The 115,152-nt window shown below is 42.5% G+C and overlaps 5 protein-coding genes across 8 annotated transcripts; 3 read left to right on the top strand and 2 right to left on the bottom strand.

Moving 5' to 3' along the window:
- The first annotated feature begins 33,466 nt into the window (after positions 1-33,466).
- Positions 33,467-76,205, top strand: LOC311271541 (pleckstrin homology domain-containing family G member 1). 2 transcript variants are annotated; one of them, XM_084377272.1, is made up of 17 exons: positions 33,467-33,834; positions 52,575-53,140; positions 58,967-59,067; positions 60,096-60,165; positions 64,349-64,395; positions 66,170-66,320; positions 66,748-66,879; positions 67,764-67,946; positions 68,056-68,151; positions 68,543-68,629; positions 69,040-69,073; positions 69,204-69,296; positions 69,686-69,747; positions 69,842-70,027; positions 70,114-70,233; positions 70,318-72,181; positions 72,386-76,205. In XM_084377272.1, the coding sequence occupies exons 2-17, from the start codon at positions 52,724-52,726 to the stop codon at positions 73,381-73,383; spliced, it is 4,641 nt and encodes a 1,546-aa protein (XP_084233398.1). In that variant the 5' UTR covers positions 33,467-33,834; positions 52,575-52,723; the 3' UTR covers positions 73,384-76,205. The 2 variants fall into 2 exon arrangements, with proteins under 2 accessions (XP_084233398.1, XP_084233397.1); XM_084377271.1 differs by lacking the exon at positions 33,467-33,834 and adding an exon at positions 42,063-42,462.
- A 1,642-nt stretch (positions 76,206-77,847) lies between these two features.
- On the top strand, positions 77,848-82,988 carry tcp1 (t-complex 1). Its single transcript, XM_084377273.1, has 12 exons — positions 77,848-77,977; positions 78,483-78,568; positions 78,656-78,784; positions 79,094-79,191; positions 79,283-79,393; positions 79,529-79,710; positions 80,486-80,612; positions 80,861-81,036; positions 81,179-81,302; positions 81,600-81,792; positions 81,926-82,089; positions 82,563-82,988. Exons 1-12 carry the CDS (start codon positions 77,905-77,907, stop codon positions 82,774-82,776), a joined length of 1,677 nt encoding a protein of 558 aa, XP_084233399.1. The 5' UTR covers positions 77,848-77,904; the 3' UTR covers positions 82,777-82,988.
- Positions 82,989-83,054: 66 nt separating this feature from the next.
- Positions 83,055-87,168, bottom strand: acat2 (acetyl-CoA acetyltransferase 2). The gene is made up of 9 exons (XM_084377274.1): positions 87,019-87,168; positions 85,591-85,725; positions 85,269-85,450; positions 84,986-85,103; positions 84,746-84,889; positions 84,513-84,635; positions 84,241-84,395; positions 84,054-84,164; positions 83,055-83,949 (listed from the first exon to the last, which is right to left on the bottom strand). Exons 1-9 carry the CDS (start codon positions 87,077-87,079, stop codon positions 83,779-83,781), a joined length of 1,200 nt encoding a protein of 399 aa, XP_084233400.1. The 5' UTR covers positions 87,080-87,168; the 3' UTR covers positions 83,055-83,778.
- A 789-nt stretch (positions 87,169-87,957) lies between these two features.
- Positions 87,958-94,635, bottom strand: wtap (WT1 associated protein). 3 transcript variants are annotated; one of them, XM_084377914.1, is made up of 8 exons: positions 94,436-94,635; positions 93,823-93,860; positions 93,670-93,725; positions 93,511-93,569; positions 93,242-93,369; positions 91,858-92,036; positions 89,310-89,464; positions 87,958-89,174 (listed from the first exon to the last, which is right to left on the bottom strand). In XM_084377914.1, the coding sequence occupies exons 2-8, from the start codon at positions 93,850-93,852 to the stop codon at positions 88,516-88,518; spliced, it is 1,266 nt and encodes a 421-aa protein (XP_084234040.1). In that variant the 5' UTR covers positions 93,853-93,860; positions 94,436-94,635; the 3' UTR covers positions 87,958-88,515. The 3 variants fall into 3 exon arrangements, with proteins under 3 accessions (XP_084234040.1, XP_084234041.1, XP_084234042.1); XM_084377916.1 differs by lacking the exons at positions 87,958-89,174; positions 89,310-89,464 and having other exon boundaries at positions 91,102-92,036; XM_084377915.1 differs by lacking the exons at positions 91,858-92,036; positions 93,242-93,369; positions 93,511-93,569; ... (1 more) ...; positions 93,823-93,860; positions 94,436-94,635 and adding an exon at positions 91,101-91,852.
- Positions 94,636-95,944: 1,309 nt separating this feature from the next.
- On the top strand, positions 95,945-98,863 carry sod2 (superoxide dismutase 2, mitochondrial). The gene is made up of 5 exons (XM_084377049.1): positions 95,945-96,055; positions 96,632-96,837; positions 96,947-97,063; positions 97,756-97,935; positions 98,066-98,863. Exons 1-5 carry the CDS (start codon positions 96,027-96,029, stop codon positions 98,209-98,211), a joined length of 678 nt encoding a protein of 225 aa, XP_084233175.1. The 5' UTR covers positions 95,945-96,026; the 3' UTR covers positions 98,212-98,863.
- Positions 98,864-115,152: the final 16,289 nt, after the last annotated feature.

Raw genomic sequence — 115,152 nt, 5'->3', positions numbered from 1 at the left:
TGAAGCAATTTGAGGATTTTTTTGTGGATTAAAAGTGAAACAAAAGCAAGTTGCCCTTGAGACTTTGCAGATTTTTACCTTGGAGATTTGAAAAGTATTTCTATTTAAAGTGCCATTTACAGTTTCTTTCAAATGTCAGTCACTCTGGGCAGGAGTGACAGTTAAATCCCTAAAATAGAAAAGATGAATGCCTTTTGATTGAAGCATTGTAGTTTAAAAAAAGAAAAAGGTAAAAGAAAAACAGCTAAGCTGCGCTCCACCCCAAGCTCTCAGATCTGGATCAGTTTCCTCAAGATGTTGCCTTTTTCTGGTAAATGGGTGGGATTCCTGATCTCGTCCCTCCAGGGGTGTACAAGTGCATGAATAGCTAATGTTCCAACGAGACCGCCCCCGCTTTAATTTGATGCCAGAGAATTTCCTGTCCACTGTCAGTAAAACAACAAGTTGAAGTCGACGCTGCTCAGAAACCCGGCTCTTACGAAACTACTACTTGTCAGAGTCAGATGGAAAGTTTAAATATTTTCCCCTAAATTCATCCAGAAGAACAAACCCAGATTGTTGAAAATATGTGATTTATGTTCCAGTTGGCACCTGTTGAGAGAAACTAAAAAATGACTCATCTAACTGGTATGGTATCGGTTGTATTGGTTGGGCCTATAAAAATGTCTCTCCATGGGACCTCATCAGTGGACAAGGCCAGAAAAATCAGAGCAAACATTGGTGATCCTGGTCGAAGACCTGGGAAGATAGGCAGGAGTATTCTTTTCAAATTACAGGGATGTAATTTAAGGTGGAACGCATCGAGCTGACCTCCTCGTGACTCGTGTCCATTATGAATGCCTAATGTGTTCAGAGTGTCAGTCAAGTGAAGCATTTGGCCGCCGTTCACGATAAGCGATACATATGACATTGATCTGCTCGCCGGCCCATAGCAGTCCATTGTCGGGCCTCTGTTGCACCTGATGTGAGACGACTGCCAGCGCTACACTCCCTTAACAGAGCTTTAATTGTTTGATATCCTCTCCACATTCTTGGGCTTCAGTTTCTCCTCAGCAAACACTCATACACACATGTTCATACGTACATAAACAGAGTGAAGCAACACTCATCCACACTTTATTTTTTCTTTCCAATGAAGTGCTACGCTTGGCTAGCAGTACTAACAAATACAAGCATGTGGGAATGTGGCTTTCCGAGGAATGACTGGCTCTGAAAGTGAAACCACATTTTACTAAGCAAAGACAGCAGCATGAGAGACACTTACTGTAAGTGAATATAAAATCCCAGCTCACCTGAATCATACTTCTACAATGTCATATGGATGTGTTTTGTGATGATGTTGTAACTTGAGAAACTTTAATACATGCAATATGTAAAAGTGGTTCTCAACCTTTTTGGCTTGTGATCCCTTAAAGCAGGGGTTCTTAAATGGAAAAACAAATAACATACATTTTTGATTAACTAACGCCACATCTTTCACGGCTCAAATAATTATTAATACATTTTGAAAATGCTGCTGTAAAACAACTTGAAAATTACATGCTGCTTCTAACAATTTGGGATATTATTATGATTTTAATTATTCAAAGTTCTGAAGAGAAAGAACAATAAAGTTGTAACAGATGTAGGCCTATGTATTTCAGCAAAGGAACATTTTAAAAAAGGAAACTAACCCTAACCCTAACCCATTTTTAAAGATCTTTGTGGCTTAGTTATTATTTCTTAGTCTATGAGGTGCACTTGAACGCACCATGACTTCCCTGTCAGTGCACCTTTGCCATACGAAGCACAATAGATTTCAGAGTATAAAATGTGCACCTGAATGCACCATGAAGGAAAAACGTTGTTTACTTTTTCCTATCCCATTGATCGCTCCTTGTATTCATCTCTTGTCCTCTCGTGGGGGTCCTGACCCCCCCCTGGTTGGGAACCACTGATTATGCAATGTCAAAAAATCCATGTAACCCTGATTTCCCATTTTTCCATTCTCATTTCCCACAGCTAAACCACACTCGCCTCAACTATTTGACAAACCTTTCTTGTATCATAGGAGCTGCCATGTTTTTCTTTTTGGATATTTCCTGCTGCCGCTGCCAGGACCTCATTTACTCTTATTCAGGGCTGGGAAACGGGTTTTAGACACTGGGGAAATCTGGTGTGCCTCTGCTCCTCTCACAGCTAATTAGTGTGTGAACTAATTGCACAGCTAACTTTAGCAAAGCGACAGCCTAGTTCCATCTGTCCGCTATCTATATAGAAGGGAGGGAGATGGAGAAGAGCCTTCTGGTGACATCTAAGCTCCTTTTAGAACATTCTAGCGAGAACTGTTACCTCAGAAGCCTGTCAGCTGGTCCAGCCCGGTTCTGATGACCTTTTCTCATATTGACAACATGCTTAAGGAAACTGAGACCTTTTGCAAATGACCACAAACACTTTGTTGAAGTTTCCAAACATGGTGTTGTGTCAGTCCAGCTGCTCTGAGTGTCCGTCCGACTGACAGACATTTTGGGAAATACGCTTATTACCTTTCTCATCTCACGTCTGTATACTAAATATAAAGCTGGCCAGCCTATTAGCTTAGCCTAACATGCCGACTGGAAGCAGGATGAAAAGGCTTGCTCCCTGCCAGTGGTGGACTCAAGAAGTTTGCGGGGCAGAGGTAGATATAATAAAAAAGGCACCAGCTGTAGGCTGTGGGGCACTAGCATGCAGAAAAGGGCACTGGAAGGGCACCCTAGAGGGCAATTCATCATGTTTTATCTACTAAAAGGGCACTTTTGCTGCGTTTTTTTGAATATGGGGGCACCATTAGGGGGGTTTGATTGATTTCTGAACAGACGTGTAAAAAGAACAAGTTTTGGATGTAGGCAAGCTATCTGATCCCCTCATCTCATCTCAATATCAGAAATATTGGCAAGAAAGTAAACGTTTGTTTCCCATAATGTTGAACTTTGGCTGACTGCTACTCTCTGACACACTTAGGTATGAGAACGTGTTGTATTGTATGTAAGTGAGGAAACATGTTTTTGAGTTTTTGTGAACCTTTAAAGCTGTACTCCAAAATCATTATTGAATTTTCTCCCAACTGAGGAGAAGTGCCACTTACAGGATTACACTCAGGTATAGACAAATATTCAGACTTAAAGATTTCACACACATTCTCACTTTCACAGCTTGATAATAATGGCTCTTGTTTAAAGCTTTAAACACTGCTCCCTTTGTGGCAGGTGAAACCAAAGTTTGTCTGAGGTGAGCCAGAGGCTCCCAGGGTTTGATGACCTAGACTTCCCCTGCTCGCTCTCTCAAAGTTGTGGCTGATGAGGAGAACAGACACCCGTTTCAAACAGACCCCCCACCTGTCTTCCTGAGGCCGAGGTTGAGTGGGCGGATTGAGGGACTCTAGTCAGACTCAAATATGATATGCAACGCAGCCAACACGCAACAGATGACAGGAGAAGGAAAAAACGATGAAGCCAGATTATGAGGGCTGAATTTGAAGTCAAGGCAGTGGATCAGGTTTCTGGGAAGCTGAGCTATGGGGTGAACGGAGGGTGGCTGCGGAGGAGATGGAGGAGCACAGCGGGACTTGACGTTTAACTTACTTGTTAAAGTGAACTCGTAAAGGTATCAGTCACAAGAGATGGCGCTAAAATGGCCCCTGGTTTAGAAATGTCCATACCAATTTCAAAGTAAAATGCTACTGAAAGGTTTAGATCAGAGGTCATGGTGTGGTTTGGTAGTTAATACTCTGTGGACTTATTCAGCAAGATTTATCAATATGTTTATCCAGCTTCTTGTGCACATATATGGCATAGTAATAATAGTAATAATGATCCAAATTCATGCAAAACTGTAAGAATGCAACAAAAAAAAGAAATGCATGACCAAATACATGCACCAAAGTCTCAAATCTAGAGAAAACACTTCCCTCATGTTCAATTTATATTTGTCCACCTTCGTCAAATATGTACAAACCCAGTTTGTAGCAAAATAAAGGTTACCACTGTAGTACGTTCCTAATAGACTCCACTTACAATACAATGAGCATTTGTATGAAGGAGTTCCTGGGATCAGTCAGTTACCTCACCCAGATGACATCATCACCGCTGGACAACTTGACACCAGGTACTGATGTAACGATTACATGTTAAAAATAGAGGGAAAGGACCGGGACACCAGACATGATGCATTGAAATGTTCTCTATTGAAGGTCGAACACTAATGGACTGTGTGGCTCCAGGTGTGCCTGTGCTCCTCTTACACTCATGTCCTGTACATAACACCACAAGTCATACTCCTTCTCCGGGGCCTTAAATTTATCATCCAGTCTCATGCTATTGTTGGCTACACAGGACATAACATACACGCTGTTTCCGATTTTATATATATTGGAGATTTCTGGCCCATAAGCTTTTGAGTTAGACTTATAATCTTAACTTTGCGAGGGTCTCTAAAATAACTTAATAATAAAAATAACATTAGGGCTGGAGATAAATAATTAAAGATTAAGTGATAGAGAAAGAGGGAGAGAAACTTTCACATTGTGGCAGCCCCTGCCATAAACTAAGTAAGCCCATTCCCGCCAGTTAAAGAAAAAGAAGGATGAAAAATAATGAGCTAAAAAGTCAAAACAATGAGATAGAAAGTCATAAATGTGAGATAAAAGTTATTTAGGAAGCTGTTCCTTTCAGCCTATTTATATAATTTACATAAGTAATACTTATCTTTTATTACAATAATGGTTGTTGGTAATGTATTAATGACCCCACAGATGTATTATTTGACTGCTTTCATGGGAGCTCAGATCCCTTCTTATGGGAGCTGCTCCCTCTGGCTCCCACATAACTTGAACCCTGCTGATAAATAAGGATAAACTGCTCATGATGGATTAAAAAAACACGTCCTAAATGTTATCTGATCACCGTCCTGATACAATAACACTCATTCTGTCCTGAAATGCAGCTCATGCTGGCACCTGCCAGCCACCTGCCTGTATGTCCTGCTTCATTATTTTAATCCTTGCACAACCGCTGAGTCAAAAGAAAAGAGCTTCATTGTTAATCAGTGAACTGAGTGCAACAACAACGTGTAAACTTGTATCTCCTGAGCTCAATGACGTGAATGACAGACACACCGGAGATTCTTCCTGTGCTCATTAGCCAGTTGCTCGCTGCTGTCTTTCTGTTTCACTGAGTGTGAAATATACACCGGAGGGGCAAGACTGTTCAGGCATGAGATCTTATCAAACTTTCTATTACCTGGATTTCATAACTCAAAGTAGGCGATACATACGAACTGGCCAACTGTTGAATTCATACCGTCAAGAAATAGGGGCAGCATCTCACCAGAGTAACTCCTAACTGATGCTAACTGTATTCTCTTTATATGTCCATGACTGTTAGCTTGTTAGCTCAGTTAGCAAACAAGCATGTCGAAATATTTTAGAAACATTATTTCTCTACATTTTGTTGACCCTTTTTGAATGTTTTAAACTAAAAATCTTGCACATCGCAACTTTAAACAAATAAGGCAAAAAATAATAATAATTCTAAAAAATAATTTATATTCTTCAATTCTTTCAGACGAGATAAAAGCAAAATCACCATAAAAAAGGTTTTGTGTTTGAACAAGATAAATAGAATAGTCCCCGAGCTCCCAGTCCGGACCGCTAGCTGCATAGCTAACTGTGCTTACTAGCTACAACAGTTAGCAGCAGTTAGCAGTTACGACAGGTGGCCCATTCTGACATACATGTAGAGCTCCTTTAAATTCTATAGTTTCTGACCGAAATGTAAACAGTTACATATTCCTACATAATAATATTTTGAGCAAACATAAATCAATAGAATATACAATCTAAAAATGTCATTGATTGGTAAAACTGTAATAGTTTATCTAATAAGTCTTTCCATTCGAGTCCTGGGACTAATCCCACTAGAATATCTGATGTCTTACAACAGCAGCGATACAATCACTTTTTCAAAAGTATCCTCAGATTTCTGAGTATATTTAGCATCTCACTTGTGAGCTGAACGTACAAAAGCCTCCACTATTTTCCCACCGCGTCTGCATACATAATGTGGGTGCCACTTGGGCTGTGATCAGAGATAGCATTACACACCCTCTGAGGCATTTCCTGTGGCGTTTCCTGCTTTCTTCACGACTTCATGTGCTAATGTCCATTAATCCTGTCAAACTCTCGGCAGCTCTTTCTGTCTCAGGCTCTGATATCACAAAGCCTCTCTCTCTCTCTCTCTCTTACACTTGTCGCTCTGGACTGAAAGCGGCAGACTGGGGCTCCCAGTATTTCACAGCCGATGGTGGAGATAAGCTTTCTGATGTGTGTAGGTGTACACATGCGTGTGTGTGCAAGTACAAGAGGGAAAACAGAGATCTGCAGTGTGTACAGCTCAGGCCGGGGGGGGGGAGCTGTCTGGGAAATTGTAAAACTAATGCCAAGCTGTACGAAATCTGTCGAAAAGGTCTGTAAGCGATTGCTAATCCAAATGGATGAGCTGACGTTAAAGACGTGAGGTCATAAGCAGTGGCGGACTCAGGATGTTTGAGAGGCAGGGGTGGGGAAAGAAAGGGGGGCACCAGCTGTATGAGGACACTTGGAGGACACTTTATCATGTTTTCTCCACTGGAAGGCCACCCTAGAGGACACTTTATCATGTTTTCTCGATTGGAAGGACACCCTAGAGGGCTCTTTATTACGGTGGTCCTGATCTATTTGAACCCGTAGTGCATTATCTGTATTGTTGTGTCTGCATTGGCTTAATAAAACGTTTTTCAAAACCAACATTATGCGTATGTGTCATCTGATAGCATAGACAGTCTCACGCAAAGTCTATAATGATTTTTATTATGACTGCCCACATCTTTCTTTCAGTCACAGTCTTTGTTTGTGAGCCTATTTTTGGCTTCTCCTCTGTCATATTGCCCTTTGACACTTTAAAACTAGACACCGTTTTATCTCTGGCGTGACACAGTTCAATCTCACAGTCTGCCATAGATAAGCTTTGCCTTAGCCATCACACCTACAGAATTAAACAAGTCAGAGAAGTTACACATTCACTGAGTGAATGAGTGATATATTTATAGTGACGAAAGGGGACTTCACCACGCTTTTACACTAGAGGGGCACCGTAGAGGGCACTTTATCACGTTAATTATGAGATAAAAAGTCAAAATTTCAACACCACTGACGTTTTTATGACACAATTCCGACTCTTTATCTCATGATTTCAACATTTAATCTCATAATTAGGATTTACCTTGGGAATGTTTTTTTTTTTTTTTTTAATATATATATCAAACTAAGTTTTCATCTTATTTTTCTTCTTTAACTGGCAGAAATGGGCTTCCATAGACAACATATGAACTAAAGTAACAAATCACAACTCAACATTTACAAAACAACTGCAAAACCAATACCTACAGTAATGCTACCATTTAGTAAATAAAAGACGAGTTTTGATATCTGCTGTGTCGCCAAATGGCAGGAAAGAAAGGGCTTCAAAAAACAGAGGGTAAAAATAGACAACTGGGGCTGGAAATGATGTGAAAGTAAGAAAAAAACACAACAACTCATGTACACACACTATCAGACGTGCATAAACATCGTTAAACGCAGGAAATCTTTATCTTGAGTTCAGGAAGTCATTTCGTGTGTCCCACAGCCCAAGTCATCTAAGATAAATGCCTGTTTTTGAGCAGTACATCATTTCCTGATGTCGCAGAGTGTCACAAGACACAACAGGCCATTAAGACGTCGTAAGCCGACAACCAAGTGAAACTAAGTTCGTCTGAGTTTCGTTGGAATTCACCATCAAATGATAAAATCAAACAAGCATCGTCGCATGTCAAAACCGGTGTAGTTGAAATTGTTTTCAGGCAGTCCTAAGTTCATGACCGCAACCTTCTAACTTGAACTCAAAACTATTTGGACTATGGGACTTCCACTTAACTGCAAACGGCCATGCATGCCGACACATGTGCGGGGGGAAAAACAGTTATTAGCAACCTATAATTTCTTTCACTGGAGGACTAGACAGTGACATGTCGAGAGGGACGGCATTGTTTGTCTGTTCAGCTGCTACCTGAGGGGAAATCCTTATCACTTTCAGGATTTCAGCGGTTTCAGTTGACAATGAAGTCATCTCGCTGTGAGAAAGACGATATTGTACGCAGCCTATCCCCTTCTGGGACAGCCATTTAGGTCGCGACCTCACCAGCGCCAGAGGTATTACTCACAAGTCGGCAGAAAGCGTGAGACGTATAGATCACAATGTGAAGGAAGGATCGTTTTTAATAACAATACTGTCCAGACAAAGTGGCTCTCTCTGAAGACAAATACAAGTCGCAAATCAGCACTTCTCAAGAATTACAGTGGCGTCGATAAGAAGGAGGGGCAGCGATGTGAGGAATAAGGTATACAGACTGTGCTGCTCATTCCCTGTGGCTTCCTCACAATGACCCAATTCCCATTCAGTGATCACAGCCACGTTCTGCCCCTGCACTGTGTTGTTGTGCCCTGATGATGGACTGTTAATACAGAGGAAAGGGCCTGAGTTTGGTTTTAGGTTTCCTTTACATTCTGTCTGCATGCAGGGAAGTAACTGGAGTCAATTACTGGTACTGTAAATGTCAACGTAACAAAAAAGTATTAACTGGTGTCCAAGGTCTTGCACTTAAAGCAACATGATATCTGCAGAAATATGTGATCTAGTTGTAAAAAAACAAACATATTTTTACGATATCGTATCAGCCAGAGTGAGAGTGTGGGTAGTTCAAGGTTTCAGTTTCTCTGATCTCTAATCTTGCATCTGGCAATGAGAAGGGACCAGTAATATACGTACAACTAAGGAAAATATCTAGAAACAATATCAATCCAAAAGGATCACACCTGCATTTAATTTTAATTTTCTCGGTCAGGATGTCTCCATTATTCACTGAGCTCACATGAAGAAGTTACATAGTCACAAAATAACTGCTGCTTTGCACAGAAAGTCTCCAAAGAGGTCAAAACCAGCAGACCTGTCATAAACTAAAACAATGTGACCTCTGCTACCGTCTGTAAATCCTACAAGGACCTTCAGGGACTGAGATTGCCTGAAGCCAGCTGCTGAAGAGAACAAAACTGAGAAGTTAAAAACATAAAACAACATGTTTTATAGGCCCAGTGTGGAGGCACGCAAGGGTAAATTCATTGGTAACCATTTTCTATGTTTTACAAATCCTTCGGGGATCGTTTTTAAGAAAACTTAAGCAGTGTTTGTTGGCTGAACGTTTGTGATGCCATTTTCGAAGTGCGAGTTCGACTCATACCTGCCATATTTGTGTTCAGACTTGTTTTCCACCACAAACTATGGCCGTTCTGCTGTCGTTATGGGGATAATGCTGGTAAAATTAGTCAAATATTGTGATACTTGGATTACTTTATTGACATTTTTAACAGGTAATTAGTAAGTACAGTGGAATATATGTTAGTATTTTTGGTTAAAAAAAACTATAAAAAACTGCTCTGTGTCTGCCTCATATCAATAAAGGTCACACACTCCAGTGTGAAAGTGTAAAATATTTCAATCTGAGTGAAAATTAAATCTGCAATTCTTAGTTTTTGTTATTTTTCTAATCTTTGTGTGCATTTTCCAGTTATAAATATATACAATTATATTCCTGCTATCCTGATGATATTATTATATTACTTTGACTGATTTGTGGTGTACTCGAGTGTTTCCGCTTTCAGCTGCTTTATACTTCTACAACACTACATTTGATTAATTTAGTTACCAGTTACGTTACAGATTACATGCTGCATCAGAGCCAAATATGTGTTCATTTACTTTTACTTTGATACTTTCAGACTTTTACTCAGGTGCTACTCGTGTGGGTGACTTTCACTTTTACCAAAGCAATAATTATCTTGCCTAAAACTTCAGACCACTCAACTGAATCTGCTCTCTGATCAGCTGATGATTAGAGGTAGTGACGCAACGCTTACAGGGACGTGCGTGACGTCAGCAATGTTTTACCACCGGACAAACGAGGACACCGGCGTGTGAGCTGCCAAGTGTGTCAACGTGGAGGCTGTTTGGTGAGACCTCTTCACCGCTTTTAATGAAGAACGAAGCAGGAAAGCGAAGATTTGCGCATGCGCTCTCTGCAAAGACATCTTCAAAGAGAAACAGTGAGTGAAACTCGTCTAACGTCGAGCCCCTTTTCTCTGTGCGTAATGGTTTGGCCCACAGGCAGGATAAAAAACACCGGCGTCCTCAGCGCGGTACTGATCCACAGAGCAGGTGCTACCTGTTGCGCAGCCTGCAGGCCAGACCACAGCCTGGGATGAGAGAGACGCACGCTGACAGATGATAGAAGATAATAGAGAGATTGACGGTGGAACAGGTTGCATAAGAGGGAGATGTAATGAAGGCCATGGCACAGTGACGCACCCTTGATTATGAGATGTGTGTGATGGACAGGAAGAACATGAAGACCTGCTGAACTCTGACACTGGCACCCCCCTTTTTTCTTTTTCAAATTGATCTTACATAAGTGGATCTCATAAAAGAGCCGTCCAGCTTTGAGATTGATGTTGTTATCTGGACTGAGTAGTATGTCAAACACTGACAGTTTCAGATCAGCCATTGATGATGTTTTTTTCCACTTGGACAGACATCAGGGTGTTATGTAAGAGCAGCAGATGGAAGAAGGGGGTGGACCTGTGAAGTTTTTTGGCCTTCGCAGGTGACTTTCACGCTGAATCACTTCGGGTTTCATAAGTGATGATTAAGTTTTTAACGTCACCCTCCGTGACATATTAAGTTTTGCAAATATGAACGACGCGGCCCTTTTATCACTGTCACATCCGCTCCTGCTGTTGCATCCTGACTTAAAGACACAGACATTTTTTGAAGTATTCACTTTGAGAAGATTGATATTAACACCATTCTCATGTCTGTGCAGTACATGAAGCTGCAGCCTGCAGCCAGTCACATTGGCCTGGCATTGACCCGCAGATTTAGATAGAAGAAACCAGATACCAGTTGGAACGATGGCGGCCTTTCAAACCAATGAGAATTGCTTGTGTATATATTCCAAAAAAGTTTTCTGGCTTCCATGTTACTTCCTGGTTATGCAGCCCATTGAATCTGTAGTTTTACCTTGAAAAATGACCTGATGTCCCTCAAGATTTTCACCATCCATTGTCTTTTCAGTTGCTGATCAATCTTAAAGCACTGAGATGATAATGACTTGTCAGACTATTTATACGGCTTGCAATCTGGAAATTGGCCGCCGTGTGAATATGCTCTATATACAATCATATTATCATGAGAAAATGATTAGTTCATCTTTAAATCTTAGTCTAAGCTCTGCATGTTTATTCTGAGTCATCCCTGATCAGAGAGAGGAGGTTAGTTGGAGAAAGATGGCAGGTGTTCCTCTTCCTTCTGGATCTCGTGAGAATGTAATCTGAGATAGGATGACCTGTGTGCCACCCTGTAATGTTAACCCAGAACAGACCCTCTCCTCTCCTCTCCTCTCATGTCCTGTCAGTAGTTTGGTCGTGGTGATTTACTGCCTTCCGCTCGTTTTCTAATGACATTGTGGCCCCGGGTTTATTTAGCACGTGGCTGTAGGGGCTTTTTAACCACGCGCGCCGCTTGGCTCTAGAGATAGTCACACTGGTGAATCTGTCTCCACAAATTTTTTCCAGACTAAAATACCTCAACAACTTTTGGATGGATTGCGATGGAAATCCGTGAAAGCATTCATGGTCCCCAGAGGACGAATTACCCTACCTTTGTTGGTTCCTTGACTTTTCCTCTATTGCTGCAAAACAATGAGTTAAAACTATTTACAAACCCCTTCAGAGTGGTAAATGTCCATAGATTAATCATTATGAAGGACACCTCACACATTGTCCCTGTCTTATCACATAATCATTTCACTTTGCCTGATCATTGCCACTTTAAGTGCTCTAAACGTGCTCCTGTCTGTGTGTGCTCTAGCTCACTATGGTAAGAGTAGAAATACAAAAGAGTCAGTCAAATGCATCCAAATATTTTCTGATAATATCTTTCTGTGGAAACTCAGAGGGGACAGATGTCTAGTCTATCATCACCTCAAAAGGCCATTGTAGGGCCTACTGTTCTCCTCTTTGTCACATGGAAACAAACCCGTCATAGTGACGGCCGGTCAAGTTTATGATGCGCTGCAGCTGTCATGTAGCTTTCTCTGTGTGTCTCCTGATTGATGTTTTTACTGGAGGTCTTTCAGACGGATGGCTCCACAGGATGTCTCTGGCCCCGCGCTGTATCACGTTTCTCTGCCTTGAAGATTATCTTAAATCACTCCACGACCTGCCCTATTTATACTGAGGTCCAGGTGGCGTGTGTGCAAGTGTACAGCGCCAGTGTGTTTGATGGTTTATTGGAAAAACAGTTGTGTGTGTGTGCGTCTGTGTTCAATGATTGTATACCTGCTATCCTGATGTCCAGTGTGATCCAACACTTTTATCTCTGTCCTGCCTAAAGCAGATCCAGATGGCATGTGGAGTTCAAACGCACTGCAGGCGGAAGAGACCCACTGAGCTTCCATAGGAGGCACGATACATATCTGGGGCATATTAGATGACCAGAGCAGTTACAGTCCTCTTTGGGAGACTGATACTAGAATAACAACCGATTAGAAGCAGAGTTCATGAGAAAATAATTACTGGTGAGATTTCTTTTAAGAAACAAACAGATTTTCTCTATTGTTTCCTTATCAGCTCTTCTTGCCTGGATTGTAGCTGTATCGAGGCAGTTTGATTGTGGGATTTGCTGAAACTCCAAACATCCAGGGCTTCCTTTTGTTAGTATTTTAAAATCCTCCCTGATAAGCTGTTGGTGATGATAGACGTGATATCCCCCTGTGTTTCCTAATCTCTGCTCGAGGCTGGAGCTGCCCGCAGGAGGAGGGCAGCGAGTCTTTGTGTGGGGGGTCATGATCTTTCACCTGCTGCTGGCAGTCCTCCCTGCTGGGAGGTCACATGTAGGAGCTGAGGCGTGAAGGAGTCGACAAGAGAGGGAGGAGCAGCAAAGGAGGATGGGAAGAGAGGGAGTGAGAAGAAGATGGCCGGAGGATGAAGTTAATAGAAACACACAAATATTTTAGTTATCACTGCGCTGTTGTACCTTTACTTGACGACGTGAGAGTGAGAGTCAAAGATCAACTTTCTGCAGAGTAGGCAGAGTTTACCTACGTTAGTCCTACATAGTGTTGCTTTAAGTGTCCACCTTAATGCATGCACATTGAAAATAATTGTTTTTGTGTAGTATTGCACTAGACTGTACACACCTAACAAAGTTCCCGGTGAGCGTAGGAAGAGTTTACAGGTCATGGAGGCAAAGTTGCCTGAAATTCCACAATGCTGTGATAATACTAAGACGAGCAGAAGTGCTCTGGTCTTGCAGTCCCGAGAAGCCGTCACATCGTCGCACGTCTATCATCAAGTAGCTTTGTTTCGGCCAGACAACCCTGGCTTCAGCTGCACAGCTAAATGACCTTTCCTGCCCGTCATACAGGAAAGGGAAATGAGCTGTGCTAACAAGCAGAGCATCCAGCTTTAAATTTAGCTTCTTCAGAGATGCACACTCTTCCACAAAATGCCTGCATTGTGTGAAGCATGAAAGTTTGCTCTATAGAAAGTGTTGTTAACCTTTAGTGAAAAATGGGTCTTAAGCCTTGGAGCCATCTTATTGTGATGTTATCTCTTGGAGAATGCTCAATATGCCCACAACTACAAAATACACTATGCTAAAAACCATTATGTCTCTCTGACAGCCATCAAACTGCCTCTACCCCAATGAAGATGAAAGTCTTTGCTTCCTTTTGCAAAAATAATGAATGTTGTAGCTATTATGGTTTATATTTTAGACTGATTTAAAAAGGATCATGCAAACAACAATCTCTTGCAGCCAGTAGGGGGCTGTTTTCATAGGGTTAAAAGCTTTTCACCTCTACATAGTAATGTCAGCTTTAAGACACATACTGCCGCCTGCAGAGAATAAAACACCAATCAGTTCATTGCTACTTGCCGTGAGAGGAGATGCAAATACCGCCAATCTGGATCGTCATGCAAAGCGTGCCCTTCCCCATGCAAAGCTGTGTGGCCGCCCCACAAGATGCAGCTGGGTATCCCTGATAGAAATGTGAAATGAGTAAAGATGAGAGTGAGAGTTTCAGCATCATTCTAGTTAAATGTATTAACCTCTGTCACAAGCTGTAGATTTGTACATTTTAATTCAAAATATTTAAGTTAAACACGCCAGGTGGTGTATTTGGGTATATTCTGATGTACTCCTTAATGTGTTTTAATAATGGCGCCCTGTTGTTGTGATGGACGAGCTCGCGCTGCTGCTTCCTGTTATAATTTCCAAATTTCACAGTTTGTCTTCACCTTTGTGGATGTCAGTGTGTGTTCATGTCAGAGGACAAAAGGTTGATGCATATCGCCATGTGTTTCCTGTTGCACTCAGGTGTGCGTGCGTGTGCGTGCGTGCACGTTTGCGGTTGCTCGTGTGTCTCCAGGTCCAGCCCATATTTCCGTGGCCCAGACTGGAGCAGCAGACGGACATGCAGAGACCTGCTCCGCGCTGCACAGAGATATTTTTGGACTGTTGTGCTACTGTGAGGCAGGCCGTTAGAGGAACTTCCTTTTCAGAACCAGATGATTTTTTTCCAGGTCTTGTAGGCTGGACGATAACTTTCTATTCATAGTGTATGAATATAAAACCAAGTGGTTATAACCCCACACCTGCAGGGAAGCAGATTCGAGGAGTAAATATTCTCTTGAAGTGAAAGAGGAGACTTGATCTAGATGTTAAACCGACCCGACCTCCTTACCTTGGGACTAAATACAGATAACCCACATAGAGAACCTTGACCGGATCTATGCAGAGTACAGACACACACTGAGTCAGCGAACAAACTTGTCGAACATACACGGAGGTGACCATCTAGCCAGGAAGCAATAGTTTAGTGTTGACAGAGTCATAGAATACTCATCTCCAATGGATTATTTATTGATCCTGAACTAAGATCAGTTTTTTAGGATTTTCATTGGCAATCATTTTTGTCTCAGGCTTATTTTATCGTGCACAAAAATGGGAGCGCCTGATTTTAAGCCCTAAAGTATAAGTCTCTGACCTGACGTAGCAGATTCACCATCTGGAGCCGAGCCGCTAGAAACTGTTTTGAAAAGGGCATTTTGCAGGTGATTGGACGAAGCATCCGTCTATCACCACCTATCACGGGCTAACTTCAACCAATCAGATCAACAGTAGGAAAGTGCCACCTGTGCAGTCTGTTAGTAAATCAGTTGAGAAAAGCCTTCAGTGCCGTTATTTGCTCTTCTTTAAATTAAATAAAACGAACAGTTGTTTTGCTCACTGGTCGTCACACCCAACACGACCGTAGCTGCCGTCTCTAGATATGAATAGATATGAATGAGTTTTGTTTCCAAAACCATGTTTCCATGGTAATAACCTTGGCAGTACGGCTGCAAACCCAGCAAACTCTGCTTTGTTGCAAACTCTGATTTGTTGCCCACCACTTGTTTCAGTTCTCTTCAACACAATTTAAGTGTCTTAAAACATTTCCCACAGTCGTCCTTCTTGTTTCGGTATTTATGCCTCCACGCCGGTGACCACTATGGCTGAAGCATTATGTTTTCAGGTTGTCTGTATGTCCGTCCCATTCTTGTGAATGTGATATCTCAAGAAAGCCTCGAGGGAATTTCTTTAAAATGTCTCGAGGATGAACTGATTAGAATTTGGTGGCCAAAGGTCAAGGTCACTTTGACCATACAAAACACATTTTGGGCCATAACTCAAGGATTTATACGATAGTTATGATAAGATAACAACATTTTTACTAAGATAATAGTAATAGGATAAAATGATGAAGTTATGACAATTGATATCCAAAAGGTCGGAGGTTAAATAAACTGTGGCATCATAATATTCTGCAAAACATTGCTACTGTTGTTTGTCATTCAAAGAAAAACACAACGTAGAAGACTTAAAAATAAGCCATTTAAAATAGTTTGGATAAAGACAACTTCATGCAGCTGATGGTAGCATTTAAATTGTCATTTTCAGGCTCAGTGCAAAAATGACTCAGGTCAACCCAGGTTTTTAGGTCTGTGCTGGTATGTGTTTGTATAACAGTTTGTTGGAGTGTGTATCTGCTTTGAATCAGTTAAAATATCTCAGATGAACTGAGACATTTGGATTACTGAGGGCACAATGGATTTGACCTGAGCTGTCAAACCCGCTGATTTGACACATGCCTGTTCCTCACACCGACACACACTTCATTCACCTACTTCACACGTGAAACGAAGCGTGTGTGGGCATATTAGTGCATATGTACTGTATGTCACACCCCACCCTGTGCATCTGATAACAAGCTGTCTGTATTTGTAAAAGCATTCCTGCAGACGTACCTATAGGCTGTGATTTAAGTGCGCGTGTGTTCTCGAGCTCTGTCTATACGACTAACCACTACTTGAAGTACTTTAGAGATCTGCTGTAAAAACATGTTCCACCTAATTACAAGGTGTGTGGCGAGGGAAAGTTTGCCCCACTTGCTTTAACGCTGGAAATGCTAACGTTAGAAAATATTTTAATGCATGCTTTCAGACTCGCTTTAATACCCACCTAGTGGAACAAGAGCTGAGGGATTACCAAGATTGTGGAGTTACTTGTAATTAGATTAGTTTAAGTGCTGCTCTGCGAAGATTTATATTGTTGTAAATCACAATGCTCGTAGGGCAGATATGTTTAAGCAGTGTCAGAATGTACAAAGCTTTTAATGTAATGCCTATATAGTTGCATTGGATTTGTTTTTTGTTTTCCTGCGTACTCCTCCAGTTTTGTTGATTTTTAAAAATGTTTTAAGACCACAACGTATCTCTCTATGTCCACTGATTTTATACATCAAAGTCTTTTCACAGATTTTTGGGAGTAATGCTGCAAAATGAAATTATATGAGAGGAGACATACCGCCTTGGAGAGTGTTTGCACATGCACTTGGCTCTCTCAGCTACCTGCAGGTTGTGGCCGTGTAAACTAAAGGCTAAAAGGTCGGAGGTCAGGAGCAGGCTGAGACTGAAATACTCCTGCTTTGAAAGCGGCAGGCTAATTCCAGATAGTGTGAAAGGAATCCTAATAGTAGTGGCTATATATGGGAGTGCAGGTCGGTTGACGTGCTCACTTATTGTACAGTGGCTGTAGACTCACTCAGGACTGTAAACATTCGGCCTATGAAGGCTCTGCGCTCCTACAATGGAAAGTTAATTCAGTATAGTAAGGACCTGTAAACACACCTGCTTATCAAGTGGCTAAATGTGGCCCTTTGTCCTTTCTGTGTGTGTGTTTGTTGTCATATATGTGTCTGCCTTTCCCTGCTGGTGGTTCAAAGTTCAATTTCTTCATCCACAAAATTGTGGACATTACAGTGTTTCCATTCTCAACACTGATTAGAGAACATAACTTGGATCAAAGACTTATTCAGGCCGTAGATAAAACAGCATAAAACATATAATTATATACTTGTAATAAACTACTATACTGCTAGATCCTGCTAAATCCTACACACTGGAATTTAAAGTTTAACTTCATTAATTTACATTTAAAGGTGCAATATGTTACAATTGGCCACCTGTTGAATACATACACAACTCCAAACACAGCCGCTAACTGCTGCTAGCTGTAGCTGCCGTTAGCTAGTAAGCTCAGTTAACCATGCAGCCAGAGGTCAATTTAGCTGAAACTGTCCAGACTGAGCTCGGAGCATCAGGGGAGTGTTGGTGTTGTTCCCTATGAGACTATGACCTCTTAAGGTACTAAATGGCTGGGGGCTAATGGTTAGCATGCTAACTTCAGGAGATATGTCTGCACAATACATGACATGACGTCAAAACTATTATTTCATGTTCAGTTGAAAATAGTCATTTTTAGGAAAATGGCCACCGTGTGAATATGGTCTATGGTTGATGACCACCTCACTACAGCTCATCACTCACTGGTTTATTTCATTCCACCACCAACATTTCTGATGAAGTCTGTTTTCTCTCCAAGTAAAGTCATTATAATGCAATAACCACAATAGAGCCACTTTAGGCCAAGTTCCCAAGCTCCAAATTAAGAAGTGATCCTCACGGGGCTTTTCTTTAACTCACATGATCATGTTGATCAGTGTAATAGACCTGTCTTGATCTACTGAATGTTTCCTACTGGCAGCACAGACACAAAGAAGGAGAAGAAGACGAAGACGGAGAAAGGAGAATGTTAGGATGGGTCTGGGGTCACCAGCTCACTATAGCCAGTGAATGTCCCATGACAACTAGTGACATTTTTATGCCAGTCGGGCGGATTCCTTGCTAAGTTTATCAGGTTGGTGAACTCTGAAGTGGGAAACTATGTGGAGTTGAATGTTGTGGTGGAAAAGACATTCCTCTAGTTTTATTTAAATATCCCCCGCAGTGGGAATCTGTTGGTGAATGATGAAGTGCGAGGGCGAGGAAGTCATGAAGAGTGTCCCCCTGAGAACGATGGGTTGTCCCTTCAGTCTTTGCACATTATATATTAAATATAGTTTTTGAATAAAATGACTTATTCACCATGGAAACGATATTGTAATTTTAAAGGAAATAAGGAGATAATGGATAACGATTGCAGTAAATTCACAGGAGTGCACCTCAATGATTTTACAATAATATATTGTGTTTCTACAGACACAATTGTACTGTGAAAAAAATAAAAATGTAAAATTACATTATGATGCTTTGATAATTATCTGTAGTTATTCTAAATACACACATTTACAGTACATTAATAGTAATATTACAGCGATTTACTGTGTTTTTATGCTAAACCAACCATATTGCTTGTTAGCATTTTAGCATGTAAGCCTTTTAGCCTGTCATCCTGTTAGCATGCTTGCCCGTTAGCAAGCTAGCATGTCAGCCTGTTAGCATGTGAAGCTTGTTGAAAAACTTGTAGGCATGTTAGCCTGTGTATCTTGTTGGACCACAAGAAGGCCTGTTAGCCTGTTGTTAGCATGTTGGCCTTTTAGCTTGTCGTTAGCCTTTTAGCATTTTAGCATGTGTACCTTTATGTAAAACTACAATATCTTATTGCTAAATGACTGTACGGTGCTGTACCCTAATTACAGTATTTCCTTGTAATGGACGGTTTTACTTTTCTCTGCGGTTGCTCCAGAAAGCTGCTAATTACAGTAGTTTATTGTCAGAATTCACTGTGAAAACCTGCTGTTTGTTAACACTGTTGTTTTACGGCATCTGATAGCCACCTTTTTTCAGATTTCTCTTTTCAGTATCTTACCTGAACAATGTCATTTAAGCTCCTTCCACTTTCCAATTTTTGCTTCGTAAAACAATTTATGAATTCCCCTTGTATTCCTGTCAGCCAGGGCGGGTCAGTCACTGCTTCACCTCAAACCTGAGATGTCATCAGGTATAAATAAGACAGATTAAAGTCTGATGACTGAAGATTGAACTATGGGACTGACAAGGGGGATTTTGTGCGGAGATTATCCTTTCTGTTTCATTTACTCATAACTAACAAAAGTCAGTTAAATGTAACATGCCAAACTGGTTACATTTCCTGGTAACAAGTGAGGCAACATTGTTTGGTTTGTTTTTATCAGCTCTGTTCTGAGGAACTGTCTTATTTACAAAGAAGTAAGAAGAACATTGGATGCAGTTTGTTGTACCTGATCATTTGTAGATACAACCCAGTTATCTCGATTTCAGTGAGGATGCTTTTTGGAGTACAAGAGAAAAGTCGGAAATAAACTTTTCAATAATTTAAATAACAGATTTCAATCCTTACAGCGAGCGCTGTTCCACTTAGGTCAACTAAATAACGAGGCCACCAGAAACTTGTAGGTTGAACCAGAATGTGAATGTGTGCCATTGTTGGCCTCAACGCTTCCCTCCCTCCTCCCAGTGTACTCCCCAAGGCCCCGTATATATGGCTGGCTTCTTTCCTCCCTGATTTTGTTATGTCTGCAGCCCCTCCGAATACACTGCACTATTTCTGGCATCCATTCATTTTAATGTACATGTGAAAGAGGCACAGGGCAGGAGAAGAAGAGTAAAAAGAGGGTAGGAGCAGATGAGAGTCGGGCAGGCTGTTAAAGCCAAACAAAAATAAAATGCTGTGGTGAGGAAGTGGAGGCAAAATGCGATTAACAAGCCTTTTTTTTAGCTTCTGTATTAAAATAGAGTTAAACCAGCTTGCCTCATGTGACCGAAAATATCCCAAATAAATTTTGTTTTGCGCCTCCAATTGCAAATCTGTTTTCCACTCTTTTTATTTGCTGACTGGTGTTTTATAGCGGCAGGCTGAGTGGAGTGAGCAGCTGTATTTGAGGTCGTACCAACTCAAACATCAGGCGTGTGACCTGCGGGTTAGACCAACTGTCCATGCTGGAGGGGTGTATGAAGTGCACCTTGCTGTGTAACCCCCTAGCTTGCATACTTCACTGGTTTGTTTCTTAGAAACAGTCAGGTAACCAACATCAGGCTGTAAATTGTATTGGGTCTGTGGAATGAGGATATATTGTTTTATTACTTGTTATTATCCAAAGCAATAAAAAAATAAGTATAATGTTGTAAATTTATGACGTAAGCTCTTCCTGAGAATCACCCCCGAGCACCAGTGTGTGTCTGCTGATGTGAAGGCGTTTCATAGCAGCATTATATACTTTTACAGCTTTTCTTTATTATTTGCAGTAAACCAAATTAATGTGTCGCACAGAAACACAACTCAAAATGAATGATAATGTTACTTCACAACTGTGTGCTAACATGCTCTCCACATCAACCTAAAGGGTGATGGTATACCATTGTATAAAAGAAAGACATACTTGACCTGTTTTATTCACAAAAAGACAAAGAGTCTGTGATAGCGGCTTTGAGTTTGTTCTCTGTGCTAAATGCAAATATCGTAATCAATTTATAAGGTGATGATATGTAAATGTCGTGTTCACAGCCTTATTGCGCTGCCCAGAGTGGCCAAAAAGAGTCACTTGTTGCAGGCTTAGGGTCTGACAAACATGTTTACTACTTCAAAACATTTCTAAAACCAATTTCTTTTAACCTATTAAAAGAAATAGCAACATCGTCATTGGAAAAGCATAAAATCACCTTGGAGAATTGGTTTTGTGTCACCAGCAGAGAATAAAATACAAACCAACGAGGACCTGCTCATGGAAACATCGCTCCGTAGCACCGCTAGTGGTCAAAAACTCCACAGGGCACCTTTAATAATTAGCTCCAGAAATGAAACCTGGATATTAAAACAGAGGTTAAAGTCTGACCTGTTGAACCTTGTCATGCTCACAATAAAACACACACACCTGGCCAGCCTCCAGCTCTTGACTTAACAGCAGCTACTAGCTGTCATCTCCATCCCTGTGTTTAACAGATCTGTCAGCACGCAAGTGCAAGTTTAGCCATGAAGCGACTCACTAATACAGAGAATTCCTCAGAGGCGGAGGTAGAGGAGCGAAAATGCAGACCGTACCTGAACTTAAACCGATTGTGTTCGAGTGTGTGTGTGTGTGTGTGTGTGTGGTGAAGCTTTTTGAGACGTTTCCACCCCACTTTCCACACTGAGCGAATATTGTAAAGAAACAGTATAGCTATAAGCTGTGCCATTGTGCGCTCTTCAATTTGTGTACGCCTAAAGAGACCCGAGGGGGGCCTCACCCTAACGATGGCATAGCTTGAACAGGCCACAAACATAAAAGTAATTTATTTCACTGACAGAGAAAAGAGAAAAAGAGAGCGCTCCCCCCCTCCTTCCTCCAGCTTTCTTTTTCTCTCGTGCCGCCACCCCCCCCTTCATCCAACTCTCCCACTCAGCAGCTGTTCCTCTCACTTTCCGCCCTCCCTGCACCCCTGCATGCTCACCCACCTCCCCCACCAGCCCCAGTGTGATGGCTTTGTTTTATTGTTGTGCAGCGTTTGGCAGGGAAACCCCCGTCTGGACTGGGGCAGGGGTCCGACTCCCTCTGAACGCCGGGGTGCAGCAGTGTGGACGCCCGGATAAGCCGAGGATTAGGAGAGTCGGTTGGACAGTTGGTTCCTAAATGAGCGTTAAGATGTTTTTCGGCGGTTAATTTTAACCTATTTTAACACGTGTCTCTGATTCCTTGCTGTGATTGAAACATTTCCAAAACAAAAAGTGTTAACTGTAGAATGTAGAGTTTGTTTTTCACACCTCTTTTTACCCACACCGGTTTCTTCCTGTGTTTACGGGAAAAAAATCCTCATCAGCTCAAATGGCAACCAAACTGTTGCAGCTGACTCACTGAACTGATGCATTTTTCTGTAAATATCAGCTCCAGCCCTCATTTTTATGTCTCGCTTGGCTTGGAAAAAACACGTATCCGATGTCAGCTCCGCACTCGAGTCCAAGATCTGTCATGTAGCTTCCAAATGAGCCGAAAAATCCCCAGTCAAGGACAGGAAGCAAACAACATTTATTTGCAGTGTTGACAAACGGCTGTTTCCTGCGGAGAGGAGAAAATATGTAGAGGGAGCAAAAAAAATCGGGAGCAGCGCTACCAGCCTAGAACATACAGCAACCTCATGAAAACAAGAAGGATGTATGTTTATCCTCTAACCACCAATCAGCATGAACATGGTCCTAGCAGAGATGGGGAGAGCCCGGGGTGTATTATTATTGTGGAAATGATATGTGCTGAAGTATAGATTATGCTCTGTTGCTCATGTTGTTGTTGATATGATTTTAGCTTGTATAGCAGTCATTTCCAACATAAAATGTCCTTTTAACAGATCTGTTGTTGTGTCTTTTCTTGACATTGTTGCACAATTTTAGAAAAGCCTTAAAGAAAAATTTAATTTGCTCACATTTTAGGTAACACAACTTGTAGATGGTGTAAAATACCTTAAATTGCAGGTTTTTACAACATGTTAGTGAGCCTGGAAGTGATTTATGGATATGTGTGGTGGAATTGTTGAGTTTGCGGTTTGAAAAAGAAACCGTACTGGTTTCCTGTACCCCTCGTCTGCCCCACCACTGTACCCCTGCAGTTTGCTGGTAGAGAGTTGAGAAGATAATGATCTGAGCTGTTTACCCCTGAGGGGCCACTTTGGGCAGCTCCCGTCTTTATAGGAAATAGCTCGGAGTAAATGGCTAAAAGAGATGGCAATGTTATTAGATTTAGTGGAATTTTTAGGTCATTGAGTGTCTGCGTCGCTGGCTTGACATGACAAGATTTACGCAGCTAACTGATTTGTAGTTTTGTGCTTGACTCTGTGGCTGCCGTTGTGAGCCGACAGCCTCCGGGCCATGAGGGTTATGAGCTGTCCGATGGCTTTTTAAAGCCCCTAACTGACTTCCTGTTATATTGAAGCTGACATGAAACAGACAGGCTGTAATGAGCTGTCATCTCCAGCACTTAGCCAAATGTCCAACTGTGCCCGTGGAGCTAACATACGGCATCTGTGCAGGTCCGTGTGCAGGCATGTGTGAATTAACGCATCTATGGATGTGTGTGTGAGCTTCCGTGGGTGTGTGCGCAAGAATGTCAGCCTGTGTAACAGGTGGTATCAGCTTTTGGAGTTTGTCACTCAGACTCGGAACAAAAGCTGCGGATATTTCTGAATGCTGGCTTGTGTCTGGCTGCTCCCGTATGCTTTGTGCTGCAGGGCCACACTGTGTGTATGTGTGTGTGTGTGTGTGTGTGTGTGTGTGTGTGGTCAGCTATATGGACTGACCATTGTGCCCATGGCCCTCAGCAGATGTGGTCTGAACAATGAGCTGGGTAAATAAAAGGAAGTGGTGTATAAATAGCCTCTTACGTCTGCATGAGTGGAGTTCTTGTGCTGTGTGTGTGCGAGTGTGCGTGAGATCCTGTTTGATCTGAAGGAATTGTATTTTAGGAAGTTGCACTGTACCGAGCTCTCTGCAGGTGCAGTTTGCTGTACTATCAACAGTCGTAAATTCCCAACACAGCAATATTACACACGACTTTGTTTTTGTGATTGAGGTCTGTCTTTTTCAAAGATTTTTCACGTTGTTGGGACGCTCCACTCTGAGATATTTCCCCTCTGTCTGTCAATGCCGTGTAAAATCTTTACAGTCGTTCATAAGCGCCGCGGCATGTCTTTATGAGCAGTGAAGCTCAGTTAGAAACTTGTCTCTAAATCACATCCTGGTGATAAGTGCGCAGGGGAACAATGCTAAAAATACAGGAGCCTCCTCCCCTCTCCCATCCAGCTCTCTCCTTGGCTCTCGTGTATCCAGGCCACATATAGACCGACGGCCATACACTTTCACCAGTTGCACAAATGTACGTCATGTCACGTGCATTCATACTGTACAACTTTTGTTTTCGTTTCCTTACGCAGCAGTTCCTTGTGAACACTGTGTACTTTCCAATGGACGTTTCACGGCTGACTGGCCACAGTAAAATCACTGTATCGCTGTCAAAACATAACCGATCAGGACAAGATATACATGTGTCCATATGGCCATTAGTGATGAAATGATAAGTTAACTGACAAAACATCAAGTTAACAGAGATTACGGTGATCTATGAAGCGAAATGGCCAAATAGTAGCTGGTAGCAGCTTCTCAAAGACTCCTTTCACTTATTTGTTATAATCATGAGTGAGATATCTTTTGGTTTTGTACTGTTGGTCAGAAAAAAAAACAACAGATGATCAACAGATCAATCAAAAATGAAGGTAAGCAACAGCTGAGGGGGGCAAATCACACAAATTGCCAATTTCTACATAATGTTGCTGGCATTTGGCTGCCTGTCGTTATAACTTCTGGAGAAACGTCAGATGATACGTCAGGGGAAGGAAGTCGGCGAACGTGACTTTCATTGCTTTGATTGAGAGACCCCTTGCAGCGTTGTGTGTGTTTAATTATTTGTTCTATATGCTTTGTATTATAACAGGTGTAAAAGTTCAAAGTAGCAAAGAAAATTCTAATACTCAAGTGAAATACAGCTCCATTAAAATTGTACTTTAGCTACTGGAGTAAATGTACTTAGTTACCTTCCACCACTGAGAGTGTTTTTCCTCCTTTTGACTGAATGTGACAGCTTTCTTTTCAAGACTTTCTCCTCTCTCATCCCAGATCCTGAGTTCTGTTACAGCTCCACTGGGACGTGTGTTTTTGTGTGTGTGTATGTGTGTGTTGGGCAGTGTGCGGGTTCGGGCTGGGTGTTGTCATTGGACTCGGCGATGGCCTATATTAGCAGCAGCACACGTCAGCTGAGACACGGCACAGGTGGCGAGCGCTGAGCTGCGCCTAAAGACAGATGACAACAGAGAGGAGATGGAGGGAGATAAAGAGAGGTAGAGTTACAGCGGTGACAAAGTGGAATGAAAAAGATGTCGGTGTCTCAGGCTTGATTTATAATTGTGTGGCCTGTGTGATGTTTTTCAAAGACGTTGTCACATGTTGAATAGCGATGCAGATGAGCTTAAGACGCAGCAAAAACATATCCGTTTTCAAGTGTGTCAGCATATATAAAACAGTCGTTTATATCAGTTTCAGCCGCTGAATTTGCACTCATGATAACATCTTGATGATCCCACAGACTGTAATACTACTATTAACCCCTTGAATGCAGCCTGTTCGCCTCAATTTAAGTGTATAGTCATGCCATACATTGTTATAAAGCTTAGATTCCCGTAATTCTATTCATGGAAACCATTTCAAGATAAAACCACATCCGCGAGGTAAAATCAACAAACAATCAAACAAGCCAACAAACTAGCATGTATGAAGTTTTGCCAACTCACCAATTAAGTGTCTGGGTGTTTCAGTAATGTATCAAACTCCTCTCCTATTCCTAACTGTCCAGGAGATCCATTTCAGTAATATATTTTGTCCAAAACATTGATTTAATGGTGACAAAATGGCACTGAAACTGCGAACCTGCGTACTTTTTCAGGCTTTTATCTGTTAAAAAGTTCCTGAGTTGGCAGCTGCTTGATTGACAGCTCATTTGAGCAGACAGGAGCTTCTATGCCCACCCTCGAGCCTACAACAGCCAATGACCGATGCAGACAAGTGACCCGCTCTTTCTCCTCTCTCCTGAGCCACTTACACACCAGCCTCCACATGACTGATGTATCATGGAGCCAATGAGATTTCAAATCCAGTAATATATAGTTTATTACGGTTTTCAAAGCCCTAAACTGGGAATTTAGGCAAATGTATGTAGTTTATGTGTTTTGCTCTTTGAATATGCTGTTTTTCTACCTATGCACTTGTTTTTGACTATTTCATATGCACAAAGTTTGTATAAATGAGTAAATAAAGAACTATAATGTGTTTTTGTCCCTGTTGCTCTCAATGTAGGGTTTTTTTAGATCACAAAATGACAATTTTTTTTGTGTGGCGCCTGGATATTTCCGCAGAAACGCATGTGCTTGGACCATATAAGACAATATGATGTGGACCCATTGTGTCTTGTGCTAATAGGGGCAGTTACAGGTCATCTGCAGGCTTTTTTTGTGTGTGTGTCAAAGATTAAATAGGCAAAACTAATAGGCGAGAAAAATAAATAAATAATTCATGCTCCTCGTCCCCGCAGTCATAGTCCCGGTCAGAGCTGCTGTAAATCTCCCTTGTGCTGCACTGTATCCCCTGTCTTCAAACTGGCACAGTTAGTTTCAGAGGGCGTGTTCAGTCCCACTCTGATGTCCGGCTGCATTCACTAGGACGTGGCTTCGCTACAGCAAAGAGTATTTTGAGTAGCAGTTAAGCTACTTTTGAATTCTGGCCATTTTGTACAAATTACACCTTTTAAAGACAGCTGTGTTGGATGGTTGAATGCTTCGGGCCTTAGACCTGAATTTGACCTGATGACAAGGACTTAAATGTCGTAAATAAAATAATTGCAAGTGAGCAAATATAGTTTGGGCACCATATGTTCAGTTGTGGTCAATCTTTGCAAAATGTTCTGTGTGCACAATCTGCTTTGTAAAATCAGAAAACCCCCTAGCCTTGGTATCACCATAATCTACATGGTTGCCCAAATTACCACAGATAAAATGCTCCATCTCAGTGCTGTTTACCTCAACACTTTCAGCGTGTGGAGCCGGAGGCTGTGGATGCATTGCATGTTATATTCTTTGTTTCTCTGGGATGTAGAAAATGCTGTGTCAGGGCGTCTCTGGGTGTTGAAGTGTTTATGGGGCCCATCTTCCTCTTGGTCACATCTGGGCCGAGTTAAGACCTGTCACTAACATCTGCATTTACTGCAAACACGAGGGGAGAACATTTTTCTAGCTCCAGAGCCTTTTAATGACTTTCTTTGGACTGGAGACATATTTCTAGTCTTGGTGTCTGAGTGTTATTCCAGAGACGTGTGACAGTAACTTAAAGCCATCAGCTGGACCACAGTTTGGACTACTGTAGATACAGTAGCTTGCAGCAGACCTTGGCCTCCGCGTCCATCAAACTACAGACTCTTGAAAGAATACGAGCCTTGAATCATGTTGCTTAGCAACTATTAAAAACCTGTTATGCTAATATCTGAAATCTGAAATGTCACACTGCAGTTTCATCTTTCCTTGTTTAAGGCAGACTTCATCTGTAAAACATTCACTAATGTGGATGCTGTGCCGACACTCACATGCCAGTATGCCGGTGCTTAAACGTATGTCAGCAATCGTCTTTCAACACAGATTTCCTTTGAAATTCAAATTAATTAATAAAATGTATTCATCATGAAAGCATCAAAGAGTGCCGGTAAAAAGCTGGGCAGAGCAACATTTGCTTCAGTTTATTTTACTGGACAAGGTAATGCAGATTACTTGGGAAGTTTTACAGTGTGTCTGCTATAATTTTTATTTAATTTAAGCTTATTACCATATATTGGATTTCTGTATATTACAGTAGGATAACTGTGTGTTAAGGTAATTTTACAGCACATGACAGCATGTTACAGTTTATTTACAAAAGATAATAATTACTTTTTGCAGATATCTTGAGAAGTTTGCATGCTAACCAGCTAGCTCCAGCCTGTCCTGTCTCCTCCTTGTACCACAAGAGGTGACAGTCTTGTAGTTTGAACATATTGCTGTGCATTGGATTACAGCATATCACTGTAAATTTACAGCTATTCCTTACAGTGTAGTTTTGATGTGTGACGTGTCATTCGTATTAAATCCCCTGAAGAAAGAAATGTAAAGCTGTGTAAAATTCCCCAAATGCAGCTCCTCTGCTTAGAGGGACTTATACGATCAGCGTTGAAATTTCTGCCTGTTTTGAATGGCTCAATGCAGATCGGTGTAGGGCTTACCTCTAATTTTGGGCTTACTGGTTACAAAACCCACTATTTACTTTATCATGGTGGGGGCTGAGAGGGCTGGAACGAGAAGGAGAGAGACATGATTGGAGGAAAGTGAAGCCAGAGAAAAGAAAAATGAAAGGAAGGGATTGGAAAAGGGCAAAATAGGGGAAGCATTACAAGGAGACAGACGGCTGACGCTCGGAGGGGGGGTTACTGTTCGGGAGAAGAGCGATTTTCTTTTGGTACTGTAAATAATAGCCCCTGCTTGAGTTGGACGGCTTTCACGGCTCCTTTTGTGTGCAGTGACATCTTAGGTTCCCCAAAGAGAGGAGAGGGCCGGAGAGGGCTCGGCTTCCAGGGTTTTCACTGGCATGGGAAAGGCAGAGTATTAGCCCAATATGAATATGAGGGAAAATAAAGCCTCCACAGGTCAAAGGGAACCTGCCAACACGCACTCCTGGCTCTTTATCCCACTCAAACCCACATAAGCAGACATACGCACACACACAGACATGCTCGGAGTGTGGCGCCTACACACACACACACACACATCAGCACTTCACCCATGCTTTATCTCAGTCTGAGCAATAATGTGTTTTGGCTCGTACTTCTGTCGAGAGGAGCCCAGCTAGCGGTTGAGTTGTGGTGTCTTCTCTGTTTTTAACTTAAATGTAAAGCTTTTAATCTTAATGCCAAACACATGCACTCCCTAACATGCCCCATTCATATTTATAGCAGCGGTGGTAATATCAGTTACTCTTTTTAAACCACACCAAGAAATATTGTTTTAATCTAAGTGTGTATACAGAGCTGCCAAGATGAAGTAGTGATGACTCATTCAAGAGGGCCCTTTAGTACTGATGATGATGATGTCATGGCTTTCTACACTGAGGACACTTTGTCATACGTCACTTATCAGAAATTCTCTCCCACCTTTGATATACTTGATATGCTCCATGTTTTTAGATTGCAGTTTTGTTGCAGAAAAACTTGATGCTACATTTCTACCCTGCCAGATTTTTGGCACAATTTCTGGTTGTGTGTGTCCCCGAGGGATTACAAATTGAGATTTAATACAGTCATTAATCTGAGTGGGTTTGCGGTCTTACCTGGAGTTTGATAGAGTTTGATCTCAGTGCAATTAGAGTACAGTCCTCTTCTCGTTAGCTTGTGTAAATCCAAGCAACACACTCCTCTGGCATAATCCTAATCCTAGGGGCGACTAGGAGTCCGTCTGCACTGTTAAGCCTGATACTTGCGTATAGGTGAGATATGGAGCAAAACCTATGTAGAGAAAAGCATTTAAACAGCAATTTTGTCTTGATGGGGACTTTAAGGATTCAAAGAAGTCATTTAGAGTTTAGGAGAGTGCTTTATGCTATCGAGAGCTACTAAATGCATTGAAAAACACTTTGAGGCGAAGAGGGATGAGGTAAAAGTCAAGCTTGCCAAGGCAAACAAGCAAGCTCTGATCACAGACTGCTGTACAGCTGTCAACCACAAAAGCTACATCACAACTACCTGTCAGTTGTTGGGAAAAAAAATGTTCGAGTTTATTTATTTCTCCATCATCCTCCTCTTCTCACAATAGCAGGGAAAGGGCAGGAAAACAGTCCTTTACAGCGAAGTATCCCACTACAGCTCCAAAACTCTTTGTATTCGCACGCCCCCGATGACATCACAGAAACAAGGATCACTTAAAGAGAATAAACGTGCAAGAAATAAGGTTTGCTCATTAACATTTCCTGCGCTGTCAGTCTGATGTCACCAGGAAGTCCCTGGGTGGAGGAGATGATGATAAAAATCGTAATGTCGGGTGACGCCGGAATGACAAAGCCATCACACGAGTGTGATTCACCTGCGTGATGATGTCACGTCCTGTTTGATTTTTTTCATCTGTAAACAAGCAACAGGAGACGGGCAGGAAATGGTAGGGGTGGTGGTGGTGGGGAGGGGGGTTTTCTTCCTGTTGTGAGTTGGGGAATCTCTAAGCTGCTGTCCAATTCACATTCCCACTTTGGTTCAGTGTTTTCTGTTTTCCTGTTGGAGAAACATCAGCGTCAGTCAACACTTTAATGATCCTGTGGTATCCACCAGTGGCTACGGACGAAAATAATTGACCTCTTTCCTTTTTCCATCACAGACAGCTACTTTATTCTGAACTTCGGGCAAACAGGAGTTGTCTGTACACAAAGAGGAATGGGATATGACTAGTTTCCTCTTGATAATCACACAGTTGAATGTAGCTTATGACATCAAAACAGGCTGGACTTAACCTACTTTCTCAAAGTGTTTCGTAAGGCTGCAATTAACACAACCGGTTGTGATAAATCTCAGATTAGTTTTTAAATTAGTTGATTAAAGGTCCAGATTCAGCAGATCTATTGGCAGAAATAGAAGATGATATTCAACACTTTGTTGTCGTTAGTGTTTAATCACCTGAAACTAAGTACGTTATATTTTTGTTACCTTATATCTACAGAGGAAGCTGGTCCTCTACCACAGAGTCCAACATGTTTTTAGTGGCCATCATTGGTTGCAATCTGAAACAACACCACTACATCTCACACACTGGACCTTTTGATAGTTTGGTCAGGACTAGTGGAAAATTGCCATTACAGTTAACAAAATTCATCTTGACTTTTTTGTTTTTTTAATTGCTTGTTTATCCTTGCCAACAAGATCAACTGTATTCAATTCACAACTAGAGTTCAGTTTGGGCCACATTTTTCTGTCTGAACCCGTCCAAGTTTGAGAAAGGAGTACCCAGGCCCAACCCGAACTTGATAGCCTTTTTCTTTTGTCAATTTGTTTCTTTTTGAAATATCAGCGGGAACCAAATTTGCCGGGTATCTATGCTCTGTTCACCACAAAAGAAAACAAACAAACAAACAAGCAAACAGAAAAACAGCAGATCAACACATTTGAGTCGGATAAACCAAAAAGTGTTTGACATTTTTATGCCTTTTTGGATTGTCCATCAGTACCTTTGTCCCATTCTTCTGAATGCGAAATCTCAAGAACACCTGAAGTTAATTTCTTCAAATTTGGTGCAAATGTTCACTTTGACTCAAAGATAAACTAATTAGATTGTGGTGGCCAAGGGTCAAAGGTCAAGGTCACCGTGACCTCATGGTGTCCAATTCCCATGAACGCCATATCTCAAGAACGCATCGAGGGGATCTTTTCATATTTGGTGCAAATGTCCACTATGACTCAAGGAAGAGCTGATTAGAGTTTGGTCACCAGAGGTCAGAGGTCAGTGTGACCTCACAAAACACATTTTTGGCCATAACTCAAGAATTAATACGAGGATTACAATAACGTTATGACGTTTAATATCCAAAAGGTCAGAGGTTAAAAGCACTGTGGCATTATTTTCTGCAAAAAAATGTCGTGGCCATTATTCAACGCCACAGCTCTGGATCAGCAACTCGACTTGTGCGCGGAGGTTTACATCTGTGATGCAGTAATCCTAGTTGCTTATGAAACGATCAAAATCACTGCAGATGAATTTACAGTTGATTGACTGATTACTTGTTCCATCATTTCAGCTCTACTATTGATTTTTCTTTTGAAATTTCAAGCAGATGTTTCTCAGAAAAGTGGGAAACAAACTGACCTTAACATTCACCTCAAATAGTGATCATATTACCTTTGCTAAATCTGTCTATATGCTGTTCATCTATTGTTTATGGCTCACTGTGTATAACTAGAATAAATAAGATCTTAGAGATGACCTCGGCCATAAATTGTTGTCGTAACCCTATTTTATTTGATCAGAGATAACTCAAACAATCACAGGAAACTGTTGAAAAGTCAGTTTCGTCTACTTTTCTGTGTTTGACAAGCTACCTGACACTTGCAGTGAACTCCACCCATCTTGTCCTCCAAGCAAAATAAAAGCACAGATTAGAACGGCCATTTGGCAGGAGGCTATCAGCTTGTTTTTCCTCGACATGGTGCTAGCATCTGTCTTTGTCTCTGTGTGTTTTTAAAGTGCAAGGTGTTGTGTTGGGTTTCAAAGGCTCGCCGCTGCATTTGTTGGTCTTATCCAGGTTAGGATAATAATCGCTGACCCACATCGGCCCTGTTTGTGTGGTCACTGGTCACTGCTACAGTAGGTCACAGACAGCGGGGCTGAGTACGTCCCTCGTGTTGATTGACGCTAAAAGTCACTGCGTGCTCCATTGTGCGTGCACGAATCATGAAGATTTAGGTCAATTTATTTTCGAGTTAAGTGTATTTTAGTGGGTTTCTTATCAAAGGTCAATGTTTGCCAACGTTTGCGATTGCACAGGAGCACCACGTGCAGTTTTGTTTTCCCTGGAAAAACTTTAAGACCGAGGAAACCATGGAAGTGAGAAAGTGTGTGTGCTGACAGGGCCAGGAGCTGCTTTATCAATCCCAGGAAGCCTTGCTACCAGGAGGCAGGAACAACAGCCACTGGCTCAGAGAGCGGGGACTTTCCTCCATCCTGCTCCATTAGGATGCAGAACAATGACCAACTTACTCACACACACACAATGAATGACCGCTGGATATTTTCTGTGTGCGCTCATACGGGCTTGCTCACAGCAGGTCGAGCTCTGAGCTCTGTGATCTCTTGCTCTCTGGCTGTTTTTTGGTAGTCTAACCTCTTCCCCTGGCCCGACCTCTTATATCCAAGAAGCTGTGATATTGAAAGTGACGCTGGGGACTCAAGAGCAAGAAAAAGAGGCTCTAGACTGATTCTGTATGCAATGTGACCCACTTGTCGTGTTTTTTGGGGGTTAGACGAGACGGCTCGTCCTTGCGCTGCCCTCGTTTTCTTTCCTCTTCTGCATCAGCTGTTCTCTTCCTGTCTCACCCACCCACACCCCTCTTCTCTTAATCACCATTACCTCTCGATCCCCTTCTCTTCAGTCTCTTCGTCACAGTTTCGGTGACGGCTCCTGCCGCTTTTTTTTTTTTCCCAGTGTGATTTCTGTCACCAGTGTCGCCTGCAGTGCTGGCTGCTCTCCAGTTCTTGCGGCAGAGAAGGGAGAGGAACGAGAGAGAGGGAGAGAGAGAGAGAGAGAGCAAGGGTCCAGTTGGAAAGAGAGGGAGAGAGACTAGTCTTGCAGCAGTAATTGGTCAGGAAGTGGGCTGCTTGGATGTGCGAGCACTTCTCTCCCTGTCTCTCCCCCTCCCCTCCCAGTGGGCAGTCAGTTCAGTTGCGTTTTTGCCTCCATCTGCTCCCCCCCCTCTCTCTCCCCTCTTTCCTCTCTCTCTTTCTGTCTGAACTGACCTCATAGAGGGGTGGACCACGGACCGGGCCGCCTTGACACGAGCCTACCTCTCTGAGTCAGTCAGCGTTTCTAAGACGGCACATGTACTGGTGTGAAACCTTTTTTAAATGCCTGGACATGGATCTAACCTGTGACAGGATACTGGGATACCTGCGGCTGAGGAAAGGCTAATCGTGGGAATGGTCTCTGTGAGGTGAGTGGCAGGTTGTCTTTGCCTCGGTTTTTGATGCGCAAACTGGTTTGATCGCACGCTCGATGTCACAGAAGAGTTGTTTCTGCCTCCTTAGAGCTCTTTATTGAATCATAATTGCAGAGGTCCACCCCACCAAACCCAGTCTGACCTCCAATTACTCGTTCCAAAGTTTCAATTAACTCTAATGCCACCTTTGCCCACTTGTCTAATTAGGAAGCATAAGTACAAGTTTGGGTTCAAGCTTGGGAGTCAACGGTGAGCATGGCGATGATAAGGCTTTCAAGTCTGTATATGAGAGGATGATCAACATTTGTAGGTGTGTTTGTTATGTCTGGTCTGATTTAAGCTTGATTTGGTATTCAGTAGAGTTTTGACACACTTTTTTGTGAGAAAAATGAGTCTTAGCTTTAATAGAGGTGTCCTGTGTTTGCAGAGAAAGTTTGATAATGAATAATTGAATACAACAAAAAAAAAATTGTCAGTTTTTACCAGAGACGAAGTTATTTGATTGTGTTATTTCAGTACAGTAACCTCAAACTCTTACCTAAGTGTGTGTGTGTGTGTGTGTGTGTGTGTGTGTGTGTGTGTGTGCGTGCGTGCACACATACACGTGTGTTCTCCTTTGTGGTCTGTCCTCATTCTGGGAGCTCTAACTGGAGCACCCAGCTTCTGAGGGACACAGATTTACGGACAAAATGGGATGGACTCATTTGTTGTCATGTGTGACGTTAATCATTAAGATTTATCGCATGAAGTCACTTTATTATTGGTCGTCTGACTTCCTTTTCTTTAAAAACATGGTCATGTTGTCTGTTAATGGGACTTTACATATTTTTGGCATTATCAGTGGTTCTGTTGATGATAACGTGGTGATAAAGTATTCATAAATTCTGGATTAACTTTCTCTGATACTTTTAAATGTTGTTGTCCACCATTTTGTAGGGTTTGGTTGCTTAAAGGTGCACTATGTAGTTTTGGGGAAGAAATTTTAATCAGAAAAGAAAGATCATCATTGGCTGCTTTTTTAATGCCTAAACAATCTATTAAAACACAATTTTTGTTTTACTTTGTTTATATGTGGCGGACCCTGCCACCTTTTCTACCTTCAGACAGTGTTCTGGACCTTATTTTCCTCTGAGAACAGCTTGTTTATTCAGTTATGGAAAAAATAAATGTTTCTGAGTTTGTATCATTACATCAAATATTCAAATTCTGAGTTTGAACTTCTTCTCCGAACTGCGTAATGCCCCTTTAAACACCTTCGGAAATGATAAATATATTACAAAATAGTTTTCACATCTAGTCTTTTGGCCTTGAAAAATCCATGACATAAATCTTGCAAATTAAACACAATGACATGGATCTAAGTAATATTTTATTTCATATTCAAACAATATTGGAGATTAAATAGGCGTACTGTATGTAAATGTTATTTTAGTATGTGTCACGTGTTTCCCTAATGGGAGAAAAGTCCCTCTGTCTCCACTCTGCTGGTCTCCTTTCCTGGAGCAGGACCCTTGTCCTGCATTTTAATCTGAGGCCAAACACAGCTTCCTCCATGTATCCGCCACACATGCTCACATACTCACTCAACACACAATTACACTGAATATATATACACACACACAAATACGCAGCACTTAAGAATCGGGACGCTTTCTATTCAGTCAGATCTGCTGAATGCTACACAAACAAAAAATGTGTCCGTTAGCGAACTAGAGTGCTTAAAAATGTGAGATCTAACTAAAAAAAGAAAAGAAACGACAACACGGATTAATCAATGTGCTGCGTCACGTAATGTTGATGTGTAAAGAAATCTCTCTCTACAATCCCCACGGCCAATTAATCTTCACTTATGGGAAACGAAAGTTATAATTCCTGTAAACCACCTGTTTTTCTGCTCTTTCGCCCCCTCTCTCCTCCTCTATCTGCCTCTGCTAATGTGAATACCAACTCACTGCATAGACGAATACTGACATTATCTCCCATCGTAAATACTTTTCCTGGGTTGTGCTACGGCTGGGGTGCCACCCTGCTCTATCATTAGCTGCGGCTGTTGACCTTGTTGTTGTTGACGTAGCAGCTGTAGTTATTTCTGTATCGCGCTGTTGTTTAGTCTGCTGGAATGGCGAAGACGCTCCTTGTTTTCCTGGATTCTCCCTCCGGCTCCTCCAATTTTGAGGGATGCCTGCACTTATATAAGCTCAAACCGGCGCTCCAGTCAGATTTCTGGCTGGCCGGAGTCAGAAATTCCTGGACTTGTCCTGGCACTGCGAGCAGACTGCTGCGGCCCAAGGGAATACCGTCCATGATTTCTGGAAATCTCATAAATCTGGCAAAGGGGAAAATCAATAATGGCTATTACAGTCAATCAGGATTGTAGATTTTACAGGGACAAAATTGGCATCAGCACAGAACATGTTTAAGGCTTCTTACTGGTTGTTATCCAGAAATCTACTCATGATTGATGGAGTCTGATGATCTAAGAAGACAGACAGAGGTGCTGTCACGAGCGTGCTGCCATGCATCAACAACTAGGACTAAGACTAAGACAGCAGTAAAGTCGATGGCTGTACTGTGTACTCACAGAGCTAAAAGCTCGGGTTGGGAAGGCTCTATAAACCAGCAAAAGCAAGCAAAAGTTTGAAAGTATCCAAACAGAAAAATCCCACCTCCTCTCCTGGGACTACATGGACTGCTCCGTAGCTCTCACTGGCCAGCTGGAAGGTGTATTAGTGGCTAGTTCCCTTTGTTCAACGCACTCTTTTAACTTTTTAGACCAATAAATACAGAAACAAATGACTCTGTTAGATGCGGAAATGCCACAATCATGCAAACAAAGGCAAAAGAGCCGCCACTTACCTCAGCCTGAAAAAGCTACTCAGCGCGACAGTTACTCCAGTTGTGTTGTGTGCTTTGTGGTACCTGGTTGGCGGCTGAACGACAGCCTGTTATTACCGCTGCTGCTCACTCTTTACTTTGGGTCAGGGGCTGTGCGCTGTGTGCAAGCCTGGTTCCATCCCTCTGTTTCACATTAAAGGCCTAAACCCAGACAGTGTTGCCATCAATAGGAATACCAGTGGGTATACCAGTGTTTCTACATGCTACAGATCTAAAAAGACCTTCACAGGCAAGATTAACAATGGGATCTTCTACGTAGCTAGCTACCTGGCTAGTTTCAGTGCAGATGTTTTTAAAGTGCTACAGTGACTTTACAATACACAAATTGTTGTGCTTACTTGTTGTTTTTTGTATGAATACATATTTGTTACCTCCAGACAGAGTCAGGCCAGCTGTCATCATGCTAAGCTAAGCTAACCAGCTTTCACTATGGCCTTAATAGCTAACGGACAGATAGGAGTGGTTTTGATCTACAGTCTGTTTATTTCCCGAAATATTGAATTATTCCTTTAAATTTGAATTATTTGTGACCGCTCGTGTTGTTTCTGTGCCACATGAAAATCACCTGACCGAGAAAATTTTCATCATTTCAGCATAGTTTTACATTCAAGTGACAAAGCAGTCTACCAGCTGTAGTTGTTGTGACATGAGCAGTGGGGACGTTGTTATGGATCGACAGTCTGCATCGGGAGGACATGGGGTGGATGGACAGGTCAACAAAACAATGGACCTTTAATGCAGGAGACAGTTGGTTGTTTCCAACAAAAACTCAATGAACCTTTGTAAGGATGTCCGTGCTCGTTCCATAACCCTTAGTAGTGTGGTTATTACTGTGACCACAGTGCTGGTTTACAACATAACCAAATCCCATTTTGAAACCCAAACCAGATTCTTTCCATACTTTTTGATTTGTAACAGTTTTGGAAGCCACAGACAAATAATCCTCTGACGATTTTGGCCTCAGTTTAGAAAACACTTGTATGTGTTGTCCTGGAGAGCATGGACAAATTATCAAGTGTGTATACACAAGTGACTGTCAGACAATGAGGAATGATACTTCCAACCTCGGAGCTACTTAAGAGGGAAAAAAGGGGGACAAAACTGTGTGTTTGGGGGTTAATGAAGAGCTCAGGCGGCAAGAACAAAAGCTTTAAGAGTTGTGACACTTAAAGAATCTGAGAGAAAGAAAGAAGCAGAGTGTGTGTGTGCAGATGATCCATCTCACCAATGACAAAGACGGACAGCGTCACAGAGGGAGGGGGAAACTGTATATGAAAGACCCTCCACCCCTCTCAAACTCCTGTCATTAGTCACAGTCTCTCCCAGTCTGGATCTCTTCCCTCTGGTACTCTCTCCGTTTTCTCCAGCATGTGCTGCATACGTTACCACAGAAACGTCCTCGCTTTAAACTGTGGACAGCTGAGAAAATGAAGAAGCTGTCAGGCTGCCTGAGGAAGTGATTGCACCTGATTTCACACATGCAAACACACACACACACACACACGCTTGCCCGCTGCAATAACAACCATCAAATAAGTTCTCCGCCTCCCTCCGCCTGCAGCCCTTCTTCCTCCAGGACATGCTTAAGTGGTTGGGGATAGTTTTTATTTCTGATTACACACACACTCTTCCCGCACTAAAGCATTTTCAAGAGGGTGCAGACTTTAAAGTTTACAATGCACTCGGAAAACAAGCGAGTGTGTGTGTGTCAGCAGTTAAAGTTAAATAGAGTGTGTATGAACCCTGTGCCCCGCTTGGCTGTTTGCACTGCCCGAGTGTTATGAGGAATGGAGTGGTTTATTAACAATAAGCATTTTCTTCCTTCCCTCCCTCGCTCTCTCTCTCCCAATGTCTTTCCACATGCCACTCTGCCTTGGAGATGAATTCCTCACCGCCGTCATAGTGACCACCACGGCGCTCTGAGCCCGATCATCTTGGCAACCCCTCAAACTCTCAAACCATCAATTCCTATTCTGGGTGCATGAGAAAGTCTTACTGCCTTGTTATATAGCTTGTTGATAGACTTTAAAAAGGAAGTCGGGGGGCGTCTGTTGGGAAATCTGCGCTCTGAGTTAGGAGGGAAATGATAAACTCAGAGACTAACTGCGGCCAGCTTGATGACAGGGAATCCGATATGGAGGTGAGCGGTCCTATTAGCCAGGAGCTAAACCTGACCGGAAAACCACCTTGGTACTGTATTCCCTCAGACAACACCAAGTCCCTTCCTACCTGACCGTTTTTACAGGACACACGTACATATGGGGAAGCAAATGTCACTCTGCCTTCAGTTTCAGCTCGACTTTAACTCCCTGCGAGTCGAGCTCATCCTACAATTACCACAGTGCAACTCAGCTGCGCCTTTAATTAAACCCTCCCCCGGCTCCTGAATGCCCCACACCTCGATTTTGCAATGCAGGCTTGAAAAAACCCTGATGGTGACGACATGTTAACAGTTTACGCCCCGAAGTAAAGGATTAAAGGTGTTGTGTTAGTATGGGTGCTGAAACATTTGAGACAATGGTGCCATCAATCTTATTATCTGACTCCTGACAAGAAGGTGAATGAGCACAAGATGTCACACTATTTCTTTAAGATTGTCAGGCAAAAACCAAGGAAAGAGATGGTGACAGTTTTCAAGTATTTCTGATATTTTACGAGCAAAATGATTTGTCAGTTATAATCAACCGCTTAATCAGTAATGAGAATAATCACAAGCTGCTTGTTCTTGTCAGACAGTCTGCCAAGATGACTTTTCATTTGTTGGATCAGATCTGCAGCCAAAACATCAAGCTCATCTTTGATTCTTATCAATATCCTCAGCCTCACTGTCGTCCCTTTCATCCCCCTTCTTAAAGCACTTTGTCTACATGTGTTGCAGCTCATGTAGAGATTGTCATATCCAGTAAAAGAGGAGCAACATTGTTTTTCCGTGGTCAGAGTGTTGCGGGGGCCGTCGGAGCAGACAGGGGGCATCAGATAAGCCGGACTGCCGCTGTAGGTTTCTGTCATCAACAGGTCGTGCTTGGCTGAACCGAGGAGTTTAGACGCTCCCTCTGTGTGTTTGCCAAGCTAGAGGTGCTCGTTATGTACTCTGTGTGTGTGTGTGTGTGTGTGTCAGTGTGTGTGTGTGTGTGTGTGTGTGTGTGTGTGTGTGTGTGAGAGAGAGAGGGGTGGAGCTAGCAGGGGGACTCGTGTTTAGATTCGGAGTGGAGGTCTAGGGGCTTCGTGGGTCAACGGACCCTCAGACCATTAGAGAGAGGGGTCGTGCTTCTTGGGGTCTGCTCTGTTTGTGTGTGTGTGTGTGTGTGTGTGTGTGTGTGTGTGTGTGTGTGTGTGAGGATAGTCCAGGGGGTCTCTATTATTGTATTGATGAGGAGAAGGGGGTGGTGTTAGCTGGACCCCATGCTGCTGGGACCAGTCCCTGTCTTTAAAGAGCGACAACTAATAGTCGACACATTTGCTTTAGTGCGCGAGACTGAGGGCCTATTGTCTCCCGTGTGTCTTCCTTATGGGCACATGGCCTGTCCTGAACTATAACTGCTTTCGGACATTATACACTTCGGACCACCTCTTTTGCTTGTTTGTATTTCTTTTAACCAATCACAATCCTTTTGGCCCATGCTAAGCCCAGTGACAGTACCCCTGGAAAATAGTGTAGAGGAACTCTTTGCGCGGGGGCAGGCTGACCCTGACATTAAGATGTCTGAATCCCTGAAAGAAGGGAAGGTTAGAGGTGGAAGCTTGTTCAGGTTTGTACCGTCAGCTCCCAGATTAGGATAATAGAAACTTGCCATTTTCAGCATGTAGGTTGCTCGCTGAGGGGTTGTTGTTTCCCGTAGTAAAGGGGAATGCCACCCGAATAGCAGGCTTTAAACATTGGATGAGTCAGACTACAACCTGAAGACATATCCAGCTCATCAAATCTTGATACTTTTTGAGTACTTTATAAACTCTGTACACTTGGCCATTGGAAAAAGTTTCAAAGGCTGGCATTGGATACTTGGTCAGATTCTTATCTTCAGTCTTTTGTTTAACAGCATTTTTTATTCTTCTTTGGCTTTTATTCTTCTTCGTTGTCATTACAGATTGCAACCAACTGAGTACCCCTCACCGCACCCACCCCTACGATAGATGCTAAGATTGTGAAAAAGACAAATGGGCCTCTCTTAAACTGATATTTGGTTTGTCCCTGCTGGGCCACTGTACAAACGTGGAGGTGCAACATGGTGGACTCCCACTCCCTCTGTAGATATAAAAGGCTTATTTCTTATTTTCAGGTAATTAGGTTATAGTCCTCCTCAATCCTACACACCGGACCTTTAAAGGGTTACTCCATTGATTTAGCTTTGCACTGTAAAAGTTGAGGTAACTACAAAGAGACATTGAGATTATTGATGGTCACAGTTGAAGCAGCAGCGGGCGAGATGTCCCGTCTTTAAGGCCCTAGTGTGAGTACAACTCCAAAACTATCCTACAATTACCACAATGCAACTCAGCAGTGCCTTTAATTAAACCATCCTCTGGCTCCCAAATGCCCCACACCTGGATTTTGTGATGCAGGCTTTCTGTTAAAAATGCTGATGAGGACGACATATTAACAGGTAATTCCCCAAAGTAAAGGATTAAAGGAGACGTTTTATATTAGCGTGGGTGCTGAAACATGTGAAACAATAATCTTACACAAGCCCAGATGATTGTGAACCACTGTCTGATGTTCATGTACATGTTGAATCCCACTTCTGACATTTTGTTGCGCCCATTCAGTCCAGCCTTCCTCTGATCTGGGACACAATGAGCAGTGCAGTGTCTCGCAGTGGACGAGGAGCTTTTGTTTGAGCTGGCAACCGGCCTATTGATCAGCCGTAACCCCCCCTCTGCCTCTCTCTCCCTCTCTCTCTCTCTCTTCTTGTAAAGTGTGTGTGTGTGTGTGTGTGTGTGTGTGTGTGTGTGTGTGTGTGTGTGTGTGTGATCTCTGGAGCTGTGCGCCAACAGCAGCAGTTCAGCTGCCTGCTGAGCATGCAGCAGACGAACACACACAAAAGGTGTCGCCAGACCCTACGAGCGTTACAGGACCGAGCTAAAAGTTTGATTTTGGGGACGAGGAGGGAGAGGAGACAGAAATGAAGGAGCAGGGAGAAAGATAAAAGTAGGAGCAAAAAAAGGAGAGGAGGCACTTAATGTGGAGCTCCCGGCTCCTTGTAATTTGCTGCGGGAGAGAGGGAGGAGGAGTCAGGGGGAGGGGAATACCCAGCAGGGAGGGAGCAGCAGAGAGCAGAGGCCATTCACTCTGACACACACATACACACTGGCATGCAAACACACACATGAACAGTTTTAGACGCACACATGCAGGCAGTGGATGTGTTGCCACAGGAGAGAGAGAGGGAGGGAGAGAGGCATTCAGACAGAGGAGATCAAACTGAAGTGAGAGAAAACCCAGAGAGGAGTGTGTTGGTGTGTGTTCAGCCTGAGAGTTTGAGAGTTTGGGCTCCGGTGTGTATTTTGGAGGAGCGGACTTGCATGTTTGCTCCCAGAAGAAAAAGGATTCACAATGACTGAGAGAATTTGGGAAATCTAAGGGATTTTTTTTTCTCCACACTTTGCTGGGAATACTGGCTTGGAATACTCTGGATATGTGACCTGCTGGCTTTCCTCAAAACCTGCGCATTTTCCAACTTCATTCACTTTGATTTCTGTTGAAGAAGAGCCAAGCCACAATGCCTACTGGTAAGAGAGAGCTTTTCTTTTATCAAATATATTCAGTCATCTTTCCCAGCGTGATCAGATTAAAGTTTTTCCAGAGGTGATTCTGGGACTAGATTCTGCTGTCATGTCTACAAACCCCATCAAACAGGATTAAATCATACTCACGTTGAACAATTTGTCAATGAATGAGGCTTTTTCAAACTCTGAATTTGAATATTTACAATATTAATGAGGTAATTATACAAACTCTTTTTCCATAACTGAATAAACAAGCTGTTCTCAGTGGAAAATAAGGTCCCAGAACACTGTTTGAAGCTGGAAAGGTGGCAGGGTCCGCCACATATAAACAAAGTAAAACAATGAAATTGTGTTGTCCTTTAAGATCAGTTTGTTTATTCAGTTTATTCAGTCATGAAAACAAAGAGAGTTTGTTTATTGAGGTTCTCTCTTTTTCTTCTGATTGAAATTTCTTCCCCAAAACTACATGGAGCACCTTTAATATCACGTGTCGCACCACAGAAAAAGTGGTACTTCTGAAGTGGCATCTGGCCAAACTTTCAAAACAAACTTTATACGAGTCATTGATGGTCTGGCTGTTTGTCTTGGTGGCTCTTTTGTGCGGCGTGTGTGATATTTTGTCCTCAGCTGACAGCACCGTGTGAAGTGTCTCTGCACCGTACGTCTCTCAGCGGCACGGTTGTATGAACAGCGTCTCCTGGTTGTTTTCTCACCCCCGGTGTTGAAGGGAGCTTGTTTGCTTTCCCGCAGAAGGCCTTAATGATGCTGAGATGATGGCGTGCGCAGCTTTCTGCTGTTCTGTTACAATTATAAACGTTGTTTTCTTGGTTGTTCCAGATGCAATTTTAAAGGCAAAAACTGCAGAAAAGCTTTTTTGTGTTTCATTTCCCCTGAAGAGAAATAACAAATAAGATAAACGTTTAACTGTAATCCGCTTTTTTTTTTTCTAAGGCCACCCCATGTGTCAGCGTCCTCTTGCTGGGTGTAGGTTTGACTGAGTGTTGAAATGCCATTCTGCTGCCTGTGACCCAAATTAGAGCCTTGAGGGCAGCAGTTGGGGGGTGGCTACAAATGGGGATAGAAGACAGGAGAGGAGGGGGGGAATAATTACTGTTTAGAGCAAACTCTTTGGTTTAGAGGTGCTGGAGACAATGGACCCCTCCGTCCTCCTCCTCCCACCCTGCTCGCCCAGTCCTCTGGGGAGGTGGAGGACATCTGCCCCCCGTCCCGAGCGCTCACGTGCGAGGAGCTGCAGCCCTGTGGAGGGGTGGGGAGGGCAGGTCCCTTCGGAGTAATATGAAAACAAATCAATAGCTTTCCAATCATGCAATCAAGCACGTGCACGTAGCTACAGGTGGTCTAACAAGAGAGTGACTGATATGGATGCAGAGTCCGGTGGCGAATGTTTTCTCCGGGCTGACATCCAGAGAATGAGGCTAGTATGTCACACTCGGAGGGAGGGCCAAGGGTGTGTTGCAGGACAGGTCGCATGGGTGTCCCAAGGGTGGGTGTGAGAGTGTCTGAAAATAGGGCGGTGTAAGTTTGTGGGTGGACATTTCTTTTTTCCCACAGAGGCTAAACACCGGTGCTGTCAGCTGAACAGTGCGCACCGCATTCCTCGCTGATGTCCAAACAGAGCAACTACATGTCTCATAAACACAACTTGAAGATAAGAAGGTGTTCATCTGTGTACAAAAAAACCTGTGGGATGTTGAATTGTTTGGTTTTTCTCGATCATGAGAAAAACGCCATTCGTTGCCAATTAGCCTCCCAGCTGTGTGTGTGTGCGTTTACTTTAACCGCGTTTTGTGAGCCAATGAAAGCCACAGGAGTCTATTAAGTCGCACATCAAGTTTAAGCTTCCGTCTTTACCAGTCATGACGTGCTGTTGTTGTTGAGATGTTTGAAATACTTTCCTCTCCATGCCTTACTTTCTCTCTCCTCCCATTCTCCGGAACATCTGCATTAAAATGTATGTCCTCGGCTCTTTGTCGGTCCGGTGATAAGTTGCTCAGTGGAAACCCCGCCTCCCGTCTCAAATCCCATCCTCGGCCTCTCTCCGTCTCTCCCACCTCTGCCCTCTCTTCTTCTGCCTCCGCTCCTCCGCAGTCGTCCGGCCGCGGTGTGAAATCCTGAGTGACACTTTAAGGCCCTTAGCGTCAGTTGAGATCAAGCCTGCGTCTCTATCAGAAACGTAGAGACTGACCTTAAGTGGACGCGGCAGAGGATGTGAGGCCATAACCAAACAGACAGCATGGGCTGAGGTGCCTCATTGTGCCGCCGCAGAAAATACGAAAGACGAAGGCGCTGCGAGAATTTGGTTAATTGGTTTGAGATGGAGAGAACCTCTGAGGGTTAGAGTCCCACAAAAGGCAGGATTCAAAATGAGCGAGTGGGAAATGGAAAAGAGAAAAAGCAAAGGGAGTGGGTGGCGTTTGACCTTTGGCCCTTTCTTCTCATCTCTTCTTCCTACTTTCATTCCTCTGGGTCCTCTCCTCCTCATTTCTCACTCTCTCTCACAGACACACATGTCCTCTTCCCGCCATCTTTCCCCATTATGTTCGCCACTGACTTCCAATGCTATAAAAAATAACTAATTCTTCGCGCCATCAAAGCAAACCTCTGGATTCAGTTACATCTTAAATGCACCGGGACTGTTAAGTCAGCAACAAGCTGCGTGGCAGTGAACGCCATCTGGTAGGCCTGTTGCAGAATAAACAAGAACACACACGGACAAACAAGGCTGATTAGAGGATCCGTGAGCTGTACGAAGTGTGTGGTCAAGTCCTGTCTGGTTAAAGGGGCGCTGTGAAGTTCTGGAGAAGAAACTCAAACTCTGAATTGTAATATTTACAGTATGTATTATTACTCATATTAATGAGTAATAATACATACATAGAAGTATTTATTTTTTTCCGTAACTGAATCAACAAGCTCTTCTCAGAGGAAAACAAGGTCCCAGAACACTGTTTGAAGCTGGAAAGGTGGCAGGGTCCGCCACATATAAACAAAGTAAAACAGTAGTTTGTTTATTCAGTCATGAAAACAGTTTGTTCAGTCAGTCAGTGAAGATCTTTCTCTTCTGATTAAAAATGTCTTCCCTAAAACTACATAGTGCACCTTTAAAATCCTGGAGATATTTGTCTTATTCTGTTTCATTTTGATCATTTCTGCCTCCTTTTTGTCTTAAATGTGCTCAGTTGTCGGTGGATCTTCCATTTTAATCTCAGGCACTGGGTTTCTTGAATGTGCTCTCAGAATTTAATTAAAAGATGTCACAAAATCTTCTTTTCAGGCAACAATTAAGGTCGTCTGCAAGGTTTAAATCCCTCCTGATTATTATGTATGTCAGTTATTTGAGTGTGAATAGGGAGTGTTAGGAACGCATGTATATATGAGCCCCGGTGGTCTGCAGCCGAACACACAGGCTGGTCAATGTGTATTTTTACATAGTAAAGTATATGCTTGCAGAGGGATGGTCTGCGCCCAGAGGAATGTCCTGTGGAGCGAACTTGGAGTTACTTTATATCCTGCCGAACATATTCTGCGTTTGAATGTCTAATAAGGAAGAGGGAAGAGGAGAATGGCAGGAAAGGAGAAAGAAAATGGCAGGAATCAAGAAAGTGGCTGGAATGTCGTTAAAATTTAATACAAGTGGCATTAATGAGAGAGGACGGGGAGAGATGGAAAGAAGAAAGGGGACAGTCTTTCGGCTGACAGAGCCTGTTGTCCTGGTCTCTCCTCGCTGACGTCATGTTGGAAATGATGTTGATGTGAATTTTTTTTTTTGCGCATCCTTTCAAAATAAGTGGTCTGGTTTTGTTGGTGGGAAAAATGTGCTCAGTGTCAAAGCCATTAGCAGTTGGTCAAACGGCCAGATCCGTGTGTCAAAGATCGAAGACTTGCTTCGCCTCCAAGTACGCAGTTCCTTTGAAATGAACTGATTTTGGTCAGAGCATCCATTGAAATAAAGACTGATGCAACCTACTCCTAACGCAGTTTGTCCCAATGCAGCTCAAAACTTGCTAAGCACTGAGTAGCCATCTGTTGCTGATATTTTTAACCTTTTTATTGCTGTTTCCTGCATATTTTTATGCTGTTTTTTGAAAAAAAACAAAAAACAATTTTCAATAATATTTATCTGTTGGTTGTCTTAATTTATACATAGCACGTCCTTCGTCCTTTCATTTTTTGGATTTTTGTTTAATAACGTTTACCTTTTAAGTACCCATCCACTCTTATCTGGCCCTTCCATCTCTTCTGCTTCACAGTGCACCGCATAACATCTGCACACTGCTCTATATATCTGCTAAAAGGAGGAAGGAAACTAAACACACTCAACATCACATGCTCACTTTCCAGTTTGCCAACTCCTTTAGCGTCAGTCGACCTAAAATGAAGATATGCACACAATACATCAAGTCGTTGTAAACCTATTAGTTGCTCGGCCAATTATGACCTGCTGCGAGTGCCTTCACCCCCATGGGGCCCCCCCCCCCCGCAGCTTATGACTGCATGGGCAGTGCACACAGTGACCCAAGCAGCATAAGCGTAAATAAAACTGCATCCAGATCTTTGTGAGCCGCGTGTCCAAACCGACAGCGTATCTGCCCTTTTGTTGGCCACTGTAATCATTCGTCCTCTCCAAACCGACCCTGAACTGTTCCCTCTCTTGCACGACTCGGTCCTCACTCGTAGCAGAAATGCCTTCAAAGTCAAGCCAAATCTAATGTGAGCCGTCAGAGCTAAACCAAGTTGGTATTTTCCAGTCTTTTCAGTACCAGGTCCCCTCTTTGATTTTCCTGGGTTTTATTGCTGAGGGATACTCCCTGGAAGTCGCGTGCAGGCTTTGTTGCTGGAACCAGAGAGCTACACATTGTCATTTTATTACACTTGTCTTGAACCCGATGATTACGAGATGCCGCGCAGCTTAAAATAAACACTGTGATTTTTTTCGCAGCTGTTCTCTATCCAGAATCTGCATATGACATAATACTTTCAAATATGTTGGTTTAAAAGTCCACAAAGGATGTTCACATGCCCATCACAAAGCACTCGCAGAGCTGTTTGTGCTGTTTGAGCTACTTCTGAGGCTCATCGGGGTCGTAAAGAGACGAGGGTGCTCACAGCTGTTTGCTGACCACTCCAGAGTAAAGAGCACTTCAGGTGACCATAAAGTGTGCGGCTGAAGTGGACGGGTTAAGTGTAGCATGAGTCATTAAACCTGGCCGGACAGGTGGAGAGGCTCGAGAGTGATGGCATCGAAGGAGGAGAGTGTTCAGGTCTTAATCGATTAGTTTTCAAATATTTATAAGACGTCACTTTGTTTTTTGTTTTTTTTACAATTCTTTGATAATTTATAGACTAAACAATAAAAAAGATGTATATGAATGTAGAAATTATAGAAATTCGACTCAACACTCACTCAATTTCTCCCAAAAATGTTGTTTCCTGCTGCAAGATCATCACTGTATTTTACTGTAAGGGCCCGTGTCCACATAGTGTTTTTCTTTTCGGGCATGAAAACGCTGGCAGTGCGCTCTGGAGTGCTGGATTGAAGCACTTGTGTGGTGAGAGGAAACAACACAGAACGTTGGTTTTCAGCAGAGGTCGACTGCGCAGCTCACAACAACCTTACAATGCAACACTCACAGCAACATTTAGTATAGGGCTTTTCTGTCTCTGTTATGTTTCTGTCTAATAAACTCAAGATAAACAGACACAGCCAGAACAAGTTTTTTCTCAGTTTTCTTGACGAGTCCATCCCGATCTAATACATGATTGGATATCTGCTTTTAGTCGTTTCTTTATCCATGTTTTTATAATCAAAATAAACGCGAATGTGAAGGTTTTTTAATCCAAAATACATCAGAAGAGTTGTGTTTACTTGTGAAAACCACACTCTCCTAAAAAGTAAAACACCACATGTGACTCTCAGTGTTTTGTACCCTCTGTGGACTTTGTCAGTCTTCAGTCTGGTTCGCACTGTTTGCCTTCGAGGCAGCCTCGATGTTCAACATATTAAACTTGGCTGAATACTAAAGCGCCCCAGCTCTTTGTCTTTTTCAAGTTAAATGAAAGCCAGAGATTGAAGCCAGGTTGTTCAGGCTCTTACTGATTCTCTCCCTCTCTGGTCTGGCAGGAAACACAGCTATCACACACTACCCTAATCCTCGCATGCACAGACACACACACACACACACACACACACACACACAGAGGAGAAACAGTCCCAACCTGCATGCTTATGACCATAATTAGAGATCATTTACAAGGATCAGGTTGAACATAATCTGGACAGGAGGTAACTAAAGCTTGGCCATCTTTGCTCTGTGTGTGTGTGTGTGCGTGTGTGTGTGTGTGTGTGTTTGTGTCCAAGAGCCAGTTCACCCAGGAAACGGTCGGGGTGTGCCCCAAACATGAAGCTGGAAGGTGGGAAGGAGGGGCTGGGCAAACACAAGATGGAGCAATCTCTCTCTGAGATGTTTGGGTTTCACTGCAAACGGAAACACATGGCCTCTCTGTGTTTGCTCTCCGTGTGTGTATGTTTGTGTGTGTGTGTAACCGTCTGTCTGTCATGTGCACACTCATATCTAGCTGCACTAGCTGGTGTGAGGACCATTAAGTTATTAGCTCGGTTAGTGTTATCTTTGGAGCGATAAACGTAATGCATTAAGTGTGATTTACATACATAACCTGCTGTGATAAGCAAGTAAATCTCATAGATTTGCCGAAGGGTCAGTTACCTATTAATGTCATGGTATGTGATATAATGCAACCCATTGTGCGTTGTGTACGCTAACTTAAAAGCAGCGTGTTGCTTATCGAAAAGCCAAGGCTGTTGGTTTGTGTGTGTGCGTTGTTTTCTTCCACCAGATTCCTCCTCCTGTCTGATCTGTAATTGTTAAAAAGTGGGTCAGGCTCGGGAGCGCAAACATTTGGAAGGACACACGCACGCACGATGAATCGGCTCCAAGCTTGTCTGAGGAAAATCCAGTTTTCATGCCACTTCAGTTTTTGGACGCTCCAGTTCCTTCCTGCTTTTCTTGGCACGGCTGCGGAGCGAAATTAAAACTGCAGAAAGCTGCGATTCAGCGCTTCAGACTCCAGCCCTCAACACAGTTGTTTTCGAGATTTTGAAACATTTCCTTCTGAGGAACAATGTAACCAGGAACTCCTTTTATATTCCAGTGAAAAACATGATGGTTAGGAGGAGCGGGGCAGACTTGAGGGACGTGACTTTGGACTTAAACGTGCACTTATCGATATTTTTTATATTAAAAATGGATCAAATGACTTGTTTAGTTGATTGTTTTGGCTAGCCTGAATACTCCACCCTCATCAGCCTCAATTCAAGATACAATAGGCAGCTGTTTTTAAGCTGAATAAAGCTCTGATAAACCAACTCTATGCCACCTGCCTAGTGTCAAATGACTAGCTAGTGAAGAAAAGGGAGCATTTAGAGGCTGATGGAAACAAAACCAAAGAGTGGATGTTATACTTAAAAGAATAGAGTGATGCAGGAATGACTCCTGAACCTGGAAATAAGTTAGCATCTTCGCACATCAGCTTCCCTCGTCCTGAAGTCAATGGGTTTCAGTTTAAATGTCTGAAATAAGGTCTGTGGTTAAAGGTGCGATATATAAGAATTGTGGTTGAAAACTTGAAAAATTAAGTGAAATTATCAAGAGAATTTCAAGAAAAAACAGACCGTGTATTGTGTCGCTTACAAAAATCTAAAGTTTGGTAACGCAGGTTCAGTTTCTTAACTTAGTATCAGAACAGTAGTGGTTGCCAAAGTCCACCCTGTGATCTTACCATCACAGACCAGTCGAACAAGTGGTGTCACCATGGCAAAAAGACCTCCAAGGTACCTATTTGAAAGGTGAGAGAGTGGGTATGTACCGGGATTCTTTGTGCTTGTTCTCAGTTTCACCTTTCATGTTTTTGAACGCGAGTCTGTGATCTCCGATGCTTTGAAGTGAGACGGGTTTAGGCTGAACCGGTGCTGCTGGCAGCGAGGGAGCGACACCATCCTATAGTGCATTGAATCGCAGTGTTGCCACAACACCGGAGCTGCAGGGTCACCGGTGTATGGAGCTTTGATGATAGAGGCTGGTGTCAAACTCCAACTGAGCTGGTGTGAGGCTCTCTCACGTTGTCCTCCCCTTGCTTGTGTTTGTTTTCTCCCTGTTCTTCCCATGAAAGCTGGCCTTTCTATGAAGTGGAGACCTTGGAAAACGTTGAAGGAAACTTGGAAGGCTTCTGTTTGATACGCTGCATGTGTGGTTTCACTTCAGCTGGCCAGACTGGGAGGCCTTGAGAGAGCTGGTAATCATATCTTAACGGATCTCTCCACAGACACAAGGTTGTGAGCCAGTTTGGCACCGGCGTGACGCCAGATAGACTCCTGTAGCTGCACACACACAAACACACAACCTTGTCTCTTAGAATAGGGCTTTCATTCAATGCCTCAGAGTGAAGCGTTCTCTGCATCACACCGTTAATCTTGTTGTTAAATTCAGTCCTTTTCGCAGTTTTTCCACACCCAGACATTTATCTCTCGCACAAGTCACGGTTCTGTTCTGTTCTGTTTCTTGTCTTTGTGTGTGTTTTCTCTCGCTGCTCAGCTCCTTGTACGCGACTTGTTTCCTCGGGTAGAACTGAGGACAAACCTGGGAGGGCTAGCAGCCCTCGTTTGGCGGGTGGTCAGTCAGACTGTGGTCAGCTGGAATGTCAGGAATTGGGATGCCAAACAGATAGAGACTGTAAGGCTATATGAAAGTGGTATTGTAAGTGTTCGACGTTACATACAGTGAGTCTTTTTAGCATTTAGTGTGAGAGAGGGAAATACAGGGTCAGTGTCTGTCGAACGTTTGAATTTAATTTGAATTTTAACGGCTCTGTGTGAGACTTTCCAGCATCAGCAAATCGTCAGGACTATTTTGAGAGTTGTGTAATTACTGTAAACAAATACGGTTTTAAAGGTGCGTGAAATACTAGTACTCCACGTTGTGTCTACTCTGATTTATGGCACATATTGCTCGTTTGTCTGTTTTTTCGATCTATCTCGATCTTTAAAGGGTAACTCCACCAATTTTACACATGAAAGTGTGTTTACAGGTCTTGGCGAGTACTACAGCATATGTGGAAAAAGTAGTATGAAGACTTTTGTGGCTCCCCACAACCCTTAAACACACTGAAATGTGTAAAATTGGTGGAGTTACCCTTTAAGGGTAAAACAAATTGAGCCCGATTTCATGCACTCGACTTTACAGCACAAAGGAACATACAAATGGGAACGATGGTGCTGTTCTTCTGGTATCTAAGTCATGACTTTTATATTACAAGTAGCGTCATCGTTGTGTCAGACTGCAACATTGTATATGTGACATTTATTTGGAAAACACAGGACAGGAATTCCAATGTAGGCATGTATAAGAGATACCAGAGGTCTAGACTGTGGTCTTATATGTTTGCAATAATTATACCCAGGCATCATGACTGATATATCAACAGCGTATTTAAAAATGCTATAGGCAAAGCCATTGTTTCTGAGACTTTCAGACCAACAATGGATCTACCGCACAACAACACAGCAAGGGGCTGCATCGGTGTGGATGTGTTGCTACTTAAGTATTGTACTTAAGTACAATTTTGTGCTTTACTTTGATATTTCCGTTTTCTGCTACATGTGGGAGGCAAATACTTTATTTTTTACTTCACTCCAATTATTTCAAAACTTTAGTTACTAGTTATTTTGCAGATTACATGCTGCATCAGAGCCAAAGAAGCCATTGATTCAAATTTGAGCCTGGACTGTGCAACTTTGGAAGGCTCTCTAGGCAACATGCAGTAACATCTCTTTCACCTAAATGCTTGGAAAGTACATTAGACCAATGGTGCAAATTTCTGCAAGCCATTCCACCATTTGCACACCATTATGCACTTGACACTTGATGGTAAACTCAGTGTTTTGCTGGAGTGTGCAGTCGGTGTGCACATGTTTTTATGTGTGATGTTGCATGAACTAAAACTTAAAATAAAAAAAAGAATACTGAAGTGAAACTCTGACTGATTAAGAATCTCTTCCTTTCTCTTGTTTTCCTCTGTAGACGATTATAACTACCTGCCTGATGTGTTGCCTCCTCTTCCTGAAGTCCCGGACTCCGGCTCAGTCCTGAGCTCCGTTGACATACAGGCCCGCTGCCTCCGCAACCCGGCCTTCCGCTACACCTCCTCCCGCTACTGCTCGGCCCTCAGCATGGACTCCTCACCCGACAGCGCCGAAAGGCCGATCAGCTACAGCTCCACGTCTTCATCCGCTTCATCCCGGGACAGTCACTGCTCGCTGGGCAGCCGCTCCACCCTCGTCACTGCCCCTCACTGTAACCCGGTGACCTCAGATCGGGACTCCGGGGCGATTCGGTTGGAACTGGTCCCCGCCCGGCAGCTGGGATGCCGGGAGGAAGATGACAGAAACAATGGAGACACAGGGAGGGGACAAGGGAGACAGGGCAGTGGGCAGAATGTGACAGAACATTCAGAGCCTGAGCTGAGCCCGGATGGGGGAGAGCGGACGGGTCAGGTGCAGGCACCCAGGACGTATGTGGACCGGGTGGTGCAGGAGATAATGGACACAGAGAGAACCTATGTCCAGGACCTGCGTAGCATTGTAGAGGTAAGAAACACTCTTCCATAGTGATATGTTGATAAAACACAAACTGTGTCAGAAATTAGAAGCAGGAGGATCCTTGATATTGGCAGGAAATCAAACGTAGAGAGAGGCCTTGAACACATTTGAAGATTATATCAGCTGCACATGTGACTTCACACAGGATGTTTGTTTGAATTAAAAATGTTAAGCAAAGTAAATTTACTTCCATCAGTGACTTTAAAGTAACAATATGCAATAATTTTAGTTTAAAATGTATGTCCTTAATCATAAAACCACTTGAAGCTCCCAGTCATTCACCGCTCACTGCACGGCTAACTGAGCTAACTAGCTAACAGTAGCTACAGTTTGCTGTTACTCTGGTAATATGCTGCTCCCGATTTCTTCACAGCATGAGGTCAAGATGTGGCTAATTATTGCATATTGTACCTTTTAAACTTTGGTATCTTTGTGGCCTGAAATCAAATTGGAGCATGAAGCATTTCAGAGGCCTCATCTTTAAACTCCACCCCAAAAAAACAGTCTCCCAGCTGACCCATCTGAAGTCCGAGCAGCAGTCCGCTGTCATAAATGTGTTTCAGTCCAGTGCTGGCTTGACCTTGATCTTTCCATGATGAATACGGGCCTTTTAAAACAACAGATAACACACATCCTTCAGGTCTTTGTGGTTTTCCTCACACACGTGACAGACACCGCTCGCTGCCTGCCGGGAACCTCCGCTACAGTAAGGTCACCTGCGCTCGCAGGCGGGGTCTGGCCGAGTTACACGACACCGATGCCTTTGTGCTGCGGGCACAGGCACACATTCAAAACGTTTTTTTTGAGCGCACACATGGATAAATACACTCTTTTTGTGAGGCTGGCTTTGAACTGCAAGGATACACATTGCCTCTAGTCAGTGCTTTATTGGCTTTGTTAAAGATTGGGTGCAGTGGTTTGTGTCAAAGGTCGCTCCTTTCTCTTCACTTCCTCTTTGTTTCTCTGCTCAGCTCCTTTTAGTTCTTTATGAAACTTATAAAAAATTCATATCGTCTGTGCTCAGATGTGGTGCGCACATGTGACGTGTGTTTCGCATTTTCACCCTGCAGCCTAATTTGAATTGATGGTGTAAAACGATGAAATGTTTGTGTGGAAGTTGTCCTATTCTGCATGTGCTGGAGCTTTTTCCTACATTCCTCTTTTTAACAGTGCTTCCTCCCAACTCCTGTCTGTGTGCTATTTGGGGTTAAAAAGGTTCATTCCAGGGAATATTTGTTGAGCAGGAAACTCATATCCCTCAGAGACGCTGTAAGCAGGAGGAGTGAGGCTTAGGGTTTTGTGGTTTTGGCCCGTCACCCCTGATCGATGTTCCACCCTCTCCTCCTTCCTTTCCTCCCCTCTTTGGACACAGAGGTGAGGAAAAGGGGGAGAGAGGGAGGAAGCTAGGTAGAGGGGTTTAGCTCGGAGATAACAATGTCTAAAGTAGGTTAGGAAAACACAGAACAGAGCTTAGGAGGCTGCACTTAATAGGCCTGTACTGGCTCTACTCTGCAGACCACCCAGCCCTGGAAGACCACACTTACATGGCAGGACAGCCAATTCGTCACCGGTACTTTGGATAAAGACACGTGCATTTAGCCTTTCTTCACCCCTTTTAATGACAGTTCCAGTGAGTGCACAGCTGATGTATTGCACTGATTATATCTGTATGAATAGAGCTTTTAGCGTGACAGTTTACCTACACAGCAGACAGCTGCTGGACTGCGCAGCATCGACCCACCTATTATCAGCACTGTCCTATGTGAGCTGGTCCCGCAGTAATCCCTTTGCCCGTGCTGCTTCCTGCGAGGGAAGAGGGTGTGACGGCCTGAACACAAATATTTACCCAGACTCCCCGGGGCTCACCTGTGTTTCATCTGTCAGCAGCCCAGTTGTGGTCCACACTCACACTCCTGCTCTGGCTGCCAGTCGGTGAGCTGTATTTGTGAATTTAGAGAACCATTTTGCGACAAAATTAGCCCGTGTATGCCGTTTTTTAAATGTGGGTAAACCTGCCAAAAATAAACAATTGACTTCTTTCCTATTGCCAGTAGATGAGTCTGTCTTCCTGTTTTTATTTCTGGTGTGTCACATTTGAACGCACCCGAAAACAAGGAAAGTATGCAACATGGGAGCCAGTGACTATGTAACAGCGGTTACTTTATAATAGCGCTGACTGAAGGATGATTGAGTGCTGCTTGAACGGAGACGGATCAAAAAGCATTACGTACTTAACTTCAATGCACGCCATAGCATCGCACTGGAAAAGGGGCGAAAATTACCGCGTCCACCCTGGTGTTGTTTTCATCAGTGCTGTTCGAAGCTAGCATAAAAGGGCATGCTAATCATTTAGCAACGCAGCATGCCCACGCAACGGGAAGAAGCTCAGCTAAAAGCACATCAGGACCAAAAATACCTAAACAAAACATAATTCCAAGCAACTAAAGCAGAAGCAACAAAAATGGTGCATGACCCCAAAAGCTGGCGCTAGCGATCATAGTTTTTCATGCTAACAATACAGACAGTATGCCATATTAAAGCTGACAATCTACAGATTTGAGGCCAAAAACAGCTGTATTTAGATGGAATGGATACTTTAGTGAAATGTAAGAAAATTTTAATACACTTTGTGGCACATTTGTAGATTCTGCCCAAAGCATCAATCCTGACAGGAGGAATGTTCAGAGGTTGTGTTGTGGTTTTCCAGAGGTTATGGGCCGCAACTGCATCATTCCAAGGGGGTTTTCACTCTAAAAATACAACATTTTGTTTGGCGAAAATGAAATATTTTGTTTCTGTTGTGTTCTAACTTCATTTTACTCCGGGAGACTTACTCAGTGCTGATGCTCACACCTCTGCAGAAATCTCACAAGTGTTACCTTTAATTTGGTCTCAGTATTTTTTATATAGACCTTGTAATTGCAGAGATAAATTCTCAGTTTTTATCAGGTTTATTGAACAGGACTGAATGTTGATTGTACCTTTTTATCACTGAAGACAACAGCCAGATGTTAGCGAGTGTTTGTGGGTTTTTCGTCCGAGTACACTGCAAAAACTCTAAATCTTACAATGCTTAGTTTCTTCTTTTACTTATTACAAGCAAGAAACATCTAGCATTCATTGTATTGTATTGTATCATTGTCAGAAAATATCTTTGGCGTTTTGACGACACAGGCAGGAAAGCTTTAGGCCAAGACTTTAGTTTCGAGGATTCGAGTTACACAATTAGATTGACAGGAAGGTTGCCAGTTATGTGGGGGGTCATGTGAGGTCAAAGGGTCATGTTTGGATGTTGTTAGCTGCTGAAGGTGATGTGTAATGTGGCGCAAAAAACACATCTACATACAGAAAATAGAAAGCTAAATTTCAACTTTGTTGTCAAATTGGTGACAGCGTTCTTTTTTGTCTATTTGCATGTGTTTTATTAAGCTGCGGTGTTCAAGTTGAGCTCTCGGGGCCAGGGCACATTTCTGTGTGATCACCCCTCCTTGGCTCGATCAGTGTGTGTAATGAGGCCAATCCGTTTTCCACAAACAACCCCAAAGACAAAGCTCTCATCTTTCTTTCCCTCCTCCTCCCCTTCCTCCTCCTCCTCCTCCTCCTCCCTTTTTCCGCTCTGAGAACTTGAACGCATCGCCAAACCATTTGAAGCTACGATTGGAAATAAACTGGAAACATCACGTCGAACTCGGCCTGCAGAAAACATTCAACACAACGAGATTTGGATGTTTGCACTCGGCATTGTCTGGAGGAATGACTTCCTACTGCGGTGCGGAGTGAAGGAAGCGTTTGGTGTGGAGGGAAAGAGTGTGTACTTGAGGAGGTTAATGGTTAACACGAGAAAGTATCAAGTTTGTACATGTTATGTCTTAGCAGGGAGTGTACCTGTTTGCGTGTGTGTGTGTGTGTGTGTGTGTGTGTGTGTGTGTGTGTGTGTGTGTGTGTGTGTGTGTGTGTGTGTGGAGATCTGAACGCTGCCCATTGTCAAGCTCAGTCAAGCTTTGGCTGAGTGTGATGAGTGACTGGGTCAGGCCGGGTCAGATCGGTGACCCGGTGGCTAATACAGCATCACATTACACATCACCTGCGATAGCCAGCAAAATCCAAACATGACCCTTTGACCTCACGTGACCCCCTGATGTAACTACCAACCTGCCTGTTTGTCTAATTGTGTAACTCAAAGCCTCAAAACTAAACCTTGGCCTAAAGCTCTCTAAACCCTAAACAACCAAGATGGCTGTCATTTGTTTTAGCTGGGATTATTCAGTCTCTTTTTTTTTTACATCCCTCCCTTCGCCTATCCAAACACAGTTTAATGGACTGCTCAGACTCAGCTATTATAATAATAATTATGATAATGATGGCTAAATACATTAAACACTACCAGGAACAGAAACCGCTGCAGCAGACTGGAAATTATGCAAACAGACTCTATGTCTCCCTTCTCTCTCTTCGAAAACACACGAGCGTTGTGTGCAGAAATGATCAGTGGGTGTGTGTTTGTGCATGTTCAGGGCAGCCTGGTACTTTTCTCAGTGTTGTAATGTCTGTCCTGCCCAGTCGCAGGTTGTGGTCTGGTTTGAAAACTGCCACCAGGATGCTTCTGCCTCCTGAACCCGTATCCAGACCGCTCCTGGTTTAAAGTTTGAATACAGCTGCTGCATGGGTGATTGAGTTCATGTTTGTGTGTATGTGTGTGCAGGTGTTTTGGGTTGGCAACTCCCAGAGCTTAAAGGATAAGTTCAGGCCAAAACTGAAGATTCAGTCATGATCTACTCACCCTCATGTTGATAGAAAGTCGGGTGAAGTTTTGTAGTCACAGCGAAACAGCACTTCAGTTGTTTTGAAGAATGCTGCAATGCTGTATCGCTGCGAAGCTCCAGAAATGTTTTGTGACATGAAATTTATGAACACATTTTTATTTTGGGTGGACTGCTCTTTCAAGATGCTTTGTAGGAAGGAGCAGGTGACATTTATTGTTAAATTACCAGTGGCTGGCAGCAGTAGATGTAAAAGCGACAGAAGAAGCTTTTAACAGAAAAACATTAAAACGATCCATCTTCGTCTCTGTACCTTTCACTTTCCTCCTGCAGGGCGGTCTGACACCTGAGGCCGGTGTTGTATCTGCGACTCCTCACTAACGACAGTGATGGACGCAGTGATAAGAACCAAGAGAATAGGCTTATGGTTGTTTCTCAACATGGCCAACCTTTGTTTCCCAACACTCACTCTCAACCTGATGACCTGTGCTATTTTCTTATCAAGCCGTTTACACAAAACAACGCTGTCGTTATCTGGATTAAAACAGGTTTTAAAACAGGCCACAACGAATTCTAGTGTGGACTAAATCTAATCGAATCTTTGTTTTAGTTTCCGTTTTTGTATGAGGGAACCTTTTATTACCAGTGTTTCCCACACATATATTTTACATGCTCGTTCTCTACCATCGTCAAAGCTGATACAGCTTGATTGTTTTTTGTAAACACAGACTTATTGTAAATTTGATGCCTGCAAGATGCAAAGTGAGACGAACCACAGCGTCATATCAGCAGAAATCTTAAAAAAACAACCCACATCTCTGAAAGCCCTGAATCATGCTGCTAATGTGTTATTAATATGGCTCTTAAACTAAAGAAATGTTATTTAAGCAGCTCTTAAAATCACACAGGTTGTCAATGTGTCAAGAGGGCAGTGGGCTTTGAAAGCTACTGAGGTCCGTAGGAGTGCGAGTGGTCCGTCAAAATCAAGCGTGCAAAATGGCAGCCATGTACAGTACAGCTCCATCATGACTGCTTTCTCTCCGTCTCTCTGCAGGACTACTTGGAGTGTATCAGTAACCAGTCCCGGCTGGCTTTGAGCTCCGAGGATAAAGGCTCTCTGTTCGGCAACATCCAGGACATCTACCACTTTAACAGGTACAACACACACACACACGCTCTTTACGTACCTGTGTGAGACTTCCTCATCTTCATCATCTCAACAATAAACTTTGACTGATGTGATGCGTCCTTATTTCCTTGGTGTTCAGGCAGTTCCACATTATGAAGTGCGTCGTCAGATACATCCCACGGTCCCCATATATTTCCCAGTCGTAGCTACTTGGACAAATGAATTGTCTGAATGTTATTAATCAACTGGGAAAGTTTTGAGATAATATCTATTAGTTCAAAGTTTCTGTCTGTAACGGGTCTAAACTCAGACATGTTTAGTGAAAAACATGGATCTTGACTGTCTGTTTGTTAATCAAGACTGGAACTTGACTTTGACTCGCCCCAAAAGGTCTTAAAACAGTTAGACATCAAAACATTGACTCTCTCAGGTTCAACAAACAATGTCCTGCAAATAGTGAAACTGGGCTGAGCCACCTGTTGATTTCTGGGAAGGGCGTTGTCGCAGCAGTCAGGTGTGTGTGTGTGTGTGTGTGTGTGTGTAATAAGTCCCCGTCTGCATTTTTGTGTCCTCCGGCACCATTCTTAACTGTGTGTTTGTGTGTGTGTGTGTGTGTGTGTGTGTGTGGCTAGCTGAACATCAGCCATGGTGGTCTAGAGACACAAACACACACACACACGTACTCATTTCTCCCACCTATTCATTTCTCAGCTGTCCCACAGACAAACTGGCCTGTAAAAGGAAGCATAAAAGCGGTTTAAAGCGATCACAGTGACCTCATGCTTCAACCATGAAACAATAACTCCCAACAGTGGCCTTTTTTTCCACACACACACACCCACACACACACCCACACACACACGCACACATACATGGTCACACATGGGAGATGCCTGTTTCAATACATGGAAGTTTCTCATTTGTTCAGAGCCGACTGCCCTAAGACCTAATTTCTGTAGTCAGAGTGACTCTTGCTCCTGAAAGTCACAGTTTGGAACAATGAGTCGTGGGAGAGTCGTTTGTATTCACATTTTCACGTGTGTGTGTGTTTCAGAGACCTTCTTCACGATCTTGAGAAGTGCAACGCCGACCCCGTGGCCATTGCAGAGTGCTTCGTATCCAAGGTAACAGTGGTTGCCTACCTGAACTGGTCATGGTCCTAAACTGATCTGGACGCACATAAGAACATTGACACGTCATAAAACTTCACATGCAGGAATTTTTAAACGTGACACTGTCCGGTTGAGCCCTTTGTACTTTACATTTTTTAAGCTTGTGACTACTTCTACCTCCGCTGTCTGTCTCTCTGCCCACATGCACTCGCCTCCTCTTCTTGTTGAAACTCGTCCAAACAGCTGGTTCCAACACACACACACACACACACACACACACACAAATTAGAAACCGACAATGTGCTATTTCAGGAGATTCATTTACAAAAATCAGGTACAGCTGCTGCACGAAGTCAGTAAACTTTATTGAGGCTCGTGTTATTTTTTGGTGGTTTAAATGTGTGTTTTAGGTGAAACAGGAGGGAAGGAATTTTAAGGACCGTCCAAATGTATAATCACCTTTTTACAGGAGGGGGATAATAGCAGGACTGACATCGAACTGGACTCAGCAGCTCTGCTGTCTCTGCTCCTTCTGCCTTTGTGTTTCAGCCTTTACTCCTCCTCTGCTCCTCGCCCATCTGTGCCCTCAAAAAAGTTGCATGATTATGTCCCATGATGACTTGCTGCATTCCAGCACTTCCTCTAAAACACTTTACATTCCCTCCCTGCCCGACTGCAATTACACCCAACACCACAGAGCAACTGTCTGACCATGAAGTCACATACTCCCTAAATGCAGCAGCTGTTGTTGAGACAAACCCGTTTTATAGCAGCCCACAGCAGCACTCTGCATAATTAACTGGGATCCATAAACAAACCAGTGTGATGACATCTTGTAACCCACTGATTCATGTAACAGTTGCAAAAAAGTCTTTACGAGAAAATAAGCCGATCTCAGAAGAGCCCCTAACCTGAAATACACACATCCTATTGTTGACTTTTATTCTGTAGCCAGCACAGCATTCATTATAAAACCAGTATAGCATCCTTATGGTGTTTACTGTGTGGTTTATCCAGGGGTTAAATTGCGTGAAAGCCAACTGAAAGCAAGGCTCCACCTCTGAAAGTCAAAAAAAAACACCCTGCCTCTCTCTTATGCAACTCTTTCTTGATTAAACCAACCAAAAACAGTGAAGTCCCTTAAAAAAAAAACGCTCAATTTTGAGACTTGTTGCGCTACAAGAAACTTAATAAACTTTGTTTCTGTCCACAACTGATTCTTAACTGTCTGGGCCTACTTGTTGATTCGGCAGACTTTATACAAAAATGTATCCGTTTGATCAAAAGCTGATGTTTCCAAGCTTAAATTAATTAAATTCCTTTATTGACTCATATTCATATGAGGAGTAGCTGAGATGAACATACAGTATCTTTAACTGTGCATTTAAAGAGTTGGCGTCTTTTGGCTTCTGTAGATTTTACAGTGAGTACGAGCACTAAATCTGTAGCCGGTCCACCGCCTGGAAACATTTAGTCACTGCTGACCATCACACTCCCTTTACATTGAGACATCCAAGGACTCACATCCATGTGTGCGTCTTCATCATTTCACACAAGGACTTCTGGTAAAAGGTTTGTAACCAGAACAGTAACCAGGGCTCTTTTGTATTGCTGAAAAGTTAGTCACGGTTGCTAGGACCCAGAAAAACCACAAAACCTTTCTTTCACTATCTGCAGCGAAATGCCCGCACACACACACACACACACACACGCACGCACACACACACTAATGCATTTCTAGTCTGAGCACAGTGTTTGAAGAAGAGACAGATCTCGCTGTAAATCTCTCCCTCTCTCTCAGATAATTGGCTATCTATCCTCATGTTCTCTGACTGTGCTATGTGTTGACTAAGCCTCCAAAGCGTTTTATGGGTTGCTACATGCTGGCTGAAGCACAGAGGGCACAATTACAACAAGGTCTTAAGCTTTTCTTTTTTTCCCCCCTACTGATCTGTCATGCACCTGATGACTCACTGTGACCTGACCAGTCTCGACAAATCGCAACAAAAACGGCTGGTTAATTGCTTTAACCTCCTCTTTTTGTTTCAGTTTGTCGTCATTAGCAGCCAGCGCTCAAAAAAGTACAAATCTTTCTGTATAATTTGCATCTTGATTCTGGAAATAGATATGTTTTGATTATCAGAGTTCAAAACGCTCACATGCAGCATTTGGACATGCTGATTATATGATTTAGCTATAGCTTGTATATATTTCTTAAAGGGGAAGTTTATTACAGATCTGAGCTATTTCAGGGTCTGCTGGTTTCATGGTCGGCTTCAAAGAGCTTGTGCAGACATGCGTGCTCGGCACAAATTTGTAGGCCATGGAGGCATTTGTGTGTCTTGCGGTCTCGTGTTCACGGTCCAGACGGATATTAAGAGTGTGTATTAGGAGTGTGTGCTGGTGTGTGTCATCAGAAATCGATGGTGGCACATCTGGTTGTGTTTAGGCCTGGTCTGTGGCGGCAGACTGCTGGAGACGAGGAGGAGAGCTCTGCTCTTCAATTTAGGACGGTTCCCACGGAGCACCTCAGGCTAACACATCATGAGAGTCTGTGTCTGTCCATTTGTGTGTGTGTGTGTGTGTGTGTGTGTGTGTGTGTGTGTGTGTGTGTGTGGGTGTGTGTGTCCAGTTTGCTGTAGCTTGAATAGGAATGTATATTTACATAAAGCAAAAAACAAAACATTTACATGCATTCAGTCTATGTATAGTGTAAGTTTACTATGAATTACATGTTGGAAAGTGTGTGTGTGTGTGTGTGTGTGTGTGTGTGTGTGTACATTATGAACCAGGACAGACTTCTGTCATGTGCCCTGTGTGTTTATGATGTCGCTTCCTGGTATCTGTCCACATCCTGCGACCCCCGAGTGTTTATGGACACAAATAGAGTTTAATTGGACACAGTTATGCAACAGTATGGGGCTCATCTCCCGGCCTCCAAGAGAGCACGAAGACGAGGAGCTCAAAGTTATTAAAAAGCAAAGGAAATTAGGGGAATATCCATAAAAGATCGATGAAGAGATGAGATAGAAATCAGGACGATCTGGAGGTGGAGCGCAAAGGAAGCCTCTCTGGTTCTAGCTTTGACAAGTCACTCCGTCTCTGATGTCTTTGATGTTCAGAGAGGCATGCGAGGTGGGAAAAGTCTCAATTAAGGGGGCGGTGATGAAGTATGAGGGGATATTTAATCCGAGCGCTCAGGGCTGTTGGGATCAACAGAGACTTAAAGGCCAGGACGAAAGGCTAATCATAAGCTACGGGGTTGACTTTCAATTAGTAGCGGTGAGCGGAGGAGAGAGGATGCCTTGTCTGTGGGCTCGGAGTGTGCAGAGTCGTAAACATGAAATAACCGGCGAGTCATCAGAACTGGGCCGATACAGTGATGAAGAGGCGGATACATCTTGACCTTTAAAAGGATAACACAGGAACACTGGTTTTGTGTTTCAGTCCATTTATTAAAAGGCATATTAACTTTGTATTAAAACCAATAATGTTGAAATATGTGCTGATGTGTTGTAAGAAACTTAGACATTGTTTTCTGTTCCAAGCGTCCATTGTGTTCAAATCATTTTCGTATGATATGAGAATTTATTAGCAGCCTCTTGACACTTGTTTTGGTTGTGTAATCCAAGTCTGCATTAAGTTTTGTCAGAGGATGACATGTTGTTTTGAGAAAACGGAGTAGACTCTTCAAATTAAACTGCAGAACAAGGAAACAAACATTTTCTTCGTACAGCACAAGAGAAGAAATGAGTTAACAAAGAAAAATGTCATTATAATCATTGTCAGTATATATTCTACAAGCAAACATGTTACATATGTCGACATTTAGACATTTTACAACCTGCTCCCACACGTTAACAAACTACATTGATAAAAAATTATTGTCAAGTGCATGATTTGTTGTTAAAGAGCGAAAACTTGCAAAAACACGTCATGGGCCTTTAATTAGTGTAAGTGTAATTATATTGCGGAGCCAAAAACCACCAAAAGTCACAAACAAAATTCAGTCAGAAATTCATCCTCATGGTTGTGAACATGATGAACATTATACATGATAAACATCTGCATATTCATCCCTCAGTACACACACCTACATCTCTACATCTCACACCTTTTCTTCTCCTGACTCTTCAGTTCGTCCTGTTTCCTGTCAGTGAAACACATAAACTAATTTGTGCTTGTTGTGTTTCAGAGTGAAGAATTCCACATTTATACTCAGTACTGCACCAACTACCCACGGTAAGACCAAAACCAGAATGTGTTGTTGAATGTGCGTGTGTTACGGTACAGTGTCTACTCTCCAGAACCCATCTTGTTGTTGTCGTTGTCATCCTATCTTGATCTCACCTCCACATACAGTCTTCCCAGCGTCTCACATGGCTCCATTGTGCGCATCGATCAATGCGTTACCCTTTTTTCTCCCTCCCTGACAAACTGACACTGCTCCATAGAAGCCACCTCAGCAGGAGTCGAAGTGTCTACCTACAGTTGTGCCTCAGGGTCTCCCTCCCTCCCTCCCTCCCTCCGTGCTCCGTTTCTTTCCTCTCATTCTTTTATTCGCTGCCTATTGACAGAGTTACAGCTCGCACACTGACAGACGGGGTATTATAGTTGTCACCTTATCATACCGTACACCGTTAATGTTTTATTAAGCTTTGTGTGAGTGTGGTCCTGTGGGGATCGCTCAAGGTTTTTTGTGTGTCGGTGCGTATATTGTGTGCGACTTAAATGGGCTGAAACGTGAGGCTGTTCTTCATGCCAAGACAAACTGCGCCGAGCAAACACACCTTCTCCTGCGGCTACTATATTGATGATAAGAAAGGCACGTGGGGTAGAAACAGTTTACAAGCTAATGACGACTAATTGAATGCTGATTTGGTGTGTGTGTGTGTGTGTCACTGTGTGTGTGAAGGGGCTATTGTCAGCTGTTTGAGATAGACCTTCTCCCACATCCACACCACAGCTGGTGACCCCGACCAAGGTCACACACGACAGACACACACACACACACACACACACACACACACACGCATACATGGGAGACACTCGCAATCACAAATGCACACGCACGCACACAGAGGCTGCAGATGTATCGCGGTCATGCTGAGCTCTGAGGTCGGGTTTCCTCCAGAACAATGTGAGGCCTGTGTGGAGCTTCACTGGAATTTAGGCATGCAGACATGCACATGCATGCGCACACACACACACGCACGCACACAAAGACACAGAAGAAAGCCGAGTTTTAGAGCAATTCACAACCGTCTTTTCCACTGTGCACACACACACACAGACACACAAACAGCCTACTTTTTTTCCTCCCCTCAGTAGGTCACACAGCACTGACAAGTAAATTCAGGTCTTACTGCTGTTTTAATAGAATATGTACCAAACACATATTCATAATAACCCAACAGTTTAAAATCTTTTAAAAATGCTATACAAACAATAACCCACAATCACCATTTATTGACCTTTTAAAGCATCAAAGTATCAAAATGTTTGTGTTAATTTGACAGGGACAGTGAACAGCTCCGTAGCTGTAACAGAGTTAGCTACAAGCTAATTTGTAAGACAGAACAAGAGTATGAACAGGAGGAATGATGGATGAGGATGTGAGTGTTGTTTTAAGATGAACTTGGAAAAATGTGAACCTCCCCTTTAATTTAATTATAGTTAATAATTTGATATTCGAGCAGATTGTTTATGCATGCACAGTGCAGTGCATTGGGTCTAGAGCATCACAACTGTACTCATATTTGTCATATGAATATCATGCAAATTATATTAATTTCAACATAAGGCAGATAAAAGGTTGGAGATTCTCACAGTCTTCCCATAATTTGCTAAAATCTTTCTTTCAAATGTGTTTTTTAGTGCTTTCTGTTCAAATGAGGCGTGAAATCTTTAGTATTCTCAGTCAGGATGAACATTACAACTCTCGTTTGTCATCACTGTCAGTTTACCCTTTTCTACAAATCCCTGGTATCTCATTCGTCGTGTTTCGTCTCCACAGGTCGGTGGCTGTGCTAACAGAGTGCATGAGGAACAAGGCGTTGGCCAAGTTTTTCCGCGAGCGCCAGGAATCTCTGAGACACTCCTTGCCCCTGGGCTCCTACCTGCTCAAGCCAGTGCAGAGGATCCTCAAGTACCACCTACTGCTGCACGTAAGTCACACAAACAGTTACTTTTTACCCACACAAATGCAAGCACGGGCACAGGACAGGACACCGATGGATAATGTATGCCAATAAAAATAGATGTGTCTGGTTACAGCATTGCTGACTCGTCTCCAAATAACAGTCTCCACTGGAGAAGCCAAATGTTTAGCCATATGGTGCTCAGTATGTATGTTCCTGTGTATGTGTTGTTCCTGTACATGTGCTTGCATTAGAGTGTGTTTATGTGCAGAAACACGCACACACAAATAAAAAAAGTCCTCATTTCACTGAAATCTCTGAAAAAAAATTAGATAAAATCCTTTTTTGCTTTTTTTCTTAGATTTTGTGTGCACCTCTCTGCACGAGTATATGTGCATACATTATATCCAAGTGCTAGCTCCTAGCGTTATGTGTGTGTGTGTCGTCTGTACAGGAGATAGCCAACCACATGGAGAAGGACACGGAGACCTACGAGGTGGTGCAGGAAGCCATAGACACCATGCAGAGAGTGGCCTGGCACATCAATGACATGAAGAGGAAACACGAGCACGCCGTTAGGTTGCAGGTACAATTAGCAAAAGTTCAGTCCATTTGTGCCTCTCAGTGTGCAGACCTTTCCCTGAATTCGTTAAATGTTGAGCGTGTGATCTCCCCCATGATGCATCCTGCACACTTTTCGCGTCTTTCATTATTTCGAGCCTTTCAAGGAGCCGATTATTTTATAGTCCTGCACAAAAGCTATGTGCACTCTAGGTTTGAATCAGCCAAGGCTCTGATCCTCCCCACGTCTTTCTTACACAAGTCCCCGCATTTTCCACTGGGCTAATGATGGCCTTGCATAGAGAGGACACATAAAAGAGAAGCTTGTTTCTTTTATCAGCTGGGAGCCAGAAGGGTCAGATGAATGCAGGAATGTGTGTGGAAGCGTTTACTCTCCATGTCTGGAGAAAGGATTGGCTTGCTATTACATTTTCCAGGATTTTTTTGTTTTGTCCGCTTCATTATCATTTTTTTTTCTCCTTTGTGCCTCTCGTAAACCTTTTTATTTTTATTTTCTCTATTCTGTTTCTTCCACAAACATCCTTTTATCTTCCTCCTTCACGCCATCTTTAAAACCCCACATTCTTAAAACAGCTGTTCAGTGATCCAGCTATAATTTTATGTTTTAACTTTTATCTGTTCACGGTCTCCATGTTGTTTTGAGTTCTCATATTTCAAAGCACTTTGTAACTGTGTTTAAGTCTCATCTATGAGCACGTGACGCTTCTTTTTCCAATCATTTTCTTTATCTTTTATCTAAGTTTATATCTAAACCAGATCAGTCTAGCTTTATTTTTTGAATGTGTGGTGATCAAATGTTTATTATTCTGCAATATGTTTTTAAAATCATCAGTTTTATTTGCCTCTTTACCTGCTATATGTTAAAACAATTTTCTGTGCTTTCTGCAGGAAATCCAGAGCCTGCTGACCAACTGGAAGGGCCCTGATCTGATCGGCTACGGCGAGCTGGTCCTCGAAGGAACGTTTCGACTGCAGCGAGCCAAAAACGAGAGAACTCTCTTCCTGTTTGACAAGCTTCTGCTCATTACCAAGAAACGCGAGGAAACCTACACATACAAGGCTCACATACTGGTCAGTCGAGCTACTTGAAGCGTCCCAAAGAGACGCTAAATAAACAAATGTTTCTACTCAGTAAAGAGTTTCTAACTCGACTTCCTACATGTCTGTTTTTTCTTTGCAGTGCTGCAATCTGATGCTGGTGGAAGTTATTCCTAAAGAACCGCTGAGTTTCAGCGTGTTTCACTACAAGAATCCCAAACTTCAGCACACAGTCCAGGTATAGAAACATTGCACAAGAGAACACACATCATAGCACAAGACGTCCAAGTCTTTGTGACTGTAATTACATGTTTTGGTTGAACTTGCGCAGCTACCCGCAGCCTTGAGCAAGAGTGAAATAAGAAAGTGTGACGATTATTTGCAGGTGTCTGATTGTTTTGTAGATCGTCCAGGCTCACCCTCCTAGAGATGCTCAGACATGTCGAGTGCTCAGAAGCTAATGCAGCCATTGTTGTTACCTAACCACTGTGTTTTGGACAAGTGCTGAAAATATAAGATAATCTGTGTGATGTAAGAACGTCAGGGTTAATCCCGACCCTTTCAGCCAACTTTTTTAAAGTTCATGACTGACATTATCTTCTCTGTGATGTTTTGCACTCTGCCCTCAGGCCAAATCACAGCAAGACAAGCGCATGTGGATCTTACACCTCAAAAGACTCATACTTGAAAACCATCCTGCAAAAATCCCTGCCAAGGTAAGAGCAGCTCGTCTCCTGACAGCTTGTTCACTGATGGCGTAAACACATAATTTGAGTAGGATGTATTGGAAATGTCAGTCCCTCTCGCCCACTTCGCTTCTCCGTCGTCTCCACCTTTCTTTCCCCCTGATTTTTCTCCTTTCCTTTCATGTCTTCTGACAATTACTTTTCTGTCTCTTCATCTGCCGTTGGCCATTTGTAAGTGCAAACTGAGGATTTCTCTCCAGGGGTGAAGGTCACTGAGAGAGTTCACTGTGATTACATAAAGGGGCTGCTTGTTAAGTGTCAAACTTGAGCAAAGTTGTTGAGCCAGGCCTGTAATTTGGCGCCACCTTGTGGCAAAGCTTATGTTCTCGCATAATCTTCAACCTGTTGAACTCACCATCATTTTCATATTTGAATTCTAGGCTAAGCAGGCGATTTTGGAGATGGATGCAATGCGTAAGTGCCAATTTACACGCAATTTATAGAATATTAATTAATTTATTTTTTATGTTTTGGGTTTAACCATATTCATACATTTTAATCATAATGTATTTGTTGTGTGACATCTTTTCTGTCATTTCTTTAGATCATCCTGGGTTTCATTACAGCCCTGATGGAGATAAGAAGGACTCCCCTCAGACCAAGGAGGGTCCTACCCCTCGAAGAGGACGCAGGAAAGGTAAGAGATTAAAGAAATGTACTGTTTTGAAAAAAATCACTCCTTTGTATGGAAGCTCTATCCTGCCAAGGGGATGAAAAAACGATCCTTCAGTAATTATGACAACATTTCTCACTCATTATTATCACAAGATAATAATTTATTATCTCTAAACAATGATGTAGTATCTGTACTGGAGGTACTGATTCATGTGGTCTGTATCTGTAAGCTATCAGAAAACATGCAGGAATATGGATGAAATTAACCCAGAGCACGGACAGAAGGCTCCATCCATATCTATAACTAACACTGAGCAGAAATGAGCCTCAAGTCAATACATTACGAAGGTTTCTCTTTATTTCAACTCATCATTTTAAGATACTAAGTCATTCCTTTGTTTGACTTCCCAGAGCCTCTATCGAAATTATTGAAGAATGCCAAGCAGAATGCTGCCAACACGGACGGCGAAAAGGTGAGCTACAACCAAAGATGATAAACAGTTTTAGTTTGAGAAGCATGACTATGATGTCATTTCATCTAACACTTCATCTCTTGCTCCTCTTCAGCGGCAAAGTCTGGGTGCCACCCTACTTTCACCAGTGTCCCAGCTGGCTTTGGGCACTATCGGTCGCAGCCGCAGCCTCATCAACCAATCACAGGAGTCCCTGGACCCTGGGGATCACTTTGACCACAGTGACAGAGAAGAGGAGCCACATCAGCAAGATGCCGATGATGAAGACGACAGTGGCTTGGTGAGTTTAAAAGCTGCCCAGTGAAGATTGCACTTTCATCTTTGGTCCTTCAGACACGTTGTTAATGCTGAAATCTGTGTATTCAGGGAGGTGGGAAGCGACTGCGAGTCCCCGGAAAAAGCAGCAGGAAGAGGCTGAACCCTCAGGCATCTGTCGATAGTATAGAGCAGTGGAAAACTTTCAACATGAGCCCTTCAGACCTACAGGTATGATCACAAATGCACAGATAATCTAATTCCGTCTGGATGTTTTTAAACTGCCTTTACAACTTCTGCTTTTCTTCACCATAGAAAGCAAGAGAGACCCTCGTGAGGGAAGGAAGTCACCACCCTCCACTTCTCAGGACACCGCATGTGGTTGAGGAACCGCCAGAGACACCCATTCCCTCCGTAGTAATCACAGAAAGTGACCGTTCTGTGAGCAACATCTGGGCAGACCACCGAGCTCGCAGGGCCATGTTCCCCACCCGCCAGAGAACCATGCAGCCTGATGACGAGGAAGAGGACATCTACCAGATGTTTGTCCCCACAGAGCCAAGTGGACCGGAACCAGAGGCACCGTCGGAGAGGTCTGAGGCCACCTCTTCGCCCAAGACAGCTCGGCCCTGCAGCTGGCACGTCGAACAGGTTCCCACGGTGCAGATTGACCCTCCTTCCAATGGGAGCAGAGTCCTGCGGCGGGCAAGCAGCGCCGGAGAGAAGGCTACAGAGGCTATACAGAGTCCTGATGATGACCAGTCTGGTCATAGTAACTTGGAAGTGATCCATACTGAATCATCCAGCAATGACATATCTGGATCGTCCTCAGCCGAGCAGCTGACGATAGATGATATTGAGAATGTATATGACAACATCAGTTATGAGGACCTAAAGAGCATGGGCCTCATGAGAAGAGACCCAGAGGAGAATCAATCACGGAAAGAAACCTCTACAGATGTACAGGGTTCCCAGAGCCAAACAGCAAGGGTACCAGGTGCTCCGGAGGTTCCAGCGGTCACAGAGCCATTGATTGAACCAGACAGTTCGTCAGAGAGCAACAGATCCTCCACGCAGGAGGGGAGGTCGTATGGGACATGTGACCTCAAGATAGTGGAGGAGAACATCTATGACACCATCTGTTTCAGGGAGCCCCCAACAACAGAGCTTAAAGGAATGAATGAAGGCAACAAATTAAAAGACGAGAGGGACAGTCTGCTGGCCTCTGAACAAGACCTGACTGAAAGCCTAAGAGGGTTTGTATCTGAGGAGAGCCTCCACTTTGGAGAGGATGAAGGAGCAGACACCTCCCATCCTGTACCATGTCCCTGTGAGCCAGATTACTCCTCCTCCTCCGCCTCTGAAACTTTCTCTCAGCGCTCACATAAAGGCGATAAGATGTCGGAGCAGGTCGACGAGATCTGGAACGACCTTGAAAACTACATCAAGAGCAATGAGAAGAAAGCTGATAGACTTCCTGCTGCCTTCCCTGTCAGTGCCAGTGAATCGCCCAAAAAGGCTTCCTCAGTTAAAAACAGCCCTACAAAGCGAGCCCATGTAAATAGTCCTCAAGCAGCCAGCCCTCAAACTAAGAGTCCCCCAACACATCAGCCTAAAACCCCACCTGTCACCTCAACACCATCATTCACCATCCCGGTCATCAACCTCCCTGACTTTCTAAGTGAAGAAACCCCTGTGGAAGAACATCATAGCCCTCCTCCTGCACAACGCCCCCTTCCTGTCACCCCAGAGCCCCTCCCAGGCACAGTTAAGAACATTCGTAAAAGACTGGCTCGCCTCAGCAGTGGCAGCTTCCGCCTAGAGGACGACGACCTGGTCGAGATTCCTCAACGAAATGTAACTCAGAGGGATATTCCCCTCAAGGACCTTCATAGCTTGTTTCCAGGGGAGCTCGCAGGTCTGGACACACCCCTTGCCTCATCATCTCTCCTGCTCTCTCCTCTGGGTGAATCTGTGGACCTCGACCTGATGGATAAATCAAAGAACCGGGTGTTCCTGATGGCACGGCAGTATAGCCAGAAGATCAAGAAGGCCAACCAGCTGCTGCGTATGAGGAGCATGGACCCTGGAGACTCTTGTACTCGGGCCAGAGCTGAGAAGAAGCAGAAAGACCTAGCAGCCATCTTAGAAGAGAAGAAACAAGGAGGCGCTGCCATAGGTAACACAAAACATTTAGTTCTCAGAACATCAGTTCCTAATTCTGCTTGTGTTGATAGATCTGGCTAACCTTGACCCTCCCAATACTCAGGGAATCTGTCAATACTGAGTAATGATCTGACAGGAGTGCTGTCTTTTCCCTTAATGTAAAATCTTTTCCTCAATTTCTCACACGTTTTTCAAATCCTCTGTGTTCCCTCTTCAGGTGCAAGGATAGCAGAGTACTCCCAACTCTATGACCAGGTCATGTTTAAAGATCCTCCTGGTCCAGCTGGTCAGACCTCCGCAACCCCACACCACACACATCCAGGGCTGCCATATTCTCCGTCCATGCCCGAGACCTCCCTGGAGGAGGAATGGCTCCACTCCACTTACAGCAACGGGGAGCTGGCCAGCTTCATTTCCTCATCCAGCGAGGTGGAAGATGGCCGGGCGACCTCAACCCCGCATCACAGACTTACCTCCTCCTGCTCCATCCCTTCCCTCCAGACCTTCCCTCCCTCTCCGAGTAGCCCACCGTCCCAGAGGTGGAGCATGACAGCGCCGAGCGAAAAAGAGGAGCATGTGTACAGTTCCATTAAGAGACATCCTTCCTTTAACACTCCATCTTCGCCCTCCTCAAAGTCTTCCCCATCCACTCACTGTCAGTCAGTCGGCTCTCTGTGCAGCCAGCAGCAGGAGAAGAACCAGTCTGGGCTCAAATGTAACGGACCCACTGTGGATCAGTCCACAGACAGACTCCACGGCCCCAGTCTGGGTCGTGTTGGTCGGCAGAGTAGCCTCCCAGAGCGCTCCACCCAGGGACACTCAGACCTCACTTTACATGACGGTCAACAGGTGGTGGTCCTGAACCGGGCTTCTGCACTGAGCATACTCAACGCCACCCAGAACTACCTGGCTAATTTTAAGGACAACGGGGAAGACGATGATGACTATGTCGAGATCCGCTCAGAGGACGAGAGCGAGCAGGAGCAGGTCAGGTTGGCCCAGAGAAATGGCAGCTCAACCAATCAGAACAGGGGTCTTGTCCATTCCCAGAGTCTGCCGTGCACACCGGTGCACTCCTGTGACCCGCTGAGGTCTCTTGATCGTGATCAGCTGGAGAAGTACCTGTGGAGCGAGCCGCAAGCATCCAGCCAACCCAAAATCGTCCAGTCTCTGAGGGAGAAGTTTCAGTGTCTGAGCTCCAGCAGCTTCGCCTGAGTCTATATGACAACTAAAAGCCAAATATATATATAGATATATATATATAAACATACAGCATATAGCAACAAAAGGGACACTGCTGCTTTGCCTTGAATGGCCTACATCATTCAACATCATAAAACATATTAAACAAACATAAACCATCTCTCAACATAGATCAGAAACAATTTCTTTGATTGCAGACTAACTAACAACTAACCTCTCTGTTACAGGGCTTCAGTGTAAAATGCACAGTAGGTTTCTATTAATAGTCGAAATGCCACATCAAAGCCTGCATGTGAGCTGCCTTAGCACTTCTTACGTATGTTTTAAAGTGATCTGGTGGGGAAAAGTAAGCAAGAAGTGATCGAAGCAAAAATGTTCTCTTTCTAACTGCATAGATCTCATTCACACGGCGGCCATTTTCCTCCGACATTACACTCAGGGTGGGAAGCTCAAATCTTATACTCCTGTATTTCCAGGGTGTAAATCATATAAAATGAGGTAATCTGTCAAATTGTTATAATTTTACTTCTTCCTTATTGATTCACAACTATAAAGACAAGATAGTTTAATCAAGAGGGACATCGGATCATACTTCAAGGTAAGGCAAGAAGTCTGATAACTGATTAGCTTTCAGTAGACAACAGCTAACGTTAGCATTCAAACACGTTCTAGCTAACGTTACTGTTTGATACGATATGATTAGAAAAAGTGTAAATTAATTCAGACATATTAACACACGTCTTGGAGACGTATGTGCAAACCTGGAAGTGAAACACAGGATTTAATCACACGGTAATGTTAGCTAGGACGTTGTTGAACGCTAACATCAACTAATGAGTTATCAAATCTGTTGTTTTACCTTAAAATATGGCTGAATGTGTCCAGATTTTCACTATCCATTATCTTTTCAGTTGCTGATGAATTAGGAAGCACAGCAGTAACGTTAGCTCGAATGTGGTTGAATGCTAACGTCAGCTGTTGTCTTATTGAAGCTAATCAGTTATCAAAGTTGTTGTTTTACCTTGAAATATGGTTCGATGTCCCTCCGGATTAAACTATTCATCGTCTTTACAGTAGTTACGCAATCAGGAAGCAGTGAAATGATAACAATTTGTCAGATTACCTACGTACTGTATACCACAGCAGCATTACATTATCCCAGCATTCAAGTTTCCCACCCTGAGTGTGACGTTGGAGGAAAATGGCCGGCGTGTGAACAAGGACTATCCAGTGTGTCTGAATGGATTCAAACTCTTTTTATTACTTTACGTGTGAGCCTTGTGGAAAAGATTGGAGTCATAGGAAGTGACTCAGCTGGAGGACTTGTGCCAATAAACTGTTGTGCAGACTCAGTAGTTCAGGCTATCTGTTACTGATCGTAAAGAACTAAATCTCCTCGCTGCCCAACATTTTGACCTGAAGTACAAGATCAAAAAATCTGTTGATCTTTTGTGGACCTCCTCAAGCTCTTTCTTTTAATTTGCTTTTAAGCTTATTTTAACTGCATTTTCAGCACTAGTTAATCTTAACCTGTGTAGGCACGGTGAACCACGGCGGCGGCTAGTGTTTTTAATTGTGCTTTCACAATCAAACAGTTCAAATTCTGCGGTCTTCAGATTTGCTACTCAGGCTAGATTGTCACTTTAACAGCTTTTTTTAGCAGTAAGGATGCAGCTGTAAAGAAAACACGTTGGCTATTACAAGATCCAGTAAGTTAAGTTTAACTAGACTTAGACCTGTAAGTCTATTTGAAGTTATTGTATTTCACTCTACCTACCGCCTTCGCCATCACTAGGGTGTCACGCTTTAAAAATCAAGAGAAGATGCTGATATTTTAGATGATCTATAAGGAACTGTAGGGCTTCATATTTATTTTAAAAATCTGTGAGTAAATCAGATGTTTTACATGTTTTCCATCATGTAGAGTGAAATGTGCATCTCAACAACGAGATGATGGTTGTTTTTTTTAATCACACTAGTTTTTACCTTTTGTTTTTAAGAGGGACCACGAAGGAGAGTATCAAAGAGAGAGAGGGTTAAAAGACTACAGTACTGTATTTGTTGTATATTTTATTTTTCAAACAGATAGTCAGCTGTTTGTTTACTTTGTTTACGTTATGGGACACTGTCACACTACTGATATTGCATCCACAGTCACAGAAAAAGAAGGTCAGATAGTTGTCTAATAGGGTTCATTTAACACATTGTTTTCCCTCCCTCAAACACTTTAACTCCACGAAAGGTGTCCTATTTATATTTTTTTAATTTTTTTTTTACCCCTGTTATTTTGGCCCTTACCACTATCATCTTAAGCCACAGACAAGTTGTAAAATAAAATCAAATGTATTTATTAAAAGGTGGTTTTATTCAGATTTATGGACGCAGACAAAATTTGAAATACTGTGAATATTTTCAGAAGTGGGTTTTCTATCACGCACTGCTCGATTAATACAAGTTCCCAATCACAATAACACATGGACAGTTGAAAAGCACAGTCTCACGGCCCACTGTTCATATCAGGAAATGTGCATCGAAAGCAAGTTAGGAATATGAAGTATGTTTTGTTTTTTTTCATTGTACATTTTTGTCCTCTTTCACTGGTGGGGATCGTCTGTCTTCGTTGACTCTGTTTTGCACTTTTCTGTCTTTTTTTTACGTTTTATTTGTAAACACTTTGTAAAGATGTACATTTTAGGAAAGTTATTCTTGTATGCCATAGGTATGCTTTATAATGCTTTAATGTTTAAGTTAAGTGTACTGTATTTTTTTAACTGCCTAGTTGTCATTGCTCAACAAAACAATGTATTGGAGGTAATAAATTCAGATTAAACTCACCTCTGTGTTTTTGTGGTTGTCATTAAACAAATATTTCACCATAGTGAATATCTTATAGAGGTTATGTTCATCAGTTTTAAGTACTGATTGCTTTTCCTTTCAGGGAGCATCACGAGGTGCCCAATACAAGCAGAGCAGGCTGGAAATATCACACAATTTGAGATGATAATCGTTAATTTGTTAGATATTCACTTTAGGTAGAAAATGCTCAGTGCGGGATAAACATAATTAATTCCCCACTTGTTTTATAGCATGTAGATTTTGTTTCTGATCACATAACAGAAATATCAGTTTATAATCTCAAGCAGAAGTTTAAATGGATTTCATCACACTTCCTTAATGTTTTAACATGAAGCTCGGTGAACAATTAGCTTATTACCAGGGGTGGAAGTATTTTTGAAGTCTTACATATTATATATATTATATATATTATATATAAGTCCATATTACACCACTTTGTTAGTTTTAAATTCATAATTGAGAACTGAGTACAATTTTAATTAAAATGTAAACCTTCCATCTACATTTTTGTAGCCAATAATATTATCTGATCACAAACGGGTCACTGAAAACCCTGACATGACAGACTGCTATTGATAAAGCATTAAACATCAATCGTTAAAAATTAACTAATACTCTGAGCAGCATTTGACAAGAATACTTTGTACTTTTACTTAAGTATTTTTAATACCAGTAATATTTCAGTAATGTAACTGTACTAGTACTTGAGTACAGATTTCCAGTACTCTTTCCTCCAGTGGTTGTTACATATTGGTAGAAACTAAGAAAATATGCCTTCACAGACTAAATTGATTTTTTTAAAAGCCTTAATCAGTTGGAGTATAGTCCAACCAATATTAGATTTTTTTGGGTCAAGACCAATATCTAAATTTGAGTTTAAAAATCCGAAAAAACAAGAGATTTTCAAAAGTAAAACACAATCATTTTAAAAAAGAAATCTCTTAATGATTATGTTTTTGTAAACAAAAGATTTACTGAAGAGTGCATTCAATAACTAAAAAAAAGAAAGTTGTCAAAGCTCTCTGTCTGGTCTCTGGCTGACAATCATTCATGGTGACAGTTTCCAAATTATCTTAAACATATCTTTGACATTTCTATAATTCCTTGTTACTCAAACTGGTATGTGAGAAGCTAAATGAAAGATGCCTTAGTATCCATCTCTCAATACAAGAAAAGGAAAAAAAAATAAGAAGAGGAAAAAAATAGATCATATTCTAATAAAGATAAGACAAAAACATCTATAAGTTGAAAAGGAAATACAGAAAGAAAATCATCAATACTGTAGTCTTTTAGATCAGCTACCATTTACATAGCAGGCCACCGTGTATTTCAGTGTCAACACACCCAAACCAACAGCAGAGGGCGCACACGCAGCCCGCTATAAACTAGAAATTATGAAAGAACCAAGAAGAAGATGGTGAGGCATGCTGGGAAATGCAGTTTTTATGAGATAACGTGCCAAAACATTATTTTCTAATGTTATAAAAGGGCTGTTTCACTTGCTGGTGCATTACAAATGTAAAGTTAAGATTCTTTATACAATCAAAACCTCTTCATCGGTAATTTACGGAGTTTTTTTGAATAAATTTTCTTCTCGAACCTTCTGGTTAATGCCGGTTTACCCATAATGCACCGCGCCCCTTCCTTTCTTCTCGGCTGTGTGGTGGTGGTCCAAAAATGTCGATGTTAGACGGTCCGTTAAATGTGCTCGGCCAGAGGACAACTGGCGAGTCTGTTCGCACTCAAAATGGTAAGTTATTGTGCTGCTTCACTCGGTGTTTCATGTGCAACTTGTGTATTTTCTGTGCGTCACGAGTGGCCGGCAGGAGAAAGGATTTCAGTTACTGCTGTGAACACACGTGTGGCTAATGCTAATGCTAGCTAACTTTCATGTCGAGTTTAAAAGTGTCTGCTCGGTGTCTGGGGGGAAATTTAGCGAAGCGCAGAAAATGCTGCTGCTTAAACAATGTGTCCTCTACGCCAAAAACTTTGCTTATGAGGTCGTAGTCCCATTTCAGTACCTTCCACTCCTATCACTATGAATGGACGGCTATGCTAATGGGATAGAAAAACACTGTCATGGTCTGAGGGTGTGGCTAACTTACTGTGTACCTCACTAAATAATATGACAGAACATATCAGTGATGGAGATATTGTTATAAGATGACACAGACATGTTAAATATGTCCTTAAATGGACATATATTGTCATTTGGTGCTTGTTAGCTAGTAGCAGCTTCCTCCTTTTCTTTGCAGTCATGGCCGCAGCATCCATCGCCAACATCGTCAAGAGCTCCCTCGGACCGGTGGGCCTCGACAAGATGCTGGTGGACGACATTGGAGTATGTTTCTCACTATAAATCAGATATTCCTTTTATCATTTAACATTGTGGCATGAGTTCCTCACCATGTCTCATGTACGTGACCAGGACGTGACCATCACCAACGATGGAGCCACCATCCTGAAGCTGCTGGAAGTCGAGCACCCAGCTGCCAAGGTCCTGTGTGAACTGGCTGACCTGCAGGACAAGGAGGTCGGAGATGGGACCACGTCTGTGGTGAGTAGGGTCAACAGCTGCTCCTACATGGTGCCATGTTTTTTTTTGCTGCCAACATAATGAGCTAAAAAAGTAAATGTCCTGTTTTAGTACCATGCATCTGCATTTTGTTACGGATGTGTGGCTATGCTAACAGGAGAGAGAAACTGTCCGTTAGTGTCTGAAGGGGTCGAGCAGCCTCATTTCTGCCACCTCTAATGAAACAATGGTACAATATTTTAATGGTGATGTCGCAATGTAGTCCCTGTAGGAAAATGAAACGGATCTCATTTTAGTGTACATCATGTGACCCTTTTTTTATTTTATTAGGTAATTCTTGCTGCAGAACTGCTGAAGAGTGCAGATGAGCTTGTGAAGCAGAAGATTCACCCCACATCAGTCATCAGTGGATATCGTCTGGCTTGCAAGTAAGATGTGAACAAGGAAAAGGAGTGTTTAGAAACAGATTATGATTTTTTTTTTTTTTTTCACACGCAAAATTGTTGTTCCATCTTCCAGGGAGGCAGTTCGCTACATTAATGAGAACCTCACCATCGGGACAGATGACCTGGGCAGGGAGTGTTTAATCAATGCAGCCAAAACCTCCATGTCCTCCAAAATCATTGGAGTGTATCCCTTTTGCTGTACAGTGCATACAGTGTTTAGTTTGGATCCAACCCACATGCCTGTAGTTTGCGGTATGTAATTGTTAACATTATATGTATGCAACCTTAGACTTTATCTGCCTTAATCCGGACCCTTCAGTGATTCAGAATTCTTCGCCAACATGGTGGTGGATGCCGCCATGGCTGTGAAGTTTGTGGACAGCAGGGGAGTGGCCAAATACCCCATCAACTCTGTGAATGTGCTGAAAGCCCATGGCCGCAGCCAGAAAGAGAGCTTCCTGGTTAATGGGTATGCACTGAACTGCACAGTCGGCTCACAAGGTATGTTAATTACAAAGAAATTCCCAAATTTCAGATTTAAATATGAGGATTTACTTGCCTCATCGATTGTCGCTGCAGCTGAGTAGACTCCCATTTAAGTTTGCTGCTATGTCTCATCTGATGGCGTAAGCAGTGATACGCGTGGGAGACAGTAAACTGGCTTTGAAAGGATTGAAGACACAGTAGTTTGTAAACTGTGGTTCCTCTTTTCTAGCCAGACAATGGAAAAATAGTCAGAAGTAAAATTAACATGTTTTTCATTATCGGTTAGTTTCGAAGCAGCATTTGTACAGTCTAAAAAGTTTGGAAACTACTGAATTTTAACCAGAATGTTTTCGAGTTGAGGAATAGGCTGGAATGCAAACATAATCCTTAAAAAAATCTGGTGTTTGATCTACAATACTAAAATCTTGGTTTATTTTAGATAAAGCCATCCTGTCGCCATTTGTTTGTCTCCTGGTTTTCACAATGATCAAAACATACAAAGTTAATATGAACAGCTGTTAAAACAAATTGCATATACATTGATTCGTGTGGGTTTAAAGGAATTCTGTTCACTTAATCTTTATTGAATTGCATTCATAGTAACAATTGAGATGTGATCATACAGGCTATGAGAGTCTTGACATTTTTGACTTATGTTTGTTGAAAGTCTTTTAAAAGTGCTTGAATTTTACTCTTAAAAATTGTATGAACACTGTGTAAGGTTTGGTCCATTTCAATTATTCTTCGGTTATTTTCCCTGTTGAACATGCTGTTTTGCGTTCATCTAAAGGCATGGTAAAACGTGTCGCCAACGCTAAGATTGCTTGCCTGGACTTCAGCCTGCAGAAGACCAAGATGAAGATGGGAGTCCAAGTCATCATCAACGACCCAGAGAAGCTTGACCAGATCAGACAAAGGTAGAAACCATTTTTTATGTGATATTATCATTAAGAATTATCCCATTTAAATTTGCTGTGATACTGAACCAATAGTATACACAGTGATACGCGTGGGAGAAAATATCAGCAGCCCGAGTCGAGGCAGCAGCTTCTCTCTGAGCTGTTTACCACGACTGTGGGCTGGACAATTCTGTATTATATTTGTGATGAATTTCATCTAAATGTTTGTGATGAAACTGAATCAATATTGGATGTGGTTTCTCTAGAGAATCTGACATCACCAAGGAGAGGATCCAAAAGATTTTGGCCTCAGGTGCCAATGTCCTCCTGACCACGGGCGGCATCGATGACATGTGTCTTAAGTACTTTGTGGATGTAGGAGCCATGGCAGTGAGACGGGTCCTCAAGAAGGACCTGAAGCGCATTGCCAAGGCAACAGGAGGTAAGGTGGAAATAGACTACAGTTTGTGCTGATTGGCTTTTGTATTACCGGTCTTTTACTATGAATGGGTTTTAATGGTTTGGTCAAGTAGTTTCATTAAACTGAAATATATAATAGTGACGTTGTGTTCATCTGTTCTCAGCCACCATCTGCCCCTCTCTGACCAATCTGGAGGGAGAGGAGACATTTGAGGCCACTATGCTGGGTCAGGCTGAGGAGGTTGTGCAGGAACGCGTCTGTGATGATGAGCTCATCCTTGTCAAGAAGTAAGAACTGCAACTATATATATAGTAATGTTTTATACTTTATAGTGTTTGTTTTTCTAACACAATGCTGATAAATACAGCTTGGTCAGTACAACTGTAGATTAAGAACATTTCAGTGCATGTAATCACACCTCATCTGTAGTTCTGACAGGAATGGTGATAAACTGAGACGGTGAAAAGGATTTTTATGATCTGTAGAAGGCAGAAGTCCCTCATGTTTGTCTACATATAAATGTTCTGCAGTCTGACACATGTTAACTGTATTGGTTGTCTTCTCCTAATTTTGAACTCTCTCAGTACCAAAGCACGCACATCAGCATCCATCATTTTGCGCGGGGCCAACGACTTCATGTGTGATGAGATGGAGCGTTCGCTGCATGATGCCCTCTGTGTGGTGAAGAGGGTGCTGGAGTCAAAGTCTGTTGTTCCAGGCGGAGGCGCTGTGGAGGCAGCTCTGTCAATCTACCTGGAGAATTATGCTACCAGCATGGTGAGACATGGAAAATGTTTGTCAAGCATGCAGCTGCTGAGTTTCTGGGGTTGGGAGCTTGGATTTTTTTATTACTGGAGATGATTTGAGCAGAGTGTAGGTTGTGACATTTATTTATTTTTTGGTTCTTCAGGGTTCCCGGGAGCAGCTGGCTATTGCAGAGTTTGCTCGTTCTCTCCTCGTCATCCCCAAAACACTGTCTGTGAACGCAGCACAGGACTCCACTGATCTGGTGGCCAAGCTTCGGGCCTTCCACAATGAGGCTCAGGTTAATCCTGAACGCAAGAATCTCAAGTGGTGAGTCTCTCCTTACGTCAGCAGTCATGAAACTAAAGTATCCGTTTACAAAGTGGCACAACAGATTTAGTCGACTATTCTTAAATGCTTGAGTTGGAGATGATGCTCACTTTTTGGTTGTGCTCCCTTAAAATACTGAACTGAAAATCTCTGGGTTTTTGTAGGTGTGATGTCACTTTTTGGGCTATTTTATTAGTAAAATGAGATTGACATTAGATCTACAACTAACAATAATTGTCTTGATCGCTTCAGCTGTTGATTATTTTATTTCTTGTTTGCGGTTACCGATTTGAAACAAAATGGAGGCAAAACGCTCATAAAAATGTAACAAAGATATAGGAGCAGTAAGCAGAGAGTGTTTAGTGGGAGCTGGATGAACTTTTAAGATATTTTGAAAAGTCTTCAGTTGGGCATGGTGACATTATTGTGTAACGTAGAACATCCAATATTTGAACACTTTGGTTGTCTTATAGGATTGGTCTGGACCTGGTGAATGGCAAGCCTAGAGATAACCGTCAGGCTGGTGTGTACGAGCCCACCATGGTCAAAACAAAGAGCCTCAAGTTTGCCACCGAGGCTGCCATCACCATCCTCCGTATCGACGACCTCATCAAACTGTTTCCAGAACCGAAGGAGGGCGGCCAGTCGTACCAGGATGCCGTGCAGTCAGGAGCTCTGGAGGGTTAAGAGGCTGTAGTTGGTCCTGTCCAGTTCATCGTCTGTATTTATACATAAGGAGCCATTCATGGCTGTTGCTCTTAGTGTAGGCCGTGCGTGCACTTTGCCTGTTTACTGTTCTCCCACTCCCTCTTGCTTCCAGAGGAACTGTAAGTGATTTGTTTATTTGGACACTTAATAAAGCTCCAATGGTTGTAAATGACCTTTGATTTGTTAATTCACATTGTGTGGCTGTGGTTATTTCGCAGACTTTGAGAAATGACTTTGACTGAGAAAGTTTTAAACTCTATGGCTTATACTTCTTTATTGACATGATTACAGGAACCTTTCACAAACATCAGGTTATGTACAGGAAGAACGAGGTTAGAGAAGGCTAGCACACTTAACCTTATGGCACTTAGCTGTGGTTCAAGGCTGCTGTCTGCACAATTGATAAGAGAAAGTGGAATGTCGGTCAGTATAAGGGTTACAGAGCAACAAAGTGAGTGCTTGAAACTACTCAAATAATTACACCACAAGTTACACTCTACAAATACTGTCCTTACTCAGCAACAGTTGCGCTTTGCCTTCACAAGTTTAGCGTTTCACTTTTTTCAATCGTACGGGTCATTTTAAAGGGAAAAACAACCAATCTTCATTGACTAACTAGCATTTTAGAAAATCTCATACCAGGTTGTAAGAGCAATTCTTAGTTACTACTGGTTTATGTTAAAGCTGTCGGCATACACTACATTTATATGAACTAGACATCTTAAATCCTCTAAAATGAAGCCAAACGCTACACAGCTACAACCTGAGGAGGGTTGAGTTTAAGTTCACAGTGAGACTGGCAAGCTATGGTCAGATGAGATCCAGTCACAAAACATACTTGTTGCTTTTAACTCAAGTACAGTAATTTGGAACAACCCAGGAAAATTACCATTTTATATCAGTGTAAACAGTTTCTGTATCCCTTATCCATTTAAAAAGATGAGATCAAGTGCACTCCGTGGAGCAGCGTTGGGGTTTTCATCAGACTCTCTCTACGCACATGGCGATGCCCATCCCTCCTCCAATGCACAGAGACGCCACGCCTTTCTGTCCTCCAGTCCTCTGAAGCGAATGCAACAAGGTCACCAGCACTCTGCAGCCGGACATACCGATGGGATGGCCCAGAGAAATGGCACCACCACTCACATTCACCTGAGGAAATAAAAACAAACATTGGACTCAAATGACAGCAGACAAACATCATCCAGCTTGTACTTCAGGCAGACTGGACAAAAATGGCACAATATAGCCATTACCTTGTCCACATTGAGGCCAAGCTCTTTAACCACAGCAATAGACTGGGCAGCAAAAGCTTCATTGATCTCAAATAAGTCGACCTGGTCCAGCTGCCAGCCTGCTTTCTCAACCTGTCAGAGGGAAACGAGAATGAACACAAAGAAGCCTTTTCCCAGTTATTTTATTCAGGTGCCTCTGATTTCTCACCGCTTTCCTGATGGCCGGTATCGGTCCAGTTCCCATGATAGACGGGTCAAGGCCAGCTTGAGCCCACGAGACGATTCTGGCCATTGGTTTTACGCCACGCCTTGCAGCCTCTGATTGGCTCATTAGGACAGTCGCTGCTGCTCCATCATTGATACCTAAAGTTACAAAAAAAATGATATATTCAGACGAAAAGCTGGCACTGACGTCTGTCTGGTTAGTGAGTTAAACCTCAGTGACATCATCATATGTTAGAAAAGCACCAGCTCTCAAACCTGAGGCGTTTCCAGCGGTGACACTGCCACTGCTGTCCTTAATGAAGCAGGGTCTGAGTTTGGACATGCTCTCCATGTTGCTGCCGTGCCGAGGAAACTCATCCACCTTCACCTCCACTGGACCTGGAGACAACAGACAAGTGTTACAGTTAACACACACCAAGGACAGATTAAACGATTTCTTCGAGATAGACGGATGATTTAGATAATAAATCACTGATCAACTGATCAACCTTTTCTGCTTGGCACCATGACTGGGACGATCTCTTTATCAAAATGTCCTGCTTTCTGCGCAGCCTCAACTTTGTTTTGGGACTGGACAGCAAACAGGTCCTGCGCCTCTCGACTGACTCCCCACTGCTTCGCCACATTCTCAGCTGATAAGAATACACAAGAGTTATCACAACAATGAACACTCGTATAGAGGTGTGACAATCGGCCGTTTGCTCATATGTATTCTCAGCTGTGCACACCTGTGATGCCCATGTGGTAGCCGTGGAAGGCGTCTGTCAGGCCGTCAGCCAACATGGAGTCCTGCAGGGAGGCGTCGCCCATCTTCATACCTGCTCTCATGTGCAGGATGTGAGGAGCCTTTTGGTGGAACAAGGAAACAAATGTGACATCATCAAGTAATTGAAACATCGAGCCTTATAAAATATGGCCAGTCTGATTCTCTTACTAAACTTGTAAGCGAAAGAGCCAGCATTTTTAATTTATATTACGCTTTTAAAACACACTCCTTCTGTCCAAGCCTACCTTGCTCATACTCTCCATGCCCCCTGCGACCACCACAGTGGACTCTCCAGCCTGGACGGACTGAGCTGCCAGGCACACAGCCTTCAGTCCAGAGCCACACACCATCTGGCAGCTCCATGCCGGGACAGGGTAGGGGATACCTGCCCCAACACTGGCCTGACGTGCCGGGTTCTGACCATGACCTTGAGGACAGAGAGGGAAAAAATAGAACACCAGTGAGAAAACTTAAAATCTGACTAATATTGCTCAACAGCTGTTAACATGACACAGGAACCCTGGACCTCTGTCACTCTTTGATCTCAGTGGCTTCCTGAGCTTTCACCTGCAGTGAGAGCGTGTCCCATGATAACCTCAGAGACCTCTTCTGGCTTCACCGTGGCCCGCTTCAGGACGTCCTTGATCACCACTGAACACAGGTCATGCAGAGGGACCGTGGACAGCGCACCGTTCAAGGTCCCTGTGTAAAAATTGGAAGAAGATATTGTAGCATGAGTACACCATGGTGCATATTCATCTTTCCACATACAAAGGAGGGTAGATAAGCATGCAATGCTGTTGAATTAATTTATTCTTGTACACTAAGATGAAGATAATAACCATAGTTCAAATTTCCCGACTATATCACTGTCACTACAGTTTCACCTGTTTGTCATGCGCTTACTTATCTTACTTCTAATGTCATGTATTATGCACTGGTTTATATTATATTTTGTATATTTCACTAATATTTAATACTCTGTTTATTGTCTTAAACTGGGTACAGTGTATGACCCTGACCCGGGAAACCCACTGATGGCTACTGAAGTTTCTACTGTACTGTAAATTTTGTAGCAATCTCTAGCACAGGAATTTCCTTGGGGATTAATTAAGTTTATCTTAGCTGACCTTATAGCAAAGCTTTTGACCAGGTTCTCAAAAAGGTGTCTTGTTGGTCCGATTGTAAGCTTTTCACACTGACTCTGACACCAAATTCAGAATTTAATTTGAGATTCTTGTGATCACTTTTAGAGCTCTGCATAGTCAGGCAAACACAAGGGGTCTCTACAGTCCTCTGATCAGAGCTTACTGGTTGTTCTTCTCTACAGACTCAACACAAAGCAGACTGAGACTATGAGGTTGTGGCTCGTACTCTTTAAAACTGTCTCTGTCATCTGTGAAGTTCAAAACCCATCTGTCTGGACTTGCATTTGCTCAATTAATTTAATTTTTGGAGGCACTTTTGACCTCTGATCAACAAAGCTGCTATATAAACAAACTTAGCTACTTAGTATAAAGTTGCTATTTGTCATTTAGGAGTGTCCTGTTGTGACATTGATACCTTTACTGAACACACAGTGGCCTCACTGTCACATCACAGTTGTCACACCTTTGTGAGGAGGTAACCAATCATAGGAAGGTCGTGCTCCGTGGCACTATGACCAGCCAGCCAATCACTGGTCAGAGAATACTCCGGACACATGCGCGAAACCAATCAGAGCGCTGCAAAACTGGGCGCATTTGCCTGAATGAATGGACATCAACCACTTTACAAATTAAACAAGACAAATGATAATACGGCTGTAAAAGCACAACTTACAACTAAACACGGTAGCTACAATACTACTTCATTTCTGTTACAGTTAGTGTGACCATAGTGACACCGAGCTGTGGTGTATGTTAGCAAACACTGACTGGTAGCAACAGTAAAGTAGCAACGTTAGAAAGTGTTGCAAATTAACGTGTTCGCGTCAAGCCGGATGTTAAATCTTACCGATTGGTGTCCGAGCAGCAGACACGATGACAACAGGCTCGGAGTTCATTTTGGAGTTCATGTCTGGGTCCGTGCTTCAAAGTGCTGTTCCTGTTTGTCCACACTGCAGTCAGATCTGTTGATACCATGGACCTGCAACGTTCAGGAGGCGTTGTGCAAGTGCAACTGGAGGCAAGAAGCACCACGGCGCCGCCGTGTGTGCAGGAGGACAACTTTCCACTTAGCTGACAACAAAAAACAACAAAACTCTTGTATTAATCTTTTATTAATTAAAAATATATATTTATATATTATTTTTCACATCATTCCTGCCAACTCTACAGTAGCTACTATGCCACGCTGGTTGGATCTAATATACTTTTATACTTTTGTATTTGTACTTTTATATTTTCATATATTACATTCACAACTTCTGTATATATATTTTCCATCTTATTCGTATCTTATATTCTTGTACTTTATAAAATATTTTTAATGTTATACCTGTTTCATTGTAAAACAGCATACAGAGTGGAAGGAAAAGGATAAATGTTGTACGGGGAAACATGTCCTTTAACTGTATATGACAATAAATGCTTTTGATTGATTTATCTGTACATATGTATTTTTTCTACTTGTTCTCTCTACAATTTCAGTCTTCTTCAAAATTATATTCTGTTGTAATACTTTATTTCCCACCTAGGATTAATAAAGCTTGATCATATTACATAGCCAAATTATGTTCATCTGAGGTTTATGATGATCTAAAATTAAGACAAATCTTAACACAAAGCAAACCCCCCTTATACACACTTTTTTATACATGTAATATTGACTCAGTGGAGTAGACTATATGAGGAGGCCTTTTAATTTTTTATGCTTCATCTCAATCTATAGGTTACATAAGTTATGAATGTTCATATTAATAAATTGGTGGTAGTAATAATGTCTTTCACTGAGTAGTATTAAAAATCTTTATTGGTATTTGGTCAGTACATGAAAAGGACTGAAGTCAGAATAATATGAACATCGCATATAAACTACTCACAATTCAACAGAATCTTTTGAACAGAATTTTTTTTTCCTCAATGAAAAATTAAAATTGCATTAAAAAAAAAAAAAAAAAAAACACAGGCCAACATCTAAAAATGACCTTGAATATTGCGAAGCTACTGCAATTCAGTGATTTTACTGACTTTTGACGATGAGTTACAACACCAGATGCCCCATTTCAGTGTCAAGAGCTCAAACAAGAACAGCATAGACGTGCTCAAATAAACAGCAGAATGAAACGGACTAGTTTTAAATCATACATCCACTCACTTCAAATCTAACATTAACCCATACCTGTTACATCCCTGTTTAGCAACACAAATGTGACAGAGGCATCACGATAGGCGAGGGGAGGAGGGTGAAAACAAAACGTCTTGGACAGCAGTGCTGTGTTACAGACTATGCGTTTGTTGCCTTGTTTGTATATTGTATAAAAAAAGAAAAGACAGTACATGTCAAAGTACATTACAAAACCACACTGTCGCTCGTGCTGGAGTCCAGGCCGTTCTGAGCGTGCCGTGACCCTGCAGTCCTGGTGCCCTTGGTTACCAGGGCAGCCTTGTCCTCATGGGGGTCGGTGGTGGAGTCTGTGTCATTCGAGTGCTGAGTCAATGATGTCTCGCTGCCCGTCGGAGAGTCCACGCTCTCGTACCCTGCACTCAGCTGGCTCCCGAAACCCACAGGTCCTCCCACTCTCCCAGCAGCAGTCTGACTCCCTGACGCCTCCTCCGAGTGGTTGGACAGCTTGGTCTCAGCTTCGCCGGGGCTGGAGACCATGGGGGACATGGGAAAGTCTTCCTCTGTGCTGCTTACCTCCCGATACAGGCTGGGTGTGGTGGTCTCGCTCCTCTGGGATGAGTTGCCGTTGCTTGGTCCATTGGAGACCCTCCCGTAGTCTTTGCCCATTGGTTCGGAGGGTGCGCTGGCCTGCTCAGGCTGGGTGGACGGCTCAGCGGATGAGCTGGAAGCAGTGGGTGAAGTCCTGCTGGGTCCCGCTCCGGCCATTGACCCCTGAGTTTGAGTCAGCTGCTGACGAGAATCTTTCAACTGCTGCTGCAGGACGAGAATGGTGCTCTGCATCCCCTCCACCTCCTCGTCCAGCTGGATGATAAAGTCATTCAGCTCTGGGAGAGATGGGAGATCAGAACAGAAAAAGAACAAAATCAAAAACCAACTCAACAGTAGTATGTTAAAAGTCAGATTTGACTTGAAGTTAAACAGGTCAGGCTGAAAAATGTGGATGCTGCTCATGTCCTCACCGTCTTGGCTGCTCTTGAGCTCCTCGCTGTACTTCTTCTGCAGGGCTAGCTCAGCCTCCAGCTGGGCGATGCGTCCCTGTGACAGCTGCCTACCCAGCTCCTGGTTTTCCTGAATCAGCATTCGACACTTGGCCATCAGTTTCTTCCCCGTTTGGCTGCAAGGGAAACAAGTCTCACATCACACAGTGAACCAGGAGACAAAGATGACAGGCAAAGAGGTGCCACTGAATCTGTTCCAACTGACTGATCCACAACCAAACAAAACTCTTCAACCTAGCCATCCCTAAATGACTCTGTTGTCACAACAAGATTCTTATTTTATCAATTTGATTCCAATAAAATTACCAGGAATCAATTGGTTCAGTACAAATAAATGTACATTATTTTCTTGAGAAGATCCAAAGTACATTTTTTCTCTAAATTATTCAATTATGAATATATTAAACATCTATGGTCCTCACTGTGGCTCCACAGCACACTATCTAGACCCACATTTCTCTGTAACTAATACATCCATTCTTACACTTTATCTTAATTCAACATGTTGCATATTGACGACAAGTGAGCACGTTGAAATGAACTGTAGAAATTCTGCCGCAACCAAATTCTCACATTCAAACGCACTCGCAGCAGAATGAAAAATGTCACAGAGTTATATTAAAATTGACACGCTACAAAAAAACTACAATTTAAATATCAACCCTTAACTGAGTAGCAAAAATGGAAATGTGCACTGCAGAACCAGGCACCTGTTTCGTGTAGTCATCACTTTAAATACACAGGAGAAAGTGTTTCAACAGTCAAATTAAACAGCTTGAGGTGCCGCTTTCTCAACAGGTTAAAGAGCACTCCAACAGTCCTGCACACCTGGTATTTCATACATAAGCAGTTATTATGTTTATGCTTTACCAAAGCCCTAACCAAGAAGCCAAAATTGCAAACATATGACAGGCATACACATTATTTAAAACCATAACTGCCATCTATTTAGTCTTTAAATACCTATAGAAAGTCATCTGGCCAGTGGAAAGTTAAATATAAACATTAAATTAATTTAATTACTCAACAACTTCACCCTCTAAAAGCAGAAGCAGTCATTTAAGTTTAAACAGCTCAGAAAACCATGTAAGTTATTCTTAATGTTGTCATTAAAATTACGCACTGCACATTATTTACTTAACTGCATTTACTGCACTTCTTCTCAGTAGTTTAGTGGTCATCATAACCATCAGTTTCTCTTAAGGACTGGGAAGATGTAGGCTGTGTATACACTACCAGCTCTAATCTCACTCTCTCAACTAAGTGTGAGAGTGTAGTATGGCTTTGTTTTAAAAAAGACATGAAAAGACAAAACAGATTCCACGTGCGTTTCATTGTGAAAACAGTGGCTAAGATCTGTGTCACACAGGTGAGAGATAAATGTCTCATCAGCTATTAGCGTTAAAAGGCTGAGGGAGAGATTGTGAGGTCAATAACAAAAATACACAGAGATACAATGAATACAGTTCCATCAACTCATAACATGACTTGTTAAAGACATTTGCATTCACAACTTGAAAACAAGACTCCGTGCACCTACAGCAGTGTGTTTGGTATGGATCTGAAGAATTGAGCAAAGCTTAATTCGTCGTCAAAGTTCAAATGTTTTTATGTAAACAATCAAAGCCAATCGTGCTTCTTGGTTCACACACACTGCAGTAAGTGTTTGTTTCAGAGAAACAAGAGAAAGATCAAATGAAATGCAGATAAAAAGAAACAAGTCACAAAATAAAACATGTAAATACACTCTACCGTGAGTGGGCCCATGTTCAGAGACACAGGCGACTGGACCCTCATGCCTGAACCACAGTCCTCTGTGGACCGAGGATCTGGCTCCGCTCACAGTCTTAACACCATTTCTAGTGGCTCTTCCCCCCAGAGTCTTACTTTTAAATCCTAGACACTGTCCTCATGTTACTGCAATGTATCTAGACTGTCCAAAAAGTCTTTACGTTTCTCAGGCAGACTAGAGGGGTATGTGTGTGGTGTAATCCACAGTTAAATGTCTTTATAAACCAAGTATGGGAATTGTCTGTAAAATGTTCAATTGCTGCTTTAGGCTAGGGATGCTCCCTGCCTGACTCACCCTCCACCATGACCCCCCTATTTAATATGTGTACTGTCTGGTTTGAGCTGAGGGTGCGGGGAGGGCATATATCCGTGTTGGGAAGTGAGTGACCACCTCTTCAGGAACAGTCCGGACTCCTTCAGGCCCATGGACGGTGAGGGGATACGAGGGGAGAGAGCTGAAACACAAGTGTCACCTGACCATACTGTCTTTTCACTTTAGGTTATGTGATATGTAGCTGGCACAGTGCAAGAGTACAAAAACAGTTTTGTTCTGCAGTGACTGGCTTTCTGTAAAGTCTGAGTCTCGTGGTGAGTACAGCATTTGTCAGCCTTCCACCCCACCATTGTTCCTGCATGCCTGCAGTGAGCGTGAGGGTGGGGGGCATGAGGAAGTCTTGACTTTTTTGTGGGGGAGGGGGGTTATTTTGATTGTCTTTACCTATCAGGTGTAAATTTCCAGGCACTCAGTTCATTTTGGGCCTGCTCCAGTTTGTCTTTAGTCTGTTCGAGTTCAGCCTTCATTTTGAGGAAAAACAAGTTGATGGCTGGGTCCACCATGGATGACCGCAGTTGGGCCGCACTCGGCTGCTGGACTTGCTTGAGGTACTGGATCTGGGTCTGCAGGATAAAACAAGCAGGTGTTAGTGACTGGAAAAGTGTAGAAGTACTTTATAATTTTATGAGCACCAGTCCTTTAGCTTGTCCAGTTTCAAGTCATGAAGTCACATGTAAAAATGTACCCCAATATCAGATGAATTTAAACAGTTTGGTTCTAAAATCCACCAATATTTTTGAGATTATCAGACAACTTTTCAATCCTGAGCCCCTGGATAACAAACTGGACGTTACTAAAGGTCAGGACTTGAGCGTTTTGTGCGTGTGGCCTTTTCAAACAGCAGCTTTCAAAAGAATATAGATTTAGATACAGATTGCTGCAAATTCAAAACACTTAGATGGAGGACTATCGGGATTAACCTTTAATTACATAGCCATTTGAACTCTGTAATTAAAGCTTTTGTTCGACATGAGCTGCATTCAAAGACACACCCGGAGAATTGTCATTTGAAGAAGACCAGACAAGTTCAAAACAAACTACAACTCACCTGCTGAAGTCACAGTTATGATGACCTCAGAACTGATTTAAATGTCATTGCATTAGAGGCAAAAGGCGCAGCTAATATGCCTCAAAACACAACAGCCAGATGAGAGTTAAACTATTTCAGCCACAAATGGTAAAAGTGACAACAGAGACACGAGTTAAAAAACCTTTCTAACCTGTGTCTGGCAGTGCGTGTCGTGTTTACCTCAGCTGCCCTGTAAGAATGGCATGTGCCGCCATAAAGCCACTGGGTGATCCACTGAGCTGTCAATCTGATAAGAGCAAAGGCTGCCCTCTTTGACACTATTAACTTTTAGCCTACATACCATGCAAATGAATGAATACAAGGTCTAGTGCAGTGCTGAAATGATGTCAATTGGTAGGTTAGTCTGCAGAGAGAAAATTGGAGGATTCCAGCTTTAAGAAATTATTTCTGCTATCTTACAGTGTACTTTAAGGTTTTTTGTGCCAATTTTAAGACATGGCAACTTGATTTGATGCAAAGCATTTGTCAAAGCCATCAACTACACACAAAAAAATCCAATAACTAATGAATAATGAAAGTAAGTGTTAACTACAGCCACAGAGCAGCTGGATTTTTGTTAGAGATCGGCAATTCTGGCTTCACAATGCAAAAAGTCTAATGCTCTCGCTTTGAGTAAAACAACTGTGTATCCCATAATCATATCAGATGCATGAACAAAGTGGAGGAATAGATACATACTGTGCACTCTTGCATTTCCTGCTCCTTGGTGGCAAGTCGCATGACCAAGATGTTCTCCCTGCGCGCAGACTCCTGCTGCTGCTGCTTGAGCTTCTCCTCCGACTCCTTCAGCCCAGTTACATCATTGGCTAAGACGGGGAAAGAGGGGAAGGAAAGAAAGTGCATCAGAAGACGTGTCCCTTTCTCAGGCAGCCACTATAGTGATTACTGCTGGCAGGAGAAACCCTGTCGTATTGGGTGACACTTTATGTAACAGCAGATGTACTTACAACACAGATCTGCATATTTTGCCTCCAGGACCTGGACATATGCTTCATGCTGCTTCCATCTGAGAGGAGCAGAACATGTGTAAACATTAGCAGCTCAAGCGAAACAGATCAAGTTTCCCCACAACATAATTAATCTCTACCTGTGGAGCTGTTATTTACCTTGTGCACAGCTCCTCCCTGGTCAGGGTCTTCATGTCAGATTCACTGAGGCGAACCTGGAGAGAAGGAAACAGAGGGTGGGTTAGACACAGAAGACAGAAAGATAATCAGGCTCACATTTAGACATGAAGGTTTCCTAGAAAAGACACTCACCTTCTTGGGAAGAGGCTCCTCGTTGGTCATTGTGAAGTCTAGAAGTGAAAGTGACAGGAAACATCATTAATCAATAGCTTGGTGTCGTGTGTTCAAGCGACTGCATCATCTTCAGCTGTAACGCGCCGACTGTCCACACGCAGTAAAATATGACATGTATGACAACTTGGCTGATTTGAAACTAATGTTGTGGTTTCACCCTCAACCAAGTGAAGCTAACGGTGTGCGACGAGTGAGTTAACCACCTGGCCGACCAAAATAAAAGTTGAACATTACCAGTTCATAAGAGGTGTCGAGCCTATGTTAGCTGGTGTGGCAGGCAAGCAACGATGGATAGCAAGCGATAGAAATAAGCTAACCAAGGTTAACTCTGGCGTGCTACTAACATTTAGCATCCGCTAGCAAAATAAATACAAGATGTGAAGGTACACGTTTGAGCGACTGTATTTTCTTTATGTTCCGCCTGACAGCATGCAATTCTTGGCTCTGTTTTCGGCTCCTTGTTATCACAAAATGGCGGTGAAGGAAATGACTCCCTCCCTTGCGCTCCTTTTCCTGAAACTAGCGGGCTCTTGGCTGCAGAAATCGGGCCTACGGCCCTCAAAACACTTACCAGACCCGTTTCTCTCGATGTTTCTGGGGCTTCTCGGCTTCGCTAGTTCTTTATAAGGAGGAAAATTGCAACTACGTTAAAAACTCGCTGTTAATTTATATGTAGTTGCCTCGGTTCGGCGTGATCAACATCATCTTCGTCACTGAAGGCAGGACAGAATGGCTCTGACCGAGCTGCTGCACTCGCGTTGCTGCAGAGCACAGCCAGAGACGGGGGAGGAGAAGAAAGACCTCTCACTCTGCCGCGATTTCCGGCTCCGAAAAAACGACGCTGGGACGAGATACTTGTGGAAAATGCTCAAATACAGTCATGTTTACAGTTAAATGACAATAGTTCATGATTGTTTATTTCGAAGAAAGCCATGGAACGTGGCATTTCCTCATTGTTATGATTATGATTCCATTATTATTATTGCTATTATTATTATTAATCAGGTTTATGTGAAAGCTTCAATCTTCTGATTAATTTACCAATGAAAAATCATTCACCGTTTTGATAACCTATAAATCTGTTCATTTTAAGGATTTATAATCTGATCATTGCCAAAGTAACTGCCTGGTTCCTGCCTCTCAATGTAAATATTTGCAGGTTTTTAACATCTTTACTGTTGGTTGGATGACACAAGCAATTTTAAGACATCTTCTTGGGCTCTGGAAAAGTATCTTGGATATTTTGTCGACAAAATGATTAATTAGGAAAACAATATGTAGATGATAATCACTGGTCTTCATGTAGTTTTTGTGGCAGTAGATGTAGTGCTGCTAAAATGCCTTTAATACATCATTTTTGGTGCATCAGTAATTGTGAGTTGAGGCTCCTCATTCCCTTGAGTTTTATGCCTGATTCAATTTTTTTGTTTTTGTTGCACATAATTGCACACGTGACAACATCTAATAGTTATGTTTTTATCACAAATACTGAGGTCTTCTTGGTTTTTAATCCCTGAGTGATTCATTTGCTTTAACATGGACGATCTCTGGCATTCCCTCCGATGGATAGATGATGTGTTCACGTGATATTTTTTACCTCGCGGTTAGTTGTAATAATTATGCTTGTGCAGACTACATGTGCAATTTAATTAGGCTATAGTTATATTATGGATATATTTTATTCTATAAAATACTGTGTATTCACAATATCATTGCATATTTCAAAACGGTCATGTAATATAATGTAATATAATTAATAGACGTGAGTAAATTGTTTCAATAACAAAATATACAATGAAACTTCAACTGTGCTTCTTGCACTTTTATTGAGGCCTCTGAAACCAACCAGGAGGGCGAGTTGGAAAAATGTTATAGAAGAGGGGAGGAGGGAGGGGTAAATGCATAATCTAGCGTGTTTAAATATATTTCAGCATATTACGTTTTCATCACACAAGCCATATTATTGTATCTTTCCATATTTATGAATTGAGTGGTGGCTTTAATTGTGGCAGTTGAAGTTTGTCTAATGATTGTACACTCTCGCCACACCCCCACACGACCATAATGGTACGGTCCTCGGTCTGTCAGGTTGAAATTGCACACTTTCAAGGGCAGTCACCAAGAGTGTCAACTCTATCTCGTGTACGAGCTCTATCGTGAACATGCTTTGCAGAGTTGGTCAAATACGCAGGTAAAACTGATATCAACCTACCGTTTGGTGCCATTGCCTTGTCCAGAGTGAACACGGACTTAGATCAGCTGGCTCCTGTTAGCGGCGACTGCTCGTGAACTTGAGACAGTTGTTTAGCAGAGCTAACAGTTAGCTAGCTTGGATGCTAACTTACATCAGCAGTTCAGCAAGGTTAGCTTGTGGCGCACCAAAACAAAGGGTGTTTTTATATTCGGGCACGCTTGACCACACCTAACCCGGGGCCTACAGTCCGTTCAGCTAATATCTAGATAACCACATAACTACTGAATGTTAATTCAAAACTAACGTCATAATGTCGGGTAACTGAAAGCCAGCTGCTGAAGGCTTATCAAACTGTGTAAGGCTGTCCTGGGCTAATATTGTGCAATTTAATCACACATATATCACTAGTAGCCAAGTTACTTTTGTCTCTCCATATATTTGAAACTGGTTATACTCTAACATGTCATGTCAGTTTCTCTTTCCAGTTGGCTGCCTTATACTATCCTGTACTGAATTTTATTTCTAATGGTATGGTTTGTTTGGTAAATCTCTCCCCTCCCCTCTTTGCCTCAGGTGTGCAGCCAGCCTGAGCCAAACTATAAACCAGGTAGCTGCATCGAGGCAGAAGCACACGCTCCCTGACCTGACCTACGACTATGGTGCCCTGGAGCCCCACATCAACGCAGAGATCATGCAGCTGCACCACAGCAAGCATCATGCCACATATGTCAACAACCTCAACGTCACAGAGGAGAAATATAAGGAGGCACTAGCAAAGGGTACAAACACAAAAGCAAACTGTAGATGTGTCTCAAATGTCAACAGTCAAATGTCTTGACAGATCTGATGTCTTCGTATTCACCTGCCTGTATTTGGCTTGTATTGTAGGAGATGTGACAGCACAGGTTGCCCTCCAGCCTGCTCTGAAGTTTAATGGAGGAGGCCACATTAATCACAGCATCTTCTGGACAAACCTGTCTCCGAACGGAGGAGGCGAGCCACAGGGTAAGGCAGAAGTGCGTGCAAAACCTGAACAGCTTGTCACCCCATTTTTCCTACACTTTGTTTTGTAATTAAAGGGGCACCAAAATCAGAAGTATTTCTTTTTTCTATAACTGAATAAACAAGCTGTTCTCAGAGGAACACAAGGTCCCCAGAACACTATTTCAAGCTAGAGAGGTGGCAGGGTCCGCCACATATCCGCCACCTGTAATGTCACGTTAAGCTCATTAATAGTGCTGAACCCACTGGGAGTGTACAGCTGATTCTTTAGCTCTGTTCAGCTTTTAGCTCATCATAAGCCACAAATATAAAACAAAGACAGCCATTCCCAGTGAGCAAGCTCAGACAAGTGAATGAGTAGCTTGCAAAGTATCCAGTAAGATAAAGTTTTATAAGGATTTCGCATTCAAAAGCAAGAGTAAATATTAGACCTACAGTCATCAGGTGGGCAAAAATGTGACTCAAGTGCCCCCTAGTGCTGAAAGATGCTGCCTAAATGTAATTTTGCATCCACAATATTGTATGGCTTTCCTCTAAGATTGTATTATTTATTGCAGAAGGCTTAGGAGAAATAAAATAAATTGATTTTAAAAATAAATTTGCAAACTTTGCTGAAAATGCTTTCTGATTTTGTTCCTTGCTCTTAATGTCTAGCTTTGCCCTAAAGTAGCGCCTGTCTGTGTCACTTCCTGCAGGGGAGCTGATGGAGGCCATCAAGCGGGACTTTGGCTCCTTCCAGAAGATGAAGGACAAGATGTCTGCCGCCACAGTGGCAGTGCAGGGCTCGGGCTGGGGCTGGCTGGGCTACGACAAGGAGAGTGGAAGACTTCGTATCACTGCTTGTGCAAACCAGGATCCCCTGCAGGGATCAACAGGTCAGTTGACAGCAGATTTGACTTTCTTTCTGCAGCACATCAGTTACATTTTATGCTCATACTTTCTTTCGTCAGTGTCGCATATGAAATAGAGCCATCACGATAATTGTTTCCTGTCTTTGACCCTCAGGTCTCATCCCCCTCCTCGGTATCGATGTATGGGAGCATGCCTACTACCTTCAGTACAAAAATGTGCGGCCAGACTATGTGAAGGCTATCTGGAACGTCATCAGCTGGGAGAATGTGAGCGAGCGTCTCCAGACTGCCAAAAAGTAGAATCTGATCCTCAGTTATCTCCCATAAGTTCTTTCACCTTGACCTAGATCAAATAGTAGTTGCAAATAATGTTCAGGTTGCATTGAGTTCTCAAATGATTATCTGCTTCAAAGTTGATTATCGTTGAAATACTGCCTATATTGGTGCAGATTATATTGTCTTTATGGCAATCACACCGCCCTACACACACACACACACACACACACACACACACACACACACACACACTGGTTGAAGCAAACTTAAAATTATTTGCAAGTTCTTTTTATATCAGGTCTGTTCTCAACCTCCAGACCTTTTCAACGCACAAATGGGTCTCCCTTTACATCAAGGCTGACTTCTGTTAATCAAACCCAAACACTGGCTGCCACACATGTGAACTAGGTATCAGATAACCAGACTGCTTATTCAGTGAGCTCTTCTTTGTCAGAATAACTCACACCAAACTCAGACAATGTTATTGCAGTCCATGTATTTGATGTATTATAATAAAATTATAGGATTTCAATTATAAAAGCTTGATTGTTTGGTGCTTCATTATTTTATTTCTATGTGCAGTTATAGACAAACTCTAAGATGTGTTTTAAAGTCAGTTATTCATGTCAGAGAAGGACGACTTAGGAAAAAAATAAAAGCATGGTGATTGTATTGAGTGTTGACCAATAGAGGCTTCTTTTTACTTCAGTTTAGTTCTTTATACTCTCCCACGAGGACGATGACGATAAAGATCAGATCACTGTTACTGGCTGTTTAACACAGGCCAGGGAACATTGTTTATGGTGGCAAGTTCACGATAAGCATAGTTTTACCAAATTTGGTGAGGCATGTAGGATATTTAGAAAACAAGAAAGCTCTTCAAGGAGCTCTCTCCCAGACTAATTCTCAGCAATCATCTTATTATCGACATTTGTTTTTCTGTGGCTTGTTTTAAGAGTTTCTTATCTAAAACATGGCCAGGTTGGCTTCAGTCCAGTCAAAAGATTTAGTTAAGATATGTAAACACTTGTGTTTGGGGGACATTAGATGCTGTCTAGTACTGTAAACCTGATCTCTTAAACCTCATGAACCTGAGTGGTAAAATCAGTAAAGTGTATACTACACCATCTGCTCATCTTCATAGTGTTACCAGAAGAGGGCAGTGTTTCCAAAGGTTTCCTGCTGTAGACGCTCACATTTTGCAAAAATCCAGTGTATTTAAATGATGCCTGTATGGGAGTTATATATTTGGGCATAACTCAAAGAAGTAACAGTTAAGTCTCTTCATCCATCCATGCAACCCACAATAGATTTTAAAGCAACAAAACAAAATATAACATCCTGTACAAAGATAGTTGATCGATCTTCATCCACAGATCTTCAAATACTGACACAGCTCGAGTCAGACCTTGGGAGGTGACTCAACAATCGACTATCTTTCTCCAAGAAGTTACAATTTATCGTGTTCAAATACTTTAACAAGACACTGTGTCTGTGTGAAGATCACGGGCAAGTTTACTTCAACTGTACAAATGGCTTCCAGCTGGCTAATCTCCCGTCATCCAAGTGACTCCGCTCTTCCTGTCAGCGATTAGGACTGACCAGTTCGCCAGTGGAGACTCCAGAGATCTCGCCCTTTTTCTTTAGGTGGAGTCATGATGCGGAGGTGAAGCGGTTTTAGTTGACATGGTCGAGTTCAAGCACATGGTGAACAGACTCCAATCGTGAGACTGGAATCGGCAACATTTTGGTTTGGTTATTAATTATGTAACATTTTGGCCAGAATCGGCTAATTGAGTGAGGTAACTGACTGAGTCAAAAAATGAGAACATGTCATCCAGTGAATCATAACATATTGGCATAGTTTGACTCTATTTTAACATGGATAACTATTGTTAAATCTGACCTACACGCCTTTTGGGACTTATATATACAGTATATCAAACTATTATGATGTGGCAGGAACCAGCTGCAGCAGGAAGCCTGTGGGAACAGACACACTAATGACAACTGACTTCAAACTGCTTTTGGAGTGAGCGACACAGAACTGCTTCAGTTTATCAGAACCATAAATACTGGCACACAGACTTGAGTTTCATTTGGGAGACATTTCCAGGGTTTAAAAACAGAAGTCTCCCTCATTTATAAGATGATGGTTTGTCTAAATGTGGCCTACTTTTTGCTCTGTTAAAGTTTGGGTGTGCCAAAAATTATTTCCCTCTTCCACAACTCGTAAAAAAAGATGGAATTCACTCAGGATAGAGTTTCTTTAACCTCTGGAAGTGAAGAGAGGAAAATATTGGGGAAATGTCTCAGTCACTGAGTTTAACTTTCTTCTTTCATTCCTCTCCCTTTTTCTTTTGGTGGCACTTTTTCCATAAAACTGCCATTAAAACCTCTGTAAAAAAAAAGAGCTGAAAGTGAAACGTACACTCAACTCTGTGGCTTATCCCATCCAATAGGACCTTTGGGACATACGTACGCTGATAGCCAAGATGATGTTTAAACACATGCTGATCAGTCTTTGAAAGAATTTTGAATTGACCTCGCGAAACCATCTGGTTGTGTGAGTCAGGTTAACTTTCAGTTGCAACAAAGAAGGCTGTTTTCTTGAGCTTCCCCTCAAACACACACACAGATGCACACACTTTGGGAAATACGAGCTCCGCTGTTGGTGCGGTTTCTCAGTGGGCGCAGACAAGCATGCAGTGAGGCTCGCATGTGGCTTTGTTTCACATCCTTATTTTTCATTGTCTGGGCACAAGTGGTGGAGGATCGTGCCCATCACATACCGTATTCTTTACTGAATCAAATTCTTGCTGGTATTACCGCACACAGAGGGTTTCATTTTCTTGCACAACAATGGTAAAGTTGTCCAAAATTTCAAAGATTAATGTTGGATGGCCAAGAGAGAGAAAGCCACTGACACGATCACAAATACAATTTTATTTATTGTATTTTATTTATTTTCTATGTCTCTCTGGGCTTTTGTTGGGTTTTTGTTTACAGAAAAAGTGTAGAAGAACTGACAGAAGTATGAATAGATAATTACAGCAGATACTGTATCCATGGAGGCACATTGAATGTGGAACAGCTCAACAAATTTCAAAAACTTGAATTGTGATTGTGAGCAGAGAAGCTAATCAGTTAGCTAAAAGTCCAATAGATAGCTTAGAGTGATGTGGCCTAGCTAAACAGTTCAAATAGCTAATCAAATATAATGGATAAATGGTTGAAATAATTTGCTAAAAGTTATGAATAAATTATGAAAAAGCTAAAGTAGCCTAATAGCCAGCCTAAATGGTCAGTAAAAGTTGACTGATAAAGTGGTTATAGCTAAAAGTAGGCTAGGCTAATGGATATGTAGCTAAATAACTAATGGACAATCAGTTGAAGTAATTAGCTGAAGCAAAGTAATGATTAAATGTTTGAAAAAGGAAGCTAATGGTAATGACTAAACTGTGAAAAGTAGCCTGCTAGATAAATGGCCAGTTAGCTACATTAAAATGGGTAGGCTATAGCTAAAAGTACTAGATAGTTAGCTAAGTAGCTAATAGATAGTCATTTCAAGTAATTAGCTAAAAGTAATAGATAAATGATTAAAACAGCAAAGTGCAATGAATCAATGGAGAAAAGACTGAAAGTAGCCTAATAGATAAAAGGTCACTTAGCTGAAAGTAATGAATAGCTAGCTAAGTAGCCTAGCTGATGGATTATCCGTTTGAATAATTATCCAAAGGTAATGGATAAATGATTAAAACAAGTTAGCTTATAGTATTGGACAGCCCTACTACTAGCCTATTAGTAGGATGGATACATGTTTGAAATGGGATAGTCCTAGTTAGTTGAAAAAGTTAGATAAAAGCAATACTCAGTTGAAATACTTAGCTAAATGTACTGGATAAATGGTTGGAAAGGATTGTTAAAATAATACAGTTAAACTAGTATTAATAAATGATGATAAATCAAATGGATCAGTCATTGAAACAACCCTGACACTCAGTAACCTAAATGTTGAAAGTTTAATTGAATGCAAAGTTATGGTAACAAATCTACTTTTATATAATCATCAATAGTCTGAAATAACATCCAGTCTGAAAGTAATTCAAGTGAACACATCTGGGACATGATGAGGCGTCTCAAAGAGCTGTATGGTGGACAGAAAAGGTTGTGAACCTCAGCAGCACTCACACCTGCCATGAAAGATCAATACTTCTCATTTACCTCTAAGCAAATCTGATAAGCCGTGCATACTTGTCATATGACTCTTTCCTGAACTGAGGTCAGAATCTTTAATCTCGTCTGTCTCCCTAACCCTTGGAGCTTTGTCAGCACATTTCTAGGCTCCAGACGATCTACTCCGCCCTGCAAAGCTCTCCCACATTGTTGCCTGATGTGGATCGCGGGTGCTGTTTGCCCTACACAAGCTGTCGTTGTCCCATTTGGACTGGAAAGCTATTCGAGAAAGTGAAGTGTCAACATTAAGGCGGTAAAACTTTCCAGCATTTGCCGTCCGTTGTTCCTGGCAGCGATCGGCGACGGAGCTAAATTCAGGGCACCCGTTTGGGTCCGAGCCCGAGTCTTGAGTGCTTTGGAGAAGAAGCTCTTCACCAGGCGCTGAGAGCCAGGAACCAAACATTTCAGTGGGTCTGAGGCAGGAGGGTTTTGTGGGAACCTTTGATACCTCAGCCTGACAGGGTGATTGATTCATCGGGACTGCTGAGAACACCAGACAGACGGTGAAGCATCCCCAAGAGCTCGAATAAAGTAAAGGTGTATATGTATATTTCATCAACTCCACATGACTTGCTCTCCTCTGCCTCCGTTCGTGTTTCATCTCAGCATTAACGTGTCTTCACCTGGAAATCTGTCTGTGAGAAATTCTCCCCTTATAAAGAAAAGAGAGAAAAAGCTTGTTTTAGCCGAGAGGGTGTGACTGTATCTGGTTAATTCTTCTCAGTTACGTAACAGTCACTTGCACCAGTGAGTCTAAAGGCTTGTGGACATGGTTTAGGCAGCAGAGTGCAATAAATCACTGCAGGCCCGGGGTCATTTAGGTTTATGTGGGATTGATCCAAGCTTGACAAATCCACACGGATATCACTGGCTTTACTTTTTAAAAATGAAATGCTCTTCTCGTTGCCAAATCTAGCTCATGCAAGAACAAAAACTCCAGACAAGAGATCCTTCTTTCCATTAACAGGACAACTTTTGAACACATTTATCCTCGTAAACCCAAATCTGTATTGTTTTGTGGTACATTTTACAGGCCTACAAATCTGTGATACAGAAGCAGTGTTTGAAGCTCAAAAGTGAGGAACTTTCACTCTGACACATTGTTTAAAAGTTGTTTGGAAATGATTTCCTCTGTCTGTATTTTCTCTTTTTCCATATCCATCATTTCTGAAGCTGCCCTCTCCATGCCGGCAATTTAGCCTTGGATTTTAATTCAATAATCCCCTCTGGATTTAATCAAGTGTTTCTCAAAAATTGGCCGTCTTCTCTCATCGTTTGCTGAGAGTCAGCACTCAGCAGGTCCTCGTTGGCCGGGCACTCAGGATGTCAGAGAGGAAGAGACTTTCAGACCTTCATGCGCAGCAGACTTGACTTCCTGTCTGCGATGGAGCCATGCCTGCTCCACAGTGCTCCCGCTGGATTCAAGCAAAAAAACACACCAGTCTTTCCTGGTGGCCTCGTATAAGAAAGATCTTTCACAAACACATACAAACGTCCTTCCTCCTTCAGCTCCAGGTAGAGATTATGGATAAATGTTGGAGATATCGATCAGATAGAGACAGAATTTATTTTTTCATGCATCTCCTCCTTGGCTCTGTAAAGTGTGTTAACAGTACATCTGTGTCAGTGTGATCATGTTTAAAGCAATCCTGACATTGTTTTGGCTCCAGCAGTATTGATATCTTTCAGATGACCTCTCAGAAACCGTCTGATGTTTATGAAGTCTTTGGTTTAAGTCCAGCAGAGAGTGAAGCATGAGGGACAGAAAGCGGCGAGCCAAGAAAGATCAGAGACCGCATCTAATCAGTAACACTGTCTTTACAAGGTGACCGTGACTGGGTAACAGATCTGATAATGTGTGGACAAGACGGCTTTCTGGATCAAAAGAATGACCTGGCTGAAGAATAGCCTGGTTGTATGATAGAGGGCGAAAAATCTAACTTTAAAACGCTGGTCTAAACTCATGCACTGAAGGAAGTAAGACCCGAACGCCAGAATAAATGTTAGTCAAGTCCTTTTTTTTTGCAAAACCACAGATACGATGAAACTGGATGTTATGCTCTGTTTAGGTTTAGGCACAAAAACCACGTGGTCAGGGTTAAGAAAGCACCGTGGTTTGGCTTAAAATACCTGTTTTGATTTCTGATGGTCGGACTTGTCTTACGTTTTTTTCTGCTTTGGACGTACAGTTAAAAAAAACTGTAATCTGGATGTGTGAAAAATAAGGCTCTAGAGTTCTCTCGTTGACATAATGAAGACACTGTTTCCACCAACACTACCTCATATCTTTGACCTTATCGTACTGCACTGTCTTGTTATTTATTAGCTGAGATATACGCCAGTATCATTATGCAATAAAGTAATATCAGCCAAAATATAATCTGTCGATTTATCAGTCTAGCTTAATTCATGTTTAATAATAATGACAATAAATCTAACACACATTCAGAGAATATCAATCTAAAAATGTGTAAAATGTGAGCTTAACAGCACAACTCAACAACTCTCCATCAAGCCTGTGACTTTATAAAGCCAGAAAAGGGGTGTGTAATGTTTCGTGTTTGAACTTGACCAATTATAGATCAAAGTTGCGCGTTCGTGAGCGTACATTAGGCTGAACACGACGTCAAGTCTATTAGCAGTTCAGTATATGCCAACACATTGAGCTGTTTCAGCAATTTTTCCCTCTTAACCTTTACCAACACACTGTGGAAAGCTGGCTGTGTTAGCAGCAGCAGCAGCAGCAGATATTTTTCTTCATAGGGAGGAGGAATGAAGAAGAATCTCCTGGCTGGAAAACGGTGCCTTTGGCAGATGTGCATGCAGGAGAATTGTGGTTATAAAGTGAGTTGAGCCTCATTGTAAGTAAGTTAACAATGACTGTGAGTAACTAAATACAGTTTTTATTCCACATGGATGCTGATGAGCTTTCTTAATAAACATCCATCCATCTAACTTTGTTTTTTCGGTCTTCACAGACCTATTTTCATGTAGGTATACAACCAGTCGCATTCATTGCTACGCCATAATGTCTTCAAGAAGAGGCTGTCCGACACTTTGTGCTTTTATTTGTACACCCTTCATCTGTCTTTATTAAAAGAGGCTTTTCATCTCGCCTAAGAGTGTGACCACTTTGGTTTTTGTCATGTACGGACACAAACATGCCATACAAACTAATTCATTTATCATATACTGTAAAAAAAAATAATATATATATTACTGTAATTTCACAGTAAATTCATAGTAGTATGCAGAAATTATTTTACAGTAATATAGTGTTTTTTCATTAACCTGACACAATTTTACTGTGAAAATACAGTGTCGATGTAATTATTGGATCTGTAGTTACTGTAAATTCACAGTAACATTACAGCAATGTACTGTGTTTTCACTTTAACCCAACAATATTGCTTATTAGCATCTTAGCATGTAAGCCCATTAGCCACTCAGCCTGTTGTACCACTTGTAGGCCTGTTAGCATGTTAGCATGTTTGCCTGAGTACTTTGTTGGATGACTCGTAGTCCTGTTAGCCTGCTGTGTGTTGGCATGTTAGCCTGTTGTTTACTGTTAGCATGTTATCCTTTTAGCATGTGTAACTTACTGTGTAGTGATGTACCCTAATCACAGTATTTCCTCGTAATGTACTGTTTTTATTTTTTCTACGGTTGCTTCAGAGTGCCATTTAAATCGAATTCACAGCAGCTGACTGTAATATCCCAAATTATTACCCATCATGCATTGCAAAAGCCTAATTACTGTCAGAATTTGCTGTGAAAATCTGCTTTTTATGCGTTTCAGTTTGCCTGAAAAAATGTTGTTGCTGTTAAAATGGCGCTCTAAGGCGCTGCCCAAAAAAGCCACAACCTGATGAGTGGTGATCGATGACTCATAATCGAGATCAAACAGGAAGTCCTGTTGCCTCCGACATGCAATGTCCCGGATGACTGAGAATCTTAAGCGAAAACGTCCACGCTCATTATCCGATGCGTAGTGGGGTTCAATAGTCATCGCATGCTATTTTAATCTGAAAACTGCTCTCAGCGGACTTCATATGTCATACATAATGAGATCATGCTGGACAGAAGAGACGTTTGTCTGTATTTTTGCAAGAATCCATCAGAATCCATTCATCATTCTGCTCTGTTATATTTCATTGTCTGTCTAACTAAACACATCTCCACATGGAAAACTAGGAGCAGAAACCAGCATGGAAAAAATGACTCGGTCACAACAGAAGGTATTTTGAAAAGAGAAGATGAAAAAAAACACTTTAGGTCAGAAGCCACATCCAGTGTCGCAGTGATAGATTTTTCACTTCCTGTCCCCAGAGTTTGAAAAATGAAAAGATAACTTTCCAGTGAAGGCATCTACAGGAGTTTTAAGTCTAAGGGGAGACATTTGGAAGCTCTGTAACTAATTTCCTTTCCTCGTCTTGTTTCACCTGCTGTAGGCCCTCACAGGTCTGAATCCAGTTTGAAATGGTGACTTAATAACAGAGCAGAGGGTCCAACATTTGTTAATAAGTCTAGACTGCAGCTTTGTAACAAGAACCAGCCTGGTTAAAACCCTTGAATGTGGCATGAAGTGTTGGTAGCTCGTGGGTGAGGAAGAAAAAAAGGCACTGGAGGCCAGAGAGGATGTGGTGTCAGATGAGGTCTGGATAAAAATTAATTGATATAAAGGGGCAAGCCTGCAGGGGGCAAAGGTCAAAGTCAGAGTCAATTTAATAACAGATCTAAATATAGATACAGGGAAGGTAGATCCACAGGTTTAATGTCCATGTTTGTGTCCTGATGTGTGTTGTTTGTGCGACGGAGAGTCTTCCTGCCAGGGGATTTTCCATAGTCACTGCTGTGTTCAGAAACAGATGCATTATTGGCAGTCCAACCAGTAGTCGGGGAGAAAGTCTCAGAAAAATAAGGCCTCAAAGCATTCTTCCCAGCTAATTTCACACTCACCCACTTTCTCACTGCCATTCCTTTTCTTAATACAGCCTCTTTGGCCGCACTGATTCCTCTTGTTCAATTCACTCCGCCACATTATTTCGCTCCAAGTCTCGGCCTCTTTCTCTTCTCATCCTTTCATGATTCCCGATTAAGTGTCTTCATCGCAGCCGTCGCCTGATTCAAAACAAACATGCTGATTAATGTCAGTATTCGAGAGACAAATTTCTAGGACATCCTTCATTTCCTGCGAGCTGAAATCTTCCACTTTGACGACAATGTCTCATTAAGGCGGGACAGATTTAGCTAACAAGTAATTCAGTCTTTGGCCCGAGACACATGCTGTCTGTTTCTCTCACTAGTCCTCTCCCCTCCTCCCTCCGCTGCTACTCCGTCCATGTGAGGCCATTCGGCATCAGTGTAAGTCTTTAAGGCCGCACGTGAGTGACCTCATCCACACACATCTGCAGCAGTTTTTTTTTTTTCACCAACCAGGGCACCATGCAGGGCCTCAGCACTCTGCAGGGGTTATGATCAACACACATGCAAACATATTATTGATGACTGAATTAACACGTTGTACGCATCTTCATCCATTCAGACACACACACACACACACACACACACACACACACAAAAGTAATTACACTCAGATTTACATTCGATTCAACGTTCCCTATAAACACCCACACAATAGAAGCTCCCCAGCTGGAAGAGCTGCTCATTGTCAACACAACATCAAGCTTTTTAAACGCATAATTAGCAGCACAAGACAGACTTTGTCCCCACTCCAGAAGCTCCACTTCAAACAGTAACGATAAAATAATTACTCCGTCAACTCGGCTTAATTTCAGCGCTGTAGATAAACAAGACTAAGAGCTGAGCTAGCCTCTCTGTGAGGCTGTTACGCTTTTTGTTTGGACTGTTAGATAGATAAAGCTGCCAAAAGACTTTAGGCAGGAGAACCAGGTGATGATGCTGGATGAAAAGTCAGCGTAGACGTGCAGGTATTTCACTGGTTCAGGATTTAATCTGGTGTGGGCAGTGGAAGAAAAGTCAGGTGGTCACGAATATCAGCAGGATTTATCTGAACCTTTAAAGGACAAGTTCAGTCAACAATGAAAATTCAGTCATCATCTACTCACCCCCGTGCCGATAGAAAGTCAGGTGAAGTTTCTTAGCCCACAGAACATTTCAGGGGCTTCACAGCAAAACAGTGTTGCAGCGTTCTCAGGTATTTGGGAGACATTCATTACACCAAACAAGCTACGCAGAGCCATTTTTCTTTGTTTTTTTCCATTGTTTTTTTTTTTTGTTTTAAAAAAAGTCCCGATCCAGTAGCTGTTTAGGATAAAGCTTCAACACCATTTCCTGTGAAGCTCCAGAAATATTTTGTGGGTGAGGCGATAACTGAATTTTTATTTTTGGGTGGACTTATTGCCTTTGAAAAATACCACTGCAGTAGACACTGGAAACATTAGCACTCATCTGTAGTATCTGCCATCCCGATCATTTTAAGTCCAATATTCACTCTCCTTAGCTCTGTTTTTGGTTTTCTTCTGCCTTCTGAGAGAAACATCTGGCTCGTCATCAGTCAGATACCCATCAGATAGTCTCTAAATTTGCCGTTTGGTGGTGGGCAGGTAGTTCAAAGTGGTTTTGTGGAATTTTTTTTGCCAAGCAGCGAGGTTAAAAGTGGTGAAAGCGAACCAAAACAGTAAAACTGAGTCTATAAAACCAAAACAATGAGTTGACAGATATATGCTCTGCAGCTCTGAGAGAAAACATAGTCAAGATAATTCTCTGTTCCCATTTAATGTCACACTTGGCAATTTGATCCATTGTTACTATAAAAATATTGATTAGTGCAGCTTTAAATTCATGAGCAGTCACATTTCATTAAGTTGCCTTAATGAAAACATTCAGACATACATGCAGCATGAGACTTCACACTGTGAAGTCGCACCCACAACCTCCATAAACATCCTATGTTGTGCTCCCTTCGTCCCCTCCATGTGCTCCCGTTTGTTGGCCGTCGTCTCGCCTCAGCCAGCCAGCCAGCCAGCCCAGGCAGCTCCTGTTGTGATCAGACTTTTCCATCCAGAGACGTGGGACTCGGCCAATCAGCCAGAGAAGAGTCGGGGCCTGCTGTTTCACAACATCTCCTGGCTCCCTCATCGAGGATGTTTTTTAATGCAGAGTGATTAATAATAGATTAAGTAAAATATGGCCTTGGAAGCCTCATTGGGAAACTGCATACAGATTTTTCCATGTATGACTTCCCTTTCATATGAGATGGCTTTTCAAGATGTGATGTTTTTCTTTTCTTTCTTTTTTTAAAAAATCCAGATTTAGTGGCGTCACGCCTCTGCCAAGAAGGGCGTAGAGCAAAGCATATGTTCAATCCCTAGATTCAGATTCAAGAGACATGAGACTACTATGGTGTTTGGATCGAGCATCGCTTCCACTCACTGAATCGATTGTAAACGTGTTTGTGCTCGTGCATCGTATTTACATCTTAATGCTTGTGTTTGCTCTGCTTGCAGGCGTACGAGCAGCATGTGCCTCGCACACACGGAAGAACTTGTGTTTCTGTTTATTCCACATCTGTTAGTGTCCCTCTCTGTGTAAATAAATCGTGTACCTAAAGTGCTTTCAAATGGCAGTTAATTGATTAGTAACAACGTTTATCATGAGCACAAGGACCAGACTGGTTACGTCTTTCTGTTATCCAGATTGTTTTTATGTGTTGTTGTCTGTCTGTTTCCTCAGCCGCTGGCAGCAGGGTGTAACGTTTACGACCCCGAAAAAGTCAGACAGGGTGGGAGAGAGTATAAAACAGTCATGGAAACTGAGGCATGTGTCAGAGAAAAACAAAAATGTAGAATTCAACAAGATCAAGGCGAGAGGTGGTCAGAATTTGCAAACACTTCTTAACATTTGCTTTAACTCGCGTGGACGCCAGATAAGCTTTGACACGTAAGGGTCAGTTTAACGCGCCTTTTGGGGGTTGACTCACCTGACACCGTCTGAGCTGTCCTGGTCCACTTGTGTGGCTCTCTCTCGCAGGTTCAAACAAATGCTAATAATTATTCGCAACAACTGTTTTTTCCCCTCCGATGTCGGGCCAACGCTGATTGACTTTGACGGATGACAGCAGCAGAGACACGTGGGGACGAATTCCAAAAACATAACGCACATATTCCACCTTCATCTAGCACATGGCGAAGAGGAACAGGTCAACTTGTCAGACTTTCCCAGGTCAATAAGTGAGCTGAGAGAGAGAGAGACATAATAAACCAAAAACAGTTTCCATACCATGCTCGCATGCAGAGACATGTCTGCTTTATGTTATGCAACTGCGAGCCGTGCCTTATTTTAGTGCGTGTTTACAGTTTAACCTATTCTGCGGACTTCACGCTGTCGTACTGTGTGCAGGATATTTGATGTAACTTCAAGTTACTTAATGTGATAAAAGTTTTAGCACCAATTTCACAGTGAGTTACAGTCCTTCGTTTAGACATGAGTCATTACTACTGCATTAAGAGAAGGAAACCTCCTCATTCAGACAGCTGTGTTGGTGCAGTGGGGTGGAATGTACCAAAGAGGTAAAAGAGAAGGCTTGTTGGCCAGCAGTCGGAAAATGGCGACCAATTCTGACGATGGAAAGGTGTGAAGGGATTTATTCTACTGTTATTTCAGTTAAACTGTGTCCAGAAAATGATAATTGCCTCCTAACTTTCCAGAGCAGCAAAATCCTGCATCAAAGGAGTACAGACTGCAGTGTCCTGGCGTCTGATCAGCCTTCAAACTGAATTCCCTGGGTTTTTCTTTTATCTTCTCACCGACACCTGTAGCAACACACCAAAACAAACCAAAGCACTTTAAGTGTCGGCTTCTACCAACCGAGTGAGGATTTCTGAACAGTGATAACAGCAGAGAAAGAGGGAGCGGCTTGGAATAATGTCTCATCGTCTTTATCTGAAGAGGAACCAAATTATTTCTGAGTGTTTGAATCACTGACCTCAGATTTGTGTATATACAATGGAATCAGTGGAAATGTTCACAATTTGTCAGATTTTCTATGTTTATTTAACTTGAGACCTGAAACGCAGCAGCATAACATTGTCCTAGCGTTCGTGCTTCCCACCCTGAGCGTGACATCAGAGGAAAATGGCCTCCATGTGAGTATGGTCTGTTCAGACAGATGAGCATTTTGTTCAGCAGTGGTGACCGATTTGTTCCTGCGACAGGCCATAGTAAAATAAATATCTCCATATGCTTGGAGCCAAAAATTGAATATTTTACAAATGGAATAGTTTGGCATTTTGATATCACCCTCAGGTCGCTGCGTTAAGGGGGTAAATAACTAGCATGCCTCTGCGGAAATATTTTAAAAAATGTGCCAATTAACATAGCTAGAGAAAAAACCTGTTTTTAATATTTCATCAGTTTAACTGATACAAAAACAAAGTTTAAACACATGGTGTCCGTGTCCTCGTGTTGACAGTTAGCCCATGGCAGAGCTAGGCCAGCTGTTTTCCTATTCTTCCACACTTTATGCTAAGCTAACCATCTCCTGGCTCTTGCATCATAGGCTGCTTAGCCTAACAAATATATATGAGATTGCTGTCAAACTCTTAGCAAGAAAGGGAACATCTTCCAAAATGCTGAACTGCATGTTTTATGATGAACATCTCCCTGGTGTGACTGTGTAAAGAAGACTAAAATAAACTACAATAGCTTTCCCTGACATATCTGCCCTTGCCTCTCTCTGCACACAATCATAATAAGACGGTGAAGTGTTTTGGAGGGATAAAGTCATGTTCGGGCAGTGTAAATATTAACCTTACTGATTATGATGATATCATATCTTTGAACTCAACAATGGGGTCCACTGTTTTGGTTAGTTAACATGGAGAAAAATGACTTCCAAAACAATAAACTTGTCAAAAGTCGATACCCCTGCCAACGTTGTGTTTTGATTATCAGGGAAAGCCGCTCCTGGCCTTGGCTTCCACTGGCATGGACTTTTCCGATGAGGTATTTGTATCTGCTGCAGAAGTGGAGGATAATAATGAAGTAATAGAAAATTTGAGCAACTTGGCATTTGAAGAGAGCAGTGGAGGTGATTTAATGAGCTTTAATCCAAAGGTTTGTAGCTGTGCCCAAGATCTGGAGCACAGTGCCAGATGAGTGCAGTGTCAGAAAGGTAGGTGTAAAGATATTTTGATGTTGGCTCAACTTTCACTTACAAAAATATACTTACCCCCATTCTTGCAATTGTTCTTTTAAATAGCCTCTCAAGATAACAAAGGTCGGTTTTCTCATAGCGGGGGCAGTGCAGGGGCCCGTGATTTTTTCTTGAATGCGCCACTGGTGCCATGTGTCAGATATCATAAATTAAATTCGTAAGTAGTCATGTCATGTCAAGTTGTCCTTTGACTCTTGATTCAGGAAAAACTTACCCAAAATAAAACTTTTAGCAGGTAAAAAAAAAAAGGAAGAAACTTCAGGAAGAGTCACAGAAGAGGGATCCTTCTCCTTGAATAGGCATAATAGTTGTTGTAGGTACAGAACATACCAACAAAATCATAGAATATACAGATTACAATGACAAAATACTGTATATTACACAAGTAATTATGAAATATATGTGAATATATGTGGATCCAGGAGGACAAAGAGGCTCCAAGTGGCGCCTGAGCCACACAGCCTCCTCTTTACCATGGTGACATAAGTAAGCACTGATCAAAATACCCGTTGGCCAGACATGATTCTGAAAATAGGATAATGTAATAACTGTTGTTGGTTTCACTAACTTATAAATAAGAGGTTCAGGTGTAACATATTTTGTCTAGAGTGTCTACATAATTTGCCACGCTGGAGCAGAGACGGTGAACCTGAATGCAGGAGACGGCAGGCAGGATGAAGTTTTGTTCAGGGTCACAGCAGGAACCGACAAACAAGACAGAACTGAAGACTAGACTTAAATACAAACTAAACTAACGAGGGGATGAGGTACAGATGGAGAGAGGGTGACGGTGAGGGGAATATGTGGTAAAACAGGAGGAACGGGCCAGGGGCTGGTAGGCTGGGAAAACATTGGGAGCAGGGCTAGGCTGAGGAAGGAGATGCAGCGTAGGTGTGGAGGGAAAATCAGGCTGGTGAGGAGCACAAGAGGGCACCCTTCTGCACTTCATGACGTTTTCTCCACTGGAGGGACACCCTAGAGGACACTTTATCATGTTTTATCCACCACAGGGGCATCAGAAAGGATACTTTTGCAGTGGGTTTTTTTTCACGACCCCCGACAAGCTCTTCCTCTGCCTTTTTATCAGTTCTGTCATAGCTGACCATATGAGATAGGATGCCATAGTGGTTTAGTTAACCAACCAGCCAAAGCCATGGGAACAATAACCCATAACTCCAAATCCCATATTTGTGGTTTAGAGGCCAATTTAAGAGAGTATTATCTAGGAGCCAGTGGATCAGGGAGGATTTACTCAAATAATCGAGTAGGAAGATGAAGTGTCGCGAAGGTGCGCATGCGTGCTATGTGTTGACACACGTGCAGTTGTTTATGAGCAGCGCGCATGCTGGTGCAGATAATGGCCTACGGGAGAGGTTCAACGCACCTCAGACCTCACACAGTCACAGAGGAAGGTCAGTAGCAATCAACGTCAGGGCTTAAGCGTAAGAAAATACCCCACTCTCCCAGAGTTAACGACGTCTGAAATCTTCTCTGCTTTTCCAGGTCTGTTTCCATCACGTTAAGTAATTTTAGACATCCACGTCAATAAATGAGCTTAGCTGTTGACAGAATTGGGATATGCTGCGGCGCTTTCGCTCAGCTTGACCTGATTACCTGGAAATTCGTTTTCCTTAAAATACTGCCTTTAATTGTGGCGTGCTTTGTGTGTGTGTGTGTGTGTGTGTGCCTGAAAACAACAGGTCTTTTATAACAGAGTGTGTGTACTTCTTGAGCAGCAGGCAAGTTGAATGAATGTTGGCAACATTTCCTGGGCAACGGGAGCTGAGTCTAAAGACTTCCACAGCATTTCACGACATGAAAAGTACGTCTCCAATTTCTAAGCTCACCATACTGCCTTTTTTTCCCCTCCTGCACCTCCCGCAATAGGAAATGAGACACTGGGGCTCATATTTCATACATTCACGTTTTTCTTTCAGATGAAGATAACATGTCTAACCACTGATAATCTGAAAAGACAATAATGATGTTTTTAGACTCCTTTACACTGACCTCTCAGTTCCCCCCACAGAGTTTCTGAGGTTTATGACCTTTGCGTGTGCCAAAAGAATGATATAATTGCAAGGCTCAGCAGGCTGAGTTCATAACTGACTTTTACAATGAGCTCAGAGCAGTGAGCAAAAAAAAGCAAAAAAAAAAGCTTAAACTTTCATCCAAACCCCATTAAAAGAACAGTGAACTGAGAGCAAAACAACCAAGTCTCTGTCACTGCAGACTGCCTGTTATGTCATCCTGGAGTTCAGTAAATATTATGTCTCTGAGCAATTGAGAACTTCCAGATCTTTTATTTTCATCAGTTTTTTGTTTTTTTTTAATCAGAAAAAACTTTTTTAGCAGGACAGGACATTTTCTCTGTCCACTCTGTTGTTTATGGCTCCTGTTTGTGCTCTCCGGTCACGTCGCTCCAACCGATGCTGCCAAGGATACACGATATTCCCCTTGAATCTCTGCATATATCACTCTCCTGCCAGTTCGGTTTCTCTTCCAATACATGTAACGTTTTATATATATCC

This window comes from Pagrus pagrus (genome assembly GCF_965226575.1).
Source record: "Pagrus pagrus genome assembly, chromosome: 16".
Taxonomy (NCBI): Eukaryota; Metazoa; Chordata; class Actinopteri; order Spariformes; family Sparidae; genus Pagrus; species Pagrus pagrus.
This window is presented reverse-complemented; position numbering and strand designations above follow the sequence as displayed.

Excerpts from the sequence above, each read along its gene's own strand:
- acat2 (XM_084377274.1), bottom strand. The coding sequence starts at position 87,079 with ATGAACTCCAAAATGAACTCCGAGCCTGTTGTCATCGTGTCTGCTGCT. Across the intron at positions 85,451-85,590 it reads GGGACACGCTCTCACTGCAG|GTCATGGTCAGAACCCGGCA; the intron begins GTGAAAGCTCAG and ends TCTGTCCTCAAG. Across the intron at positions 84,165-84,240 it reads TACCGGCCATCAGGAAAGCG|GTTGAGAAAGCAGGCTGGCA; the intron begins GTGAGAAATCAG and ends TCCCTCTGACAG.
- sod2 (XM_084377049.1), top strand. The coding sequence starts at position 96,027 with ATGCTTTGCAGAGTTGGTCAAATACGCAG. Across the intron at positions 96,838-96,946 it reads TAAGGAGGCACTAGCAAAGG|GAGATGTGACAGCACAGGTT; the intron begins GTACAAACACAA and ends CTTGTATTGTAG. Across the intron at positions 97,936-98,065 it reads TCCCCTGCAGGGATCAACAG|GTCTCATCCCCCTCCTCGGT; the intron begins GTCAGTTGACAG and ends TTTGACCCTCAG.
- wtap (XM_084377914.1), bottom strand. The coding sequence starts at position 93,852 with ATGACCAACGAGGAGCCTCTTCCCAAGAAG. Across the intron at positions 93,726-93,822 it reads AGGAGCCTCTTCCCAAGAAG|GTTCGCCTCAGTGAATCTGA; the intron begins GTGAGTGTCTTT and ends CCTTCTCTCCAG. Across the intron at positions 89,175-89,309 it reads GCTCAAGAGCAGCCAAGACG|AGCTGAATGACTTTATCATC; the intron begins GTGAGGACATGA and ends CATCTCTCCCAG.
- LOC311271541 (XM_084377271.1), top strand. Across the intron at positions 66,321-66,747 it reads AGTACCACCTACTGCTGCAC|GAGATAGCCAACCACATGGA; the intron begins GTAAGTCACACA and ends TCGTCTGTACAG. Across the intron at positions 69,074-69,203 it reads TTTGGAGATGGATGCAATGC|ATCATCCTGGGTTTCATTAC; the intron begins GTAAGTGCCAAT and ends TCATTTCTTTAG.
- tcp1 (XM_084377273.1), top strand. The coding sequence starts at position 77,905 with ATGTCGATGTTAGACGGTCCGTTAAATGTGCTCGGCCAGAGGACAACT. Across the intron at positions 78,569-78,655 it reads TGCTGGTGGACGACATTGGA|GACGTGACCATCACCAACGA; the intron begins GTATGTTTCTCA and ends GTACGTGACCAG. Across the intron at positions 81,793-81,925 it reads AGAATTATGCTACCAGCATG|GGTTCCCGGGAGCAGCTGGC; the intron begins GTGAGACATGGA and ends TTGGTTCTTCAG.